This window comes from Leucoraja erinacea, chromosome 21, assembly GCF_028641065.1.
Source record: "Leucoraja erinacea ecotype New England chromosome 21, Leri_hhj_1, whole genome shotgun sequence".
In the NCBI taxonomy this organism is placed as follows: Eukaryota; Metazoa; Chordata; class Chondrichthyes; order Rajiformes; family Rajidae; genus Leucoraja; species Leucoraja erinaceus.
Genome location: NC_073397.1, coordinates 28,103,381 through 28,226,131, shown reverse-complemented (window position 1 = coordinate 28,226,131; position 122,751 = coordinate 28,103,381). Strand labels below are relative to the sequence as shown.

General features: G+C 38.5%; 3 protein-coding genes across 4 annotated transcripts; 1 reads left to right on the top strand and 2 right to left on the bottom strand.

Annotated features, from left to right (window-relative positions):
* The first annotated feature begins 12,939 nt into the window (after nucleotides 1-12,939).
* LOC129707439 (biogenesis of lysosome-related organelles complex 1 subunit 4-like) lies at nucleotides 12,940-32,261 on the top strand. The gene is made up of 5 exons (XM_055652469.1): nucleotides 12,940-13,324; nucleotides 21,808-21,879; nucleotides 27,994-28,095; nucleotides 31,090-31,221; nucleotides 31,461-32,261. The coding sequence occupies exons 1-5, from the start codon at nucleotides 12,992-12,994 to the stop codon at nucleotides 31,578-31,580; spliced, it is 759 nt and encodes a 252-aa protein (XP_055508444.1). The 5' UTR covers nucleotides 12,940-12,991; the 3' UTR covers nucleotides 31,581-32,261.
* Nucleotides 32,262-41,801: 9,540 nt separating this feature from the next.
* adnpb (activity-dependent neuroprotector homeobox b) lies at nucleotides 41,802-68,724 on the bottom strand. Of its 2 annotated transcripts, XM_055652465.1 has the most exons (7): nucleotides 68,242-68,724; nucleotides 53,362-53,452; nucleotides 52,837-52,883; nucleotides 51,654-51,727; nucleotides 48,434-48,546; nucleotides 46,984-47,076; nucleotides 41,802-46,462 (listed from the first exon to the last, which is right to left on the bottom strand). In XM_055652465.1, exons 4-7 carry the CDS (start codon nucleotides 51,679-51,681, stop codon nucleotides 42,794-42,796), a joined length of 3,903 nt encoding a protein of 1,300 aa, XP_055508440.1. In that variant the 5' UTR covers nucleotides 51,682-51,727; nucleotides 52,837-52,883; nucleotides 53,362-53,452; nucleotides 68,242-68,724; the 3' UTR covers nucleotides 41,802-42,793. The 2 variants fall into 2 exon arrangements, with proteins under 2 accessions (XP_055508440.1, XP_055508441.1); XM_055652466.1 differs by lacking the exon at nucleotides 51,654-51,727.
* A 5,633-nt stretch (nucleotides 68,725-74,357) lies between these two features.
* On the bottom strand, nucleotides 74,358-121,922 carry dpm1 (dolichyl-phosphate mannosyltransferase subunit 1, catalytic). The gene is made up of 9 exons (XM_055652470.1): nucleotides 121,740-121,922; nucleotides 95,095-95,194; nucleotides 89,204-89,237; nucleotides 87,423-87,499; nucleotides 87,306-87,331; nucleotides 84,438-84,533; nucleotides 81,895-81,963; nucleotides 80,889-81,003; nucleotides 74,358-75,429 (listed from the first exon to the last, which is right to left on the bottom strand). Exons 1-9 carry the CDS (start codon nucleotides 121,862-121,864, stop codon nucleotides 75,325-75,327), a joined length of 747 nt encoding a protein of 248 aa, XP_055508445.1. The 5' UTR covers nucleotides 121,865-121,922; the 3' UTR covers nucleotides 74,358-75,324.
* Nucleotides 121,923-122,751: the final 829 nt, after the last annotated feature.

Here is a 122,751-nt window from a genome sequence, read left to right as displayed (position 1 = left end):
CTTTTGAAAACATGTTGGGTGGTTGCAGTGCTGGCAGAAATTACCTCTTGCTTAAAGGTCAAAGAGACCATATCCTCAACATATATTTTCTGAAAAGGGCTAGGATATTCCTTTTGGGATAGGTGTGTATTCTAAATGGTAAAGACGTGATGTATTTTGACTGCTTAAGGGATGAAAATTTGTCAATCCAGCTGTGGGTCTGGAGCACATTTTTTGTAATATGAGACATATTCCCTGATATCCCATATTATTCCAGGCCTCAAACGCTACATTCTGCCAGTTATTACGTGTCGCCCTTATTGTCCTACTAAAATTATCTCTTTACTACCTCAACAATATAACTAGTAGCTGATAAACACCCACGGCCGTGATATCTCCAAATCACTGCATTTGCATCGATTCTGTCTGTCCAAAGCTCAACCCCGTTGTCCTATCTTCGGCACCTTTAAAATCAGATTATTTTTTTTAAGTAATGGACAGTGGGATTTGCACTTTGAACTGGAAAATTGGGAAATTCCCAACCCTGCCTCTATAAAACAACATAATTAACTCTTATAAGCGGGTATAAAAACTGTCTTGTAAAACCTTATTCATCTTGTTTAACTAAATTAATTTGGGAGGCCTTGTTTAAAACAAAATAATAGTAAAAATAACGGAATAAATTTTTTTTTTTTTTAAAGTTAAACTTTCTGGTTTGACTGAAGCCGTGGTTCCAAAAGTTTGGTTCCCCATCCTTTACTTATCCAATCCCTTGAGTGTTCAAGTTGCCAGGGTTTTCTTTTTAATATTCTGGGTATGTCTAGGTGTCTCATCAAGCTCAAAAGCTAATTAATTTTTTTTAACCCCAATTATTTAAGGAAGAGTTTTATGGTACTCCTGAGGTTTTTTAAGTTCCTTAACATTGATTCATGCCTGCATATATATATATTTTAAAAAAAAAAAGGATTTGCAAGAATACATTCACATTTTATGAGCCATTTTAGGTGGGCAATTAAGATGGGTTTCGGGTTGTGGAGCTATGTTTTCACTTGACCTTGATTTCTCAGTCTGTTGCCTTGTGGGCCTGTCCTACTTAGGGGATTTTTCCGATCTTGGGTGAAAAACTGGCAACTGGAACGGCGACTGTTAAAATGGAACAGGCGCACACACGCACGCAGGCACACGCACAGACAGAGACGCGCACACGCACAGACAGAGACGCGCACACACAGACACAGAGAGACACAGACACACACACGCGCACACACACGCAGAGCGACACACACGCGCGCACACACAGGCAGAGAGAGACAGATAGACAGACACACACACCAACACACACACACACACACACACACAGCAAGCTGGGGGAGCGCTGTGTGAATGAAATTCACACGGTGCAAAGCCAATGTGATACAGACGCACCTCAATGAACAGGAAGGTTGGTGCTGTAATTAAGAAGCTAAAAAGCACAGTGAACAGTAAATCCTTTAAAAGAGGTGGGGAGAAGAAGGGGGGGGGGGGGGGGGGGAAAGGAGTGGAGATAACTTTTAAGAAGCCAGAGATACACGGCTGTGAAATTCGGCAGACGTTAACATTACCGGTTATCCTTGGTTCTGAAACTACTGCTTATGTTTTTTTTCTCCCAATGAGCCAATGAAATTCACCAGTCAGCACCGGCTACAACATACGAGAACCTAAGAGAACCTGCGATCTCCTGGCAACCCACTAGGACTTCCTGGCGACCCTCCTACGGACCGAGAATTCTCTCTACTCTCCATGGCGGCTTCATTCTAGTCGCCGCTAATTTTTCTACATGTTGAAAAATTTGCGGCAACCATCATGAGGCCGCGACTAGTTCCCAGAATGCGGGAACTCCTCACGACCATGAAGGCGACTCCCCGGCAACCACCTGCGAACATGTGACTGCAGAGTCGCCTAAGGGACAGGCCCATTAGCTTTCATGAATTCCAGTTGTCACCTAGCACAATCAATATATCTCCTTTAAATTTAAGATTATCTATATATTTTGAATTGGGTAACAAGTTTAACTTTTAGATTAAAAATCGTTAGTATTTTAACTTAAACAAAAGCTTTTTTTAACTTTAAAACATTTTTATAGTTTTAAAGAAGTTTGCCCTTGATTTCCACTTGTTCTCCATACTGAGTCAGGATTGGAACAAACTGAACAAGGTTGTGATGGGAGAACTCCTCCAAATTCTATATGTTTCTACTGTAGCACATTTAGCTAAATTACATTCAGAAGTTTAGTACATGTACATGTTAATTGGGTTTGGAAGTATTTGCACAGACGTTTCTACCTTCTAAGATAGGGATAGATGGAAAGAGCTGCCGGAGGAAGTGGTTGAGACAGGTACAAATAGTATTTAAGTCATTTAAATAGGTACGTGGATCGGAAAGGTTGAAAGAGATGTGGCCCAAACATGGAAGAGTTAGACTAGCTCAGATAGGGTTTCTTGTTTGACATAAGTGGGTAGGACTGATGGAGCTGTTTCTATGCTGTAGGACTAACATTTTAATACAAAATCAAACTCCATGGATACTATAAATACTCAATGTTAAGTGACATTGCCAGAGATAAATACTTGACTTTCATCAGGACAGATTTGTCATTTGAGCATCCCTGTGTTTTTTAAACAATATAAATATAATTGTTCTAACACTTTGATTTTTTTTTTTAAACAAACATTCTAATAACAATGTATACCAGACATTTTATGGTATGCAGCTTTTATTTGAATGCATAGGATTGATATTTTTGTAAGACAGACTTAAGTATTTTGAATTCATAGTTTGAGAAGTCACTTGAAGCCTTTAAATGATTGAAGAACAACCATTTTGACCAATCAGTGGTGTTCCATTCAGAGTGATTTCACTGCTATTTTTTTAAATGTTTGATTACACTATGTTCTGCACAAATTGAGTGTGTATTCACATTGATGTTTTTCATTAATTCGGCCACTTCATTCACTCTTCCAAAAGGGAAAATACATTGAGTAGTCGGTTCCTCAAACTCGCCCATCTGCTCAGATTAGAGCACCATTGGCAGAGATTAGGAAGCAGGATGCCCGGCTGTCATTTTGACAGGCTGCATGGCAATTTGATTTTGTTGTAGTCCAACTGCTGGTTCAAAATTGCTGCCTGTTTAATGGAAACAAAAGTAGGCAACTCTGAGTTGGATAAATTGATCTACTCCATCACATGCACCTGGTGCAAAGTAGGCATTTGATGTCTATATGCAGCTTAAACATACATCCGTGATCCAACCACCTGAGTTAAGTATGCTTCAAGTTTGCTTAATGCAGGCCAGAATTCACCTAATTTAAGAAATTGCAACTGTTGTTCAGAATTTGTTGAATTTCAGTTGTTATTATCAAAACTGATTTTTCTATTGGCAAGTTGCAATATGCTTCATGCATTTATGTTAATCAACATAAATGTAGTTAAATAATTGATCCTTAACAAATTATAATTGAATATGGGTTTTTACACTCTTTTATACGTTTATCTTGATCATTAATCCAAATTAAATTCTAATGGAACTATAATCCATAATAAAAGTTTGTTTAGCTATCTATTCGATACCATTTAAAAAATTGTATACAGATTCACAAATTTTAATAGTCTTGCCCTAGTTTTCTTTTTCATCTATTATAGAGAAGAGATTTCATTCTGCATAAATTCAATATCTCTTTCATATCAAATAAAAGGTAACTTCATTTTCCTTTTGCTAATGGTGCAAATAATTTGTCAAATGTCCAGAGTGAAATTGTAAACTTTTAAATCATCAGTTTGGAATTCTCTTGTCTGCAGAGTTTTGATAATCAACCAATGGCAATGTAGATGCTTGAAATTTCTGATAAAAATACAAAATACTATAGTCAACTCATAAAGTCTGTGGAGAGAAAAATAAATTTGTTTCATGTTAATGATCTTTTCAAGAGTGTTTCTTGTTTGCGTAAGGTTACCGACCTGAAATGTAAACTTTCTTCTCTCTCCACAATTGCCACTTGATATATATTAATTATTTCTAGAATTTTATCTTTTAAAAAGAATTAGCTGACAGCTGAAATACTTGACCCTTGCAGAAATCAAACAGCTAAAAAGCGCATGAGAATTTTGTAAAGGTTCCTATCAAATTAATGGAGTGCTTTGAGTGGTTGTCTTTCATTGATGATGCAGTGCTTCCCAATACTTTATATCTGCCATCACAAAGAAACATAATTTACATAGTTTGAATCTCATGGTAGTGTAAGTGCTATTGAAATCACATTAACTTGGTTCAGTTATTGTTTTTTTAATAGCCTAGTAGATGCAAGATTACTGAATGTAACTGAGAACCTTGACTTTTAACCAACACTGATTTGACTTTCTGAATTGCATTGGTAAGGATTTCATTTTTAATTGTACATCTTTTGATGAGCTAAGAGCTCCTAGAATGTTTCTTTAGTAGAGAGATTAAAATGTGAACAACTTTTAAAGGGAAAGAAGTAGATTTATTTTATGAACTTGATAACTGCAAATTGAAATTTACATAATTACCAGAACATTGCAGATACAATCTCACTGATACTGAATTAAATGGGCAATTTTAGAAGTTTTTTCCCTACATTAGTTTATTCATTAAAAAAATCTGTTACTCAATCTATCCTGTGCTTTGTTAGCTTAAATTCTGGCTCCTAAAATTGTTCTTTATTGAAGGGGTGTCGGGTGAGAGGGGAAACGGACTAAAATAGGCTTAATGATGCCATGATTGCAGTACAGTTATGTTTAATTCCTGGGTGCAGAAGACTTATGTTGGCAAGTTTATGTACAATCTAAAATACACACATGATTTTCTGACGTAATTTGTGTGAATTGGCTGAATATATGAATGTTATGTAATTATTTCACTTGCCCCCTCCCCAGCTTATTAATTTGCACATGTGTGATCATGTGCTTTTGAATCGCTTTCAAATGGAAGATTTACCTTTGCATTCCAAGAAACTAAATGTGTATTTAGTAAACTAAAAGTTACTAAACAATTATTAAATTATACTGGACAAAGTATACAACATGCACTTCAATTTGGATTGACACTGGACAACGTTTGGATATCATGAACCATATTGTGAAAATATTTTCGTTTGCTCTAAATAATCAAAACGCTGATCTTCCTTTTACAAACTAATTGCATCTTTTTTATAAAGCACAGACTTGTATTTTCAGAACATTGTACTGCTCAATAATTAATTGAAGAACAGGGTAATGAACAAAATAGCTAATGGTACAATACCTCAGACGGTATATTTTTAGTTGTGCATACACCCTCTGCTGGCTATGAGTAGTACACCATTTCATATGACTGTGAAGCACGTTTCATTGTGGGCCAATGTTAATTACATCTCCAACCGCTGGAGAGAATGTGTAATTGAAATACTTTCCAAAATTGTTATCGTCGAGTTGTATTGCATGAGTAATTACTCAAATGAGAAAACTAATTGAAGATTATCAATACTCTTTATTCTTGGTCTTGGTCTTTATTGTTTCATTTACTACCTCTGAATTATGTTCTTTTAAACACTCTGACTTGTTCTTGACCAATTAACATCATTCCAACAAGCTTGTATTCCATGGTGAATATACAGCCACAAATTGCTTCTCTTTAAAACGACTATAGTTGAAAATTCCTGTGCTGTGTTTAACTATACCTTGTGAAAAATGTGCTATGGCTTGATTTTTTTTACCACTTTTATATGGGAAAATTTGTAAAGAATAGGCACAAATATCAGTATTTTCATACCACTATACAATGTACATTTATATGATTACACTAGAGAGAAACTTTACGATTTAGAATTGGAGATTGTAGCCTCGTGCTTAATATATTTTGTATGGACTGGAGAAAGTAGAGGCTTCAATTTTGTAGTTATTGAGATCCGGTTTTCCTGTGCTACAGAAAGCATTGTGGTTTTTTTTTTAATTTGCTTTCAATTGGGATTAAGACATTAATGGTCAAATGTGCTTCATGCAGTTCATGAATTTCTTTTCATACTTTGATCATGAGTTTTCAAATCATCCAATATGTTCAGAGAAATGTCTGAGCAATTTGGCAATTAAGATAATCAAAAGCCTTGAGTTGATGATTTGCACCCACATAATCTTGGATTTGCAGAGTTCGATCACTTTTGTGATCAGGATTTTAAATTTTGAAATTACTTAAACTATTCCATCAAATTGTACATTAATTAAATGGAAATAACGGACATATTGCACTTTAATTGCCTTTGCTATATTTTTTGCATTGTGTTGACTCGGTACCAAATGCATTCTGTGGAAATGGGAACAGGAAACTTGACATGCATATTGTTGAATATAACAATAAAAGCTCATGAATAAACAGATTTTGTCTTTTGTATGCTTCTTTACTCTTTAAATTAAAAAAAATACAGGCCAATCCTTTTATCATTTGGGAACATTGATAACTAGAATAGTCAAAGTCTACAATGGTGCAGCAACATGAAATGTACTTTTGAAACTGTTTCATGTCAAGTAGCTTGCATATTATACACATTAAATGATATTGCACTTAATTATATATAATGCACAACAAATTTAAAAAAAGCTATTCAAAGTGATTCATTCAAATGTTTCTCTTGTACAGAAATTGGGGTGAATTCCCAATTTGTTTGGAATGAATATTCTCAATCTGATCATGCAAAATTAGTGTATTCAGAGCTGTGATAAATGATACCCACTGCAAAATAAAGTAGCACATTTTATATTTTTATTGAGAAATTTGGTGGTGTGGGTTAACATTGGAAGGTAAAATATTCTGTTTGCTATAAATTACAAGTCTCCTTTCACCATCTTTCAAATGTTTATACTTTCTTTCAGTTTGGAAAATGGGAATACTAATATCTCTAATTCAGAATTCATTCAAGCAGTGATGCTCCAATATTAATCTTGTTTCAGGGCTAATCCACTCTTATGATGTCACATTAACATTCAATTTGTTGAAGACACAACTCTACAGTTTTGGTAAGACCATGGTCAAACTCTGCTCTGAAAGCACAGCATTTTTCAGGTGCCTGAAATGACCAGATTATGGTCCTTTTTGATGCAGTTTTAGAAAAGTCAACAAACTGGCCATTCTCCGTTTTAGGAATATGCTGCTCTGCAAAAGAAAATGTAAAATTGAACCACACGCTGCGACATTGTTAGAATGCAGAAATCTTAATTCTAATTTAAAATATTATGTCCGTTCTTTGAGGTTGTTAACAGTGTGTTATTTTGTAGGGAAAACAATTGCACAGTCAGAAACCTAATTGCCAGTATTTGCACAGCTGCATTGTTTCAGACTGTTTAAAAAACTTATTACTGTAGTGAAGATAGGCATTATGACTGTGCATTCAATTATGAAAGAATGCAGTTTTGGCATAATTGCAGTTTGTTTCACAGCTGCTATATGGGGTAATAAATGAACAGCTATTAAAATAAAAAAAAATTAAATGCCCTAAAAATGTAATGTATCCTTGCTAATAAATATGATTTTACCTTGTATGGTTGTTACAATTTTTAAAGTGGAGATTGATAGATTATTGATTAGTTAGGGTGTCAAATGTTAGGGGGAGAAGGTGGGAGAATGCGGTTGAGAGGGAAAAATAGATCAGCCATGATTTAATGGTGGACAGACTCAATGGGCCAAATGGCCTAATTCTACTCCTATGTCTTACCTTCCACAGTATCAATAGACAATAGGTGCAGGAGTAGAGCATTCGGCCCTTCGAGCCAGCACCGCCATTTGACCTTCCCATTGCTTCCCCCACAAACTAGCTCCCTCAGATACATGCCCACCTACTATTCAGTGAACTGTATGATTCTTTTCAAATAAGCAAATTAAAGTCTGCTGCTGCTGCACTTTATTTCCAAAATAACCATGAAATATATACTTCATGAAATATGGCAACATTGATATTGGACTGTTGTTTGGAAAACGTATACTTTTATTTTCTGTTTGCCTCCCATATAATAAATTACAGACACCTCACATTTTAGGTGGGGGTTACTTGCTTAAAGCGGTGTGTAATTCAAACATCTATTAGATTAAATATTTATGTGACTATGCGGTCAGCAGTAAATTTGAACACGTGTTTCCAAAATACCAGCACATAAATCAAGCTTTGGTATTAAAGGAACAAGCGTGTTTTTTCTAAAACTCATAAATCAAACACGTGTTAAACACAAGATGGCTGAACTTCCAATAAGGGATCATTTGAGTTTTGTTTTGTTTTGTTTTAAGATATGGAGCTTTGCTTAGCTTTCCGTGCAATCTTTGAGATGTATTGAGAATAGACATAGTATGCAAAACTATATAATCTGGATAATGAATGTAAAAAAAAATCCAAATGCTTATCAAGCAGGATTGCATTGGCAATTGAAATGAATAACAGTTTACAAAGGCTTTGAGAATTGAAACAGTTTAATATGCAGGGAAGTTGGTGGAGGGGGGAAGTGGTTAAAGAGCAAGAGGTTATCGGGCAAATTGGCAAGCAGAAGAGAGAAAATGGCAATAAAGAATGACAAAGACAAAAATAATCTGGAGGCCGAATAAATACAAGAAGCAAAATTGACTTCTAAAATTATTAAATGTCTTCTCGAGCTGTAAAGGCCAGTTGGAACATTGGATTTGTTAACATCTTGTAAGCTTAATTAGAAGATTGTGGTGAGGGGATAGAGATGAAAAGTGACATTCTCATGCTATTACTATAATTTCAATGTTATGCATTTGTACAGAACTTTGTGCATCCATTTTGAAAACTTAAATTTGTGTTCAGATGACCTGGATTTGGTGGGGCTTTATTGAGGTGGGAGCAGTGGACAAATGACTGGATACGAAGGGGTGTTGGAGAGAGAATTAAAGCATTAGACAAAGCCAATTTGCCAATAACATTTCTTTAAACGCCACATTATCATTGGGTAAATCCCAAATTGATTTAACCAATGTGGGGAAAACGCATTAAATTTTTTATCCATGCTGATCATTTAATATATGCAATCAGCCCTGCAACCTGAGACTACTTTCTATACACTATCAGTCAATGTGCAGTAATAATAGCTTTATTTGATTATCAGTATTTTATATTTATCTACACCACCATAAATTACTGGAATTGTGTACTAATGCAAGCCAATGTGGAAAAAATGTTTTTAATACCTGACCAACATAAGCTTTTCCCAGAACTACAAAATCATTGTGGTCTTGAAGTTTAGCAACACTGCTCCTACTAAGGAGTGTAGTCAGTTTTTGGAAGGCAGTGACATTTTAACTGAATAAACCACATGCAAACAGTAAAAAACAAACTTCCTGCATAGGACCTTATCGAAAGCCATCTGAAAATCCACTGTCATTGGTTTCCCCTCCTCTATTGTCATATTTCCAGATTAGTCAAATTTGAGTTGCCTTCCGAACTCATGCTTGATTCTGCTCAATGCAATTATTCTTTTCAAAGTTTCTGGCCTTAATCCTTTATGGTTTCCAGCAATTTCCCTACTGCTGGCAAAGTGTAACAACTTGTTAGTTCCCACTTTAATCTCCTTCTTAATTAGTGGTGATTATAGCTGTTGTTGTGCAATTCATAGGAATAATTCAGAATCTATAAAATGTTGAAAGATAATAAGAGTAGCATCCGAAACAGAGTGATATGGATCAGTGAGTCCTTGGATTTATTGCATTTATTCTTTGCAACTTCTCCAGCACAATTTATTTGTCAATGCTGAGCCACTGAGTGATGAATGTTATACTCTAAATGGGTAAAGATCATTCTATGCCCATATTAGTTTGTGTGATAAGACACAAAATGCTGAAGTAACAGCAGGTCAGGCAGCATCCCTGGAGAACATGGATAGGTTATGTTTTGGGTTGGGACTCAAAAGAAGAAGGGTTTTGACTCGATGTCACCTATCCGTGTTCTTCAGGGATTATGCCTAACCCGTCGAGTTACTCCAGCATGTTGTGCCTTTTCTAAATCAGCATCCGCAGTTCCTCGTTTCTAGTTATTTTCAGTGAATCTTTGAATGTTAAAGGACAAATATCAATTTTATTAGCTTAACAAAAGGTGCTGCATGTCTATCAGTTGGTTTACTTTTCTATATTTTAACTAATTCAATTAGATTTTTCTGAGACAATGATTTACCCTTGCAGCTACGACAGGGCTTCAGATCTGAGCTGTTGACTTGGTTTCTCGTCCTGGGGTTGTTGCGTGACCTAGTCAGTGTGAAATGTGGTTCTGATTTTGTTTTTTAAATGTTTCATTTACCTCAGAACATTTCGGCCTGAACCAAGTCCTGTTAATGGTTTGGCAAACAATCACTGTCAGCCTTCCTTGTACCAAAATAATCTATTACCTGGGTAGAATTTCTTCCCTTCAGTTCTTTGTAATTGTGATTTTAAATATTACTTTTTGTTATCCTTATCCGTTTACCTGTATAACACACGATTATTGATTTAACTAAGCTAGTTTTGAGGTTGGGTTGTGTTTTACCCAGGGAGGATGTGACCTGCTAGATGTAAATCTGCTGCAGCTAGTAGCACACACAGTTCATTGTTCGGCATCTTAGATCACTGCTTTTATTTCAAAATGGCATCATGCTGTGACAACATTTTGTAAACAGCATAACAACAAAGAATCAAATATAATGGTGTTTTAAAAAAAAAAAGCACAAATCTGTGCTGTAACTGAATAGCTGCTGGTTCATTTCAATGGATTAGTGCTATTGCTCCCTCCTAACTGAAGTACATATTGCAAGAGAATCCTCTGTGGCACAGAGGATCGCTGCTATGGTCAATACAGTGCCTGGAAACATAGCAGAGGCCTCCATTCTGTCCAAAAGCTGGGTGATTTATAAATAGAACTGAAGCACAGAAAACAATGAACCCCCCAATCTCTGTCTCTCTACCATTCTACGAATGGTCTGAAGAAGGGTTTCGGCCCGAAACGTTGCCTATTTCCTTCGCTCCATAGATGCTGCTGCACCCGCTGAGTTTCTCCAGCTTTTCTGTGTAACCCTCTCTACCATTCTACATGGCTTTGTACAGTCCCTAAAAATAAAGTTGATCATCTTCTGCTTGCATAGGGCATGCACAGCCTAAAGTTGTAGGTCAACTTGTTCTATTTGATCTTTTGTTTGTGCACGTCGGGTTGATTGCAGTAGTCGAAACAGGTGGACCATGTGAAGGTTGCAATCTCCCACCCCAAGACTTAATGGCAAAACTGCTTTATCAAAGCCATGAGGGAATAATGTGTGCTTTGTTTCACACAGACAGTTCAACCTCTGCTCGCCAGATTCAGCCCTTCATTCATCCCATGGACCGAACGGAAGCACTGGGAAAAGGGAGGGGCAATGACGTCTGCCTCATGGTGCTCATGAGTGAGTCTGAAAACTCTAATTTCGAAGTTCAGGGAAGTTTCTTCCCAACAACCATCAAGCTAGACAATGCAAATTGGAGGAACAGCATCTCTTATTTTGTTTGGGCACCTTACAAGCCAGTGGTATAAATATTGATTTGCTTTTCCTCTCGCTTTGTCCTGCCCCCACCCGACTTCTCTGACTAGATTCACTGTCCTCCTGATTAATTTTACTGATTGTATGCCTCGTTGTAACCTTCCCCTCAACCAACAATGAACCATTCTACATTTCCTTGATCAACTTCTGCTTTGATCTGTCGTTTTCACCTTACTCTTCCATATCTGTAGACTTCTTTCACCTGACTCTGTCTGAGGAAGGGTCTCAACCCAAAACATCACCTATTCCTTCTCTCCAGAGATGATGCCTGTCCTGCTGAGTTATTCCAGCATTTTGTGTCCAGGTTTGGTGTAAACCAGCATCTGCAGTTCCTTCCAACTCGTGGTGAGAAACTGGTTTTACTCCTGCAAGTAATAATTTCATTGTTCAGTTTCAGGGCATATGGCAATAAAATATTCTTGACTCTTTATGTGTAGGAAGGAACTGCAGATGCTTGTTTAAAGATAGACACAAAAAACTGGAGTAACTCAGTGGGTCAGACAGCATCTCTGGAGAAAAGGAGTAGTGATGTTTTGGGTCGAGACCCTTCTTCAGACTGAGAGTCAGGGGAAAGGGAAATTATATAGACGGTGATGTCGTGAGATATAGAACAAATGAATGAAAGATATGCAAAAAGAAAAATAACGATGATAAAGGAAACGGTCCATTGTTAGTTGTAGGCTTGGTATCATTGATTTATACAGATAATGAAACTCACCAGCACGACAGTGAAACTAGTACAATGATGGGCGGGTGGTGGGGGGGGGGATGGAGAGAGAGGGGAATGCAAGTTGAAGAAATCAATATTTAACTGAGTTCAAGTTCAAGTGAGTTTATTGTCATGTGTCCCTGTATAGGACAATGAAATTCTTGCTTTGTTTCAGCACACAGAACATGGTAGGCATTTACTACAAAACAGATAAGTGTGTCCATATACCATGATATAAATATATACACACAAGAACAAATAAACTGATAAAGTGCAAATAACAGAAAATGGGTAATAGCAGAGATGGAGCCTGTCCTGCTGACTTACTCCAGCTTGTCGTGTCTATCTTCAATATTCATACCACTGGGTTGTAAACTACACAAGCGAAATATGAGATTTTTGTAGTAAATGCCTACTATGTTCTGTTTTATATCTGTTTTGAACAGAAATATCTGTTTTGTAGTAAATGCCTACTATGTTCTGTGTGCTGCAGCAAGGCAAGAATTTCACTGTCCTATACAGGGACACATGACAATAAACTCACTTGAACTTGAACTTGAACTTGAACTTGAGATGCTGTTCCTGCACCCTCTGTCCTGCACCCCCGCCCGCCGCCAGATGTCGCCTGTGCTGCCTCTGCAGCGCCACCTGCAGCCCGGGAGGGGGAGACACGGGACTGAGCGGCCGGGATCGTGGCGTCGCCGGGGCAACGGGCTGAGAGGCTGCGCACACACAGTGATGGAGGCGAGCGCGGCCGCAGCGGCTGCAGCCGGAGACAAGGGGAGGCCGGAGCTGGACTCACCGGCGGTGTCGGAAGCGGACATGGAGTGTGTCTCACCGGCCGGAGAGCAGGGGAGCCCGGTGTCGGAGCCGGAGTGCATCTCACCGGCCCGGTGGAGCGGGAGCCCAGAGTCGGTGTCGCCGGTCGGGAGGAGCCCGGAGTCGGTGTCGCCGGACGCGAGAAGCGGGGCCCCACACTCGGTGTCCTCGGCCGCAGAGATGCAGAGCTGGGTGGTGCGACAGGACGCGCAGGAGCTGGCGGCGAGTCTGAGGGCTGATCCCTGCAGCGAGGTAGGTCTGGTCAGGTCTGGTCAGCTAAACCCTAGGTCTGGTCAGAGCCAGCTCGGCCTGATGCGGCCAACCATAGCTAAACCCTTAACCTTAATGTAATGAAGATTATCTGCAGTTGCGTTATATTTCACATCAAATTCCTACAAAGACAAAATAGTTTGGAAGCTGCAAATCTTAAAATCAATGTTGGAAATCGGGCAGCAGCCCAAGTTCACAAGTGATAGGAACGGAATTAAAGTCGACTACACCATTCAATTATGGCTGATCTTTCCCCCTTAACCCCATTCTCTTCACTTCTCCCCATAACCCCTGACACCCAATGCGAATGTCACTCGGCATCAATGGAGGGAGACACAAGACTGCATATGCTGGAATCTTGCACAAAACACAAAGTGCTGGAGGAACTCAGTGGGTCAGGCAGCATCTGTGGAGGGAAGGGACAAGCAACGATTCCCATTGGGACCCTTCTTAGGACTGGGTAGAGGAGGGGGGAAACTGTAAATGAGAGGTGGGAGAACGGGAGGGGTGAGATAAAGCATTGATGGAAACAGACCAGGGAGTTTTTAAATTCAATGATCATATCATTATCCAACCTCATCTGCTACATTTGGTGCTGCCAATGTGACCATATCAGGACACCTGAGATGTCCTCATTCTTTAGGGAACGGTAATTCCCCTCTTCCATCATAGATGAGGCCCTCACAGGTGTCTCCTCGATATCTCACAGCTCTGCTCATGCTCTTGCTCCCCCTTTCCCCCGGTTGCAACAGGGACAGAGACCCCTTCATCCTCACCTTTTACCCCCAGCCATCGCATACAGCTTATCCTCTGTGATCCTCCGACATTTTCGCCACCTCCAACGGAATCCCACCACTAGCCACATCTTCCCATCTCCACTCCTTTCTGCATTCCGCAGAGACCGTTCCCTCTGCAACTCCTTGATTAACTCGTCTCTTGCCGCCCAAACCACCCCCTCCCCAGGTACTTTCCCCTGCAACCGCAGGCCGCAGGAGATGCAATACTTGTCCTTATACATCCTCCCTCGACTCCGTCCAAAGACCCCCACAGTCTTTTCAGATGAGGCAGAGGTTCACTTGCACCTCCTCCAACCTCATCTATTGTATCTGCTGTTCCAGGTGTGGACTCGTATATATCGGCGAGATCAAGCGCAGGCTCAGCAATCGTTTCGCTGAACAGCTCCGCTCAGTCTGCCGAAACCTACCTGATCTGCCGGTTGCTAAACATTTAAACTTCACTCATTCCCATATTGACTGTCAGAGTGAGGCCCAGCGTAAATTGGAGGAACAGCACCTCATATTTTGCTTGGGCAGCTTACACCCCAGCGATATGAATATTGACATTTCTAACTTTACATAACCCTTGCTTTCCTTCTCTCCATCCCTCCCCCTTCCTAGTTCTCTGACCAGCCTGATTGTCACCTTGATTACATTTTATCTCTCAATGCTTCGTTGTCGTCTTCTCCTAGCTAACAATGATCTATTCTACATTTTCCTTGAACTGGACCCCCTTTGATGTCATGTTTTCACACCTTACACTTCCTTATCTCTGTGTCTCCCTCTCCTCTGACTGAGATTCTGAAGAAGGGCCTCGACCCGAAACGTCACCCATTCCTTCTATATAGAGATGCTGCCTGTTCCGATGAATTACTCCAGCATTTTGTGTCTAAGACCTGCTGGAGCTCCTTGGTTGCTAACCATTTTAACTCCCCTTCTCATTCCCATACCGACCGTCCTCCATTGCTAGATTGAGGCCATATGCCAACTGGAAGAACTGCATCTCGTATTCCACTTGGGTAGCTTACGAGCCAATGGTATGAACATATAATTCTCCAGTTTCAAGCAATATTTTCCCCTCCCCACCCCACCACCATTCTCTTTCCTTTGTGTTTCCCTTATACTTACCTTGCTCACCTGTATCCACTTACAATTGTTCCTGCCCCCCCATCTCTTTTCCAGCTTTCTCCTCCAATCAATCAACTGTACCTGTACCAGTCCACTGTACATCGGTACATGTGACAATAAAGTATAATTGAACAAGGGTCCTGACCTGAAATATCATCTGTCCATTCCCTCTTCACCCGCTGCCTGACCCGCTGAGTTCCTCCAACACTTTCTGTTTTGCTCACATAAGCGGCATCGTTGACAGCAGATTCTAAAAACAGGCAATCTGCTTTGAGCTCTGTCACCTGGAACAGCAGATACAATAGATGAGGTTGGAGGAGGTGCAAGTGAGTATTCGGGAAGATGGATAAATTGCAATAAGGATGTTATCACAACCTGGCTATGACAATATTCTCACAATCATCTCAAAATGGGAAAAAAAGAATATCCAGTAGAGCACTGAGAACTTTAAATTTCTTTATAAAGGCTTGTGGAAGCCAAGCAAAAAGGAGCACACAGCTCCCAAACTGAATGCGCCAACATGGCAGTGCTTGTAGAATCCACATTGGTCTCAGCAGCCACTTCAAAACCCACAGAACTGGAGTGGATAAAAATCACCTCAAAACTGCCATAATTCCGTGCCCATCAAATTATTTAAACTATTGATAACCTGAAATTGGTAAATGTACTTCATTAACACATCCTTTGCTTCCTGATTGAATGCCAGCAGGCGGAACTATTGAGAGCCTTGAAGAAGGCAATTACAAAGTACTGGTGAGTCAAGTCAAGTCAAGTTTATTTGTCACATACACATACGAGATGTGCAGTGAAATGAAAAGTGGCAATGCTCGTGGATTGTGCAAAAAAACAAACAAACTACAAACAGAATGGAACAGAATCACACATTCACATATTACATACTTGTGGGAGGAAAAAAAAGAAGAAACAAAACAGCAATTTTATAAAGACACCACACAACAGTAAAATGGTTTAGTAGAGTTAGTCCCTGGTGAGTTAGGAGTTTACAGTCCTAATGGTCTCTGGGAAGAAACTCCTTCTCATCCTCTCCATTTTCACAGCATGGCAACGGAGGCGTTTGCCTGACTGTAGCAGCTGGAACAGTCCGTTGCTGGGATGGAAGAGGTCTCCCATGATCTTGTTGGCTCTGGAGTTGCACCTTCTGATGTATAGTTCCTGCAGGGGGGCGAGTGGAGTTCCCATAGTGCGTTCGGCCGAACGCACTACTCACTGCAGAGGCTTCTTGTCCTGGGCAGAGTAATTCCCAAACCAAATCGTGATATTTCCGGACAAGATGCTTTCCACAGCCGCTGAGTAGACATGAATAGAGAATGAATAAACATGAGTAGACATGAATAAAGGTGAATAGAGAATGCTAGAAAAACACCAGGCTTGCAATATCTGGAAAGACCGTATTAATTATAGAACTCACTGAACTCTACTCACTTTTGATACGAAGGGCAAGATACAAAATTGTATTGAGTCTTTCAGCTTTACATCATTCTTAGCTGGCATTATCTATTGCAGTGCCGTTCATTTCAATTGAGTTGATGACTTAGTTTAAAAGGTTGGTTTTAAGGTTTTATTTTTCTTCATTCAACTGACAGTAAAACTCTAATAATCTGCTACCTGACTGTCAGGAAATCCCCAAAGGTTCAGTATCTGACTTATCAAGTACGGATTCCTGTGCTTCCATTAACATACCAGGTCCCCAGTTCCCCACTTCTTTCTGCTTATTGGACACAAATATTTGAGCTCAGTTCTATGTTCCCATGCTCCCTTCCCATTGGGACCCTGGTTCCCAAGCTCCCACTCACTCACTGGTCCCTTGATTTCCGATCTCTCTTGAAACTAACTGGTTTGCTGAAAACATTGATTCTACTGTATCATATCTTTAAAATGTGTTTTTAAATGTTTGTAGATTAATACAATAACATAGAATACTCCAGAAGGTCTGCTCATCTGGTACCATCAAAGAATTGAGCAAGCTAGATTAAAAGATTTTTACCAGATTTTTAACTGTTGCTTAGTGTGTTTATAAATATTTTTCTGATTTAAAATTTTCAATGATTTTTAATATATTTCACTGTTTCCAAATGCTCAGAAATCAGAGGCGCTTGCGAACATTGAAAACCACGAACCTATGTTATTTTTTATCGTGGGCCACTCAAATTCACAGAACAGTTGTAGTGTTGAAGTTGCAAAGATTTTAGAGCCATGTGATCCTGGGACCAGCATCGGTGTCAAAGTTAAAGTTGCAATGAAGAGTCAGAGTCAGCTATTTGCAGTTTGATCTCATGCTATTTCGAAGGTCTTCATTAGTAATATTTTTACTTGCCAACTGCGTTACTAAAATATATTGATCTCAAATTCATAGTTGTGCCATGCGCTCTTTACAATTGTATAGTGGAGAAGATAACAAAATTAAAGGAGACTAGACCAAAGGGGGACTAGACCAATGTTCCATTGGTAGAATAAAGCTGTTTGTAATAAATTAAGATCAAAGAGGAAGGTTAAAATTGCGCAGCGTCTGGGCTCATCCATTACAAAGAAGAAAGTTGCTTCCCTCACACTTGAATTTTGCCAAAATCTGAACATCTACTAAGCTATGCTGAAAAACGCTTCGAAATAGGAGTTTGCTCCAATGTAATTGCAATATGGGCCCAAGTCTTAGCTTACAATGAGAAATCCATTTTATTTAGGGTTGCACAGTGCAGCTCAGAGTGGAAAAACAAGAAACATTACCAGGAAGAGGAAGGAGGTATTAATTGAAATTAAGAATAAATAGATTTTACTTAAGAAGAAAATAATTATTCAACACCATCTGTCATTTTCCAAACCTCTTTAGTTCCAGGAGGGATATCCTTCAACTGGAAGATAAAGAATGTTACACTGCTATTTAACAATGCAGAAAGGAATAGACATATTCATGACATTGGCAATGGGCAAATTATTGGAAAAATTGAGATTATAATCAGCATATGCAGTGGTGCATTTCAATCATAGTACTAGAGCGGGTGCAGAGGAGATTTAGGTGGATGTTGCCAAAGCTGGAGTTATGAGGAGAGGCTGAGTGCTGGAGTTATGAGGAGAGGCTGAAAGGGTGGTGGAAATCTATATCTCTCTGTGAAAGAGGCGATAGAACCATTCGAAGATTACTGTGGATTCATTGTCTCCTAGCAATATGAAACTTGTAAAAACTGGGCTGATGGTTGAATAATGAATGTGGGTCTGTTTCAGAATTGCTGAAAATGCTCTTTTGTCAAACAACATCTGTATAGAGAGAAACTGAATTTTCAGATACAATTTTGAAAGATGTATTTGACCTGAAACATTTCCAGCATATTTTTTATTTATAGTTAGCAAGTTTTCCTTGTCGTCTGTTGGAATCATAGCATTCAATCTAGTACTGCTGACACTTATTCAGGTGCTGTAATGTGCAGACCTTACCCACCTTTGTTTGGAGCAGGGAAAAACATCAAATAACATGAAAACTACCTATAGGTTATTTGCGTGATTTCAATCTTATAAATTTATTATCAATAGTAACATTCAAAAAATGAAGGATGCAATTCTCTAACATACGTGTTTATGAACTATTATTTAACGGGGGCAAAGGGTATTTATGTGGACCTCTGTGTGATATTTCTCCACCATGAGATGAAACTCTTGCAGACTACGTTCATAGACACAAAAACCTGGAGTAACTCAGCGGGACAGGCAGACCTGAAACGTCACCCATTCCTTCTCTCCAGACATGCTGCCTGTCCTGCTGTGTTACTCCAGCTTTTTGTGTCTACGGTTTACACCAGCATCTGCAGTTCCTTCGTGCAAAGACTAAATTAATAGATCTATTGCGTCTTTAATTTGACTACACCAGCTGGCACCTTTGAATCTAGCCTTTGTTTTTCTTTACATAATCCCTTGGGGCACATATTCCAAATCACCAGCCACCTACCTATTCATATGCTTCTGATATGATGGCATTCCTTGTTGATCTGCCTGAGGCCGCTTGAGTTTATTGTGCTTTCCTCACTGCAGTGGACTGATGTTAGAAGATCTTTTCTGTGGCTTGATGTAGTACTAAAAGTTCAAGTACAAATCTGAGGCTTATTTACTACAATTTTACCATCTTTTGTGTGCCTATTATTGTCAAAGACATTTAAAAACTAAAAATCCGTGACTGCTTTGACAGAAGAAAAACCAGTTGTGCACTTTTGTCTACCTTTGATTTTACAGCTTCTGCAGTTCCTTCTTAATCAATTTGTCAAAAGCAGTCAGGTACTTAGTGAAATCAGTCCTGCACATTCATCCTAGGTGAGTGTGTGGGATGTTCCACAAAATGTACAGGAAGGAACTGCAGATGTGCACAGGCCTGGGCTTAGAAAAATCAGGGCCATCTTTTGGAGCTAGCACATTTACTAACTAACAAAAATTATTACCATCACTACCCTACATATTATTCCATCGCTGTTTCCTGCTTCATTTAAAAAAAAAAAAAATAAGACCATTTGAAATCTTATGCACTCATTTGTTACACAAATTAGTGGAACGTCAGATCTCTCCCCCATTGTAGAATGCAAGATTAGCAATTTATAGAGGTTCAGTGGATTCCCAATCAGTTTTTATTTGGAAGGCAGATAAAATGGTCCAGAAAAAAATAATATTACCATGCTGAAGATACAAATGTAAACATTTGGGCAGTAACAATAAAACCCAGACATGCAAAGTTGGTAAGGTCTCAGATTATATTATTTCTTGTGCCTGTTCCGCACTGCCAGTGTACTTGATACATGGTGTTAGAATACCAGAAAACAAGGTACGTAAATAAAAGCACTATTTTTTATATCATGTATTTTCAAACTTATCTCCAATTTGAGATTTGGTTTTGTTTTATTTTGGTCAGGCTTAATTAAAATAACACATACTAAAATCTATGTAAGGCCAGAGTTTACCTTGCCATTAAAATGTTTAAAAAAGATTGAATAATTGAGCCAAATCTCTGCCTTGCTAAAAGGTTTGCCATTTTGACATTGAAAGTCCAAATTTCTGGGCTGTCCAATTGCACAATCAGTGAACAAATATTTGTTTTCAAAAAATAACATTTAAAGTTATTTATTAAATAGATCTTAGTGTTGCAAATGAACAAAGTAATTCATCCAAGAATTGTTTTGATTATTTGTATGAAATGCTGGTTGTAGATGGAAACTAAGATCTCCATGACGACTGATTTCCCTTTTGAAAATGGGGATCATTGCTCCAATGCGTTATGTGATGGTTTCCCTCACAATACTTCCGTTACAAATGAAGAAACTAGATATCTCACAGAATACAAATGACCAAACAGCATAGTTAATCCTTGATTTTGATCTTTAATGTTTCTGTAACATATCCAGCCCGTTTGCAAACTGGAGCATTGACTGCAAAGCTTTTTATTGTAATTTTTCCAGATTTTTATTCTAGAAAATACACTTTACCCAAAGATTTTTATATCTTGGGTGCTCTAAATGACAAACTCATCAGACTCTATGATTGCTTGATGAATTCTTGACATTCAGGAAATCAGCTGCCTGGTCTGTTTGTTTTGATTCATTTTATGAATTCAAATGTTTTGCATGGGGCGGTTCTTTATGATGTTGCATCTCCAGATGATGATAAACTAAATCAGAGTATTGATGTTTGTTATTTGCTGCACATTGTAAAAAAAAAAAAACCTGGCATAATCTAAACTTCGTATTGACTTGTGAAACTCCATGGTATTTGAGTCCATGAAACAAAAAATCTGTTTTGGATTATGTGGCTGTTAAATTATTTACCTGGAATAGATTCCTTTTTATTGCATGTTGAACAATCCAATTTGTTACATGATTAAAATGACCGAATTGAAGTATGTTAAAATGAATAAATGTGAATTGTTTGCATTTATTTCACACTGTTTCACATCCTTACTATTGCTGAATGTTTACATTATCTAATTTCGAATAATTATTGTAGAAATGGTTCGTGCTGAGGAAGTGGTGATATTGTTCATTTTGCCCATAATGTTTGAGAAAACTCAAATTTTATCGCCCTTCATGACTTTCGGACTACCACCATTTCAGAGAATAATAAGTCACAACTATTGGTAATGTACACAAAGCAGCAAATGTTTGCTGCATGTATACTATTGATTAAAGATTGTTGGTTCAAAGACACAGAAATTCATCCTCTGAATTATGCCAATTAATCTTTTACATCCACGCAAATAGATATATCATACTTTTATGTTAATGCCTCATTTGGAAGAGTACAGTATATTGCCAGCCAAGAATATACATTCAATATGCTGCATTGAGAGTTGAATCCGCAAGGATTTCTCTTATTCACTGGTTTGATTTTGTTTCAAATCTGACATAATAGTTTCCTCTGCCTAAGGCGATGTACAATAAATATTCTGATCATCATTGGTGGAATGACAGTCCGTCCTTCTCTTCTAACAACTCAAAAATGGAATTTGAGGCAATTAGGGTGTCAAATCTTTTACCAATCTTGGTACATCCTGTTTGTGTCTTTTTCCATATGTAGGCCAAGGAGCTTGAAGAGAGCATTGAAGAAATGTTAATCCGATTGGATGAATTTTGTGGGATGCTTGACATGGTAAGTTTTACTTTATAAATCAGTAAGAATTACATAACATAGCTAATTTATTCATCACAATTTTAAAAGGGTAAAAGACTGGACTTTGTGCCTTCCCCCACAGTGGGGATGTTTTTGTGTTTTGGTGTTGAATTTCTTCTTGAATGCTATGTTGTATTTTTATTAGTTTGCTGCAAGGACATCTGAATTTCCCCTGAATAAGGGGATTAATAAAGTCTAATCTAATCTAATCTAAAACATTGTTATATTATTCACAGCAGAGGACATTGTTAGGACATCGAAAGTGCAGAATAAACAATGTATTGAGATTTTATTGCATTAAGATATTTGCTGGTAGCAAAATGGACAGCATGAGGATATTTTATATTTATAGTATATAAATGACATTTATAAGGGATCCTGAATTATTGTATATTTATATCCTCATAGAAATTTAGAGTATAAACCATACAGTTGACAACGAGGAACAAGAGACTACAGATGCTGAAAGGTGGTGCCAAAAAATAAACTGCAGGAAGTAGCAGGCTGGTCAAGCGGCATCTGTGTGAGCGTCTGTGCTGCTTGATGCGCTGAGCTCTTACAGCAGTTTATTTTTTGGCGGCTTGCATGTGGAAAATTACAATATCTTCCAGTTTGGTTTTGCATCAAAGAAATGTATTTATTCAATCTGAATTTTTTTAGTACATTGTTATCTATATAATTACCCAGAGTATGCACCTGCCTCGGTTGCTCCCCTATAAAACATCTTGGTATAAAACAAACAATAAGACCTAATTGCATAGCCTTAACCTTGATTTTCCATTTGCTGCAGTAAGTGATATTGATCAGTCAAACCAATCACAGGGGATTTGGGTTATCTGTGATCAGAAAAAGCAGCTGTACTGCATTTTAACTGATCAGATTGAAGACTCCTTAGTGCGACCACATACGAGTTTAAATCAGGAAGTAAAACTCGGCATATGTAAAAGCGGGATTCAAAAATATAATAATAGAGAAATATAATGAGGTTCAAGGAAAGCAATAAATAAAAGCTTGATTTTTTAAGTCGCCAATTAGAAGGAATGGGATTTCACACCTGTGATAATATCAGCCAGCACCTTTCTTTTGCCCTAAATCTAAAACATTAAAATGTTACATATACTTAAATCACATCCCTAAACCTTCTCTGGAATACTTAGTAGGTAAGTACCCATCCCCACACTGTTTTTGTAACATTATTGCAACATTTGAGGTACTGGAGAACTAAATCTTGTGAAAGAGCAGAACAAGTGGATGAGGCTTATGAAAGGAAAAGGCTTAGATATGCAGAGTTGGCAGCAGAAGTTGGGCAGCGAGGATGGAGATCAAGAGTACGTCCGGTAAAGGTGGGTTGCAGAGGTTTCATAGCGAGATCGACAATGTCGTTATTTGGACAGCTTGGAATTTGTGGACAGAGTTTGATCAGGCTGTAAAGTGAATGTCAGAGGCAGCAGAGCATGGCAGTAGGTGGATTTGGTGGGGAAGAAATAGTGTCAGTTGGGGACAGAAAGGAAATGTATGACATGCAGTTTGTGTATTTCTTTGTAATTGTAGTCAGTGCAAGTGTACTTATGCAAGGGTGATATTTGTGATGGTACAAGCTTAATGATGGGCTATGATTAGTGGAAGATAGGTTCCAGGTGTTTAGCATTTGTTAGAGTGAGCTATCTGACTGCAGCTTCCTTTAGTATACTGGCAGCAAAGGTGGTGAGAGCAGGTGTTGAGGGGGTTGTTCTGGGACGCCAGAACCAACTGTTGAGCTTTCCCGAGGTGTCGCGGGCCTAACTCATTGCAACGAAGAGAGGAGCCCACTTGATAACCCCAATGATATACTTGCATCTAAAGGATTCGTTTTATTAAAAGAGCTAATTAATATAGCTGCTTTATTTTCTTTTTGGTTTTATTTGCATTTGGAGTCATTTATTGTAAGTTGGTGTATTTAGTTAGATAATGTTTTGGGCTTGGTTTTCTTAATTGAGCACAAATCCTGCCGTTAGAGCACAAGTACTTTGTGTTTTAATTTAGTTCAGTTTATTGTCATGTGTATCGAGGTACAGTGTAAAGCTTTTGTTCCGTGCTATCCAGTCAGTAGAAAAACAACATGATTACAATTGAGACATTGACAGTGTATAGATACATGATAAGGGAATAACGTTTCATGCAAGGTAAAGCTAGCAAAGTCAGATCAAGGATAGTCTGAGGGTCACCAATGAGGTTGATTGTATTTCAGCACTACTCTCTGGTTGTGGTAGGATGATTCAGTTGCCTGATAACAGCTGGGAAGAAACTGCCCTGAATCGGGAGGTGTGCATTTTCACACGTCTATGCATTTTGCCTGATTGGAGAGGGGAGAAGAGGGAGTGGTGAGGGTGCGACTCGTCCTTGATTATGCTGCTGGCCGTAGCAAGGCAGCGTGAAGTATAAATGGAGTGAATAGAAGAGAGGTTGGTTTGTGATGGCCTGGGCTGCATCCACAATTCCCTGCAATTTCTTACAGTCTTGGATGGAACTGTTCCCAAACCAAGCTGTGATGCATCCTGATAAAGTGCTTTCTATGGTGCATCTGTAGAAATTGGTGAGAGTTGTCGGGGGCATGCTGAACTTCCTAAGCCTTCTAAGGAAGTAGAGGTGTTGGTGTGCTTTCTTGGTCGTTGCTTCAATATGGTTGGTCTTGTAGGAGTTGCTGGTGATATTAACTCAGAGGAAAATCAAGTTTTCAATCATTTCTACTTCGGCCCCATCAATGTAAATTGGGGACAGACACAAAATGCTGGAGTAACTCGGCGGGACAGGCAGCATGACTGGAGAGAAGTATTGTGTACCTTCTCTCCAGGGATGCTGTCTGTCCCGCTGAGTTACTCCAGCATTTTGTGTCTATCATCGGTTTAACCAGCATCTACAGTTCTTCCTACCCAATGCAAACTGGGGTATGTACTGCTTCTCTTCCTGAAGTTGATCACTATCTCCTTTGTCTTGCTGTCATTGAGAGAAAGGTTGTTGTCTTGACACCAGGACACGAGGTTCTCGATCTCCTTCTTGTACTCTGTATCATTATTATTTGTAATCTGGCCCACAATGGTGGTGTCACCTGCGAATTAGATTTGTACATGGCTGCACAGTCGCTAGTGTACAAGGAGTAAAGGGGGCTGAGAACGCATACTCGCGGAGTACCAATGCTGAGAATTATTTGTTCCCTATCCTCACTGATTGATGCGCTGCAGATCAATACAGTGCATTCAGAAAGTATTCAGATCCCTTCACTTTTTCCACATTTTGTTACGTTACAGCCTTATTCTAAAATGGATTAAAAAAAATGTTTCATCATCATGCACACTATACCCCATAATAAAAAAGTGAGAACAGGTGTTTAGAAATTAAAAATAAATAATTGAAATATCACATTTACGTAAGTATTCAGACCCTTTACTCAGTACTTTGTTGAGGCACCTTTGGCAGTGATTACAGCCTCAAGTCTTCTTGGGTATGACGCTACAAGCTTGGCAGACCTGTATTTGGGTAATTCCTCCCATTCTTCTCTGCATGTGCTCTCAAGCTCTGTCAGGCTGGATGGGAAGTGTCGATGCGCAGCTATTTTCAGGTCCCTCCAGTGATGTTCGATTGGGTTCAAGTCCGGGCTCTGGCTGGGTTACTCAAGGGCATTCACAGACTTCTCAAGAAGCCACTCCTGTGTTGTCTTGGATGGTGCTTAGGGTCGTTAAGGTGAACCTACGCCCTAATCTGAGGTCCTGAACGCTATGGAGCAGATTTTCATCAAGGATCTCTCTGTACTTTGTTCCATTTATCTTTCCCTCTCCCAGTTCCTGCTGCTGAAAAACATCCCCACAGCATGATGCTGCCACCACCATGCTTCACCGTAGGTATGGTATTGTCCAGGTGATGAGCGGTGCCTGGTTTCCTCCAGGCGTGACGCTTGGCATTCAGGCCAAAGAGTTCAATCTTGGTTTCATCAGACCAGAATATCTTGTTTCTCATGGTCCTTTAGGTGCCTTTTGGCAAACACCAAGCCGGTTGTCATGTGCCTTTTACTGAGGAGTGGCTTCTGTCTGGCCACTCTACCATAAAGGCCTGATTGGTGGAGTGCTGCAGATATATTTGTCCTTCTGGAAGGTTCTCCCATCTCCACAAAGGAATTCTGGAGCTCTGTCAGTGACCATCGGGTTCTTGGTCACCTTCCTCACCAAGGCCCTTCTCTTTTCCACATTTTGTTCAGTTTGGCCAGGCGGCCAGCTCTATGAAGAATCCTGGTGGTTCCAAAGTTCTTCCATTTAAGAATGACGGAAGCCACTGTGCTCTTCGGGACCTGCAATGCTGCAGAAATTGTTTTATACCCTTCCCTAGATCTGTGTCTCAACATAATCCTGTCTTGGATGTTTATGGACAATTCCTTAGTCTTCATGGCTTGGTTTCTGCTCTGACATGCACTGTCAACTGTGGGACCTTATATAGACAGGTGTGTGCCTTTCCAAATCATGTACAATCAATTTAATTTACCACGGGTGGACTCCAATCAAGTTGTAGAAACATCTCAAGGATAATCAATGGAAACAGGATGCACCTAAGCACAACTTTGAGTGTCATAGCAAAGGGTCTGAATACTTATGTAAGTGTGATATTTGTTATTTCTTTTTTATTACTTTGCAAATATTTCTAAACACCTGTTTTCCCTTCTTCATTCTAGGGTATTGTGTGTAGATTGATGATAAAAAAAAATAATTTAATCCATTTTAAAATAAGGCTGTAACAAAATGTGGAAAAAGTGAAGGGGTCTGAATACACTATGTTGGTTGGGAAGTCGAAGATCCAGTTGCAGAGATAGGTGCTGACACCAAGTCATGCAAGTTTGGATGGTATTAAAGGCAGACTCTACAAATAGGAGTCTGTTGCGGGGGTAGGCGAACTGCAGTGGGTCAAGGCTGCTGGGTAGACTGGATTTAATGCGTTCCATAACCAGCCTCACAAAATATTTCATGATGTAGTTTAGGCATGAGGTCTTGCTTTTCTTCGGCACTGGGATGATGGTGGTCTTCAGGTGGGTATCTGAGAACGGAGTAGGGAGATTAAAAATGTCCGCAAATACTCCGACTAGCTGGTCCATGCAGCTACTAAGTACATGGCCAGGAATTCCATCTGGGCCAGTTGCTTTTCAGGAAGACCAATCTAACCTCTGCAACAGTCACCCTGGGGAGAGGTACACTTGAGTCTGAAATGCCAGATGTCACCTTCTGCTCGAAGCGAGCATAGAAAACATTCAGTTAATCGGGTGGTCGCACTATCACCAATGATGTTGCCTGACCTTGCTTTGCAGTCATTTATCTTATTCAAGCCTTGCCACATTCTCCATGTGTCCCAAGTGATTATACTGGGACTCAAATTTGTCCCGGTATTGTCTCTTGGCATCCTTGATGGCTTTGTGTAGATCATAGTGGGTCCTCTTGTACCTCTGGATCGTTTCACTTGTATGCAGCGGATCTGGCCTTAACCCGTGAATGTCCCATGCAGTTCATTCTTGCTTTACAGTTGGGGACCACTTGGAAGTAACTTCTTGATTACCACATTTGGATTGTCTAGGCACCACTTTGCTTCATTTTTTAATCCAAATCAAAGTAATTTTATTTTACAGGCGTTTAAAGGTAAGCATTTCTTTAGCAGAAACATATCACTATCTTTGTTTGTATTACTTCCATCAATAATCCTGATGTATTTTGCACAGAATAAAATGAAATACCTTTCTAGTTATCATTTTAATCTGATAAACAGTGAAAAGATGGGATACTTTCATACTGGAAAATGGTGACCAATGTGCAGGCTTGACTCAAATTAGAAAGGTGGTTTATCATTTTATTCTCTGCAAAACTCATCAAAAGTATTGAAAATGAAGCAAACTGCATGTCATTAGAATATTTTCAATTGGAAGTGTACTCACTAACAGGAATACTCAGAACTTGACACAGGTCTTGGGATATTTTAATGAAGAAATTAATTTAAAGAAAATCCTTCAAAAGAGTATATTTATATTAAGCAATTGCATTCAAATGTTCTGTAGCTAAATCGCTTGTATATTTCTATTTCTCATAGATTCGAAATGATTCCTCGCAAATTTTGGATGAAAATATACCAAAAATAAAAGACAAGGCACTAGAAATGAAGGAGGTGTATGCAAAGATTGATAAAATGGAGGTTTGTAATGATTTTGAAGTACTTTTCTAACACCATGTGAAATTACAATTCTGAATCTCAAATGCACATAGAAACTTCAGATGGAGGTGCTATGGCATGGATGTAGTGTGAATCATGCATGAGGATGTTAGAAGTAGGTTTTTCAGATTCTTCGATACCAATTTTAGATGATTATTACCCTTTGAGGCTCTCCAATATATGTGCTGTTGTTTAGTGTTTTGATAGGAAACAGTGACTTAATTAGAAAATAGTATTGTGGATAATTCTTTAGTCTACATTGCCCATTGATTCAATTAACAAGAAGATAACTGAAAGATGGGTTGGAAAAGAAAAGAAACACTTCAGGATTTTGACAATGGTTTGCAATTTCTTAAAATGTTTTACTTTTAATTCCCTTTAAAGAACAAATAGGCATTGAACTTGCTCATTCACTCGACTTTTTTTGCTCAGTTTTTTACCTTCCTCGATTCCTTAAGTGTCCACAAATCTCAGTCTCAACCTTGAATGTACTGAACTTATCTTCTGGACTTGGAGAGAAGGTTGCGCAAAAATAAATAAATCATAAGACTCGTCGAAGGAAGAACTTGTTTATTTCGCCCTTAATGGCTGACCACTTTATTCTTGGACTGTGCCTGCTGGGTCTAGATACACCAGCTGGAGAAAATGGCTTCTCAGCTTCTGCCCAGTTAGTCCCTGTTTTATATTTCAATAGATTAATTTGGTTTAAGAACCAGGAATGCAATTCTATATTTTTCTTTTAATGATCTGCCAAACAGTCATCCATTTATTCCTCATTTTGCAAATCCTCTATCCGTATTTTACCTGAAACCCTGTTAGTCTATATTGTGCAACTGTTTTTGTATCGCCATGTCCAATGTCATTTACAAATCCAGATACTTCACCTCCACTGATTTGACAATGAATCTTAATTATACATAAAACTGCCCCAAAAATTGTCAACACTATTTCCCTTTCATGAGACCCATTGCCTTAGCCTAATTATTTTAGTCCTGCAATAACATCCCTACATATAGATTCCCAACAACTGTCAGTTTTATAGCAGTTTCCTAATTTGACTTTCCATGTTTAAGAATGACATTACAAATGCTGTATTGAAACGTTTCTTCTCCCCAATCCAATGTATATTGTTATGTTAACATTCCAGTTTGAATTTTAAATTACTGCAATGTACTATTGACCCGGTTGCAGTCTTTAAATTTCCCGGCAACCCTTTTTAAAAGTATTTTGCTGCATAATATGGCTTGCAGGATTTCTCCAGATTAAATTTCATCATCAAACTGTAGCGTTGTACATTTCTCTGCATATCAATGCTTCCCCCCCCCCCCCCCCCACCTCAATTCATAATGTTGCATAAAATAAAATTGTTGACAAAGATGATTGATTCTTACCTGCGTTTCCAATTCAATAGTTGGTGGTGGACAATAAATGTCCAACGTCGTCCACCCAAAAATGTATAAATGGGAACGTCATATTAAAATTGTATTATCAACGATACAATGGCTTATCTCTTTGATGCCATTAATCAATTCATGTTTTTCCTTGGACTATTAGCTTGGCTTTTCTAAATAAATTGTAGCTTAAAAGGTGATCATTGCGATTTGAGTTTAATGCTTAAAAATAATTGGATTTAATGTTGTATATTTACATGTTAATTGATAATATAATTACACAAATTGACAAAGAATATTGGTTTGGGCCAATGACGTGGCTGTTTTTCATTATTTTGTTCAGATATGTGAACCTGAAGCCTTGAAAAATCTTGAGGTGTGAGGGGAAAGGGGGAGAAATGGAAGAGAGAACAAATTTCACCTGCAAAAGTGCTGGGTAAATCTTCAATAGATGCCTAAGACTTGGCCAACTTTCAATTAAATTGCCTTTTTTCAAAAACAACTTTAGGACTTAAACTTCTGATCTGTTCCAAAGATGTAAATTATCGGTATTCATATTTATGTTGGCTAAAACTTCTGTTAATTTAAGATTTTAATTCACATGAGAGCCCATTATTTATTTACATCCACAAAATGCTCTTTTGAAAAAACATTGGAACAGATTCATCATTGGAAAAAAAATGATCATACTAGAGATTAATTAAATTTTGGATTAACTCCTATGTTTCACTCTCTGAATCAATTATCACTATTTTATGGGATGCCATCTTGGAATTTGGAAATGTTATCCAGTTAATTTGTCCTTAAGTTTTCCTTTTGATTTTAGAACATGGTACCTTTTGTTGACTTGAAGCAAATACTTACAGCTTGTGAATCTTCATGTGAATGTATGTATTGTTGATTGTGCTGCATACGGAGTTGATTTTGTTCAAATCATTAGCTTGTTGAAATGAGTTATGAAAATAGTCAAGTAATTAATTCTTTTGAAATGATTTTTTTAAGCCAATATTTGGAAGCATTAGCTATGAATGGAGATAGGCATTGCCTAGTTTTAATATAAAATTACTTCCATCATCTCAAAGATGAATACTAAGGCAATCCTGAGTTCGAGGATGACTTGCTTCTATTTGGATTTTGCTGGTTCTAAGGTGACTAAAGCAGACCCAGGACAATTGGAGCAAAGATGCCAATCATAGCTGAACATTGTCAGTTACCATTTTATAAGAATTGGGAATTTATCCTGCAGTGTATGCCTTGCTTTATAATGGAATTGGCTAAGAGTTAAGTTTGAATAAAGAACTGAAATAACTCCCCTTAATTCATTTTATTGTCCTTTTATTAGCATTTCAAATTACCTATTCAGTGTTCTTAGATCTTTTACCCAGTTCTTCATCTAATTTCAGTAGGCACAACCTGCTGCTTTGAACAAATTGCTGCCCATAATTTAACTCGGTGAAATGGATAGGAGAAACAGCAAATAACCTATTTTCCCAGGCAAGGTAATTTGAACAAACTAATGACAGCTGTCAGATGAAAAATATTCTTTGCCATAAATTATTACAGTATAAGTATTTATCTTTTGCAGATTTTTGTGAAGATGGTTGAACAGAGTGCAGCTACGCTAGAAGAGCAAGTGGTTCAGGCAGAAAAAGATTGCAGCAACTTGTCCCGTGGTGTTTGCAAATTTCTGCATTCAATCAATGCACCTTTTGTGAATGTAAGTGAAAGCACAGAACCCATACATAAACCACAAAGTTTTATTTATAAATGTTAACAATTCAATTGCTTAATTATGTGTTCATTATTAACAAGTAAGGGGAATTATCTTTTCAGGGGGTGGGGTAAATTGGTGATGGGTGATAAATGCAATGGAAATTTGCACTATTTGTTTATTTAAAACCAGCAATAATCCAACCATTGCATTTCAATTACTTTCTCATTATTGTTCTCATGCAGAAAAACCAAAACCTTCTTAACCAACAGAATTTAACATACGAGCTACCCAACCTATATCGAACTGAAGCATATTTTCCTGCAAATCCCAATAGGACATTCTTCAAACCAAACAATTCATAACTATCGATTGCTTAAGAGGTCACTGTTCATGCTGACATGGACATTATTGCAAGTCTTGTACAGTTTGTCCACCTAGTTTGACCTGGAAATCGCTTAATTGAAATTATGGATATCATGTGAAATAACTCTTGAAGTACAAAGCGGACGCATGAAGACACTTGGATTAATGGGGTTGAATACTGTAAATCAGTAGTACAGCTCCACCACTGATTTTCCAGCAACTGTGATCTAGCACCTCCTTAAATCCAAATACAATTATGAGAGTGCACTCAAAATCTCCTCGGAAGTCCCCCCGACACTGTGGCGCCAATCCCGACCTCATTGAGACTTCCATAATGATCGGCGGGCCAGGGCTGATTTCAGAGGCCGACTATGCAGGCCCGTAGCCTATACTGTTGGAATCCTTGAGAGGCTGTGACCTCTGTTGGTCTACCGAAGTGGATTATCCAGAAAGGTTCTGGAAACAAGGATGCCGGAAAATCGGTAATGGGCCTGTAATATCAAAAAATGTCTAAAGTTGTAGCTCCAACCCACCATGGCAGCATATTAAGTGCAACATAAAGTTTAAAACTATCGCCTGGCCAAGGCAACGCAATATTGGGGTGTTTGTCTTTCAATGCAAGAAATATTATGAACAAATAAATTCAGTGATGGATTGACAGCAGTGTGCTTCAAGATAAAGGTGTCTTAAAAAACGGAAAGTTTTCACATGCATGCTTAAAAATACCAAGCATGAACATATAATCTAAATTCTAACAGTATTTACTGGAGTATTCCTGAATAATCATAACACTGTGACTTAATATCTATGTTAATTGGTTCAAGTTTATGAATACAATACTTTTCCTGCTTTTGGAATTTTATTTTCTAGAAAAACAAAGGTCAACTGCCACTTAGCTTAAAAAGCAGAGCTTTAAAATCAAAATAAGAATATAATGGAAGCAATAGAAAGTCTAAAAATATAGTTATTTTGTAAAGCAGTTAATGGTAAAATGATTCATTTTATTCAGATATTTATCCTAACAGCATAATTCTCCAACATTGATGTTATAAATTCAATAGGATCAGTTTTATATCATGGAAACACTACACACTTGTCAATTTAACATGTAATTTTTGCCCAGCAGTTGAGGTACAGAAAGCATCTGTTCCTGTTAAGTAATGCAGCCATAGCCAAACCTCTAGCAGCAGTTGTAAATGACAAACTAGACAAGAAAAGGAAATAGTTTGAAAGGATTGTTAAGTATTTAATAAGACAAAATTGGCATTGTGATAAATGTGATAAAATCAGCCTTAAAAATATGGATTGGGCCACTAACCAAAATTTGATCCTGTTTTTAAAAGTGAAGTTATCACTAACGTATGGAATTTATAACAGCAAATTGCTCAAACCTTTCCAAACGTTTTCCTACCAATGGTGGTGAAAATGACCAACAGTAATTTGTCTTCTGCATAATGTTTTGTGCTGATGTCTTTGAATTAAAATTGAGATCATTGTTACTTTGTAAATTGACTCCAGGTGTAATGTCAAATTTGTTTGCAGACAGAATTATTGTGTATGCTGTACCAATGTAGAGGTGTAAAACTATTGAGCATTACTTGTATTGCCACTTGATCAATGCTGTAATTTGTTTTAAATTGTCTCTTTATTATCCAATTAATGCGGTATAACTTTTGCCATTCACTAATTTATCAATGTACATTTTGCATTTAAATTAAACTGAAAGACTTAAATGATTAGCTATCAATTAGGTTAGTGAGAAAATTACTTTTTAAAGCACGAATATTTACCTACATTAAAGATATACATTTATGGTACAATTTCAATATAATCTCACTTTTGAAAGTGGCTCAGGATTGTCAATTTATGGGAAAAATATTTTATATTGTGCAACTTTGCTAATGTTTTCTGGTATTTAATTTAATCTGAATAGAAGACAATTTTTGTAGAAAAGGTTAAATCATATTGATTGACGAGAGTACTTTACAGATGCCAGTTATTTAGTCAAAAGTATGAACTGTACCAGTGCATTTAAAATTTACCTTGTGATAGCTGATGCACGGATTTCCAATTGTGATAAAACTAATATGTTTGCCTACGTTTTAGTAGCACCCATACACCATTAACCTGTTCATACTTTTCAGTTAATATGCTACAGCTAGTTCATAAATTGAAATAGTCACCAATGAATTATCTATTTAAAACCATAGCTAACTTAATAAAAAGCTTGTGCCAGTGACTCTGATTTTATAATTTAACCAATGCAAGTGTTTTGTTGAAAATTAGTGGCAATTTCAGTATTTTGTACAAAATGGTCCCTCTTTCTATTACAAATTAGTTTTACCTTTTTAATTTCTAAGAACAGAAAAGGATCCACACTAGGTGAAGGACTCTTGATTCTTAATGCGCTTAAGAATCCAGTCATACTAAAGGGAAGCCATAACCTAGTCAGTGAGTGAACTTGATTTTCAGAAATGTGTAACAACTTGTATATAGCCTTTAGTATTTCAATCAATGCAGCAAAATGAAATCCACTTGATTCAGATGATCTTCCAAGCACAATTTTGAATGAACCACTTAAAATATTTAAGAAGCGCATCATACTGTGTATAAAGAAAAGCTACAACAAAATTAAATTCCTATCCCAAAAAGAATTTTCTTGGTGTGCCAAATGAATAGGAATACTTTACAATTAACAGCATTTCTGGTTCAGCTATTATCCTAGTCAATGGTTAAGTTGATTCTTATTTTAATGCTGGCACAATACAAAGCTTAATGAACTGCTATATGCAATATTTGGATCAGCACCATGTAGTCATCATTCAAATCATGAAATTTTCTTTAAAGTATTTATTTTGCAAATTAATGGGTATTCATCTCTAAATTAGTTTAAAGATCACCCACAAATCAATACGAGGAGATCCAAGATGAAATTAGCTCCAGTTGTATCACTTCTGGTTAACTCAAAGAAAAATATGGCATGCCTTAGAAACTCTTAATACATTAGAATATTAAATTAGGCCAAGTTAATACTTTAGCTACTTCTCCGATTTCAGATCTTTCACATTACAACTTGACTGGAGAGGCTACAATGAAATATTCACATAGAATTAGCAAAATGAACCATTTTGTAGCACGTAACCCTCCAACAGTGCATTTACCTTGTTTTCTCTGCACTCACAATACGTCGCTTTTTAATACAAAAAAATGTACTCGACGACTCATTGTGATGTCCACTAATTACTTCTCATGACCTGTGATGTTTTTAGGTCAACCTTTAAAGTACCTTTCTAATCGCCTCAGATTGATTTTTCCCACTGAAACGGGTTATCAGCCAAATTATAAAACACGAGATTTTTACCTTGCTGCCCTGAGCAGAACTTAACTGAATTGGCATTTGGAACTGTTGGCGTCACAGCATATTAAATCCAATATGAAAGGACTGGAGTTTCTTCTTTTTTTCCCCCAAGACTTAAGGATAGATGCATGAAATTTCAAACTATTTAACAAGCATTAATTACCAAACAGAAGCATTTGCCGTTTGTCCTCTCTTCTAAACCTTAAAATTGAATGGTTATGTATTTCAAAGTGACCTTTTTGGGGGGATATTACATGGAATACACTGATTGATACGTGGCCATAAAGAATTGATTAGGAGTAAGATGTCGTTATCTTATAACCTAATGGTATGAACATTGAATTCTCCATGTTTAGGTGCATTCCCCCCCATCCTTGGCCTCACCTGGATTTGCGCCTATTCTTCCCGATTCCTTCACAATTCACACCTCCTCTTTGATAATTCTCACACCTTTTATCTTTTTCATCTCTAGCCGTTGTCCAACTATTACATGCAAGGTGTCCTACCCCGTCTCATCCCGCTTTTCCCCTCTTTCACCACAATCAGCTTGAAGGAGGATCCTGACCCGAAACATCACCTATTCATGTTCTTCAAAAACGCTACCCGAACTGGCAAGTCACTCCAGTACTTTATTTTTTTTAAGAGGTCAATATTTGAGGTGAAGTGAAATAGTTGAAACAAAACCTCAGATCTAGAGAACAAAAGTGTTTGGAACATGTTGCTTCTCAGGCAAGTGACGTTTCCAGATTTAAGAATGTTACACTAATACAGTGCCCTCCATAATGTTTGGGACAAAGACCCGTCATTTATTTATTTGCCTCGGTACTCCACAATTTGAGATTTGTAATAGAAAGAATCACATGTGGTTAATGTGCACACGGTCAGATTTCAATAACGGCCATTTTCTACATTTTGGTTTCACCATATAGAAGTTACAGCAGTGTTTATACGTAGTGCCCTGAAATGGGGGTACTATAAGGTTTGGCAGTCGTGTAAATGAAAGTAGTCATGTTTAGTATTTTGTTGCATATCCTTTGTATGCTGTGATTCATGCACATCACCAGTTGCTGGGTGTATTCTCTGGTGATTCTCCGACAGGCCTTTATTGCAACCATCTTTAGCTTATGCTTGTTTTGGGGGCTAGTCCTCATCAAGTTTTATCTTCAGCATATAAAAGGCATGCTCAATTGGGTTCAGATCGGATGATTGACTTGGCCATGCAAGAATTCACCATTTTTTAGCGTTGAAAACTCCTTTGTTGCTTTTGCAGTATATTTGGGATCATTGTCTTGCTGTAGAATGAACCGCCGGCAAATGTGTTTTGAGGCATTTGTTTGAACTCGAGCAGATAGGGTGTCAGAATTCATTATGCTACCATCAGTAGTTGTATCATCAATGAAGATAAGTGAGCCAATACCTTCAGCAGCCATACATGCCCAGGCCACAATACCCCCACCACCGTGTTTCACAGATGAGGATGAATGCTTTGGATCTTGTTCTTTCTCTCCTCCATACTTTGCTCTTACCATCACTCTGATAAGCTAATCTTCATCTCTTCTGTCCACAAGACCTTTATCCAGAACTGTGGTTGCTTTTTTAAGTACTTCTTGGCAAACTGTAATCTGGCCATCCTATTTTTGTGGCTAACCAGTAGTTTGCATCTTGCAGTGTAGCCTCTCTATTTCTGTTCATGAAGTCTTCTGCAGACAGTGGTAATTGACAAATCCACACGACTCCTGAAGAGTCTTTCTGATCTGTCGGACGGGTGTTTGGGGATTTTTCTTCATTATAGAGAGACTTCTTCTGTCATCAGCTGTGGAGGTCTTCCTTGACCTGCCAGTCCCTTTGCGATTAGTAAGCTCACCAGTGCTCTCATTTTTCATAATGATGTTCCAAACAGTTGATTTTGGTAAGCCTAAGGTTTGGTTGATGTATCTAACAGTTTTATTGTTTCTCAGCTCATTATGGCTTCTTTGACTTTCATTGGCACAACGTTGGTCCTCATGTTGATAAACAGCAATAAAAGTTTCCAAATGTGATGGAAAGACTAGATGCTGAGAACTCTTATACTTGCATTAAGGAGGCAATTACAAACACATGTGAAACCATGTGCCCAAACATTATGGTGCCCTGAAATGGTGGGACTATGTATAAACACAGCTGCAATGTCTATACGGTGAAACCAAAATTTGTAAAAATGGCAATTTATAAAATTTGACAATGTGCACTTTACCCACGTTATTTTTGCTATTACAAATCTCAAATTGTGGAGAACAGAGGCAAATAAATAAATGACAGGTCTTTGTCCCAAACATTATGGATGGCACTGTATCTTGTTTTTTTAAATTTGAGGTGAATGCAAGTTTCTCGATAAAGAATTGGATAAAACCCAAACATTTTGAAAAATGAAATTAATAGGTGCCTGACAATATAGCATTAATAAAAAGCATAAACTTCATTAAGTTACAATGAGAGGTTAAACAGATTGACTGAAAGGAATGGCTAAAGGTAGTTTTAAAGAAATTGTTTCACATAAGCTAGTAACTTGCTTCAAATTGCAAACAACCTGGTTAGACTAAGTGCTAAAAATTGATACCAGAGAAAATTAGCTTTTGTTGGGGGATGATTATTGTAACTTTGCCTGCCAAATAATTAATTAAAATATGCATGTCAATTAACATTGATTAGAGAATTAGGGGATTAGGGGGGGAAGAGAGAGGTAGATCTGCACTTAAGTATGACACAATTACACAGAGAAATGAATCAAGGGTGTATTTACGTAATCTAAATAGTCTGGGGTTTGAAAAGGCATCCTTTGCCAGATTTATACAGGTACAATTGGATATTCAACAGTGAACGTAGGTCAGAAGCTGAAATATGTATTTAATGTAACTGCATGTTTAATGCAAATAGATTTCATGAATTAGAGGAAAGGTAGTGTGGAAGCAAGTGGTTTGAAGGTACATTCCAGAAAGGTAATTGGTTTATAATAGCGAGAAACAATACTAAAGGGCAGTAAGTAATTGTGATTTTGTACAATGAATCAGGTATGCGTCAAGCATAAGATCAGTTCATGAGACATAAAAAGAGGGATTATAGGCAACTGGCTTGAAGTATGAATCTACCAATCTACTAAAGAGATTATGAATTTCAAAGATTCTCTATGCTTTAAGAGAATGTATTTCTCTTATACGCTACTTCACATTGGGGCTGTGATCCCGAGTGTTGATTTCTCACAACAGTAAAAAAATGTTGTGGCATCTACTTAACAGATCTCTCGGGAGCTTGGGGTCAGGACCACTCATAACCAGTAGACAAGACATTAGGAGTTAAAATGTTAGCAGTTACTCAGTAGACAAAATGGTAATAGAAAAGGTAACCAATACATTTAAACGTCAGTCTAATTAATTACATGCCTTGAAGGCAAATGAGCACCTAGGGACCCAACTCATATTTTTCTCCGATACAGATTGATCTCTGCTTTCATAACAATCCAGATGGAATCAGGCCTGGTGCCTAACACAGTCCAGCCACATCCAACGATCTAGCTAAAATGTGTACTGAATTGGTCCATCTTTGTACTCAAAGAATCAGGGAAAGGAAACCACTAGAATGAAAGAGGACATCAAGGATGCAATTGTAAACTTTATCCAAACTTGGCCATTCTCACTATTGCCCTTATTCCAATCACATGACATGACCCCAAAAGCAGACATTTCTTGCATCAGTTGTTGGAATCAACTGCCAGAGAATCTTAAATTATAACAGCTCATGGGTCCTCTTCCTGATTGGTAGATAATTAGAGTCAAACAATTCCATACAATAATTGTATGTGTTCTTCAGAGAATCCAATGGATTTATCATCAGGCTATCTCTGCCTCAAATAGCTTTGACCTTTGAATTTTGGGCTGGCTGCTGATATTGCCTCCAAGGAATTGGTGTTTTTAAATCACTATCTCTGCTCCTCCTACATTACAGTCAACCCAAAACACTCATTCCACGTACTTCTATTTAACCTTCTCAGGAGCATATATCTGCACAAGTAAACAAAATGTGATGCAAGAACAGCTGGATTAGATGCAGACATTACTTTGGAACCACTGGCATTTAGAACAAGTGTTTAAGGATGGAAAGGCCTACAAACTGACATACACTGAGAGATGCCACTGTTCATTTTAAAATCTGGAACATTTTCAATTCTAGCAAAAATAGATAATTCTTCAACTCTAATGAGTTGACATTTTGTCTGAACAGATGAAACTGGCATCTGGCATATTACAAGTATGAAGGGAGCATCTATATGTGAAATATTAAGTAAATCTAGAATTTAACAGCATGAGTGATGATCTTCTGATACAGACAAGCTCCTGAGGGTTCTGACAAGTAGGCACTGTAGGACTCTTCTGTTATAAGAAATCAGCACTCAGTATCATAGCTCCAGTATGAGATAGAGTGGAAGAGAAATACATTCTCTTAAAGCAGGGAATCTTTGAAATTCATAACTTCTTCAGAGCCGTAGTAAATTTTCAAACTTTGAGAAGAGGCAATGGAGCACCAGACAGGAAAGTGGAATCGAAGCGGGGATCAGATCACCTGCGCACCTCTAATTATTATGTACAGCAGGAGAATGACTGGTTTAAGTTAATCAGTTTTTAGCTGTTAGAGGCAAGTTTTGATTGAAGAATATTGAAGACACATTGATAGGACCAGCCATGATCATATTGAATGGCAGTACTGACTCGAAGGGCCGAATGGCCTACTCCTGAACCTAGTCTATTGACAGAGTTTGTCTCTTCCGCTGCAACACACGCAGTTTCAGTTTAATGCATCGTAAAAGAACAGGATTTTTACAAATGTGCAATTGAACTACAAATCAGTTCAGCTAGTTCAAATACATTGTCACATATTTCCCTCCAAATACTTGAGAAACTTCAATCAATCCCCTTGGAAGCTTATTCAATACATTTATTCATAGACATTTACTTAATTATAGGTATTTTCACCTAATTTCACAGTGCTCTTGTATATTTGGTGAGTGTCTCAAATACGCAGGTTTTTGCCCAGTGCTTTGATTTATTCACCACAATCTGTCTAAAATTGATTAAACTCACACAAATGACCCAAGGAGCTTCAAGCTTTCAAGGCAGCTCTTCCAACTTATGTTTAATTGATCCTGGTATATAAATTGTAGTTTCCTCTGTTACAGCTAACAAACTCATTTCAGAATGATTCTATACAGACCAATCGATGTAACCTTGTTACCTTATGAAACTTTATATTCAATTTTCTATTTCAGTTCTTTGTGACTCTTCGAGCAAAAGGATTTGGAATATGTCACCAAACCACAATGTAGTTATTTTCTTAGACTCTCACTGCAGCTCCAGCCAGTTCTATGACTTCTGGAAGAATGTCAAAATTATCCACTAAGTTATGTCGGCATGCTGCATACCACTTAGCGTACTAACTTATTTCAGATGCATTGGTTCCTCAAATACATTTTGTGTGCAATCCCGTATGTCTGCACTGGCCTTTTGCAACTGAACCCATTCCTTGATGCTATAAATGTTAATCTAGAACTGAGTCAGAGGGCAAAGTGTTAGCAATGGTACTTGAGTTTGACACTATTTAAGAATCATACAAATTCTAACCCGAAAAGCAGTCAACATTAAGGGTGGAACATTCCAAGCAGCATTGCTCACAATTAGAAAGTGAAATTTACAGATGTATTCAGCAAAATATACAAGAGGAACACAAAATACACCACTGTCTTGTACAACCATGACACTATGTTATATAACAATATATACCTTAATGAATAAAGAATCAGGACAATTTACAAGTGTAATCTTAATCCATATGAACTGTAAGCAGATTTAGAATTTAAAATGTACATTAGAGTAAATTATACTCCATTATTAAAATTACAAGATTAAGAGTTAATTAAAATTTCTTATTAAAAATATTCAGATAGATAAACCCCTGTACTAGCAGTTACTACTATAATGAACTGAAAAGTAGGCCCCAACAGCCTATCCATATGATGCAAACTACACTTCCACCCCCACCCGAATGTATTTCTCAAACTTTGACTAATGATCTGGTAACTGTAGCTTCTAATGTTGCAAGTGGGGAATTCAAATTCACTGCCTAAATATTTATTTGTATATTAAATTCTGAATTTGTCAGGATTCTTAAATGCTTCCCTTGCAAAAACTTGCAGATCATAAACAAGCATGTTTTATACAGAAGTAAGCATCTGTTAAATTGAATGGATTATCTGAAATTGAATTGCTTTTACAATCTCAATAACATGAAATCAAATGCCGATCAACAATCTTAATAGATCTTGAAAAAAGTGGAAGACATCCACTCAGACTTGAATTAAAGTCTATCTTCAAAATTGAAGTACAAATTAATGTATTAACATTTATCCATGCTAGACTGCATGGTATCCAACTTTACACAAAGTTACACAGCCACTGGATTACTGAATTATTACAACTAATTAGTCATGAAGCAACAACATTATAAGCAATTACAGCTCACAGCATGTGCACTGAATGTATACACATTAAATTAATGAAACTAGGAATGCAACAGTAATTTAAGATGCACCCCCCACCAAAATCAAAAGTATGCAGTCATTTTGTTGCTTCAAAATGATTTATGAACTGTAACATATCCAATATATTATCGAGAACTTACAAAACAGCCTGTATTTGAGGTTTACTAAGTTAAGAAATACTGCTAAACTTAATTATGGGTCTTTATGAAACTGATATAGGGGACTGCATTTTATTAAAACTGTCCACTATTTCAAGTACATAATGTAAAATGCATGTAAATATCATACACAATAAAGTACGATAAAGCATTTTATTTTCCAGAAGTGTAAATGAAAAGTACAAAGGAAAATAAAGATCACAAAAATGAAATTTACTACACAGACACTATTACATAGATGATACAATGTATACAAACACCATAAAGGTGTTTATCCCTAACATATAACCTTGAAATGGGCAAAACCAGGCATTTCTAAATATTTGCCATGTTTTACCCAATTCACCATGTGCGCTGATCCAAAACACAAATTAGTGAATCAGCATATTATGAATTTCATTCCTAGTTCTGTAAGTAATTTAGATTGAAGGGAGATTTTAAAAATGCATTAACATTTGAAATGCCAGTAACCATCAATATTGGAGCAAAGGATACATTAAACAGCAATTTGCCATATTACAGCAAGGCCAGTTATTATGTTCAGTAAGCTACTGGCCAAATGCTACCAAAGTTGTATAAGGATATGTGCAATAAAAACTAGTTTTATAATAATGTTGACAGACACTACAGCACAACCTCCTTCAAGCAGTTATCAAGTGAACTAAATGCTGCGTTTATTTAACAGCAGGGGCATCACTAAAAAAAGGTGAATCATACAGTAAATCTAGAACAAGTACACAAGACCTATACGATAAGCTTCACTTAGAATGGCTCTAAAACTGTAGAAATATACATTCCAGCTACGCAGACTGAGTAAATGAATATAACAAACTTAAAGGTCTTATTGAAATCTATAGTACATTACACTGTTAACCAGTAAGTACATGTTGGCCTTTCACTACCATGGGTAAATGAGAAAACATTTAGAAAGTAAATTACAATGCCACTTTTGTACAACTGTAAAGCATCCCGAGGGCAACTTGCAACAAAACTAGTTACATTTTACTGCCCCCCCAACCCCATCTGTAATTCTGTACCTTTGAATTGTCCTTCAAATTTTATACACAGGCTTCTTTCATTTTAAGATACCGCACACATTTCACAGCAAGAGACTCCAAAACAAGTCAAACTTTATGCAGGTTGACTACTTAGCCCAACACCCGATGAAGAGCTGCAAACAGGTTCTGCTACATTATCGGAGAGGCCATCGTTTGACTGATCAAGGAGTTGATCCAGCTCCTCACCTTCACTATCTGCCGTGTTACCTTGCCAATCCAACAATGGATTGGACAGACTCTCCTCATTTTCTGGTGAAACATTCTTCCATTCAGGCTGTTCTTTGGACCACTTTTCTCCTTCATTTTGGAATGGTGCTCCACTCCACTCACCTGGCCCCGCTCCCCAATTTTGTTCATCGTTTTCCAATACAGCTTTTGTTTTCGAGGTCCGAGTGGGCTCCTCCTCCTCTTCACTTTGGGATACATCATCTGTCCAAGGTCGTTTGATCCAAAATTCTTGCTTCAGTTCAGATGAAACATCTTCCTGATCAGAAGCATGCGGCGATGCTAGTCCATCCTCAGTTGGTGAAGCAACATCTTTGCATTCAGAAAGTTGTTCTGAATCTTCACTTTCTGAGTCTTTATCTTTTGATTCTAAAGATGGCGCAGGATATTGCTCCTCATCCATATTTGACACATCATCCTTCAACTCTAATGATGCAGTTGCCGGAAATGCAGGTTTTTGCAATTCATTGTTTAATTCTTCAGGGATCATTTCAGAAGTTTCTTCCCTGCTCGGCAAACCACTCATTTCACTTGATGACAAATCTTCACCAACAAAAGCATTTGTTGCATTTTCCTCCATATTATCAGGACTTGTATTTATAGGACTTGCTTCCACCATCTCAGCACTCATGTTCGATGGGCTTTCCTCCACCATCTCAGCACTCATGCTTGAAGGGCTTTTTTCCACCATCTGGGAACTCAAATCTAAAGCACTTCCCTCGACCATATCAGAACTTACATTTGAAGGGCTCTCTGTTGCCATCTCAGAACTCATATTTGAAGGACTTTCCTCCACCATCTCAGTGCTCTTGATTGAAGGACTTTCCTCCACCACCTGAGCACTCAAATCCAATGGTGTTCCCTCCTCCATTGCAGAGCCGGCATTTGAAGGTCTTTCTTCCACCTGAGTGCTCAAGTCTAAAGCACTTCCCTCCACGTTTTCTGAACACAGGTTCACAGTTCTTCCTTTCATCTTTCCCAAGTTTGGATTTGAATTTTCCTCCATTTGGGGGCTCAAATCTAAAACAGTTCCCTCCAATTTTTCCGGTCCCCGAATCAAATCTCTTCTCCCTTTTCCCAGTTTCTGATTTACTTTTTCTATGCTTGGTTTTAAAGTAACAGATTCTTTGCCAACTATTTCTGTGTTATTTAGTATATTCCAAGTCGTCCCAAAGTCCATATTGTGCTTTACTTTTCGTGTCTCCATCATGTTAAATCCAAGCAATACTTTAGGCCTGTACTTCTCGCAATCTCGAACACATTTCTTCCTCTTATTGCTAAAGTGGGAAGCAATATCAGATTTCCACAACCATAAGCCAGCTGCCAACTTTTCAATTTCCCTTCTGCTTGGGTAAGGTTGTTTGTTAAAATAGTTTGTAAGGAACATTTTTCTGGCCTCATAGGACTCATCCTCATAACCCTTGGGATCAATAGCTAAAGCTACTGGCTCCTCTGGTTTATCGTCTCCCGGGGTAAAACCCTGAACAGGTTCTTCACCATCCAATTTCCTTTTTTTCATTAAAGCAAAGTCCCCATATGCATACTCATATTCTCGCTTCATGGGCATTACACTTGGCGAGTGTGTTACCTTGGCATGAGTAAGGCTCCGATCCTGACCATTTTGTGTTTTTCCAACACCTCTACAGTGCACCAGATGCAATGTTATGGTTGAAGCTGTCATGTTACTCGTGTAGACTCCCAAACAGTGAATGCACTTATAGGTGAGCTTTTTCTCCACCGGATGAATTGTTTGTATCACCTGATGCCGTTCCCTCAGATGGTGCGCCAAAGCATCAGATATTGGGCCCTTCAAAATAGAAAAGCACAATGGACAAAGGGTTTTGCCCACATCATTTTTATAGGGAATCTGGGTTTGAGGTATAGAATTCAAATCTGGCTTTATTCTAGATTTGGCCTGTGGTTTTGGCTGCTGCAACTGCCCTTCTGGCTTTCTAAAACCCAAGTTCTGATTCTGGGGCCGATAATTTGTATTCTCCACCGAGGTACTCTCAGATGTACTGTATGTAGTAACATGGAGCTGTATATTACTGCGACTACCTTTCTGTGTAGACAGATCAAAGGTCAACGTTGATTCAGTCTTGGGTCCCACTTCTTCATCAATGTGAAGGATTCTTACATGTTCAGCCATCTTGTCAACATCATTGAAAGTGGAACGACAGTAGGGACACGAGAGTCCATGGATAAGCATATGGTTAAGCAGTGTTTCACTGGGTAAATAGCGATTACAGTAGAGACATTTGCTTGTGAAACTGTTGATCTTCTGAATGTAATTAGCTACAGCCTGGATCTTTTCAGCTTTATGCTCCTTTTCAAAGTGTATGCTGTACACACTTTCTGGAAAAAGCTCATTACACATTGTGCAAATCTTCCACTTCTGAGCAGCAGACCCTGCTAACGCAGGGCTCTGGTTAGCAGAATTAGTTGGGGAAGTTAGTGACTTTACTGCTGAAGCAGATAATCCTTGCATCCTCTGAGCTTGAGAAATATTGTACTGTGACTGTTTCATTGATCCACTATTACCAGTCATGCTTCCCGACTGAACATTATATTGCATCTGTGATGCTCTCCTCTGTTCACCGGCACCAACTCCATATTGTCGCCCATTGCCACCAGAGATCAACTGCTTTACTGTTTGTGGTCGCTGCTGCATAGAAACTGGTAAACCACCTGGCAGTGGGAGCCTCATTTGTTGACCCAAAGAATAGTTATGTGCCATCGATGAAACCGCATACTTTGGTGGCAGACGACCACCACCCGACATAAGATTGACAGCCGAATTCTGTGCATTTTTTGACATGGATGCACGATTCATATTCTGCTGCATTGAACCTTTCCCACCCTGATAATTTCCAGCTGCTAAAGCCTTGTCATGTGGCTTTGGTGCTATCAGCATCAAGGGTTTTGATCTTGGAACAACCACATTAGTATGCCCTATCATAGCTGTTACTTGGTATCCTATTCGTTCATGGTCTTCAATAACATGCTGCACCAAGGCTTCGTAAGTTTTGGGTATGAAGAGACAACGTTTACAATGCACAGTCCCATCCTCTCTTCCATTAGTGGCAGAAAATGTTCCATTCACTGACTTGTCTGCTGTTCTTGCCACATATGGGGCTGCCACATGCTGAAAATGTTCCCTGTAAATATGCTTCCTGACAACATCATAAAGGGGATCACGGTAAGTACACTTCTTGCAGTAATAGACTGCTTGTTCCACACTGTCACCATGCTTCAGTTTAAGACTGCTATCCTGCTTTGACTTTTCATGGTGTGCATTCTTGCCTCCACTAGGTACTTTCCAGAGAGGAACATGAAATATTTTGATATGGGTCTCCAAGGTCTTTCTGTCGGCATTGTAGGGACAATAAGGGCAATTAATGAGGATTTTGTTTTCAAAATCTTCACTATGAACATTTCGGAAGTGGCTTTTGTAGGCAGAAAAAAATTTGGATGCAAAAGGACAAGCGCTGCAGCAAAATGGTTTTGTACGATAATCCTGAAAAACAAACAAAAAATGTTTAGGTCATATTGCAATGTAAATCAATCTAATATTACTTCATTTATGATTTAAACAAAACTATTAGAATACTGTAAATTGCATAAATATAGATACACAATTTTTTTTTCAATTTTAGAAGTTTAATTTTTAAATTCCCCACCAAAAACTGCTCTAAATCAGTTATCTGTTATTTAGCCATGATATAGTTTTAGTGTCTACACAAGAATAGTACAGATACTACTTTACAAGTTGTGTCGATACTACAGTTAGCAGTGAGGCTTGAGGCAACTGAATACATATATACAACATATTTCAACTGCACTAAACTACAATTCACATATACAGAGAGATGCATCAAATGTCTTGAACTGCCGGTACAGTGGATTTACCAACACAATCATCGAACCATTAGTTAAAAAATTGCAGATAAAGATCTTCCTGTTAACTAGTTATAGCTGCATCACAGATGTAACCATAACTTAACCGTCAATATATTCAAAATCTGAAATAAAACCAACCTGCAGCTTTGTGGAAGAAGGATCCCAAAGCGAGACATCATCCCAAGTAGTGTTTTTTAGGTAGAAATCATTTGGTTCAAACTGTTTAAAATCCTGGAATAAGAGCAATTATACTATTGAATTCATTGGTTCTTAAAAACCTTTCCTGAAGCTTTGTCAAAACAATGTTCTAACAATTTCTATATTTACACGCAATATAAATCCTATAAAACTGTAAGCAGCAAAATGATACAAACTTCAATTCTGAAAATGCAGTATTACTTCAGTAGTAATTTGTCCAATAGTTGCAAATTCAATGCCAAAGCATTCAACTGCTGTCACAGCAGGAGTGGCCAGACAAATGACAATGCATCTTATAGTAAAGCATGATTATCACTCATTCCCATGCAAATTTTTGTCCCTAGAGTGCAATTCCAACTCCCCTTTTCAAGTCTTGTATAATCTTTTACAGGGCTCTTACGGTCACTGTTCCAGGTTATAAATATACACTTATTCAACCGAGGTTACATTTCTACAAATTAATAATAGTCTATTTGCAACCCACCAATATTTTATGCAAGATTACGATTATTCCCCTATATATTCTATCCAAATTTGAAATTTGTGCCACCTTGTCTTTGAAGCATTGCTTCTAAGTACAGTTCACTACTTTCTATATTAAAACAGTCATGGTTTTATATATCTTCAATCTTCTTCTCAACCGCCAATGCTCTGAAAAGAGTCATCCAAACTTTAAGTCTAACATCAGCCTGGAATCTTTTTATTTATTTTTTTTTTTTAATATAAGTCTTGGATCTACACAACCTCTCTTAACAGTAGTGGCCAGAATTGGATACAATCCTCTTGTTGTGGCCAAACAAATAACGTATACCCTGTCCTCATCAACTTGTGGGGATCTTATGCAGTTTTCCTGCGTTTACATTCTTTGCCATAAACTTTACTCACCACTCCATCAATGCATAACAATACATCAAGAACAATGCCATTTGATCTACACCGTCTCATTCTTTCTGCCAATTACTTTATTTAATTGTATTAAATTCCATCTGCCACTTCAATGTGGCACGGTGGCACAATTCCACATTGTGCCACCCTGTCTTCTTGCAGTCTCCTACTTTCTTCGTCACTGTTTACCATCATTTCAAGTTCTGCATTATTAGAAATTTTACCCTACATATCCAGATCCAACCAGCACTTGTGGCGTTATGGAATAAATTTAGTAAAGCTCTGTAATAATTTGTCATCCAGAAGAGCATCCTTTTATCACATCAGAATAACATCTCCCTACCATAGCAATTTCTACAACTTAAGAACAGCAAATTCTGGACCATCTTATAATAAATGTAATAATTGCCTTAACTTGCTATGTTCATTTTGAAATGCTAACAAAATCCTGGTACAATTAGGATGTGATATAATTTTAACCCCTTCCAAAATGCATTCTACTTACCTCAATATGGTCTTTACAATAATCTAACCCAATATCAGTAAGGATTTTTTTCACCGTTTTACGAGCTTTTCTTAGATTTGCAAGGTTGTTAACAGGAAGCTGGTACATAGTTTCTGTTCAAACCAAAAAGAGCACAGGTAAGCCCCGATGGAATTATTTTCAAAATAAGGTTAAATTACCAAGAACTACTTATATCATTAAGCAAACCAAGTGACACCACTGTAGGAATGAAATCTATTTATTTATTTATTTAAATCTTTATTTCGTGCAGAATAAAGAATAAAAGGCGTGTGAAACAGCATACAAAAAACAAAACTAGAATATTTATAAAGTGTCATAAATAATATCTATAAATAAATCAAATCGTACGTGTCCGAAAAGGAGCAGGAAGAAGCCAAAGCTTATTAATTCCCACCCCTTATTCAACTGCTTATAATTATCTTATACAAATTTAGCAGCTATATGTACACCAGCAGCTATATGTGCACCAAATTATTTACATTTATACATTAATAAAATATTTACAAAGCCATACAAAAAAAGAGAAAAGAAAAGAAAAAACCCTCATATACTATACAGTATATCTTAGTCATATTTACAAATAAATATACATGTGCATTTTCTTTGATGTGTATGGATTTCTTCAAATGCTTAATATCCTATTCCATTAACGACTATGTTCAAATTTCATACCAGATTCCACTTTACTTGTGAACTGATCAATCAAGCTTAAGAGGTAAAAATGAGCAGGACAGCAAAGATTTGTATAACACCGATGAATTCTGAAATCATGGAAATGACCGATGAAGTCTCACAAGGGGAACTGATCCAGAAGATTAAGACCCAATGTGACTTGGTCATTTGGATTCAGAACTGACTCAGAGGACAGAGGGTTGTGGTGGAAAGGTTGGAAGTCTGAGACCAGCTGAAATTACGCAGGTATGTGCTAGGGCTATGGTGTTTCTGAAAAATATACAAACTAGGATATTCATGTAAATGTTTAAGAAGGAACTGCAGATGCTGGAAAATCGAAGGTAGACAAAAGAGCTGGAGAAACTCAGCGGGTGAGGCAGATTCTATGGAGCAAAGGAACTAGGCAACGTATATCGGGCCGAAACCCTTCTTCCATTCAGAAGGGTTTTGGCCCGAAACGTTGCCTATTAATGTAAATGGGTTGGTTAGTAGGTTTGCAGATGACACCAAAACCAGTGAAGTGAGGAAGGCTGCCAAAGTATTCATTGCCTTATAAGATCAGCTATAGTAATGTACGGAGAAAAAGCAGATGGAGTTTAATCCGACTGAACACAAGGTTGGGGGGGGGGGGGGGGGGGAGTCAAATGTATGGGGAAAGTATGCAGTTAATGGCAAGAGCCTTAACTGCATTGTTATACAGAGGGATCTTGGGGTTCAAGTCCATAGTTCCCTGAATGTATGAACACATGGATAAAGGCGGCATATGGTTTGCTCAACTTCATCAGTCAGGGCATGAGTATGTGCAGCTTGATAGAGGAGTCTGGTTAGCTCGCATTTACAATATCGTGCACAGTTCTGATTGCTCCATCACTAGGACATGAAGGCTTTGTCGAGGACACAACAGATTTACTGGGATGCTGCCGTGATTAGAGGGTATTAGCTAGAAAAGGTTGGAGAAGCTTGGATTATTTTCTCTGGAGAATCATTATTTTCCAGGGGACACCCGACACATAGGTATGTAAAAAAATGTGAGAGGCATAGGATAGGGTAGACCCTATCCCTTTTCTCCCCTTGGTCGAAATGTCAAACTTTAAAGTGAGACAGGCAAAATTTAAATGAGATGTGCAGGGCACATTGCTTATTTTATTTTATAGGGTGTGGTGGGTTACCTGAAACGATCTGTCAAGAGTGAAAATGGGGGTAGGTATTCTAATGCCCCGTCCCACTTTTAGGAAACCTGAACGGAAACCTCTGGAGACTTTGTGCCCCACCCAAGGTTACCGTGCGGTTCCCAGAGGTTTTTGTCAGTTTCCCTACCTGCAACCTCCGGCAACCACCGGCAACCACATGGAAACCTCGGGTGGGGCGCAAAGTCTCCAGAGGTTTCCGTTTCCTAAGCGGGACAGGGACATAATAATCTTTTAAGAACCTTTGATCTGCTGGATTCCAGAGCCTCGACCGCAGGAGGCAATTTCAACCCACCGATCGGCCGCATAGGTGCCAATGAGGTTGAGATCGGTCCCCTCAACCAGCCTGGGCACATTTTCGGTGGGGATTTCTGGAAGGGGGGGGTTCAAGTGTGCTCTCGTGGATTTTTTCCCCCAGTTTAAAGGAAGTGCCAGACCACCAGTTATCAGAAAATCAATGGTGGACCTGTAGTAGCAGGACTGTGAAACATCCACAAACAAAGGGAATATCACATCAAACTAAACATCTTAGGCTTTATGATAACGATGCTCTGTGGAGCACACACAACAGGTATGTATTGATATAAAATTGTAGGGGAGAATTCAAAGTGCTGGAATAACCCAACAGATCAGGCATCATGTCTGGGGGACATGGATAGGTGACATCTTGGAATGCCGCCTACCCATGTCCGCCAGAGATGCTGCCTGACCTATTGAGCAACCAGCGCTTTGTGTTCTACGCAAGATTCCATCATCTGAAGCTCCTTGTAACCGACTCAGAAAGTTGTCTGACAGAAAATAATAATAATTAAAGAAAGGTAAACGATTTTCAAGATTTTGTTAATTTTCAGACCTCGCAACTGTTATATTATAAGAAATTAAAAAACATTAGATTCTGTGTCTGTGTCTAACCGTTCCAAGATTTGCTAGAGTGCAGTGAACTCAAATAAACCTGGTAGAATTCAGGGTCTGGATTCATGCATGAAGAATGGTAATTGTGTTGATGTGGCACAGCTATACAAGTAATTTTGAAACCAAACCCAGAGATGGGGTTTAAACAGTGGATTATTCACATGCACCTAATAGTATAACACACACCAGGAAATAACTTAAATCCATACTTTTACCAATGCCCCTTAAATCAAATCTCCATGTCTCAACATGACAGTTCTCTGATAAGATTTCCCAAAATTCAACAAAACCCCCAATATCACTCTAATATTTCCATAAATATTGGTAGGAGGAATCAAAAAGCAGATTATTTAAATGGCAAGAGCCTGCAAATGAGTCAAGTTCAGAGATTTAATTATTGTAGTGCACAAATGAAGGAGTTGTGTTACCAATAAGCTGCACCGATTGAGTCTGCATTCCTTGGAGTGTAGAAGAATGTTGGTTGACCTTCCTCAAAAAGATCCTAAGAGGTTGGACAGGGAGGATTTAATTATTTTCATAAGTGGAAGTCACAAACTATGGGGACATCCCCACAAAATAAAGGGCTGGTAAGTTAAATTGAAATGCAAGGAGATTTTAAGCGCAGTGAAGTTCTGGAATGCTCTGTTACAGAGGTTGAGGATAGCCAGACCATTAGATATCTATTGTGGACAATAGACAATAGGTGCAGGAGTAGGCATTCGGCCCTTCAAGCCAGCACCGCCATTCAATGTGATCATGGTTGATCATCCACAATCAGTACCCCGTTCCTGCCCATATCCCCTGACTCCGCTATCTTTAAGAGCCCTATCTAGCTCTCACTTGAACGTATCCAGTTAACCAGCCTCCACCGCACTCCGAGGCAGAGAATTCCACACTCACAACTCTGTGTGAAAAAGTGTTTCCTCGTCTCCGTTCTAAATGGCTTACCCATTATTCTTAAACTCTGGCCCCCGGTTCTGGACTCCCCCAACATCGGGAACATGTTTCCTGGCTCTAGCGTGCCCAAACCCATAATAATTTTATGTTTCAAGAAGATCCCCTTCAAAATCATCCTTCAAAATTCCAGAGTATACAAGCCCAGCCGCTCCATTCTCTCAGCATATAACAGTTCCGCCATCCCGCGAATTAATCTTGTGACTTGTGATGGATGAATATTGGAAAGATCAAGGAATTGAGGGTTATAGGGAACTGCAGAAGAGGTACAAGGCAACCTCTTGGCTATTATCATATTTAATGGTGGGGCAAGCTTGAGCTCCTTCCTTCATTGTTTTCTTGAAATCTCTTTTGAATACTTTCATGAGAAGTGAATTAAGTTCCAAATTGTAACAAGTGGAGTTTAGACTCCAGGAAGTTACAGAAACCAGAATTAGAGAACAGTTTGCACCCCCTGGAGGCCACACACACACAATATATTAAATATTACTGATGCGGAAAACTGCAAATAAAGTAATGAAATACTGGAAATACTCCAGTGGATCAGCATTAGTGGAGAGCATTAAAGTTAATGTTTTACATTGAGAATATTTCTTTAAATACCTGAATCAGCAAAAGTCTGTATTTTAGATGCCAATACATTAAATAAACCCTCACCTGAACTTTTGTCCCCAGATTTAAGAGTTTGTGGATGAAGGGGATCTCTGTAGGAAACAAAGTACAACTTTTGAATGGACAAAATGTCAAAACAACTCAGCATGAAAATTAAAAGGCTAATCAGAAAGAGAGATATGTAATAAATTGTTCAAACGTAGGCACATTGAACTAATTTGAGATAGCCTATTTACTATCAGTTGGGCAGTTACAACAGATGCTTCATAAGAAACATTTTTGGTGAGCACGCCTGACATTCCAGGTTGCATATTTGATATTTTAAATAATCTGAAAATGACTGAGTGTTTGATTTGAAGTAATTCCAGGTAAGAAAAGATATTCTACAGAAGATATCAGATATTATAATAGATATCAGGGAATTTGCAACCTGTTTAGTGGATTACAGATTAAATTTTACACATTTACATTTGGAAATTTAGATTAAAAAGATCACCTAATTAAACAATCAAATAAACTCAAATAAATTAGAGCTTTCTGTCTAAAGGAAATGTCTAAAGGAAAGTATACCTTCAATAGATGTTAATTTGGTGCACAATTTCTCTTTTCCTTCGCCCTCAATTGTATCATGCCACTGATCAGTCTTTTCCAACCAAGCAATCTAGGTAAATGAGATTGAAACATACATTATAAATATTTGTTATTTAAAAATATTCTCAACCCAAGTTGCCATGCAGTTGATTTATTAGCAAAGTTTTTACAATGGTCCATAAAACCTGCACAATTGTAAAACCCTTATTATGACTAGACTCAAATTGAAAGTGGATTAATATTTTAAAACATCTTAATTTGGGGTTTTTTAAACTGTATTTAGTCGCTATGTATGAAAAGGTAATTTTTTTTGTGATGTATGAAAAGAGTTATGCATATCCCGTCCAAGTCACTGTAACCAAACACTGCAATGTAAAAAATAAATGGATCAAAGCAAGAAAATGTTATGGAAGAAAAACTTAAGGGTCAAAGTTGCTTCATCATACACAAGCTCCAACTGCTCTGCCACAAACAATATGAACGACAGTTTACAAGATTAGGTCATCTTGAGTCAGATTTTGATTTGCAAACTGTGCATAAGGGAAGATATATCCATTAACTGATAGATCAGTGGAGCTGCTCAACAAAATTGAAATGTTGTGAAATCAGACCTGACATATTAAAATAAGAGTCAATATTTCCCCATCCATACTAAAATACATCACCTGAACATAAATATCAACAAAATGTGCAATTCCACACAGAAAAAGATTAAAATAGCCACGTTTTGAAAATTAAACACACTCATTACAACCAGAGGTGTAAAATGGTTGACGGAGTTAAAAAAAAAAAAAATATGCTTGAATGTCAGCGAGTGTCCATTAGGTATCTGCAATTACATTCACTATGAAGCAAAATATAAACTTTTAATATGCAATTTTACAGATGCATTCACTGGGTCAATAATATGAACAAACTGGGGCATATAACGTTTTCACTTTTACTCAGCCGTTATTTCTGCAAAATCTAGGATGTAGAACAACCATTTTTGTGAGTAAAGCACACTGTAAATAACAAATATTTAACACACATTTTTCTGAGTGAAAAAAGTTAAAAGCCTGCCGTTTTGATATTACACAAGTTTAGCTCAACCCACAAGTTGTTTGAGACAGGCCTATTCTCAAAATATATAATTTCCTTTCTTTTCTTGCATTTTATTTCAATTTACATTGCCATTTAGATATCTCACCATCTCATGGGTAGCAAACACTTTTTTTGGGTGAAATACCAGAGGTTTGCCATCAAGACTAATTATATGTAGTATCAAACCAGGAGTTAAAGTATAGTTTAAGCATACCAATGTTATTAGCTAGTGAGAAAATTACTTTAACAGCTTGCTCAACATATAATAGCTCCGCCATGGCAATGACAATAAAGTAGAATTACACCATTCCTTCAGTTTGGCAGGAAAATTTCCCCCTACAATTATAATGTTGATGTCACAAGTAAGATGGATGCAGCGAGGGAAGCATAACAAAGAATTAGAGAAACAGCACACTGGAGATCCACCAAACTGAAGAAGAAAGTACAATTCAACCTCGTGCAGTGATTTATATATAGAACAGCTAATAAAAAACAGCACAAATTAAGAACATCTAAAATGTGTTAAGGCCCCCAAAGTGGATCCTTCTCCATTGCAAATTTGTACAGAAAAATATGTTTTGCAAAAATGCAAAACTGCATTTTACAGTTTAGTAAGGACATTATTGGATACAGTCAGTCCTCTTGCTTACCAGCAAGGACTATACAATGGCACAGCAGGTACCATTGCTGCCTCACAACTCCAATGGTTCAACCCTGACTTTGAATGATACCTGCATATTTTCCCATTGCTCTGTGAGCTTCCACTGAATGTACAGATATCTGTTATATTATCTCACATCGCAAAGATGTGATGGTACACCATCCATTGCGAATTGCCCCCTCCTCCTTGGTGCACGAGTACGCAAGGGAGAATAGGCTATAAAAACTGATACTGATGAAAATTATCTTACAGCTTGCATAGGTTCAGTAAGTTGAATGTATCATCAAAACCATAAACCAAACACTATTTTCTTAAATAAAGGCAATGCATTGGACTGCACTAAAGCAAAGATCTAAAGATTCCCAATTTGTGTGTATTTAATCCTACAATATCATTACCATTTCAAAATATCACTATGTAATTGGATCACAGCTTGATATGCTTGCTTTCATTGGCCAGGGTATTGAGTGCAAGTCAGGAAGTCACGTTGCAGCTTCACAAAACTGGTACTGCCACATTTGAAGTATTGTGTGCAACTCAAGTCGCCCCATTATAAACGGATATGGAGAGGGTGCAGAAGGGGTTTATCATGTTGCTACATTGCTTAGTGTATCAGCTGTAACGTGAGGTTGGATAAACTTGGGAATTTTTTTCTGGAGCAGAGATCGAGGGGCAACTTGGTATAAGTATATAAATTATGAGACGCATAGATAAGATAAGACAATCAGAATGTTTTTTCCAGGGTGGAAATGTCGCAGATTAGAGGATATAGGTTTAAGGGGAGAGGAGATAAGCTTAATGGATAAGATAAGAGTCTGAAGAAGGGTTTTGGCCTGAAACATTGCCCATTTCCTTCGCTCCACAGATGCTGCCACACCCGCTGAGTTTCTCCAACATTTTTGTCTACCTTCGATTTTCCAGCATCTGCAGTTCCTTCTTGAACACAAGTTTAAAGGAGACGCGTGGGGCAAGTTTTTTTTTAAATTTATTTTATTTATTTTTTTACACACAGAGTGGTGGGTGCCTGAAGTGCACCACCAGAGATGGTGGAGGAAGCATATATGACAGCGGCATTTTAGATACACACATTAATATCCAGGGAATGGAAGGATGTGGGCAGAGTTTAAATTGACATCATGCTCAGCACATATATTGTTTGTGCCAAAGTGCTGTTTTATTCTATCTTCAGATTGCCTCAGTGATCCTTTTTTGATACTCTCTTCACTTTTCTCCTTCAATTATTTTCCTTTGCAACATTATTGGCCACATAACTGTATCGTCTTCCCAAACAACTGATAGAGATGTGCTTTTAAGTTTATGGGATCCCACCATCCTCCTGTCGAAGCAGCAATTTACTTGTACATCTGCCATTTTAGTATGTTTTTTTAAATGGCCATCATGCTCCAATGAAGAAACCAAAAAGCAGACTGGCTGACCATTTTGCAGAAGACCTCCTTTTAATTCAGCAAGTTGACCCCATGTTTCATATCACTCCCATACAGACCTCCTGCTTACAACTCCTTGTTCTAATGAAGCTCTACATGAGCTCAGAGAACAGTTACCCTTCTTTTGATTAGATATGTCACTGCCTTCCTGATGCAGGTAATCAGCAGTTCTTGTCTTGCAAATCATATTTCCAGCATTGTAATGTTTATCTTATTATGGATCTTCTATTTTGTTCACTGTGCTCTGTTACGTTTTGCAATTGCAAAAGATTGACTGAAAACATTAACTCCATTCCCCTCAAAGATGTTGCCTAACCTGTCAAAACTTCAAATAATTGGCAATTTTTATTTCAGTTATACATCTTCAACGTTTAAACGACCTTCCAAATCTTCAACTGCCAGCCTTTATGAAAAATTAATTTTTCCAGCTATATAGGAGGATCAAAGTAACAGGCTTTGGGTATTTTCACAAATCCCTACCAACTGACTCTACCCATTTCCAGTCACCATCTTGGTATTAACCAGACTGTCCCTTAACCTTGAACCACAATTGTGAAATGTTATCCTTTTTTACTTCCATCCTGGTAGAAAAACACCCTCCTCCCACCTCTGCCTCAAATTACCAGTTAATAACATTTTATAGTTCATTACCTATAACCTAATTCCATTTAAGGTCGTGTGACATTGAGCCTTGTGTCATATCAACACACCACCAACCGCAACTCTTCAAATGTATTGTGTTCCAAGTTTTAACTATTTTTGTTCCATTTTCTTCACCACCCCATCATCCCTTTCTTAATTAGCCAGCTTTAATCCAAAATCCCATTCCTTCGCTCCAGAGATGCTGCCTGACCCGCTGAGTTACTCCAGCATTTTGCGACTACCTTAATTTAAACCAGCATCTGCAGTTCTTTACCACACATCAACATCTTTTTGCCATTTCTTAAAGCTTGTAACTTTAATAAACCCTTTAGTTCAGTTCTCCCATCTCTTTGATTTAGCACATTTGCAGTGTCCCTGCAAAGTACCCAAACATTTTCCCACATTTGTAAAATAAATTGATGCTTTTGTTCCCAGCAAACAAATTAAAACAAATTGCTATCTGCTACATTTCTTTAAATATGTAAAAAGGAAAAGATTAGTGAAAACAAATGTAGGTCCCTTACAGGTGAATTTATAATGGGAAACAAGGAAATGGCAGAACAGTTAAACGAGTACTTTGGTTCTGTCTTCACTAAGGAAGACAAACAATCTCCCAGAAATACTAGTGGACTGGGTATCTAGTGGGAGGGAGGAACTGAAGGGAATCCACATTAGTCAGGAAATGGTGTTGGGTAAACTGTTGGGATTGAAGGCAGATAAATCCCCAGGGCCTGATGGTCTGCATTCCAGAATACCTAAGGAGGTGGCCCTAGAAATCGTGGATGCATTGGTGATCATTTTCCAATGTTCTCTCGACGCTGGATCAGTTCCTGTGGACTGGAGGGTAGCCAATGTAACTCCATTTGTTAAGAAAGGAGAGAAAACATGGAATTATAGACCAGTTAGCCTTACATCGGTAGTGGGGAAGATGCTTGAATCGATTATTAAAGATGTTATAGCAGAGCATTTGGAAAGCAGTGACAGGATCAGAAGGGTCTCCGTCCGAAACATCACCTATTCCTTTGCTCCATGGATGCTGCCTCACCCACTGAGTTTCTCCAGCATGTTTGTCTACCACAGGATCAGTCAAAATCAGCATGGATTTATGAAGGACAAATCATGCTTGACTAATCTACTTGAATTTTTTGAGGATGTAACAAGTAGAATGGATAAGGGAAAGCCAGTGGATGGCATGCACCTGGACTTTCAGAAAGCCTTTAGCAAGGTTCCACACAAGGGATTAGTGTGCAAAATTAGAGCACATGGTATTCAGAGTACTATATTGACATGGATAGAAAGTTGGCAGACAGGAAGCAAAGAGTGGGAATTAACGGGTCCTTTTCAGAATGGCAGGCAATAACTAGTGGGGTGTCACAAGGCTCAGAACCCGTCTTCTTTTACCTTAACGCTATCATTTCTCTTCTTGTCCAAACACTTCCCACCCATATATGTCATCTCACTTGTCGTCCATCATTTTGATAAATTCCAATTTTCCTAGCCCGTTTCATCATTATTATGGGTTCCCATTCCCCCACAAAAGTCTGGTTCCCCTTGCCCTTCACCTCTCTCCTAGTGGTTTCCTTATCACCTTCCTTACTTATCACATCATAGCATTGTCAGCCTATGCATACTTGCCTATAACCCTCCAGCAGTTGTTTGAGGAATCATCATCACCTGCCTTTATTGGCTGACTCCATCTATCATCCACCTGCCTCTTCCTCAAAATACCACATCCTCCTCCTCCCCCAGCTGCCCATCATCCCTCACCCTTCGTCGGTTCACCCACTGGTGAACATCTTATCACTGCTTCTCTCTTTATACCACCCTTAGTCCTAAAAAAGGGCTCATCCCAAAACATTGTCAATTCCTCCTCTTCTTCTCCCCCATTCCTTACAAATCCCTATTGTCATCAAACTACTGAACAGTCCGACCGTAAACAGATGCTAATCTTTCAACCTACCTCAATGCAACCCTTGCATTTTCTTTGCAACTATAATATTATAATGCTGTCACAAATTCTGCACTTGTATTTTTCTCTTTGTATTACCCATTGTGTTAGTGTGTAGCTTAATTGTACTCATGTATAGTATGAATTGACTGGATATTAAGCAAACAGAGCTGTTCATTGTATCATGGTATAAATGACAATAAACCAATACAAACACATCAAAACCATGATAATGCATTTATAAATGATAAAATATTCTCAATTTTAAATAATCTACTTTAAATTAGGCAATAACACGTAAATTTGGTCCTTTATCATTATCAATAATACAAAGTTTCTTTGCAGTCAATGGGCAATTATAGGAAGATTATTCACTTCCCGACTTGCTTTAATTACAACCACTGTAAAATTTATACAAATTAAATATATGGATCTCTAAATGGATAATTAAATATTAATCATAAAAATAATAACTATATACAAGCAAAAGTTAATATTCCTTACTAATAGGGAAACTTCATATCAAGTTAATTTCCTCTATGTTTAATTTTCTTCCGAATATCTGCTTTATGACCTGCTGAATATAGCCACTAAATGAAAATATAGTGAGCAGAGTGACAAGAGACATTTGTCCATTTTAATCACTTTATTGTTCAAATCTACTTTACTGAAAGAACAATGTGCATCAGGCACATTAAATGTTTACCAAATCATATTTTGGTTAATTAAACGAGATAGATCACAATTTCTTATGTTTCAGTAAATCTAAAGGGTGGGTTTTTGCAAGTGGTGTTCAATATCCTACCCATAGGTCTCATCCATCTTCCCAGCTCTCTGGAGTTTTTAACAAGCCACAAGCACCAGATAGATACAAGGTCCTTATCATTAGCTCAGCTACTTTCTACATGTATGCTGAACTTTAAATGCTCCTAATAAACTAAATTGCAACTGTTCATTTAAAAGATCTGACCACCACTTACAATAGACAAAGCATATCTTATAATTAAACCAGCCAACCACTATCTCATAGCCACATTTATAAAGGTAGCTGAAAGCACTAAAACCATTCCAGATCATTGAGCTCTGCATCTTTTAGTTGCTCCAGTGACCAAGAAACATATGTAGTTCGTTCAACTCCATATAATTCCTCCCGAATTATCAATGATTGTGATAAAACTTATTTTCTCTCAATTTGTATGTTCTATAAACAAAAATGAAATATTGTTGGGGTAGCCAGCATGCACTTTGTCAGGAGTGGATTCTCCTCAGAATGGCATGGATGGAGACTTCTTGTCTATTTCCTATTTATATCACAATGTATTGGTATTGAAAAATTGTATGAGAATTAAATTTAAAATATTATGACATCGTTGCATTGCAAAATTCAGGAGAAAACCGACAATCTATTTTTTATAGAAGCAATTGGGGAGCATTTGGCTCCCAAAAGTGTAGGTATTGAAAGAGGGCACATGCCATCACATTTCCCTGGCATTTTCTCATTGCTTCTTAATTATGTATTTTTCCTTATTTTTTTTTAAATAGGAACCCGAGGGGCAACTTTTTCCACACAGACAGTGGTGGGTATATGGAAAGAGCTGCCAGAAATAGTTGAGGCAGATACTACAACATTTAAATGTCAGAACATGGGCAACATTGAGTAACATGTGCAATTTTAATCTGGGCTATAGCAGGTTTTGTTTCAATTGCGCATTCAAGGATTTCTAAGCCTTTGTTTGGCTATTGAGTCTTCTGGGTGATGAGTTTATACATATGATTCTCCCAGATTGGCAGTATTAAAAAAAAAAAAAAAAGGAATCCATTAATGGTGTGTTTGCAATCTAACCAGCAAGTGTAAATAAATGTGTTAATACATTCTTGTACATGAGCATTCGGGTCATCAATCTAGTCCGCAAAAGTTGTGCACCAGACTATTATGTTTAACTATTACCCAGGAAGTTTGCACTTTTTGATCCCTGCAATTCATTTTGTTGCTTATGATTTGCCCAGTAGCTTTGAAGTTCCAGTTCCACTCGACTTCTTTCACTCAAGCTTCCTTTTCCAGGTATCTGGTCAAAAGTCAACTTCTAATTTGTCTGCAAAGCAGAAGCTCACTAATCCAATTTGCAAAAAAGAATTTGGATATAGGCCAAGCTCAATAGCAAAATTCAACAATTAATTTAAAATAATCATACACATGAATTATAAACCAGCTCTTTCTCACGTACACCTCTGCCAAAGGTTAACGAAAATCAAATACTGCAGTCATTCTTCACAAGTAGAAATGAAAATTCTAGGTATGCATACATAGTACATGGATTTTCATATTTATGTATCCATTATTGGTTAAAAATGTAATTAAAAACTATATGGCCTTATAATTAAATCTGTAGCTTAAAGTCTCAGATTTGCCATGTCTAAGAAAATGAGCTACTTTTATATAAAAAGTATTTCCAAACCCGAGTCTTTATTATTGAATTTTTGTTATCAAAAAAACTTAAAATTGGTATACATTTCGAAATGTATACCAATTTACACTTAGATGTAGGGATCACGAATGAAAGCTAGACCTTTGACATCAATGAGGAGCTTTTTAGACTGCTGGAAGATATTGAGTAGTAAGGTGGCAAAGGAAATGTAATCCATAGAAGTGTAATTTAAGGTATTTGGGGACACAAGGCAAGGGAAAAAAACATAAATGGGAGAACAAAATGGTGTTATGAAACACACGGAATCTTGGAACTTACATCCACAGATCTGCAAAGGTAGCAAAAGAGGTTACTGATGCAGTGAAAAATGCACAAGTGATGTTTTTCTTCACTAACAGAGGCATAGAATATAAAGCAGCGAGGTTACGCTAGAACTATATACAACTCTCCTTGGGCCACAGCTTTAAATACAGTCTACAGTTCTGATCACATACAGCAAAGATAAGAACGCACAAGGTGCAAATGAAACTCAAATACAGAGTCAGGTTTTGGAAAGTTTTAGCTACGAGGAATGATTAGATAATTTGGGATTGTTTGTTAGAAGATGACCAGAGATTTCATTGAGATATACATAATTATGATGGTACAGATCAGGCAAATCAAAAGGACCCATTTACCTTAGTACAGCAATTTAAAGCCATGGGGGAATAAATATTGGGAGGGGGAAAAAAACCTCAGTCTGTTTGGGCTTAAATTATTTCTCTGCAAGGGTGGTGATCATCGTGATTAACAAATGCTTAGATACCCAAAGAGCTGCAGTTACACGAGTAATGACAGTCAATTCTGAAAGGTGGAACTAGGCAGGAAAGCGACAATGAGCCAACATTTCCTTCCATGTTGTTAGTTTTCAGATTCTATTTTATAAATCTAATCATACCCCTATGCAAGTTCAAAATAGTAAATTCCTTCAGTGCAGCAGCGACAAACTCAAAAGTAATCAATAGTTTGTTTTAATCCCTACTCTAAAGCACCACGCACCTCCAACTGACCAATGTGCACCCGATATGTGGCTAAAGTGATATTTTCAGTTCAGAGAAGTTCAAAAACAATCCCTCTTAATAAATTCATATAAAGTAATGAAAGATGATTGGGCCGAGGGTTTGAACTACTGGACTATTTCCAAATGTTTGACACTGCAGCCCAACTACCTACCCTGCAATTAAATGTTCTTAAATATATGCAATTTTAGAAGATTCACAATGCATACCATGTACTATTTATTTCAGCAAATATTACCGTTGACACTTCTAACGACACATACCTAAACCATCTGATATCATTGTGAGTTCCTAACATCCTTTCTTCTTCAAGGGCGCACCAATTAACTGCAGTTTCTACTCAAAAGCATTAGTTAAGGAAAAACTAAAGGGTTCTTCAAAATTATCCTTTGGCACCATGACAAAAAATGTATTTCACTGTACCTGGTACATGTGACATTAAAGAAACCATTGAAACATGACCGTTGATCGTCGGGAAATAAAGCACAGGAACATGAGAGCAAAGGGTGATTTTAACCTCAAAGATCTTTTTTTTGTCATTTTGTTTTAGGATTTAGTGATTCAAGCAGAAACATTTTCTAAAGATAATCTATTTTTTGTTGTACATGCACACATACAGCTGGTAAATGCACATCAGGAACTTGACCAAATATCTTCATTCATCTAACTAAAGCAAGTAGGACAACTTTTAAATTCCTCAAGGTATACAGCAGGGAACAAAATAGAGACGTAAATTATTGAAAACATCACTTGGCAGATTCAGGTTATTAAAATTGTGTTTCTTAGCATTTACGTCTTAGTGATTCGTTATATAGACCATCAAGCCATTCGTGAAATCTTCAACATCTCTAGGAATTAATATACTTTAAGCACCTCTCACGATATGAAAATTACTTTCCAAGTTCAGGCAATGCTTCTCTCCAAATGCGCAATTGAATCTTTAGACATTTAAAACAAAGAAAAAAACAAATTTCTCCCTATGAAGTTGAAGAATTTACTTTGTTTAAATATAAATGGCAGTAGCATTCACTATCTATACAGAATAAATGCCATGTTAAGTATATAATGTACAAGCTTTCACTGTCTTTGACTTAAATTCTAACAAACTTAATGATAAAGACTACCAGTTGCCAAACAGCTGTCAATTATGCAGTTCATCTATATTTTCCCTGCATTCACAAAAGCAGTCAACATATTAGTTGCCATGACTTTTATTACATTAAATAATTTTAAGATTTACAAAGAAGCAAAGCCTCTACCTGTGAAGAGTATTGCCAGTATAATAAACCAAATAATCCTGGAATAATTATTCTACAAGGGAACAACCCCAAATGATTATATTGACCCTTGCCAACGTTGTTCTAATCAGATTTGTAAAAACTCAGATGCATCTACACAAGTTAAAAGTACTATATTTTCTATTGCCAAGAATAAATGGAAATATTACAGTAATCATGCCTGGCATGTAAAAGAACCAAGACGTCTCATTTTAAGATGTATCATTTTCAAATGATTGCCACAATTCAGTCAGGTAAACATCAAAAGCATAGCACACAAGATAAATCTAATCCATGTCTTTATCTAAATCCAAGATAATGGCTAGAAAAATGTAACGGGAAATTTAGAAGTCACACTATAAATTAATTTTGGTATTTAGAAGAGATGAGGTCATAAATATTTTCCGATTATGAACATTTGTACACACCTTGGAATACTAACAATGAACTCCAGTCAGGGTGAAATTTCACTGTCAAGGACATATCTGCATTCAATAGTTGAAATTCTCAAGTGTCAACCATATTACTTCTCTGGCAACATCCAATTAATGCTGAATGGTTATCCATGTTTTTTGTTTTGACCTAGCACTTCAGACAGTTGTCATTAAAAAGTTGTCAACCATATAACACCTCTCAAAAATCCTGCAGTGTTTTAAACCAAAATTAAAAAAACTTATTAAATAGAAATAAAGGTAATTAGGGGAAGAATTAAGAAAACGATTTAGCATCAAATTTACCTAACAGTACTGAGTTTTATTTTATTAATAAATATTTTTTCTGCAAAAAGTAAAATTTAGAAACAAAGTAATAGAAACATAGAAAATAGATGCAGGAGTAGGCCATTCGGCCCTTCGAGCCTGCACCGCCATTCAATATGATCATGGCTGATCATCCAACTCAGTATCCTGTACCTGCCTTCTCTCCATACCCCCTGACCCCTTTAGCCACAAGGGCCACATCTAACTCCCTCTTAAATATAGCCAATGAGCTGGCCTCAACTACCTTCTATGGCAGAGAATTCCAGAGATTCACCACTCTGTGCAAAAAAATGTTTTCCTCATCTCGGTCCTAAAAGATTTCCCCCTTATCCTTAAACTGTGACCCAGTGTAAGATAAGATACATTTATTGTCATTTGGACCCCTTGAGGTCCAAACGAAATGCCGTTTCTGCAGCCATACATACAAACACATAGACCCAAGACACAACATAATTTACATAAACATCCATCACATTACTGTGATGGAAGGCCAAATAAACTTATCTCTCCACTGCACTCTCCCACCCCCCCCCGATGTCAGAGTCAAAGTCAAAGCCCCCGGCTGGCGATGGCAATTGTCCCGCGGCCATTAAAGCCACGCCGGGTGGTGCGAGGTCGCACCAGCAGACCAATAGTTAAAATTAATGCTTAATATAATTTAAGAATGAGCCCTTCAGCCAACACAATGGTTCAGATGGCATAATGCGATTGAGGTATCCATATGTAGACAACTGACATCTTTGGTTTGATTGCAAATACATAATTAGTTAGCTATTCTCCATCAAGCATTAAGGAAGCCACCCATTCTGATGGTAGAGGGGGTGGAGTTCCCACTCTTCAACACTTTCAGTCATCTCAATGGGAAGGTACATGAAAACTGCATCAGATGCCGCTAAGTAGAAACTTTGCAAGTTACTAGATTTTGAATTTCCTAACCAAGTTCATTACCCATTTGGCAGAGGTACTATAACCCAGCCAAGCTTGTAAACCTTAGCCTAAGCCACAAAGGCAAAAAAGTAAGATTTCTTGTAAAGAAATAGAAATGTACAATGAATTTAAGTAAGCCATGAAGACATTCCTCATGTTAAAAAACATCACTGTTAATATGTACTGTAAAGAGTTGGGAGAAAAATCATGGACATAACCATGGAAAACAATTGAACTGGAGAGAAATGGTATCCAGCTACACCATAACATGGACTAAACAAATACACACTTTCTAAACATTTACTTGCCAAAGGAACCAATGGCGAAATGTAAAAAAACAATTAGAATTGTCCACCAATTTTGTAAACAGTGTATCCCATTTGTGTAACCTACAGCCATAGCAACGTGTAATATTAAAAATGATATAATAGATTCAAGATTTGAAAAGTTCTCATCTTACTCTGCCGTTTATTAAATCACATGCATTACATGACATATCCTGCAGATTTTTTTAAAATAATGGTACCGTGCGCCATTTTGAACCATATAGTAACAAAAAATAGTTGGGGACAAAATCCTGAGAAACAGAATAGTTCAAAATTTAGATAACCAAAGTTACCTGAAACTACAAGATTTGTTGATAAATTGTACACATCTCCTAACCTAATGATAAATGGCAGTAATAAGGTGCTATCAATTTTTTTTATCCGTACACATTTGAAAGATAATTTCTTGGTAAATCAAAACACGTTTGATTACACCGATGTCTCACTACATCAATGAATTTGTAAGCCAAAAACATATTTTGAAACAACCAACTTAAACGATTATCCTTTAATTAGTCAAGGGGGGGGGGATCTAGAACCAATGCCTTGAATGAGTTGACCCAAAAAACGGAGTCAACCAAAAACTGTTCAGTTATTCTTTAACATCAAAAGAAACTCATGCGTATTTTGCCTTGCATTAGTAGTCATCAAATGGATCTGGTTATACAAAGACAGGGTCAATAATTATGGACACAATCAATATGGAGCTGGATCTTAAGCAAATTACTATGTTTTCCTGAAAACATATCTGGTGATGTTTTACTGGATTAACTGCATTCTTGCAAGAATGTGCTTTATATGTAACCCAATGTTCAGTCACCATTAAGCTACAGGTGGCGCTGTATTGGGAGCGTCCGCCCTTTCCCCTCACCGCATTTATTTCACCAAAAACTCCTCATCCTGCATCTGGAGCCTCCAAACCAGCTTCTGGAGAGCGCCTCCTGCTGCACCCAGTATTGATTTTCATTTTCTGCATGGTTGCATTACAATATGGGTGGGGGCGGCTGTGCACGCAAGAAAGGAAAATTGGTTTGCCATCAGATTATCCAGAAAACACTACAACCGAAATGGATTTGAATGCAACAATAATTTTTTTAATGAACTATTTTATTTGATGCACAACAGTTCTAAATGCCTTTTCCTGAAAGCCGGTTATATACGTTGCAACATTTTGAACCTGATAACGGTTGGATCACGATACGTTTTCTCCAAAGAACACGTGCTAAACATTTCTACTTAAGCAATTACAAAACTGGGGATCCCTGAATCTATTCATGTCTGCAGTGGAGCAGTACTCGCGCCATTTTACAGCAACGTCACAGCCGGCAACCAGTCCAGAGGTGCACATTTTAACATTATCATCGTCAACTTCTTCCATCCCTAAATATTATCAGCATCATAAAATATGCAGAACTGTCACCGAGTGAACTCACGTGAATACTTATATGTAAATTAACAAATAAATTAAATCACAGTTTCCATCCACCCCGTCTTCTGTCTAGGGCGTTCCTTGCTGTCTGGATTGGTTGAACATGCTGTCTAAAGACCATGGAGCACTAGAAAAGGTATTGAGCAAATGTGTAAACAAATGTTCGATCAGATTCACGACTGATGCCTCACACAGATTAACCGGTTACAATTACTGTGTTATATTTCAGTTGTCCAGGACAGAGCTGATTTTAAGGGAGCTCGAAATTAACTGAACTAATGCACCCATAGATCAAACAACCTCTGAACAGGGGAGCTTCTTTTGAAAAAAACCTTGGCCGTCCAGTTTTGAGAAACACTTTTGGGTGATATTGTAATCCACGTTTAGGAAAAGCAACACTAACATCGATTGGTTGCCTTGACCTATCATATATGCATCAAATCAATGTATGGTAAATTATACTAATATCCGAATCCCCACCTAACTTTGAAGTACAGTAAACACACACAAATGATTGACAATTATAAATTATTGATTAGTATGACTGATGCCGGCTCACAAATGGGTGCATTTCGCAAATTAATCGGGTGTTAATGTGATTTTTTATATCATGCGAATAGGCAACATACAAACAGGATAAAACAATCGTTACTGCTGAATCTGTTACCTTAGGTCGATTCATCTTTGTCCATAAAGTGTCAATTGCTAGAGATAAACTACTTGCATGCATCGCACACTATTATTTTTTTTTTAAAACGACAACCCAGTGCAAAAGAAGAAGGAAAAAAACAGGTCCTGGATTTTTTTTTGGACTATTTGTGTGCACGAAAAAAAATCTCAGTCATAATAACTTGTTAGAAGAAAGATAAATGTTCTCACCTTGTTTTTTGGGGGTGTTTTGTTTGCTCTGATTATTTTGTTTTAATTGTTCAGTTAAAGCGCGAGCCGGGGCCGGCAGCAGTGAGAAGAACGCGAGCCGCAAACAAAGGGCCTCCTCCTCCTGCTGCCGCTTCAATCTCCTCACATCAACCCCCGAGCGGCCGAGCTTCCAGCGCTCACTGAAAGAGGGAGCTGTTTAGTGAGTGGCAAAAGAAGAGGAGGAGGAGGAGAGGAGGGGGAAAAAAAGACAACTGAGCGCCGCCGGACAAGCGGCTCCCCGCAATTTTCCCTTTCCTCCCCCCCAAAAAACAACAAAGCCTCAAACCCGACCGAGCGAACTTTTTTTTTCTCCCCGGACCGATAACTTTCTGAGGCGCTGGGCCGCAAAGGGGGGGTAAAAGAGGGGGGCGAAAATTCAATCTCACTCGGACAATAATTCACTGAGCCTCCGCTGCTCAAAATGGCGGCCGAGAAAGAACGGAAGTGACGCGGGCGCCTTATTTGCATAGGGGACTATTGTCCAATAGAGAGCAGAGTTTGAGCAGCACTACTTTCAGGGCAATTCTTCCAAACTAAGAGGTGGTTGCCCACTATTAATGGTCTTATTTCTGCCCAATAAGTAGTTAACAAGAGTGGTGTTGGTGGAAGAATAGGAATGGTTTATGTTGCATAAGCTACCACACCTCCCCCCACCCCCCCGGCTGTATTCTCGCGAGGATTGTACAGACGAGACTCCCCGGATGTCCAGGAGGGGGCGCTACACCTCTCGACCGCCCATTAGGTTGCTGGCAGGGGCGCGCCACTGCGCAGGTGCGGGACTAGGGCATCTGGCGCCTCCATCTGCTCAGCGTGCAGTCACAGACCTCAGCACACATATGTGCACACAACCTGATTCAGCATTTGGGTTATCACTGCGCCTCCCGCCTGGCCCTGGCCCAGCACTACTTTCTGAGATGCTGGTGGGAAGTCATCCATTTTGTTACACCAAGAGAGGTTGCATTCAGATTCAGGGTGTTTCTTCCCAGCTGCTATCAGGGAACTGAACCATCCTGCCACAACCAGAGCGCAGTCCTGAACAATCTACTCCATTGGAATCCCTTGACTCTTTGATCGGACTTTATTGGCTTTATCTTCCACTAAACATTATTCGCTTATCATGTATCTCTACACACTGGATGGCTCGATTGTAATCATGTATTGTCTTTCCACTGATGAATTTTCACGCAACAAAAGCTTTTCAATGTACCTCAGTACATGTGACAATAAACTAAACAATTAATAATCCAGGTGAATAACTGGCTCACAAAGATGGCTGAAGGATTGTGAGCTTCAGCCTCCAAGAAATGTGAAAAGCTGAAGCATAAAACAGCATTAAATTCTTCATAAAGGCCCAACTTTTGTTCAGGTGCACACATGATTGGTAATAAATTAGGCCATCACACTATTAGAGATCATATCCTTGAATAGCATTATCCAGTTCAACAATTGGTTAACATTCCCAATTATAGTGTAGAGATGAGCTGACAAAGTTTCATAACTAGACCACAATTTTAAAAACTTTACAACAATGAAATGTGGCATATACGTGGTGAATGTGATCTGTCAATTATCATGTACTGTAATTATTCAAATATATGGACATTATTGTAATTGAAATCTGAATATAATCAATTTCAACAACAAAAAATCTGATTCTATTCATATGAAAATGATGAAAAGTCATGTGCCTGAACAGTTAAATCTGCTTTTCACGCTACGGATGCTGCCTTGCCTGTTACATACTACAGCATTCCCTGTCCTATCTCAGAATGGTAGCTAATCAGAAAATACAATGCAGATTGTGAATGGGTCCAATGGTAGCCATATTATCTGTGCGCAACTGAAAGTATTTTGTATATACTTAAACATCCATGAAATAAATTTCACTAATAATATGCACCTTTTTAGTTTAGTTTCAGAATTTAAAGAAAAATAGAATAAAAATTCCAAGTTTCATTCCAAAAATAATTATGTGGTGAAAGGGTTATGTGTCCTTAAATGAATATATTATTCTCCTGAGAAAATAAGTAACTTACATTAACAAACATCTACATTTAATGTTGCCAGCCTCACATAAACACAATTTTCAAAATAATCTTAAATAAATTAGTTTCAAAATCTCATTCTGGGCCTTGTGAAGAAATATGAAATGTATTAGTGATAATTTCAGAGTATTCTCATTTTTATGTAAAGATCAAGAACAAAATGATAAATGAACTAAGAATTGTAGACCATCCCCCTCCCTCTCCCCAAGTCTTGTCTATCTAGGAAATCCAGGAACATGCACCATAAGAAGTCTTTACAATGATAGTTGCTGGTTAATATGGTATAATTAGCTGCAAATAACAGAATTAAACAAAATTTTTAAGGATAACAGATAAACCTACATTTATTCAAATTTAACAGAGAAACGATGATCACTTAAGAGCCACGTTTTCCCTTCTCAAAATAATTGTTGACCCCCTTATGTATCCAGTTCTCAAGTTTTCTTATCCCAACTTATTACTGGACAGAATAGCATTCATGACAACCACGAGTCCCCTTCATCGCAAGGAAGTTTAGAGACAAAAACCCTTATACAGCTAAAACAATTCACAGGGGAACTTTCCCCCCAAACTCTCCTATCATAACAGCTTGAACCCATTACCCCACGCCTGCTTCCACCTCCATAACTTTAATGGTTAACAGTCTGACTTTAATTCTGCGATTATGTCAGATGTGGGAACCATTTGTCACAAGATCAGAAATTCCCACTTCCCATGTCAGATTCCACTCTTCAAAAAAATAAGCTGCATTTGGCCTCAGCTAATGGACAGATAGGGAATGTAGTCACTTTGTGCCTAGATTTTTTGAACATCACTGATGATGATTTTTTTTTTAATGCACAAATCTATGTACAGAGAGCATGTCATCTTAATCACCAACAGCAACATACAAATAAAGAGAAAATATGTTAAAATGCTTAATTTCCAACTTTAGTAATAGACTGGAAATTCTTGATTAGGAAGGTCTTCAAAGTGCATAGACTGAAAATTCTTCAATAGGAAGGACGTCAAAGGCTACGGGAGAAGGCTGGAGAATGGGGTTGAGAGGGAAAAATAGATCAGCCATGGATACTGGATGGTCCAAATTACCTAATTCTACTCCTACATCTAATGGAAATACAACCAGCATTAATGCAATCTCTTCCTAGACTATTGTGAGATCCACAACCTATCATTCAAGCTCAACAAAAGGTGTTGTTCATATTCATCTCAAATTGAACCTCATCAAGGCAAAGTATTAATACCAATTGACTCTTTGGATATATCTGGGGAGAATCAGCGATGTATAAGTTATTTTAGTTTACAACAAATCATTTGTTTAAATGATTGTACATTCATTGCAGCACATTATTTATTTATTTATTTAAAATGTGCATTTATTCAGATTTCAGTTCTGCAATGGAGTTTTGTTTCAATAAAAATATATAGTTGGAAGTTTGTTTTGGTCATTTGAACAGTTACTTTTTGGTGCTGATACAAAGACTATGTATTGCACTAGTACTTTTGTCAACATCACGCTTGCCCTGCACTCATGCAAACAAAGGCAAGTCTGTAAACTTTCAGTAAATGCTTAAAGTGATAGTTTCAGTGATTTGACAAACTGGAACTGACTTGTTTTATTATGTTGCAAAACTATTTTTTTTTCAAAAAAAGTGGATGAGAGCCTACAAAAGCCCTGGACAAAATAGTACATTTATTAGACAGCATGATAATTGATGACTATTACTTTGTAGTTTTTGATCTTACTTTATGAACTCCTCTCCCACTCCTCCAATAATTGTATGGTGGAATACTAGAAGCCTAGCTTGAAGGATTGTAAACATATATCCACAGCCCATCTTTCATAATCATTGCATTCAGATTCCACCATTCAATACTACAACCCATTTAGTCTAGTTTTTATTTTGGTGCCTCTGTATTTTTGATTAAAATATGATTTGATATCCCATTTTAAATTAATCAGTCATTTTTGGTTGATTTTATGACATTTTTGTTTCAGGAGCACAGAACCTTGACTAAATGTTATGACGATTTGGCAAGTATTTCTGATCACTTATGAAGTTTGTTCTGAGCAGACTTTTATCGGGATGTAGGCCTGTCAGATGCTTTGCCTTATATTTTGCCAACTGTCGTGCTGGACAAAAGAGACCAGGCCGAGTTTAATCTAATCAATAATAATGTTTTGAGTTGCTCACTAAGACAATTTTGGGGATTACACCTGATCTCAGTATTTTTGGGGTGGAATATTTATATTTTATTGAAACCTGAATTGAATGGATTCTCTGCTGATCTTTGTTCCTTTTGTTAGCTTCACTGGCCTCACTGAAATTCTTTATTCAAGAGTGAGCAAGTTCTTCACTCACAGACCTTTGTAAGAAAACCAAAAGGACATAAAGAATTGTTAATTAAACTTCCAACCCAAACTTTGCATGTTCATCTCATGAGTCATAAGGTTACAGACATTAGTACGACTATGAATTTAAACATCAAATCCACATGGATGTTTTAAGATAATTTAAGAAGTGCTACCCTTCAGCTGATACTGTAAACCAAGGGCATGTCTGCTAGGTCAGACATATGTATAACTATCTAAAGATAGCAGTGTGTTTTCTGTCCTAGAGGTAGTTATTTATTCTTCCATTTGTGTATAAATTGCCTATCAATTTGGTTTACATAATAATGACTGCACTATAATTCCTTGTTTGTAAAACCGATCATACAGAAGATTTAAAAGCTGATATATGAATGCAAGTTCCTGCTTTCTAAAGATTTTAATTGTGATGCACATTTAGATCCAGAATTTTTGGAATAAAAATGTTCTAAAACAGCATTTTCATTAATTTAGTAATATATTACTTATGAAATAACTGTATGCAAATATTTCATTATTTCTTGACATTTTCCACAAACTCAAACAAACATTGCTTTTACATAAATATTCAAATTAAGGTTACTGGAAAGATTTCAATCAACATGTGGTATGACAATCCATTGCACCTAACAAATCTTGGATTTGTGATAATTATCTGTTTATTCCACAGGAACAAAAATATAATCTCACATTTCCAAAAAAATTCAAAGACAGTACTTAGATTAGCCTTACTAAATAAACTCCTGTCAGGAACTTGTTTCACAAAAATCCTAAAGAGTTTGGTATTTGTGAACTGCTAATTTTTTTTACTCACCACAATCAAATGCTTATAACAGGTCCCAAAATTTTTATTTTCAACAGTTAATCAGTATCTGGTCAAATGTGTAAGAATCTATTTAAAGAAAATCATTTTGTTTAGACAGAACTAAAAGGGGTACAGCACTCAATACGAATAAATTACACCATCTTAACAAAAAATGAAACTGATTAGGGCTTTATGTTACGGTGCACACAGACAGCACTCTAAAGCACAACACAGATCAATTAAATGAAAATGCAATGTAATTTTTCAATGAGACTGCTATAAACGTACCTCTGCAATTTTCACTGATAACCTGAAATGATGTAAAGTTGTAAGGTTAAGATTTCTGGATTCTATTTATAAGAAAGAACTAACTATTAAAAATGAAATTATAACTCCATTCATGCATCAGCCAACAAGAGCAAAGCACGTGTGCTTGAAAGTAGAACCAATACCAATTTTAGACAATAAGGCACACGAGGCTGCGGATGCTGGAATCTTAAGCAAAAAAACTATTGGAAATACTCAACAGGCCATATAGCATTTATGTTGGGAAATTGATAGATGGTATTTCATGTCAGGAATCTTCTTCAGTCTGAAGAAGGGTCCCAACCCAAAATGATTTCTGTCCATTATCCTTCACAGGTGCTGGCTGACCCATTGAGTTCTTCCAGTAGTTTGTTTTTGCCCAATTTTAGACATGTTTGTTAAATGTGAAACCATAGAAAGTAGTAATGCTGGTTTACATGTATTATTCCCATCACTGCAAGAGTTTGGTAATGGCCTGGTTAGTGAATGTGCCAAGTCTTAGAACTTCATCAATTACTGGCTGAAGTAACAAATCAAACGCACACCATACTTCCTTCTACCAATTTTATTGTGACATTGAGATAGCCTTCAGAGCAAATTCTCCAAATTACACTAAACAATCTAGAGAGATACAAAATTCAAGCAGATCGAATTACTGAGGTAATGGACACGAAAGTGAAACAAATAGATCTATCCCCAACAAGTTCTCACGGTATAAAATTAATTGTATTTGCATGAATGCTTACATAGATATTATTACATTTTAATTTATCTGTGACAATTGATGGATATATTCCTCTAGTAAAGATAGTACACATAATTAAAGTGAATATTTATAGGCAAATTATTAATAGACATAAGTGTAAAAAACCCTGAAAACATAATCAAAATTGAAATTTCTGACCAAAACTAAAAATGTAATACCTGGAAATTAATTTAGATAGAAACTCTTAGAACTCCCAGAATGTCCTGCATTATTACATTGATTTTGAGAATGTAGGAATAAATTGCTAATCATGTTAGAATTTGTAAGTGCAATTTTTTAGAACAAAACAACATAATAATGACAAGTATCGGTTAGAAGAAATCCTGACTAAATCATATTTGAGATGAAGTGTGTGTTTATCAGGTATTAACATAAGCTAAATGCTTCTATTTTAATTGGGGCCAAAAAGATAAATATTTGTAACAGCAAACCATATTAGTGATATCAAAATAAGACCATGTATCGATTCTTAATTAGTTTTAAAACATACAAAACATTTCAGCAATATGATTTACGGCAGCAGGACTATAAGCATCAAAATGGATCAAACAAAATTAATATTTAACGACAGTCTTACTCAAAGACTGGAATTAATTATTTCATATTATACAATTGTTCACTCACTGCGGTGTGCCACAGTTTTGTACACAAATTGGAATTTACAATGAGGTTGTGCAGCAGAAAAACAATATCAATCTTCTCTGATGAAATTTTGGATATGTAAATTTTCAGTGGCAATTCTTAGCTTTAATCATGTGGTAACAAAGAGATACAGCAGTCCTTTCAAAAACGAAACTATTTCATTTCCTCCCAACTTAGATTCACCATACATGCGGTCCACAAATGTTATAGGTACCTGCAACAATTAGGAGGGGGAGACAATGTAAACATGAGCATTAATAAGCAAAGGAAACTATCAAGAATTAACTAACATATGTTCTATTTTTATGAATGCCTTCAGCAATAAGAAATGGACTTGCATTATGTTATCTATAAATTTTACACACCATTTTACACATGGAAATAGGTTTTTAATGTATCTGGGTCTTTGATAACATAATTTTGAGCAATTTATTTTACCCATGCTGCTTTAGTTATCCATTTATCATTTGTAATGTTATTCAATGAGTAATATAGAAATAAGAATGGTTGTATTTTCTGTCCCATTACTAAATTGAACTCCGTTTCAATAAAACTAATTCTTACTCAAATAAGAGGAACTGTAAACCTGCTGTCATGGTGCAAGATATTAATTTTAAGGTATCTCCATCTTCCTTCTTTAATGTTGTTAAATGTAGATGCATATTTAGAACATATCACATAAAATATGCATGCTGTCAAAAAACACTGCCTACAGTGCATTCAGAAAGTATTCAGACCCCTTCACTTTTTCCACATTTTGTTACGTTACAGCCTTATTCTAAAATGGATTAAATTCAATTGTTTTATCATCAATCTCCACACGATACCTCATAATATAAAAGCAAAAACAGGTGTTTAGAAATATTTGCAAAGTAATTAAAAATAAATTACTGAAATATCACATTTAGATAAGTATTCAGACCCTTTGCTGTGGCACTCAGAATTGAGCTTTGGTGCATCCTGTTTCCATTGTTTATCCTTGAGATGTTTCTACAAGTGGATTGGAGTCCACAAGCGGTAAATTAAATTGATTGTACATGATTTGGAAAGGCACACACCTGTCTATATAAGGTCCCGCAGTTGACAGTGCATGTAAGAACAAAAACCAAGCGATGAAGATGAAGGAATTGTCCGGAGACGTCCGAGACAGGATTGTGTCGAGACACAGATCTGGGGAAGGGTATAAAACAGTTTTGGCAGCATTGCAGGTCCCGAAGAGCACAGTGGCCTCCGTCATTCTTAAATGGAAGAACTTTGAAACCACCACGTCTCTTCGTAGAGCTGGCCACCCGGCCAAACTGATCAATCGAGAGAAATGGGCCGTGGTCAGGGAGGTGACCAAGAACCCGATGGTCACTCTGACAGAGCTCCAGAGTTCCTCTGTGGAGATGGGAGAAAATTCCAGAAGGCCAACTATATCTGCAACACTCCACCAATCAGGCTTTTATGGTAGAGTGGCCAGATGGAAGCCATTCCTCAGTAAAAGGCACCTGACAGCTCGCTTGGAGTTTGCCAAAGGGCTCCTAAACAAGATTCTATGGTCAGATGAAACCAAGATTGAACACTTTGGCCTGAATGCGAAGTGTCACGTCTGCAGGAAACCAGGCACCGCTCATCACCTGGCCAAAACCGTACCTACGGTGAAGCACGGTGGTGGCAGCATCATGCTGTGGGGATGTTTTTCAGCGACAGGAACTGGGAGACTAGTCACGGTCGAGGGAAAGATGAACAGAGCAAAGTACAGAGAGATCCTTGATAAAAACCTGCTCCTGAGCATTCAGGACCTGACTGGGGCAGAGGTTCTCCTTCCAACAGAACAATGCCCCTAAGCACACAACCAATACAACACAGGAGTGGCTTCATGACAAGCCTGTGAATGTCCTTGAGTGGCCCAGCCAGAGCCCGGACTTGAACCCGATAGAACATCTCTGGTGGGACCTAAAAATAGCTGTGCATCGACGCTCCCCATCCAACCTGACAGAGCTTGAGAAGATCTGCAGAGAAGAATGGGAGAAATTACCCAAATAATGGCGTGCCAAGCTTGTAGCGTTATACCCAAGAAGACTTGAGGCTGTAAATACTGCCAAAGGTGCCTCAAGAAAGTACTGAGTGAAGGGTCTGAATACTTATGTAAATGTAATATTTCAGTTATTTATTTTTAACTACTTTACAAAAATTTCTAAACACCTGTTTTTGCTTTTTCATTATGGGGTATTGTGTGTACATGGATGATAAACCTAAATTAATTTAATCCATTTTAGAATAAGGCTGTGACGTAACAAAATGTGGAAAAAGTGAAGGGGTCCAAATACTTTCTGAATGCACTGTATGTGATCCTTTCCAGGTAACTGTTTCAAAATTATCAATAGCAAACTTCCAACCACATATTCCAACTCCACTTTTATTAAACCTATACTCCATTGAAGAACTGAAAATATCGGCATAAACATAGATTAAAAATAAATGAATAAATAAATGATTGTAGGTTAATTAGCTTCTATTATTTGCCCCTAGGGTGCAGGGAGAGAATGAGAAAGTGGGATAATGTGGGACTAGTGTGAACATGTGGGTGATGTGGACCACGCTGTATCTCTACATTAAACTAAACACAACGTCTTTGGAATCAAGGTGAAGTAGGGTTTGAAGATAAAGGAAATGTCTTCCTAATACCACACTAGGTTTATAAAGTAAGTATCTAGGCCATAAGAGGCCAGAAAGATCTTGGGCTCAAATATTAGTTGATGCAAGAGCTGAACTTTACTTGACGCACCAAAATAATTTCGATTTGGCTTTGTTTCTTTGAGAAAGTACAAAGTAGCCAACATTTTTATTGTCGATTTATATTAAATGATTCCCGATGAAATGACAATGACTGAAGATGTAATAAGCTTACAAATGTTAATATACAATCAACATACATGAGCTTGATGTATGTGTGCAAAGACATGGCAGGATCAATTGCAGATATGATGTCCCATATATTGAAATAATTTTCAAACAAACATTAAGTGTAAGAAGGAATTGCAGATGCTGATTTACGCCATAGACCGCAAATGTTGGAGTAACTCAGCAGGACAGGCAGCATCTCTGGATAGAAAGAAAGGGTGACGTTTCGGGTTGAGACCCTTCTTCAGACGGAATTATAAATCATGGCCTCCAGAGTGAGATAGTAGGAAAAATTTCTAGTGTGGAATGGTATTCAACAAATTGTGGGGGTAGGGGGCTATGGTAAGAAACAAAAATAGGGAATTATAAAGAGGGTTGATACTGAGAGGCTGCCTCCTTATGTTGAATACCTTAGGAACATAGATCACAATCATAGGGTGTTTCAGGTTAAACTAACGAGAAATCTATTCATCAGAATTCACCAGATAGACAGGTACATGGATAGGACAAGTTTGGAGGAATATGAACCAAGCACAGGCAGGTGGAACTAGTATAGCTGGGACATGTTAGCCGGTGTGAGCAAGTTGGGCTGAAGGGCGTTTCCACACTGTATCATTCCATGACTCTATGACTAATTATCATATCCATGTAGGTATTGAACTATAATTGCTTGCTTGCTTCAGTCGAAGCTGAGACTCCTATTTCTGGACACAAAATGAATAAAGAGGCATGGGTATAGAACAGGAATGGGGATAAATTTTAGAATTAACCATAATCTTAGTGAATAGAGGATAAAGTTTCAGAGGCCAGAGAGCCTATTCCTGTGCGTCTTAGATTCTTATGTTTTTTTATTCAGTTGTGAATTAATTATTTTCAAGATTGCAAGATGTCAAGTGTCACAGAAGTCATCATAGAAGGTTCTCCCTCTAAATTAGTCATGGATTCATTTTTAATTAGGATACAAGAATATGGAAAAAAAAGAACATAAGGCCATTTGACAATTCAAAACTATTTTTCCATTTAATAAGATGTTGGCGGATCTACACTTAATTCCATCATCATGTATTCCCAGATTCCAAGACTCTACTTGTTCCTATCTTTAAAATAGTCATCAAAATCAAATACATAGCCATCTTGGATGGAGAATTTCCATCAATTACACTCTAAAGAAATATTTCTCTTTATCGCTGTCCTAATGGCCAAGCCTTTGGCTTTTGGCTCCATCAACAAGGACAACATACTCCCTGGATCGAATCTGACAAGCATTTTGGCAGATAATCTAATTTCATTGAGGTCATCACTCATTAATTTTAACTCAAAGAAAGAAAAAGGCCCGGTGCACTCAATCTCTCCTCTTTCTACATCTGATTGAATCCAGAAAATTAGTTGTGTGAATAAATTTTACACCTCATCGAAAATAAGAGCATTTCTCCTTGGGCAAGGAAATCAAAACTACACAAGTGATTTGTAATCCAGCTGTGCCTTCATAAGGCACCATTTAATCACAGTAAGACTACCTTACATATATTCTCCAATTCTTTTACGATAAAAGTAGCACATAATTTCTTAAATTCTTTCTATACTTGTTAACTTTGTGCTTTGTGTAACATGACCACCCACGTCATTCTGACAAACAACAATTTCCAGAATTGTCACCTTTTAAAATTATGATGTTTTTCTATTTTTCCTCAACAATTTAAGTTGATATTTCTTCCCAGTGTATTCCATTTGCCACATTCATATCCAGATGCCTAACCTGTCTTTATTAGTTTACTAACTCTTTTCATTCTCCCCAGGATTCCATTTATTATACTCATCTAAAACTGAAAATAGTTGAAAATATAGGTCACTTTATTTCCTGTGTGACAATAATTGTAGGCTGCCATTTCAAAGTTTCTGCTTATTCTTACTTTTTCTCCCCCTGTCCCTTAACCAATCCTCAATCCATGCTAATAAAATCGCCTCCAATTCCACACCTGATACTGTATGAACCACAGTACTTTACACATAATGTCCCCCGAATCATTCCCATAGGAAATTAAAATATTTTTTGAATAAGGACATCAACATTTATTTCACGATTATTCACAACTTGTTAAACTGGACTGAACTGGAACACAAGTACCATTTAGCTCCTTAATAAACTCCATAATTCAGTTAGTGTCTATTTACTCAACTATGCTCTATATCTCTTAATATATGTACTTAATAAAACTTTGTGAGATTGTAGCCTTCAATTTTTTTATTGACCATTTTTCCAGAATATATTCCAAAATTTCATCACAATCTGTTAGCTAAGTGCTTTCTACTTTGACTCCATCATACCAAAACTAATATTAAGATTAAGATTATACCAGAGGAAGTAATATTTCTAATTTAACCATGTTAAATTATTTTATCATTTAAAATACTTCAATTAAATAACACCTAACTGAACCTCATAGAAATACACGACAACTTTTATTTCACAGGAAAATTACTTTTCTTCAAAAAAAATTCTAAAGTTGATTTATCTCACCTCCCACCAAGCTTAACACGAGTGCTATATAGTCATCTTACAATTTAATTATTCCTGTGGGAAAAGGAAACATTCTTGTCTACGATAGCGCTGCAAACCAACTAAATTGGTTTTTGAAGCATGTGCAATAGTCATAAATCGAAACATTAATTCTAAATCATGAAGCATTATTCAAAAGTAAATTCTGTAATTATGCAAGATATGTTGTAATGGGCAACTGCGGATTTTTGATTATTTTTTGTAATTATTTTAAAATAATCCTTTCATACCTCCCCAATACTGTAATTCAGCTGTCGAGCCCTAACGATCATCTCCATTTGAAAGACATAGCCTTTGGATACACACTTTTCGACCAGTTTCTGCAGCACATCTTTTTTGTATAGTCTGTGAAAAGAAAATGCTTGTAGAATGTACTCAAACATACAATCAATACCTGAAGAAGAAAAAGATAATTCATATGTTTTCTCTGATTTCTAATCTAAAACAAGAAACGCCATCTCAGCAACTAAAGAGATATGCCGAGGTATATATCACCTCTGGAAATAAATGTATGACATAAATGGGCAAATGTTGTTGCATTGAGCCATGCAGGATAGAAAACCTAATATTTTGATCTGCATTTCTGAGGCAGGAGAGCACTTGAAAAAAACCAGGCAAAATGAGCCAGGTTTCTTTTTTCCGATTCCTTTCCTGTAGCCTGTTGATTTTCAGCAAATTGGTCAGAGCTCATGTGATATTGGAAGAGGATTAGAATCAGCAACAATGCTTCAATGTTTTCGAATGAAACAACTACCTCCCAAAAATGTTTTAGAAGGGGAAGTGGAGAAAATAAAGTCAAATTGTTTGCTGCAGTTCATAGAGTGTAAAATATCATTGTGTGGCAATAGTGGGAAATCAAAAGCTTCAAGTGCATTGTCAGTTAATGGATCATAATTGTAGCACAGTAAAACAAATGTTGATCTACTGGCAAGCCAGTCTACATGTACTAATAGCCTTTAGCTATGTACAAATAAGTTTTTTATATATATGTCAACTGACCATTCTTCAAAATCACCGCAATAGAAAAATATCTTTGGGACTCCGTTTACCACAGTTTTCTTTTGCACCACTCTTCCCACACAAGAGGGCACAATGCAAAAAATTGAATTTAGTACAATAAAATCGCACATTGCCAGTGATTCAGTAATTATAAATAATCTTCAACATGCCCTGAAGTTAAACAACTACACCCACACAAAATGTAATATAGCAAAAGATATTAAACCACATTCTTACCTGAAGCTACCTGTCAAGTCTGAAGCACCTGGTCTCAACAATACCTGAGTGATAAAATTTGCTCCGCGGCTATATTGCAAAATAAATAACATAAGTAAGTGAAATCATTTCATTCATTCCTTTAAAGAATTGAGAGCCATGTTTTTTTTTTAAATTTCACACTTATTAAGATAGATAAATCAATCTCATTTATATATAAGCATGTAAACATCATCATTAACATTTTCTTGGATGACGGCAAAAAAAGATAAAATAAATCCTCCTAAATTGAACAACAGTTAAGTTGTATTTTACCTTAAACATTTTAAAAATATGTGATCATGTAATTTTTTTAAAAATGTGATAACTTCCCGAACAGCGGGTGGGGGGGGGGGGAGGCAAATTCGACCCTCCGAATGGCGCGGAAGTCCCGATGAGGTCGAGATAGGCCGCCTCACCCAGCCCAGGCACCACATTTTGGGGCAACTTCAGCGGGAAAATTCAAGTGTGCTCTCGTGATTTGGTCCAGATTAATTGAGGTGCCAGACCATCGGTTGCCGGAAAATTGGTGGTGGACTTGTACTTATGTATATTATTATCTGATCTGATTAGATAGCATGCAAAACAAAAGCTTTTCACAGTACCTCGATACACGTGACAATAATAAACCTAAACCCAAACCATAATCGTACTATTCTCCCAATGACCAGACTTCTCCACGACCATCTGCAAGGGCAGATGATCTGGTGATGGGACAATCAAGAAAGAAGAAGATGACCTCCTCCTCATTAAAACTACCTGTTGCAGACCATCTTCCCATTACAGAGTTTCTGTGCTAACTTGGTGAAGCAGCAGCACATACATGCTAAACAGTGGAAATTGCAAACTGTCAGTTGTGCCAAAGAATCCCACTGCCAACAAACCATATATAGTTGTGAATAGTGGTGGACAATTTCACAAATAAGTAGGGAAGTTTTCATGAATATCTTCATTCAAAATGGCAGAGCCCAACTTGGGGTGGCACGGTGACACAGCTGTAGAGTTGCTGCTTTATAGCGCCAGACACCTGGAGATTAGTGGGCAAAATTAGAGCACATGGTATTGAGGGTAGGATATTGGCATGGATAGAGAATTGGTTGGCAGACAGGAAACAAAGAGTAGGAATAAACGGGTCCCTGTCAGAATGTATGGACTTGGTGAATGGAGTGCCGCAAGGCTCAATGCTGGGGTCGCAACTATTTACAATAAATATTAATGATTTAGATGATGGGATTAAAAGTAACACCAGCAAATTTGCAGATGACACAAAGCTGGGTGGCAGTGTGAACTGCGAAGAGGATGCTAGGAGATTGCAGGGTAACTTGGACAGGTTGAGTGAGTGGGCAGATGCATGGCAGATGCAGTATAATGTAGATAAATGTGAGGTTATCCACTTTGGCGGCAAGAACAAGGAGGCAGATTATTATCTCAATGGTGTCAGATTAGGAAAAAGGGAAGTGCAACGAGACCTGGATGACTTTGTACACCAGTCACTGAAAGTAAACATGCAGGTACAGCAGGCAGTGAAGAAAGCTAATGGCATGTTGGCCTTCATAAAGAGAGGATTTGAGTACAGGAGTAAAGAGGTCCTTCTGCAGTTGTTCAGGGACCCGGTGAATCAACATCTAGAATATTGTGTGCAGATTTGGTCTCCTAATTTGAGAAGGACATCCTTGCTATTGAGGCAGTGCAGCGTAGGGTCACGAGGTTAATCCTCGGGATGGCGGGACTGTCATATGAGGAAAGATTGGAAAGACTGGGCCTGTATTCACTGGAATTTAGAAGGATGAGAGGAGATCTTATAGAAACATATAACATTATAAAAGGACTGGACAAGCTAGATGCAGGAAAAATGTTCCCAATGTTGGGGGAGTCCAGAACCAGGGGCCACAGTCTAAGAATAAAGGGGAGGCCATTTAAAACTGAGATGAGGAAAAACTTTTTCACCCAGAGAGTTGGGGACTATGCGTCAGTGGTGCAATATCGCGTTGGGGGGACGGGTTGCATTGGGGGAATGGGTGATTGGTGGAATATTGAATTGGGGAACGGGTTGGGGGACCAGGCCTCCTATGTGACAGGGACCCAGCGAGGCCCACTTAGTCTAGTCATTTGTAAAACCGATCCAAGACTACTATCATTTTGGTATTCATGATCATGAATGCATTGGAGGGGTTCCAGTGTGTGATAACCTTAACAAGACTTTAGAAAATAAATTACTTGTAAGCACTCAGAAAAATATACAACAGCATTCTTCCATTCCTATTTAGAATTACACTATTCATACATATACTATACAATTCAACCACAAGTTCTCCATTGACAAAGTCACTTCCGATTCTGCGTGGTTGAGGTTGATCAAAAACAGAACTAAAACTATGTTCTGTTTGATGAAACAGATGAATGAAAATATTAATAAAACCCAATTAGGCGAGTGATCTTCTAAATTAGAATTGGTATTTTACTGATGTTGTAGTTAATCTATTAGGTGGGAATCCAAAGTATTTATTACGCATTACTTATTATACCTGATAAGTTTTCTTCTCAAATCCCAGCCGTATACACCTCCATTTCCACTGTAGCGCGTGCCAGACACCACATCATAATTTCCTTCCTTCTGTTCTCTGTAATATTTATATAACAAATCCAGAATTAAACCTAAATTAATCGAGGTTCTGAAACAGAAAACTTGTTCCAAAATCATTCTATGAAAATTACATTCGTGTAATTTCAAAGGTTTTAAAACCTATAACCTCACTTCCGCCAAAGGTATCTTTTGAAATTATACTAAAGTAAATATAAATTTGAATAACAAAATATTAATTTAAAATGCATTTTTAGTATGATAATGACAACATTGAAGATGAACAATATAATTTAATGATTTTGCACTATAAGTAGAAGAAAACTTGCAACCTAGATGAGTATGGATGAGTTGGGCTGAAGGGCCTGTTTCTATGCTGCATAGCACTATGACTAAAATAAACCATATTTTCAAATTTGAAATGAAATATGACTGCACCCTTTTCCAGTTAGCTAAGTTATGACATGATAAAAAAGTATTAACATAAACCAAATCAGCCATATATTTACTGCATGCATAACAAAGAGATAATTTAATAATCAAGGAGATTCAATTAAGATAACATCCACAGAAAATATGTTGGAAAGCAAATCCAAATCCATCAAAAAACAACATTTGGGGATTTTCTCCTATATGTGAGCTCCTGCTCACAGCACCAACAATCCTGACCTCCAGTGCTGTCTGTGTGGACAAACACCCTATGACTGTAGGTTTTCTCCAGGAACTCTGGTTTCCTCCCCCATTCCAAAACTGTGTTAATTGGACACTTTGAATTTCCCCGAATGCGTAGATAAGTTGGAGAATTGGGATGCAGGTGGAGGTAAGTTAATGAGAACATGTGGAGAGTAAAAGGGGTTAATGTAGGGATACTGTAAAAATGGGTTCTTGATGGTAGGCATGGACTAAGTGTGCCTGTGCATGCTGTACCTTCCCATGTTTATATGAATCTAACCTACCCTTCATTGTAAGCCAAAATAGTACAATAGCGTAGACAATTTATTCATATAATTTAAAGCAGTTCTTCCCTGAATTTAGTACCAATAAATTGAAACATGTAAGAGTTTCAAATATTTCACTCGACAATGCTAACATACTATTTTACAGACCTACAGAACGAGCTGCCAGAGGAAGGGTGCAATAGTGATGATTAACAGTATTTAAACGGGTTCATGAATCGAAAAGGTTTAGTGGGAAAAGGGTTAAACACAGGCAAATTAGACTATTTCATTAAAACTGGTCAGCAGACGTTGCACTGATTTCATGCTATTATCACTCTATGACTATTGCTATTTGTACTGACACATAAAGAGAACAGCAAACAACACTTGCTATCTACTGCCATTGATTCTGCTTGCCTCATAGTGGCAGGTTTGTGTAGCCCTGATGAATCCATGTGATATGGCTAGACATAAATAAGGCTCACAATTATACTTTCAAGGGTAGAAGGCTCACCATGTTGTTCATAAAACTAAAACAGATGCATCTACAGCTATCTGGAAATGCATTCCCATTTTTTTGGGGGGGGGGGGGGGGGGAAGGGGGGGTGGAAAAAATCCCCCCCCCCCCCCCCCCCCCCCCCCCCCCCCCAGCTGTAGTGAAGAGGCAAAGGAAATGCCATTATTTCTGTTCTTGGAAGAAAGCCTTGGAGAGTTACTTTACAATTAAAGAACAAAAATAAAAAAGTATTAATTGCATAGCTTTGTAATTAATAGGAACAATTTACCAAGAAAAATTAAGTATAAATTTGTATTCACACATTCATAATTTGAATCATTTTAAACTTCAGGCAATACCAATTTTAGTTTAGAGAGCATATAGATAGGAGTAGGCTCATAATTGCGAACACTTAATTGTAATATTATTATAATGATATAGAATATTACTTAACTATACAAACATGATCTAACAGGACAAAAATGCAATGCACCACTTTTGCTTGGGTAGAGGAATGTTATACAATGAACGTTTGTGCTGAATGTGCACATGGGACGCCATTTGAATTAATCAGGGCAAATATTTATGCCGTGCCTAGCTTTACTTTATGTCCTGTCTCTTTTTATAATTGTTTCAACAGTCATAAAAATAATAAAATTAAAATCATACCCCCACAAAAATCACACTGATATAATAAAGAAAAGACTGATACCATAATGAAAACAAATTGTCTATTATGCTTTGCCCAATGACCAATTTTTGAGGATATATCAATTATGCAACAGGCAATAAGGATAAGTAATATCTGGAAACATAAGGAAAATAGTCAAGTCAAGGTTGTTTTACTGTCATATGTCCCAGATAGAACAATTACATTTTTATTTGCAGCAGCACAACAAAATATGTAAACATAGTACACAGTAAACAATATAATAAACGAGGGAACATAACAGTGCGTGCGTGTATATACACATATATTTGTGCGTGTGTGTGCGTGTATATATATATATATATATACATACATATATATATATACATACATACACACACACACACACAGATATATATATATAATATATATACACTTAGTTACTGCCTATTATGCTTCCTGGCATGTAGGGCAGCATCGAAGGTCCTCCACTCCTGTCTGTTCTGAGCTAGCTTCTGGACACTACCCCAGGTTAGGTCCACATATACATATACACACACACACACACACAAGTCAAGTCAAGTCACATTTATTTATATATCACATTTAAAAAACAACTCACGTTGGCCAAAGTGCTTTACATTTGTTATAAGAATATATATATATATATATATAAATATATATATATACACACACACAAACGTACACAAAAAACAAAAAAATACTTACTTTATGAACTCAAGGATAAACTTTGGCTGAAATTAAAGATAAAAAGTTTAGTTCGATAAGTACATCATATATATATATAAAAATATCAATATAAAAAAAAATTGTAAATAAACTTACATGATGTGAAAGATCTGCATCCATTATTACAACAAAGTTACCAGTGGCATGTTGCATTCCATGAATATATGCTGTTCCTAGAATAAAAACCAATCACAGATATTACATTCAGCAAAAATTATTTGTTGACTTTCATTGGCATCTTTATAAGTAAAGTACTCAAAAGTACTCAGTTTAGTGCAAAAACCAGATTTTCAACTAGCTTTACAGCATCGGTCACGAAAACAAAATATATTGTGATATTTATATTTATGTAATTAGAGAAATGTAAGAGAGCATTTTACAATTTAAGAATTTTGTTAGGGAAACATCAAACCAATATTTAGCCAACATTCCTAGGATCATTTTGATGTCAACTCGCAAAATACCTTTGTTCTCCCATTGAACTGTAGAGCACCACTGTAATCTATAGTTTTTCTTAACATCACTTAATGAAGTCTTTGAAGATGAATCATGCAATAAACTAAATGAATGCATATTATTAATAAGAGAAAGCAATTACTTAATGAGAAAGATAGGTTGTTTAGAGATGCAGCATGGAAACAGACCCTTTGGCCCACCTAGTCCTCGCCGACCATTGAACATCTGTTCACACCAGATCCATGTTATGCCACTTTCCCATCCATTCCCTACACTCTAGGGACAATTTACTTAGGCTAATTAACCTACAAACCTGCACGTTTTTGGGATGTGGCAGGAAACCAGAGCATCCAGAGGAAACCCACAAAGTTATAGGAACAACGTGCAAATTCTACACAGACAGCGACCAAGGTTGGGATAGAACCCAGGACTCTGTCGCTGTGAGGCAGTAGCTTTATCAACTGTGCCACTGTTGCAATAGTTTGTGTTTTGTCCTCTCGATCAGATTTGGTCTGCTGAACTAGAAATTCTAATGGAAAAAGCATGTTAAACGGATGATGAATTCTATGCAGCATCTTGATTTCTGTCTTCTAAGCTCATCTTGGTGACATACGTTCAAATTACTTCTAGCATGATCTTACTGTTGGCAATGCCAGCAATGTTCTTCCCCCTCTATAGACATAACACAATTAATGCTTGGGGTTGCCCAACCCCTAGCCCAGTTTCACAACCTCAGAAAAGAGCATTGGGCAACATATTTTCAGTGGCAAAAATGTGCAATAATCAGTCAGTTCTGCCCAAGTCCTTGATTCTGCACAAATAATTTTTCAACAAAAGATTTCTTAAATGGTGTTTGACACTCAATACTGTGTCCCTGTTGTAGATGCATTAGGATGTACTGTACTAATGTTCCAGGCTAATATATTCTACACAGTATTAAGGAAAGACACATGATATAATATATTATTAATTTGGAGAGGTTATGTAGCTATTGAGAATCGCATAAAAAATTACAAGGTGCGACTCTGAATAGCTTCACTTTTTATTTGTTTGTGATTATGTTGCTAGGCTACTCCAGAGGACAGTTAAGATTCCATGCAAGACTCCAGAAAAAAGCTTAACTTCCAAAAAAAATAAATAAAGCATCAGTTCTCCAGATTATTTGTCTCGTTTTTGGACAGGTAGTTCGAAAATCCAAAAGATACACCACACTGCCTGACATGAAAATAACAAGAGGTTCTGCCTAAACTGATTCAGAGTGCAGACAGATTCTGAGCATTAGAAATGGTCGTGATATTTAGAGTGCCAAAATAGTAAACAAAACGTTTCATTTTCAATAAATGTTTTCAACACAGATCATTTCCAAAACTTAAAACACAAATTGCCACTTAAAATAGCTTGCATGCATTCATAGCTCTTACCTAATCCCAGCTTCTTTGCTCGTGGTCGGAGTACCTGTGAAAACAGTGAACAATAACTTAAGCAACAGCTTCCAAAATTCTAATTGTGAGGCATATTTTACAGTAGGACAGTTTCTACAGAGCTCATTCTGCTGAAAATACTGGGAAGTTGAAGGCAACTTTGTGCTTTTCCCAAAGATCTTTTGTGGCATTACTTTGAATGTGTCAGTTGTCGCTCAGAGAAAAAGGTGGCATTTTTTGCAATAGAATTCACTGAAAAGATTTAGAAATAAAGTTAGCAATAAGTCAACATTTCAACAGTGGTCAAATCTTTCCTTTAAGATAGAAAACTAAATGATATCCATACATATCACGTGGATTAATAAATATTCTTACATTATACATCACTGTTCTATGAAATTAATCTCCCTGCACACTATAAGAAGGCGCTTCCATGTTCATCTTTTTACTATGTGGTTATCTGTAAAGAGTTCATAACAAATCTTTGGAAAGACAATGTCAGCTTCCCTTCTTTACCTAATACCTCAGTATTTAGTATTACTACAAAATTTTGTTTCATAAAGTTGAAATACAACTTTAAGTTTCCGATTAAGAAACAGAACATTTACATAATGATGGCATGCAAATGTCAAAATTGGAAGTGCGAAGTTACCTCAGTGACTTAATGTGTAGGAAAGAACTGCTGATGCTGGTTAAATCGAAGTTAGGCACAAAATAATGAAAAATAAAAATGCCATTGTGTGTCTATCTCAGTGAAATTATAACAATAAAGAACAATGAGAAAATGTAGGGTTTTGAATAAAAGGGTGCAAATTTTAACAGTGATGTGTTACTTAGCTGGATGCCAACTAAATAGCACTTGGCATTACTATAGCAAATACGGTAGCTACGAACATAAGCAGCAGAATTTTGGTTTAGCAAAAGGAGCAAGAGGAAGGTCAGCCAAAAGTTCGCTGGAAAAGTCAAGTCCGATGTTAATTAGATTTCAGTAGCAGTTGAGCTGACACAGAATCAAAAGATGTTACAAATGTTGAAATGACGATGACAAAGTTCGTCTTGGAATCCAGCATGACACCAACGTGCAAACTTTCACTTTAGGCAGGTAGATGGATGGAATCAGTGGAAAAACAATGAGGGTTGTGACGGGTATCAAAGACCTACACAATGAAAGGTAGAGCCTGAGGGAGTATTGAAGAACAGAGGGACCTTGGTATATTTGTCCAACGATTCCTGAAGATTTCGGCACATTTACCGGGATACCTACCAGCAATAGCCGGAACATAGAATATAAGAGCAGAGAAGTTATAATATGTTTATAAAATATTAGTTAGGCCACATCTGGCATTCCGTAAAATGTATTGACTCGTAATACAATAGGAAGGATGTGATTGCACTGGAAAGAATGCAAAGGAAATTCACCAGGATGTTGCTTGTGATGAAGCCTTTCAGTTTTGAGGAGAAACAGGATAGGAGGGCAGTATCTTAGAATAGCTGCCATAAAGTGAATTCAGACAGGCTGAAAGCATTGGGGAAAGAAACCAGCCAGTACAGAGGCTGAGGAACGAAAACACTCATAACGTTGGAGGGAAGTTTTAATTATACTTCGGTGTAGTACAATAGTAAATTAAACAAGCACCTTTATTGATCAAAAAATGCCCATTCTATTGTGGGGGAGTAAGGGGATTAAATTCAGAAAAGCTGTTTAATGATAATATGTTACAAGAGATTTATTTTACTTGGACAACTGCAAATATAGTTCAAAATATTGAATTGAAGTGCAGACAAAAGTGAAAAGTTACGTGCTACTCTTATTCATGTATGTTTGTTCAGACACAATTGGATACCAAATTTACTTAAGAGATGTTTAAATTAATTTTTTGGTATTACAGGAATCATTCCAAAAAGCACGGGTGCATCTCGTTTGTATGCGAGTGATTTCCAAGGAGAACATTAATTGGAAGCATGGATTACAGATGGATTTATTCCATGTAGTTCTAATTCTGTACAGTATTTGGCTACTTTTTGGCAGTAAAGGCCCTCTTGTTATGTCTTCTTATGAAATCAGTAAACTATTATTAATATTAGTTATGCTGGGGTAAAAACCAATATCTAATATGAAAATAAAAATGCTTTTTAGTTTTTATCTTTGTGGGAAAGAGAAGAATGAATATTGAAAGATCCAATAATTTAATTTAAACCAGGAGGTTTCGGTATTACATTCCAATTTCCAAACACACCAATATAAAAAGGATAAAGTAGTGGCAAAGGACATTTCTTCTCTCTCCAAAATTAGTCAAAATGACTTTTAAACTGGGGATTGCTCGAGTACATGCTATTCAGAAGTTGTGTACAGTTCTTCAATACAAAATCAGTCATTACTTAGATTATATCATCCATCCATACCTATATAACCATAGAACTCTGATCTTTGATGTGTGTGTGTGTGTGTGTGTGTGTGTGTGTGTGTGTGTGTGTGTGTGTGTGTGTGTGTGTGTGTGTGTGTGTGTGTGTGTGTGTGTGTGTGTGTGTGTGTGTGTGTGTGTGTATTTATTCGCATTGAGGGGACGGGACACCCAACGGGTCCCACTTGGTCTAGTATCCTTATAACTATAAAACTCTAATCTTGGATGGGTGTGTGTGTGTCTTTATTTGTTTGTGTGTTGTCACATCTTCTCGAAAAAATGACGCTCCAACGGTAACATTTTTACATATTGGGGTAGATTTACCCCAATATGTAGATTTTGTCCCTTATTTCTCGTCATTTATGAAAATTTTCACAAATCCCATAAAACTTAGCAAATAAACTGGTGCTTTCGCTGATGATGTCACAATGTATCTGCCTGCCTGCCGTCCGCTCGCGCTGCGATTGTCCTGCTCGTGCTGCGAGTGATGTCACCACCCCTCACCACCCACCTCTCCCTTCTCCTCCTCCCCCATTATTGGGGTTGTCTCTGCCCCCTCTCTCTCTACCCCTACCCCCCTCTGGGAGTTGGGGGCTAAGTGTGGGGGTGGGGGGGGGGGGGGGGGGTGTGTGTGTGTGTGTGTGTGTGTGTGTGTGTGTGTGTGTGTGTGTGTGTGTGTGTGTGTGTGTGTGTGTGTGTGTGTGTGTGTGTGTGTGTGTGTGTGTGTGTGTGTGTGTGTGTGTGTGTGTGTGTGTGTGTGTGTGTGTGTGTGTGTGTGTGTGTGTGTGTGGACATCGTGGCGAAAAAAAAAGACGTACTACTACCGGTAACATTTTCCGATAACGATTTACCCCCTGGAGTCCAAAATCGCCATACCTGAAAATTGCCTCCTTTATTTCTCGAGTTATTTATGAAAATGTTCACAAATCTGAAATAGCGTTAAAAATAAACTGGCTCTTTCGTTGATGATGTCACAATGGATCTGCTTTGTGAGGCCTGCACTGTGTTCCACTCTCTGCGAGTGATGTCCCCCCCATACTCGGAGCCTGGAGCCAGGAGCCGCCAGCGTGGAGCGAGGGAGTATTGCGTTCGGGATCCAGCCCTCCCCTCTGACGATCCCTCCCACCCCCCGCCAGGCTCTGGATTGAAGCCGCTGAACTCGCAGCCCTTTGGTTGACGCCCGCCCCCGCCCCGCTCCCTTCCTCCTCCCCCCCTCCTCCCCCCCCCTCCTCCTCCCCCCCGTCCCTCCTCCCCCTGTCCTCCTCTCCCCCTCCTCTCCTCTCGTCCCCCTCCTCTCCTCGTCCCTCCTCTCTTCTCGTCCTTCCCCCTTTTCCCCCACTTCTCCTCTCCCCTGCCTCTCCTCTCTCCCCCATCCCCCACCCTTCTTCCCCTATCCCTCCCCCTCTACCCCCTCCTCCTCTCTCCCCCTCTCTCTCTCCCCCCCTCTCTCCAATATCGTGTGTGGGGTGGTTAGTGTCGTGTGTGTGGGGTGTGTGTGTGTGTGTGTGTGTGTGTGTGTGTGTGTGTGTGTGTGTGTGTGTGTGTGTGTGTGTGTGTGTATATGTGACGCCACAGGCCACCCCCCCCACCGCATTGAGGGGATGGGACCCAACTGGTCCCCCTTGGTCTAGTAAGATTTTAAATGTTCAGAAGGGATTCAAGTAATGGCAGAAAATATTATTTTTCTACTGTCGAGATGCCAATATACGACAGACCAAGGCTCCACCTGTAAAGCAAACCATCAGAATCAGGCTAATTGCTACCAAGGGCTGACAATGCTAGAAGCAGCTTAAGAAATAAAATTAATGTAGCCCTCCCATTAATGTAATAATGGAGGATGTGTGTGTTTTCTTTACAAAGCAGCTGCCAAAGGATCACGCAAGCTGAAATCCTGTATTCAAATCACACCATTCAGAGGGTGGTGAATCCGTGGAATTCATTGCCACAGGTGGCTATGGAGGCCAAGTCATTTGGTATTTTTAAAGCGGAGATTGATAGGTTCTTGATTAGAAAGGGTGTCAAAGGTTACAGGGACAAGTTAGGAGAATGGGGTTATGAGGGAAAAATAAATCTGCCTTGATCGAATGGTGGAGTAGACTCAATGGGCCGAATGACCTAATACTGCTCCTATGTCTTATGGACATGTTGAAAAGACAGTTCCAGATGCAGCTTTCTCCACCTGTTCCAAGTCAAACACTCATACATTCGATTCATCGCAAGTGTTATTTTTAGTCCCCTTCTCCCTTAATCCATTGTTTTCTGTTACACTCGGTATGCTATATATGCTATATATATATATGTATGGTAAAAATGTTTAGTGTATTTTTAGTGTGTTTTGGGTGTTCTTTATTATTGTACCGCTGCTGGCAAATTCATTTCACTTGCACTTTATGTGCAATGTGACGAATAAAACTGATTGTATTGTATTGATTGTATTATCTGCACCCTCCTTCCACAAGGCCTGCAAATTTTACTTTTCATCTTCTCAAGTCTTTGTGGGTGAAAGGGTGAAAGAAACAGCTTTCGCAACTCAGAAAAACTGAGCCAATGTCACAGATGGAAAGTTTCAGCAGAAATGGCCAGTTCTGAATCAGTGAGACAATAACCTGAAGTTGCAGTATTCAATAATGAGTCTGGAAGGCCACATGATGCCCAGATGGAAGGAAGTGCTGCTCCTCAAGCATACACTGTTATAGCAGTGCAGGAAGCCATCGGCAGATAAGTCAGTGGAGAATTAAGATGGCAGGCAACTGGAAACACTGAATAACCTCTGAAAAGTTAGCTCACTTAACCAAAATGCATGGTCTCCGAGACTTAATAAATTTGAAATAATAAAGCAATGGCCTTCTGATTGTAGTGATATAAAATAAGAAAAGGTCACCTTCAAGAGCACTTTTACATTAGTGTTCCATCAGCACAATAAAGAAAAACAGATTATTTAAGGTAATTCCAGATTGTATAAGAGAATGTAAGAATTTATTTAAGAACACACCAATTAAATTAACAAAAGGAAGAGGCTATGATTTTGTCCAGTGAATAATGAAACAGAAAATAATTTTAAATGAGTATTTTTCATATTTTGGTTATAAAATTATTGCCCAAATCCAGAGCAGACTTGTGAAGAGAGCTGTGCTTTGGGTTTGAATCAGATACAATTGCAGAGAGGGACGAACTGCAGCACCATAAAAACACCAGATGTAACTACAGTGGATTGATGACCTCGAGGGGCTAAGTGGCCTTGTTGCATTCCTTAGATTCTTCTGGCATTACGGTCACAATATAACATTTCTATTTCCGAAAAGGGATATCCTTATCATCCATCTATGTGGTGCAGCCTGTCAATGCCAAATCATAGGGTGTTCTGTTCTTGCGACTTTGGTCACAGTTTCTTACAAACTTTAGAGAACCGTCAGATCCCAGTTTAAATTTACCTTGCATTCAAAAGGTCCCAGAAATGCAAGGATTGTTCACTGCTATCCAAATACTCACAATTTTATCAGATCCATAAATCTGTTCCAACTGCTTAGCAACCTCAAGTGTTCCATCAGGACTTCCATCATCAATTACTATAATTTCATAGTCAAATCCACTGCAAAAAAAGCACACACAAAAAAAATCACTGTTCTGTGCACTACCTTTATGGCAAATAAATTCAACCTACCATCCAGCCAGGGAAAGAAAATCTTTTCAATCAGTGCTTATCAAGTTACAATTCGAATTTTAAAAACATTATGAATAGGGAAACCATTGCAACCTTTTCAGCCAGACTGCAACAACTGCAGCAGAAAATCCCAATAAGTCACTTTTATAAAGATGTAAATAAAATGTAACTGGGCCAAGTAAAGCAGAAGTATTGTACCAAAGAAGACACAAGCAACCGCATTGCAGATGCTGGAATCTTGCTTTTCGGGTCGGGATGCTTCTTCAGACTGCTACTCCGAATAAGGGTCCCGTTATGTTACATGTTAATTGGCCACTGTAAATTGCCCTTAGTGTTTTGGGGGTGGATGAGAAAGTGGGATAACATAGGACTAGGAGGTACACAAAAATGCTGGAGAAACTCAGCGGGGGCAGCAGCATCTATGGAGCGAAGGAAATAGGCGACGTTTCGGGCCAAAACCTTTCTTCAGACTGATGGGGGGTGGGGTGGAGAAGGAAGGAAAAAGGGAGGAGGAGGAACCCGAGGGCGGGGGGATGGGAGGAGACAGCTCGAGGGTGAAGGAAGGGGAGGAGACAGCAAGGGCTAGCAAAACTGGGAGAATTCAACGTTCATGCCATCTGGACGCAAGCAACCCAGGCGGAATATGAGGTGCTGTTCCTCCAATTTCCGGTGTTGCTCACTCTGGCAATGGACCCAGGACAGAGAGGTCGGATTGGGAATGGGAGTGGGAGTTGAAGTGCTGAGCCACCGGGAGTTCAGGTAGGTTATTGCGGACTGAGCGGAGGTGTTCGGCGAAACGATCGCCCAACCTCCGCTTAGTCTCCCCGATGTAAATCAGCTGACATCTAGAGCAGTGGATGCAGTAGATGAGGTTGGAGGAGATACAGGTGAACCTTTGTCGCACCTGGAACGACTGCTTGGGTCCTTGAATGGAGTCGAGGGGGGAGGTGAAGGGACAGGTGTTGCATTTCTTGCGGTTGCAACGGAAAGTGCCCGGGGCGGGGGTGGTACGGGAGGGAAGGGAAGAATTGACAAGGGAGTTGCGGAGGGAGCGGTCTTTGCGGAAGGCAGACATAGGGGGAGATGGGAAGATGTGGCGAGTGGTGGGGTCACGTTGGAGGTGGCGGAAATGGCGGAGGATTATTTGTTGTATTTGCCGGCTGGTGGGGTGAAAGGTGAGGACTAGGGGGACTCTGCCCTTGTTGCGAGTGCGGGGATGGGGAGAGAGAGCAGTGTTGCGGGGTATGGATGAGACCCTGGTGCAAGCCTCATCTATGGTGGCGGAGGGGAATCCCCGTTCCCTGAAGAACGAGGACATTTCCGATGCCCTGGTGTGGAATATCTCATCCTGGGAGCAGATGCGGCGTAGGCGGAGGAAATGGGAGTAGGGGATGGAGTCTTTACAGGGGGCAGGGTGGGAAGACGTGTAATCCAGATAGCCATGTGAGTCAGTTGGTTTGCAGTGTATGTCGGTCAGAAGTCTGTCCCCTGCGATGGAGATGGTGAGGTCAAGGAATGTTAGGGAAGTGTCGGAAATGGTCCAGGTGTATTGGAGTGCCGGATGGAAGTTGGTGGTGAAGTGGATGAAGTCAGTCAGTTGTGTGTGGGTGCAGGAGGTGGCTCCAAAGCAGTCGTCAATGTAACGGAGGTAGAGGTCGGGGATGGGGCCCTGGTACGTATTGAACAAGGATTGTTCAACGTACCCGACAAAGAGGCAGGCGTAGCTGGGGCCCATGCGTGTGCCCATAGCTACGCCTTGTGGAGGAAATGGGAGGAGTCAAACGTAAAGTTGTTGAGGGTGAGGACCAACTCCGCTAGGCGGAGGAGGGTGTCAGTGGCTGGGTATAGGTTGCTCCTCACATAGGACTAGTGTGAATAGATAATTGACAGTTAGCTTGGACTCATTGGGCAGAAGGGCATGTTACCATGCTGTTTCTTTCAGTCAATCTAAAAATATTTCTTAGCTCTGAACACCTTCAAAGATGTAGCGCTGTGATAGAGAATTTCACTTTCATGACTTTCCAAAGAAATTCATCCATGTCTCTGTATTGAAAGAGTAACCACTTATTCTTAAACTAGACTTCCTACAACATGCCATTTGCAAACTGCAAATGCAAAAAATAAATTTTACAAGAATAATTCACTTCTGAAGCGTCCCTTATTCCCATGCTTGTCATAAATGATACAAATTTCCAAATATGTGTGAACTGCACATAAATAATCCAATTGCATCATGCAACCAATTTTAGATTGAGTTCTGCATTACACAATGAACTTCTAGCCCATCATCTTTACTAACGTAGCTTCACTTCCTTTCAATCTCCTTAACTTTGAAATTCTGCTGACTATTTAGTTAGAACTGGTGCGCTGATCTCTACATAGCTGAGGTCACGCGCCAACCATGACCCCACAGACGAGCACCAGGCCACCATCCAAAATCCAATCTTTACTCCATGGCCCGAGTGAGGACCACTGTAAATTGGAGGAGCAGCACCTCATATTTCGCTTGGGCAGTTTACACCCCAGCGGTATGAACATTGACTTCTTTAATTTCAGGTAGTCCCTGCTTTCTCTTCCCCTTCTCAGCTCTCCCTCAGCCCTCTGGCTGCGCCTCTTCCTTTCTTCTTCCCATCCCCCCACCCTCACATCAGTCTGAAGAAGGGTCCGACCCGAAACGTTGCCCATTTCCTTCGCTCCATAGATGCTGCCTCTCCTGAGTTTCTCCAGCATTTTTGACTACCTTCGATTTTCCGGCATCTGCTGTTCCTTCTAAAACATTTTAGTTAGAACCATCGTTAAAATCCAAACACTATTCAGTGATACTGAAACCAAATTCCCATGTTGAGCATCTGTTTTCAATATTCTAGCATGTTAAATCCTGTATTATTTACAAATGTTTTAATTATAACATAAAATACAGTAGTTCAAAGTAATGTACAATATTCCCTTGCATTCTACCGGTAGTGCAATTCTAGAAAATTGCTTTGGGTTTCCGATGTGCTTGACGTACCTGAACAAGGAGACTGATGCACAGCAAGATCAAGTGGCATGCAATCCATGTTTTGGTGCCACATGTCAAAAATGATTGTTTGCATATGACGCCTGCAAACTGTGCAAACCATTCATTTTGAAGTAAGCCTTCTCCAGAGATTAGAGAAAGCCTTATCAGGAACGTTAGTTTGAGAGGGCTTGACCTTGCCTGTTGCAGGGGTATCTAAGGCACTGAATGTCTTCCAGGTGGATTCTCCTTGGAGTAGATTTCTTGTGGTTGCTCTCAGTCTCCAGATTTCCTTGTTAGCTACATTCTCAGACTACCCAATGCCATGTCAAAATAAAACTCACTGCCCTCCAATTGCATATGCCACTGGTCCGCACGGACATTTCTCAGACTGACTCACACAGACTGCCAACTCCCAAACATTACCAACTACACCCTATCTCCCATCAACACCTTCCTAAGCCAAACTTATTACCGCTCAATTATCAATTGCTTCCTGCACCAACATGTCCCAAACTCCCAATCATGCCTCTGGCCGCACTGTAGACTGATTGTTACCTCTAGAAACAAAGAACAGCAGTTTTACAATAAAAAGACACAAAGTGCTGGAGTAACTCAGTGGGTCGTATCGGGCTGGGACCCTTCTTCTGAAGAAGAATCCCAACCCGAAACATCACATATCCAGGTACTCCAGGATGCTGCCTGACTCGCTGAGTTACTCCAGCACTATGTGTCTGATTTTTACCTGTTTGTTTTTACCTCTCTCTCTCTGCTCCAATGAATTAAATCCCAGACTTCTTCCAAGTAGAAAGTATAAGCAAGTATATTCAATGAATCCCATCTCAATACCTGGAACTTGATTTTGAATTCAGATTTTTATTTCTGCCACATTATTATTTAACATAACGAATCATCAAGAAACGAATAAATAATGAACACACACTGAAATTCAAACATCATTCAATTTAAAAATAAAAGTTTCTGCTATGGCATTTCTCCTAATTTTAGGTCCTTCGTTTTCTGGCTCAGTTTGCAAGCTTTCTTGCCAAGACATCGCCATTCCTGCCTTGCGTTAACTGTCTTCAATTTTTCCAATTTCTCCTTGGACAAAGTTGTCTAGAACTTAGATTACAGCTTTATTTGTTGATCATAGTCTTTAGTACTGAAATGCAATTGCCCCCCTTACAAATGTAGTGAAATAGCATCCATGATCACACACTGAAAAGGGACCCTCGAACTTCCTGAGTGGACCTCGCCTAATTGGCACATCTGCAGACATTTGACACTCTAGTCTAATCCCTCAGAGACATATTCGCCAGAAGAGCCACACATCAGGAACACACAATGATGGGCAAAACGGTACGGAGGAACAGAGTTCGTTTGTTCAACCGGATGTATACCCAGGTGGTGGTGTAAGAATGGAGGCCAAGAGCAAGTTCCTATATGCAAAGGGGGTGTGCGGCAGTGAGGTGTTCAATTACAAGGATGCAGCAAGACAAATATAAGGAGAGGTTGGACAAACTGGGACTGTTTTCTCAAAAAACGTCGGATAAAAGTATATTAACTTATGAAATTTATTTCTTATTTCTCCAGGTCTTGGGGATTTTGGAAATATGATATTTGATCCCCTCAGTCAAATCATCAATACAAGTAGTGAATAATTGGAGCCGAAGCACTAAGCCCCACAGTACGCCACTAGTCACAGCCTGCCAACCCGAGAAAGAGATGTTGATTCCCAATCTTTGCTTTCTTCTAACAAACTCTCAATCTATTATCCTCAACTCTCCAATCTCCTACTATTCCACTTACACACTTACACTCACCTCCTCTCCCTATACCAAACTCCAACTTTCAACTCTATGTTGATATTCTAGCCCCTCTTTAATTCCTACACAACATAACCTTCCTCAATGATGAAAATGAAATGAAATATTTACTCATCTCCTTCATTCCTGTAAAGACAATGAGGAAGACACCATCGACAAGGGAGGGAGCCCTCCAAAGATCAATGTCGGTGTGAGGTTGTGATCCACACCGAGAATGATGAACTGAGGGGCCATCAAGCCCCAAACACCATCTACATCTGTTGCCATTCATAATCTGCCAGGTACGTTCACTAACAAATAGTTATAGTGAATATTACAACCAATTTGATTTGATCAATAATACTCATTACAGCTGCACTACGAGATTACTACAAAGATGTTTCTGTCACATCTTACATGTGCAACAAGCCTCTTATTTATAATTGCAGGGTATCAGCAGAGGTTGCCTCTTTCACTCCACGAGAAGGGAAAGGGGAGAGCAGTAAGACATAGTGGGGGGAGGGGGGGAGGAGGAATAGAAGGGGACACAAGGATGGATACAGATAGAGACATTGGAGAGGGGCTGTGTGTACATTTTGGAAATAAATGTGCCTTTGCCTCCTGCCTCACATCCCTGAATCACTCTACCTGGCCAACTATTACCATAGCAATGCCTATAGTGATAGATTGGTGCCTGTGGTGTTACTACTGAGGCTCCCCAAATTTTATTTTGCTGGAAAAGCACTTGTTCCAACTGTAGTACATTATGAAGATTCTGGAGGCCGTTTGCACAGTCTGCAAACAGCTTTTGAGAGTGCTGAAGGCATGGATCAATGTCTCGGTTTCAGAGGAGTATCCTTTTTAAAACAACAAAGTAACATAATATCCTGGTTCAGCTGTGAATATTCATTGAAGGTCCCTCATGCCAGTAATAGTGGAAATAAACATTGCACATTGAAAATGTCACTGAGTGTGTGTGTGATGATGGGAAAATATTAAGTACACTTGAATAATAGTTGTAAATGCTCAGTCCAGTTTCAAGGGCGGGAAGGAATTTAACAGGAAATAATCACAGTTCTACCTCACTGAAACACAAACTAAATGGCCACTGCGTGTGATTTGCACAAACAGTTACACCGAGCTCCAGTTACTCGGCTGGTGGTTCAGTTTTGGTTAATGACTCTAACAATGAAAAGTGGCAATCAAAGTTCCCTTGTGCAAAATTATACACTTCAAAGATGTTGTACCGAAAGGTACAGGTCTCCCTCAGCCAGTGAACATTCATAGCTACAAAGGGTTTAAATTAAAATGCTATTTAGCAGTCTGTGATATTTAGAATGAGGGGGAAATAACTCTATTGAGCATCTGCACACATCCATCTGGCAATAATAACCATTGAGCGAATGGACTTGTATGCATTGGCTTTCAAGTTTTAGCTTGTCAAAACAACCACTGTTGACGTTGATTTACTGCAACCTTACTGGGAGGTGATTGACTAGCTTCTGACTACATTTCTTACCATCCACAGCAAGTGGTAACCCTGGTGAAAGATAAGGGTTCACTGTATATCCTGCCTTTGGAATTTTTCATATCGATGAATTTTTTTGAACTTAATCAATTCTTTAACTGGCAATAGCCTGTATATTAAATAAAGTATAATGCGTATCAGTAACTTTTATTAGACCAGAACATAGTATTTTATTTTAAGAAAAGGGTAGCATTACAATAATATTCCTGGTGGAAACAGACTAATTGCAGTCAAATTTATAGTTTGATGCTCTATGTGGCTGACATTGGTTTTTCCCTGCAGTCTTTTGTGTGCCCGCAATTATACATTCCCATTCCTGTGTAGCTCACTTTTGATGAAAAGAGTATAAAGTTTGGCAGAAGAACATACAGCCAATAAAGGAAATGCATCAGCCAATTTTCATAAAGAATATTGTTTTAAGCTTTGTGCCATACTTCAAATTCCAGCAAACACAGGCAGCAAAACTGCAGTATATAGATCTTGTCTGAAAACAATGTTTATGTTAATGCTGATATATTTGCTTTAACATAGACAAAGTTGCTCTTCAAATTCCTCGGGTAATTCCCTTTTATTGGGGTGTACCCGTTTCTAAGGTAAGGTTTTAGGACGTATTAGCAACATAACAAATAGTGCTCCTACAATTGACTGATCTACTAGATTCTTGCTAAAACATGCTTGTTGGGAAGCAGCCAAATGACTTGTTAAAACAAAGTACATCTTGCAGACAGGGTAGTTGAAAATAAACCAATAATTTATCAAAGACAAATTCAGTGAATTTGAAAAGTAAAATGAAATATTTATTTAATACATTATTATAATATTATATTTAACAGTCTTTTGCCAGAAATGCCAGATTAAGAAAGTAAATGTATTTTCTTTAAATGCTGGAAACACTTAGCAGGTCAGGCCACATCTGTGGGAAGCAAAATAGTCAACTTTTCAGTTATGAGATCTTCGTCAAAACTCTGATTTATGCTGACAAAGGGTCTTTGACCTGAAACGTTGACCGTTTCTCTTCTTATTGATAAAGTCTGATAGTGTTTCTAGCATTTTCTAATTTTGTTTTATATTTGGGTTCCTTCTACTTTTAATAAAGTGGATATCAAAAAGTAAGTCAGAACTATTAACCTGGTGTAAACTTGGCCATATTTAGTTCAGCAAAATGGCATCCTACATTGCAGAGACCGCTGGAATTGTATTTTGGTTCACACTATGAAATGAAAGTCTTAAATGAAAATTCCCTTGGGGAAAAAAAGAGTTCAATGGATTTGCTGACACTCAAAGCAGGCTATTGGCATTAAGATCCTAAATGTACAAAGAGTCAGGAATTAGGTAATTAACAACTCTGAATTTTTTCCTTTTAAAACAAAATTACAACCAAAAACTGAGCCAATTACTTAAAATGTGACTATGCCTTCAATTTTACATTCCATTATTCAGTATTATTGATCATTCGACTAATAACTACACTAAATAAAATGAGCTCACAATAAAATTTGAGATCAAATTTGCATACTGCAGATTAAATTAATGTGCGTTTGACTTTTTAACCATTATATGCTTTTACGGTATTTGAATTCTGAATATTACTGAAGAAGTGTCACCTCTTTATTCACGTTGAGACTGAACCTGGGTCACTGCAACATGAAAAGTTTTGAAAACCACATGAAACCACCACAATGGATGTAGGGGATTGGTACACCATGCAAATACCATATTGAACAAAAAGTGTATTTTCTGATTTAAATCACTGTACTATATGTTGTAGGTAGACAAAAAATCTGGAGAAACTCAGCAGGTGAGGCAGCATCTATGGAGCGAAGGAATAGGCGATGTTTTGGATCGAGACCCTTCTTCAGACCCTTCTTCAGTACTATATGTTGTGATGTGTTATACGAGAATTCTGCCCGAACAGTCTGTGACCCATAGCTCTGTGGCCATAGCGCTATGTTTAAAGCCCATAGAGCTATGTTTAAACGCCATAGCGCTAAATTTAGAACCCATAGCGCTGCAACCTACAGCGCTTTGTTTAAATCCCCATGCGCTAAGCCAACAGCGCTGTTTAAACCTTTGCGCGCCAAACCGGCAGCGCTGTGTCCACTACCTTTACACGCCAAGTCTGCAGCGCGGTGTGTATTGGTTTACGCGTCAAGTCTGTAGCGCTGTGCATTGCTTTACACGCCAGTATAAGGCTGAGAGCGCTTTGTTCCCAAATGCAGTCCCCTACCATTGGTTATAGTTTGAATTTGGGAGCAGCACTATTGGCCAGGACTTACCGGCGGTTATTTCAACGGCTGATTTCTTACCTGTATCAAGGCAGGCGCCAGTAAGCCACAAGTGAGTTTATGTACGAGAGGGGTTCACCGATGGGCTGAGTTGCGATCAGCACGCGGATGGAGAGAGAGAGAGAGAGAGAAAGTGAGAGAGAAAGTGAGAGAGGAAGAGAGAGAGAGAGAGAGAGAGAGAGAGAGAGAGGAGAGAGAGAGAGAGAGAGAGAGAGAGAGAGAGAGAGAGAGAGAGAGAGAGAGAGAGAGAGAGAGAGAGAGAGAGAGAGAGAGAGAGAGAGAGAGGAGAGAGAGAGAGAGAGAGAGAGAGAGAGAGAGAGAGAGAGAGAGAGAGAGAGAGAGAGAGAGAGAGAGAGAGAGAGAGAGAGAGAGAGAGAGAGAGAGAGAGAGAGAGAGAGAGAGAGAGAGAGAGAGAGAGAGAGAGAGAGAGACCATTTTTTGTTCTCTCTCTGCCCGCACATACCATTTTTGTTCTCTCTCTGCCAATAAAATTGATTTGTATCTCAACAGACGAGGGAGCCTTTTTCTGTTCTACTAGTCAGATCCCTGAACCTGTTCCTTTGTAACAGAGATTGCAATCAAAATTTGGAGCTATTGCCAATTTACGTTGCCTGGAGCTTTATTTCCTGAACTTCAAGCAAGTGTCGTGCTGCCAGTATCCGCCACTGCTATTTTCATACATCTAACGGCCCCGGCCCCTCCTTTGTCCTTGGCAATCTCCCAATGGATATTAGTAACTCAAATAATATCTTTAAATCTAATTTCTAGTGAGGTTACTAGCATTTTAACTTTTACATTTATACAAGGAAATTAGGTTGGGACGGAGGGGTGCCGTCAAGAAATTAATGGAAGAAAATCTGGGTTGAAGGTTGGTGGATGTTCAAGCAGGAAACCGAAATAAACTGATTTTCTGCACCTGACCGGGGACGTTTACCCTTCCTGTAACTGAACTTTATAGGTTCAAGTAGCTCCCTTCCTGTACCTGAGCCTTCTAGGTACAAGAAGCTGTAAATCCAACCATATCTGAAGAAGGGTCCGGATCTGAAACATCGCCTAGTCTTCCAGAGATGCTGCCTGACCTGAATTACTCTGGCATTTTGTGTCTTTTTTAGTAAACCAGCATTACTTTTTGATATCCACTTTATTAAAAGCTGAAAAGGGACCCAAGGAATAAACAAAAATAGAAAATGCTAGTAATGCTGTCAGGCCTTAACAGTAAGACGTAGTCCCTCATGTCTCCATGAACTTGCTGTTGGAAAACATTTGATATAAAATTCTCCCTAAAAATTATGCTAGGCTCCACAAACATTATTGAATCATGCACAAATGGAATGCTGGAGGAGATAGTTATGTCCATAATGCCTATTTCCAGCCCTAGAGATTATTCCTCTTAAAGTAACTTTCTATTCCCTTTTAGAAGGCTGTTGATTCTACTTCCAACATCCTTTCAAACAGCAGTTTTAAGATTAGAACTCCACTGTGTAAGGCCAGTTTCCTTTGCTAATAATTACATTTGTCCTCTCTGGCTATTATTCTTCCTACCAGTGGAAAGGTTCTTCTCTACTACAAACATTAATAAATTGAACACCTGTTAAATCTTCTCTTGGAAATGTCTGACCCATCCAATTCCAAATTCTTTAGAATCTTCTCAAGTACTCCATCCTTATTGTCGTCCTGGTTAATCTCCTCCACATCCTCTCCAAAGTAACCAAATCAAAACTTAGAATTTCATAATTTCTGCAAGAGGCCTCTTAGCAACTTTCATGACATATGGAAAATATAGTAAACATTCTGCCTATCTCTCAGTATCCAGCCCCAAAAAATCTTGAGCTGTACTGATCTTTTTTACAAAACAATTTAACATTGTCAATCGAATCTAGAGTCATTCAGTGGTAATCTGGATGAATTGGACCAAAGAGCGTGATTTCCAGTTGTGCAAATATGACTATAGTAGAATAAAATAGACAAATAAATGTTGAAATTCAGCATTGCACTTAAAGCAAGAAAACATTGATTAAGGACTGTTGGGAAAGGAGATAATATTAAGACGATTGATCCAGTACCATATATCAAAATAATAAATAACTTTCAGATCCTATTAGAAAAATAGTTTGATAAACTAGGATTGGAAATTGAACTGCTATCAGCTTAATTAAGACCCTAAAATTTAATAATTTGTTCTTCTTTCGCTTTAGCCATTGTACTTGTTCATTGAAATTATTGTTTAATTCAAATTCAAACCAATTCAAAAATGCACCTAAATTTGAACATAACTCCATGAATAATGTCCAGGCCCTTAAATTGGCAGACTGAAGGCAATTTAGAAAATGTATCTTAAAATAAATCTGACATACTATTGAGGAAAAATAGTCAAATTACATTGAGGAGCAATTTGGATAAATGAAAAAATCCATGACACAAAAATGTAATTCTCCATACTTCCCACTCTCTTTATACTTGGAAAATGAAAATTGAATTACTGCTCAGTTCCAACAGCATTTTTCAATCAGGAAAAATGCGCATTTCAATTTGTGAGCCTGCTATGGTATTGTGGATTGGATGCTTCAAAAACTATTGTGCTATCAAGTTCCTATTTGAAAATGGCTATACCAATAAAAAACTGTACGAATCTGCAGAATCGCTTACGAATCTACTCTCCCGACAAGTTTCATTAATGAAAATTGCACAGGAGAGGGGAAAAAAAGTAGCTGTAATATTTTGAATACGAATAAACAGAACAGTGGTTGGTTCAACCAAGTCCAACCAACCCCCTTCCCACGATAAACTCACAAATGATAAGAAAATTGGTGCTTCCTTAATAAGACTGTGTAGCAACATAAGGCTGAAATGTCACTATGTCCAAGTTGGTATTCTGGGCTAGTCCTAAATCTCTTTAAACCAATCTTATTCGTATATCTGACCAAATGTCTTTTGAAAGTCGTAATTGTATCTACTTATACACTTAGCAACTGGAAAGCTGGGGTTTCATGCGCAAATGGGTCAGTCATCATAATTTCCAAGCTAACATGATATCAACATCCAATGGAAACTATTGTGAATATTCACAATTCTCTATGCTGGCTTGCTGGTTTCTTTGGATCTTTTGCAGCCATACTTGAGCCATTTAGCTAGAAAGAAAGTGAAAGCAGAAGCAAATCACACTGCTTTTAGAAGTGCAGATTTATTCCTGCAGCAGTTGTAGCAGCTGCATGCAGTAGCTGAAGATCTCTAACAAAGGCTTCATCACTGACTTATGGATACTGCATGGAAGGATATCAATGGAAGTAGGACTGAGAATTCAGGATGATGAAGGAAACAAAATCCAGCTTTCACCTATATCACGCTTTTCAATTAATGAAGGAATATCTGACCAAATGTCTTTTGAAAGTCGTAATTGTATCCACCTATACGTGTGGCAGCTTGTTCTAGATATGGACTACCCTCTACGTGCAAAAATTGCCCCCGAGGTCCCCCTTAAACCTCTCCCCTCGCACCTTAAGTCTATACCCTCTAGTCTTAGAATCTTCTACTGTGGGGAAAAAAAAACAAGTGTTCATTTTATCCATGCTGTTCATTATTTTGTATACTCAATAGGATCACCCATCAGCCTCCTACGCTACAAAGAATAATGTTCCAGCTCTCCAGCATCTTCCTGTAACTCAAGCCCGCAAGCCCCGATAACATCCCAGTAAATATCATTTGCATCCTTTCCAACTTAATTAAGGGCCTGTCCCACTTTCACGTCCTAATTCACGACCTCTGCCGAGTTTGCCCTTGACTCATACTCTCGTAGCATGGTCGTCACGAGGTCTTAGTTAGATCGTAGGTAGGTCGTAGCAGGCCGTGATGCTAGTCGTAGGTACTCGTGGCATCAAGTAGGTCGGGGCGTTTTTCTAGCATGATGAAAAATGTCCACGAGTAAAAAAGGTCGTGAATTAGGTTGTGAAAGTGGGACAGGCCCTTTACATTATTCCAATAGCTGGTGAACAGATCTGGCTACAGTGCTCCATGTATGGTCTCACCTACAACTTGTACAATTATATCATGAGAACTTTAGTACTCCATTTTTTTTGCTTCCTAAATAGCAACCTTACAAAATCCAATAAAATCAACAGGATCTTGGGACCTAGTTCAGGATTGAAGAGATAATATATTAGTGTAAATGTTGACCCTGCCATTGGACACCATTTTCGTCGGATTTTTAATTCTTACTTCGTTGGTAAGTCTGGGCTGTGTTCGACAATTCATGTATTTCCAAAAGCAGAAATCTCAACATTTTACCGTGCCGAATTCCAGTGTAGTTTGGCAATACTGGCTTTATCACTAATATCTGAGTTATTAAACAGGTCCACCACCGATTGTCCGGACAAAATTACAAGAGCGCACTTGAAATCCCCCCAAAAAATGTGGCCTCTTGGCTGGGTGAGGCGGACAATCTCGAACTTATCGGGACTACTGCAGCAAGTTGTGGCTGTGGCCGTCCATGGCTGGGGTTCTGGAACTCCAGAGCCACTAGATCATTCCCATAGCCAGCTTCTACCACCAATCGGTGAGTCTAATTTGCCCTCTGCAGCTTGGGTTCTGGAACTCCGGCCCAACTGGAGCAGCCATATCCGTTCCCATGATAAAAAATAGGAAAATTGGTGTAAGAATCAATCTGGACTTGTTTAAAACAGCACAACATAATGACAGTGCCTTGAGTGACTATTCTTTCATCTCAAAGATGTAAATTTAATGTTTTTAATAGCGTTTTATCCTTCTTGTATAATGTATCGGGCTCTCTTTTTTGGAACACCCACTTCCCAACTTATCCACTTAAGGTGACCTATGTAGGCCAAGCTTGTTTTATGGTGCTGATCATTGTACTTGCCTTCTGTACCACCGACTCAACCTGTAAATTAATTTTTTGGAATGCACCCATGTACACCCATGTCCCCTTTGATATCCAATTTCTGAACGTCTCCCAATTTAGAAAATAGTCTACGCTGTCGTTGACTTCCTTTGTTGGCCACAGTTACCTCACTCTCCCCTTAGTATATTTCTTTTTCTTTGGGATGAAAAGATCCTGCATCTTTCAAATTACTCCCAAAAAATCCTGCTATTGCTGTTCCACCGTCATTCTTGATTCCTAGGGGCTTTTTCAATTAACATGTAGTTCCTCCCTCATGCCTCCACAGTCACCTTTATTCAGCAGTAATACCTATACATCTGATTTCAGCTTATCCTTGTTAATGAATTTATCATATTATGATCATAGCCTCTTGGGGGTTCTTTCACCTTAAGCTCCCCAATAAAATCTGGTTCATTACACAACACCAAATCCAGAATTGCCTTTTCCCGAATGGGTTCAAACACGAGCTGCTCTAAAACGCTATCTCATGGGCATTCTATAAATCTGGTCTCTTGCGATCCAGTACCAACCTGATTTTCAGTCTTCTTGCATATTGAAATCCCCCATGATCATTGTTTTTCTTACATTCCTTTTCTATCTCCTGATGTAATTTGCACCCTACATCCTGGCTGTTATTCAGACGCCTGTATATAACTCCCATCAGGGTCTTGTTATCCGTACAGTTTCTCAACTCTACAAACAAAGATTGTAAATCTTCTGATCCTATGTCGTTTCTTGCTAAGGATTGGATTTTGTTCCTTACTCCAGAGCCACTCCTGTCCCCTTGTCTGTCTTTTCGAAAAGATGTGTATCCATGGTGGTTAGCTTTCAGCCAACACCTGAAACTTCTTGGTCACCATTCATGGATATATCCGATTCAAATTGATGTCCAAACCCATCATGGCATGTACTACCAAGCAACGAAACAGCCTGAATAGAATCTATGAATAAACTAAGCATATCTTGCTTGAGGTCCTTGTGTCTTATGTTTGTTAATATGATGCAAATTGAATAGACAATAGATAATAGACAATAGACATTAGGTGCAGGAGTAGGCCTTTTGGCCCTTCGAGCCAGCACTGCCATGCACTGTGATCATGGCTGATCATCCACAATCAGTACCCTGTTCCTGCCTTCTCCCCATATCCCTTGACTCTACTTTCTTTAAGAGCTCTTTCTCTCTTGAAAGCATCCAGAGAATTGGACTCCAATGCCTTCTGAGGCAGAGAATTCCACAGATTCACAACTCTCTAGGTGCTAATGTTTTTCCCCCATCTCTGTTCTAAATGGCCTACCCCTTATTCTTAAACTGTGGCCCCTGGTTCTGGACTCCCCCAACATTGGGAACATGTTTCCTACCTCTAGCGTGTCCAATTCCTTAATAATGTTATATGTTTCAATAAGATCCCCTCTCCTCCTAAATTCCAGTGTATACAAGCCCAGTCGTTCCATTCTTTCAACATATGACAGTCCCGCCATCCTGAGAATTAACCTCGTGAATCTACGCTACACTCCCTCAATAGCAAGAATGTCCTTTCTTTAATTTGGAGACCAAAACTGCACACAATACTCCAGGTGTGGCCTCACTAGTGCCCTGTACAAATGCAGAAGGACCTCTTTGCTCCTATACGCAACTCCTCTTGTTATGAAGGCCAACATGCCATTAGCTTTCCTCACTGCCTGCTGTACTGCATGCTTACTTTCAGTGACAGTTGAACAATGACACCCAGATCTCGTTGTATTTACCCTTTACCTAACTTGACACCATTCAGATAATAATCTGCCTTCCTGTTCTAACCACCAAAGTGGATAACCTCACATTTATCCACTTTAAACTGCTTCTGCCATGCATTTGCCCACTCATCCAACCTGCAAGTCACCCTGCATCCTCAGAGCATCCTCCTCACAGTTCACACTGTCACCAGCTTTGTGTCATCTGCAAATTTGCTAATGTTACTTTTAATCCCTTCATCTAAATCATTAATGTATTTTGTAAATTGCTGCGGTCCCAGCACCGAGCCTTGCGGTACCCCACTAGTCACTGCCTGCCATTCTGAAAGGGATCCGTTATCCCCACACTTTGTTTCCTGTCTGCCAATCAATTTTCTATCATGTCAGTACCCAACCCCCAATAACATGTGCTCTAATTTTGCCCACTAATCTCTTATGTGGGACCTTATCAAAGGCTTTCTGAAAGTCCACGTACATCACATCCACTGGCTCTCCCTTGTCCATTTTCCTAGTTACATCCTCAAAAAATTCCAGAGGATTAGTCAAGCATGATTTCCCCTTCGTAAATCCATGCTGACTTGGACCGATCCTGTTATTGCTATGTGTGGTTGATGCAGCCTGAAACAATGCTGTAACAGTTCTGCTTCTGAATTTTGGGCAGGAGATACAAGCAGCTGTGCAGCACTGGGAGATTGCAACACTGAAAGCTTTGGATGGAAGATCTCTTGAGGAAATTAAATATGCAACCAGCTGGTAGACAATAGCCAGACCATTAGTAATAGGGTCATAGTGCAGAGGGAGGTGTGAGAAAGTAAGTTTTGGTGGGTTGACATTTGGTGTCTGCAACATAGGAGTCAGCTCACCACACAACAAGTGCTACCCTTCTCTATGAGTTTGATGATGATATTGATTTAGTTCTTCATAAATTGACTGTTGCGTTCAGAAGACAGAATGTTAGAGCAAGTAAAGGAAATAGAAAAAATAAGGATGGTCATTATTGCATCAGTGGTCTGCAATGACTGGAGCTAGAGAAGACAAGAGGCCGGAGGCAACGGAAATCCTGGCAAGGGAAGGATTTACAATTTGAAGTGAAGACTCCTGACCAAAAGGTGGGGACAGTGAAAGAAAAGTTAAATGTCGTGTCATATTCAGAATTCACTTACATGGGTGTGGATGAAGACAAACCAGAGGCCTCTTGCTGAGGAACTGTGTCTCGGGGTCAGGGAGGGGAAGATTTGTGAGGATAGTGAAAGCTGAACAAGGGGTTAGAACTGGCCAAAGAGATGGGGTCAGAGGAAAGTGTAAAAAAAAAGTTCAGATCTGCACTGAAATTCAAGAGCTGTTGGGAGTATACAATCCAAATCATAGTGGCTTATCATGTAAAAAGATTGGCTGAGAGAGTTGGGGATGGATTGGCAAAACATATTTAGTGTGAATGCTTCATAACAATGCTTAAAGTAGTTTCTAGAACATGTGAAGATCTGTTTAATGAATAACACATGGCTATTAAAGGGCACCAAGCTCCACGAGTGTTAAACCTAATGCCAAATCCATCCAGGCCAGTACCTCATGAATGAAAGCTGAGGGAAAAGAAAAGCCTTAGCAGTGAATCTTTTTTTGGGAGATTACAACATAAAACTTGCTTGCAGTGATTGCAGCTGTGTAGTTCAATCGACGGTACTCATGAGAAACCGATTGTTTACACATCACAATGCTGACCAAAAATGGAAAAATCTACACTCAAGAAAGATGGCGGTAATTATATTCTGAGTTACAAGACTGGAACATTTCTTATGAAGAGCATACATACAATGCCCTCCATAATGTCTGGTACAAAGAGCAATCATTTATTTATTTGCCTCTGAAGTCCACAATTTGTGATTTGCAATAGAAAAAAAAATCACATGTGGTTAAAGTGCACATTGTCAGATTTTATTAAAGGCCATTTTAATACATTTTGGTTTCATTATGTAGAAATTACATTGTGGAATAATGACTCATCACAGAATGAATGATAGAGGAGGTCAGAGCTATCTTTGTCAGAGCTTGCATCATATAACAGCAAGGATTAAAACATTGTTTCAATTCTTCTTACCATCCATGTTCAGTGAGGAAGCAAAATGGTCAGTTTACATGTTAAAAGGAGACATTGCAGAAACAGGTCATGGAAGGAATTTTTCTAAGCTAGAGATCAACAACACAATCCACAACAGCATACACTGCACTGGAAAAACTGATGCATGAACTCGGAGCCCAGTCAAATCTCATTCAGTCCAACTGGAATAAGAAAGTTAAAACAGAATAAGCATCAATGGATAACTGCAAGGAGTAACTGTTCAGTTTGCACAAAAGAGTTCTGGTGCCAATACTTTCCATTGGGTTAGACACGAGAAGATGGCTTATTGGGGAAATAGTGGAGGTAAATGGTTCTAAGAATAATCTCATAAAAATCAGAGAGATTCAGAACAGTTCATATGGACTCCTTGATTCTAAAGCACGATGCCCAGCAGAATAGCGAAGATGATATAATGTAAACTATGCATGAGATCAATGATGTTCCTAACTTGGATCTTATAATTGTTCAAGAAGAGCCAACATGTAAATTTCTAATAAATGTATAGATGCGCCAACTTTACTAAATCCACAACGGGTCACAGTCTAGCGATATTTGTCAAATCTATAAATTCAAAATAAATAGAATCGATACTGCTGTTCATATCACAGAAATATAAAAAAATCCAATTTGGTTAATTTTATGTTGGATCAGTTTATGCTTTTTAAAAAAAAACAGGTGACGTGTATTATAATATACCATTTGGTACATATATCATATTATTTGACAAATGTCACGTGTGCTGAGGTGTAATGGGCAGAAACTGAATTAACTAGAAGCTTTGACCTCCTTGTGTTTCACATTTAAGCATCTGTGCAGTCTGCAATAGACCTCATTTGGAGGTTCTCACTGGGTTCAAATACCTTACAGGAATAGGCAATAAACACCCCACTAGCAATGCTCACACCCTGAATGAGTTTTTAAAAAGTTGAATGGTCTCCTGAAGGTGTGAGATGATGTGGGAGTTTTGCTCTCTGTACAAGTTCTGTTCTATCAAAGGAGAGAACACTGGTTCCAGGTAATAGATGCCCATAAAGGAATATCATTCCATTATGCAGAACTTTAGATATTTTAACTATTTTTAGAAGCACTTACTTTTGTTTTAAAATTCAACTTCAAAGGATTATTAGATGTGATTTAAAAAAGTTTAATACATTTTATCCAGATTTGAATACAGTTCACAACCAAAGAGGGATTTTTTTTTTAAAGAAGAAAACTGAAACTTATATTTGATGAAATTGATTCATGGTTTTACCCTGTGTGTATGCCATTTGAGCTTTTTTTTGTTTAAACAGATTTATTTTATTCGGCTTTACCACATCTGGAGATGTGTATACTGTAAGTGGTTGCTATGTTGGGGCCATAGCAACACAACAACCAATGCCTGGCACTTTTATTATACAACAATGTATTATTGGCTGTTGTCCACCAGCATAATTGTGTTCCAACTATGCAGGAAATCCTTTGCCTTAGTTAAAGATAGCGAACCGATATGAAAATTGTCACAACGTTATTTTAGATTTCCCCTCATACCCCCAGCAAAATATGATAAATCAAAATCTTTTTGTCACCTTATCTATCTGCAACAATGTTCCCAGAGAAACATGATGTCTAACCTACTTCTTTGGCTACATTAGTCGAGGGCATTAATCAACCTAATTGCTAGGAAGTTGTCATCAAAACAAAGCCAGTTGTAGCTATGGAAAATTTTCCACCGTCCAAAAATGGAAAGTCAATGATTAAAATCCTATTTCAAATGCAGCACAAATTTTTAAATTGGTAAAAACGACACTATCAAAGATCTACTTCGATGGTAACTTTTTTTTTTATTCCCCCCCCTCCCCCCCCCACACCATTAATAAAACCCCATGCCAGCAACAAATGTCAACCATGTGTAATTTACATTCTCATTCATTCTGTTTTAAGAATGCCACATGTGGCTTTCAAAATAACTAATCTAATTTGTTTATCGGGTGTGCATTTCACTGATGTGATAGTGGTCAATAAGGCCAGGAAAGTAAAAGTCGGGCAGAACTGAGCAGAAAGTATATGTGCCGGAAAATTAAGAAACAAAAAAACAAAGTAGAAAATTGACTGGTTGACTTAAACTAGTTGGTGATAGACTGTACCAACTTCGATTTTAATGCAGATGCAGCCAAGTGTTTTTTTTCCCCCCAAGTAATCATGTTATTCTCCTCATATTCCCTAATAATCCTACAAGACTCTATTGCTCACGTACACACTCGGGACATAATGGCCAACTAACCAAGCAAACTTCGTTTTTTGGGAAATGGGAGGAAACCAGAGCATCCAGATGAAATCCACATGTTCACAGGGAGAACGTGCAAACTCCATGCAGACAGCACCGGTGGTCATGATTGAACTCAGCTCGGCGAAGCTATGGCAACAGTTCCACTAGCTTTGAGTAACACTTTGTTCTATTTTATATGCATAGTATCACAGTGTTTGCAGAAATCAAACTGTTCCATGCTTAAAACCTTTCTAGCAATCATTCTCACTACACAAGTTGTTTTAAACCAGATGAGGGGTTGTGGGCAACATACGAGGACAAAAGATGATTCAAAAGTAAGGATTTAATTAGGATGATGAAGGCAGCATATGACATGTTGCCTTCAGAGGTCGAGTCATAGAATGTAAAATTTGTGATGTTATATTGCAATGTTACTAAATCCTGGTTATGCTGCACTTGGACTATTGTGCGAAGTTCTGGTTACCACACTATGGGAAGGATGTGATTGTACTGCAGAGATAGCAGAGGAGATTTACCAGGATGTTGCCTTCATTACAAGACTTAGTTTTGAGGTGAGATGGATTAGATGGGGTTGATTTCCCAGAAGCAAAGTTAGTTGAGGGTTGACTTCATGGAGGTATACAAGATAATGACGACATTAATGGGGTAATAGTCATGGAATTGTATCAAAAAGAAGAGGACATGAGCCTAAGGATACGGATAGGAGTTTTAAAGGGGATGGCTTAAGGAGAGAGATGGGAGTTTTAAAGGGGATTTGAGAGATACATTTATTTTTATACAAAGAGGGGTTAATATCTGAAACAATCATAATGCAGGTGTGTGGGATTTATGTAAATTGGCAAGAGGTTTGGCATCAAGACTTTATATTGTACAACTCTGACTCTAATACTCAGTAACTCTACTGCTTTTCCACAGCACTAACACCTCCAAGCACATGATTTTCACAGTCCCTTTATTGTACAGAATAATGAAATTGTAATGTTATGATCTGCATCATCTGTTAATTTCATTACACATATCTGTGTGTGTTCCATAGCTGCAGTATTTAGCATAGCTATTGTTTTTTTGCAAGCTGTTGTTGCACAACAAAGTACTCTATCTTTGACTGGAGGAAGCAAAAGTAAATATGCCGGGATCACGTTTGCATAGTCATGGAAATTAATTTTGTATACTTTTTAAGTAATAGGTGCCAGGATTAATAAGTCAGCAGCATGGGTTTGTGTGCTGGGGATAGGATGAGGCGGCACAATGGCGCAGTGGCAGAGTTGCTGCCTTACAGCGCCAATGACCCAGATTCGATCGTGACAACGGGTGCTGTCCGTACAGAGTTTGCACGTTCTCCCTGTGACCGCATGGGTTTTCTCTGGCTGCACAGGGTTCCTCCCACATCCCTAAGACGTGCAGGTTGTAGGTTAATTGGCTTCTGTAAATTGTCCCTAGTGTGTTGGATAGTACGTACGGGGTAATAGTACAAATGTGTACGGAGTGATTGTTGGCCAGCAAGGACTCGGCATGGAAGGGCCTGTTGCCACGCTGTATCTCTAAACTAAGCTGTGGAAAAACATTGAATTAAGCAATGTAGTAATAAGAAATCAACTTATGATATTTAGAAACACACACATTGCAAGTTCCACTGAACCAAAAGCCAAACCAACAACAATTGGCTTGTAATTAATCTCAGATTGTGTCTATGTATTCCTGTTAGTTTATGTGGTTTTAAAGGGATTAGATCATTTCCACACAGTTACAATAAAACAAAACACATTATAAGTAGTGATGATGTAAAATAGTGTATTCTCCAATTTACGACAAATAATTCCATGGGAAACCAAACAGGACAAGTAAATATTTAATAACTTATCTCATAATTTTTTTTCATTATACATTCTAGGAAGAAGTGACTGATGGAACTACAGTGCAAATGCAATTTCAATCATAAAGATGAACCACTGGAATTTATAAAAAATAAAACTAAACCCAGTTGCATATCTGAAATGGGTTTTGCATGTTCACAACACATTATTGACATTCAACACTTGAGAAAGTGGCAATTTTTAATAAGGGGAGGCAGGGGGAAAATAAAATCCAGATGTAAGCAATCTCACTGTTAACATTTTTGGAAAAAAAATTGAATATCTTTAAAGAAGAAGTTTTACACGAGCACACAAAGTTACAGCGCCAATGCAGTGTCTACTGAATTTTTACCAATCCTTAAAAATAATTTAAAATACATTTTCCTTAATGATGCTTTTGATGGTAACAAATACATGATATATTGAATTCCTTTGAGAAATATGTTTATTAGTGTGGAGAAATATGGAAACTGGGATCTGGGAATCTTAAGTTATCTCCAAAATCATCTCATTTCTCTATCACAGAGACTGGGCAGTTCTTGAATTAGGCACATCTCATACTTGGTGCAGTAAAATGTCTTGTTTTTCTATATTCATAACTATGAGTTGTATTTTATGAACCAATCGTACTGAAATAATTATAATTGTCTTCCATGTTAATATCGTTCACACATTACAGCAAGGGTACCTCGAAATGTGTCAATAATTCCAGGAGGACATTTACATTCTGACTTATGGAACCACTGTTGTACATTAAAATCCCATAAATAGCAATAAGAAATTGAATCAGTTAATCTGTTCATGGTGATATTCAAGAGGGAAATGTATTGCTCAGGGCAATGAATGAATTCCGTGATGCTTTTGAAATAATGCCAACAGATCTTTAACATTCCTCATGAACCAATAGAATAAGTAGATAAGTAGTAGTCTGAAGAAGGATGTCGACCCTTACGTCACCTATCCACATTCTCCAGAGATGCTGCCTGACCTGCTGCATTACTCCAGCACTTTGTATTCTTTTGTATATCACCTGAATCAGCCGTTCTTTGTTTCTACATCAGTGGATTAAGCCTCGATTTAATATTTCATTTAGGAAGCTTCTCTTAAACAATGTATGCCTTCATCAATACCATACCGTCGACATGAAATGCTCAACTCATAAACTAGGACCCATAACTTTCTATTTCAGAGGCAAGGTTATAATTAACTAATTAAAACGGAATCCTTGGAATATTTCTAATACTGAAGATAATTTCCCTATGCTCTGTTGCTACAAATTTATGGGGATAAGAAAAATATTTTATTCTCAGCTTAAAATACTGCATTTAGTCAAAACATATTTGGAAAAACCATAATATAAAGATATGAAGAAAAAAGGAAGACACAAGGAACATGGACACACGGAATCTTGAACAAAACATAAATTGGTGGAGTAACTCAGCATCAGCAGCATCTATGGAGGGAATGCATGGGTGACATTTCGGTTCTGCAAACTGATTAAAATAGAGAGAGGAAACCTGGAAAAGGGGGGGGGGAAGAAAGAGAAAGATAAAGCCAAGGAAAAAGAGAAGAAAGAGAGAGAGAAAGAGAGAGAGAGAAAGAGAGAGAGAGAAAGAGAAATAGAATACATGAACATAGTGCACTGGGAATTATGCAGCTCAGAGGGAGGGGGAGAGAGAAAATGAGAATTGAGAGATAATGAGAGAGGGAAGGAGAAAGAGGGAGAAAGAGGGAGAAAGAGAGGGAGAAAGAGGGAGAGGAGGAGAGAAAGAGAGATAGAGATGATCAGAAGATAGGTGGACAATAGCTAGAAATAAAAATAAGACAAAAGGATGTCAGTTAAGGAGAGAAGAGAAGTGAAATGTAAAGCCAGACAGAGGGATAGAGGTGGGCGGGATGGGACATGGGTGGGAGGAAGAGGGGCAAGCTAGTGGGAGAAATGGGTGTGCACTGGGGGTGGGGACGGGGGGTACATAGGAAAGAGAGAGTAGAAGAGTGCATTTAGATATAATTGGAGAATGCAATACAATCTGGTTGTAAATCGCCCAAGCGGAATATGAAGGGCTGTTTCTTCAATTTGCGTGTGCTGTCATTCTGACAATGGAGGAGGCCCAGAACAAGAAGGTCGGCATGGGAAGGGGAGGTGGAGTTAAAATGGTTAGCAACTGGCCTTTGTAGACCGAGCACGAGGCGAAACGGGCGCCTAGTCTACACTTCATCTCACCGATTGAAGAAGGTCACATCAGCGGGACAAAGGTGACAGGTGTTACATCGATTGCAGTTGCATGGGAATGTACCTGAGGAGGAGAGAGACAGTTTGGGTGGAAAGGGATGAATAGAGCAGGGAGTTGCAGTGGGGGTGGTCTATGTGGAAATCAGAAAGGGGTGGAGATGGGAAGCTGTGACATGGTTGGATCACGTTGAAGATGGCAGAAACGTCAAAGAATGATGGGTGTGATTCAGAGGCTGGAGGGGTGAAAGGCAAGGATCAAAGAACAGGGAGAATATATTTTTGAAGAAAATCACAATACATGCGGTGCTGGCTCGAAGGGCCAAATGGCCACATCCTGCACCTATTTTCTATGTTTCTATGTCATGTGCACATATAGTTTCAATGATGTTTAAAATTCTCAAATTTTCATTAACATTCCTGTTAAATAAAATGGGGGATCTATCTAAAAAACTGATACAACAGAAGCTGGAAAATACAATATACTACGTTGTGCAGACTCCCAAAATAGACCCAGGTTATTCCCAACTCTGTCATACTAGATTACTCATGGACAAAGAGAAATATTTGTGGATGTGCATCAAGCGTCCTTGAGGAAGTTCACCATTCCCACGGACTCCTTGTAACCCCAAGTCCATGATCACTCAAAATAAAAAAGAAGCATTCGGGGTGGTATTGAGAATGTTGAGACCATGCATTCGGAACACAAAGTTTTATATAAAATTTGATAAAAAACACACTACCTCATAGTTAAAGGATTACCCACCTGCCCTACCCTACTCATTATCCATCTCTTGCCCTATCCTTGAAAATATCTGTAGTTAGCACATTGGTCCCATTTACCATCTCATAACCCCAAAAACTAGAGTAGCAAGACATCGTCGATGCCTAGGACACTAATGGAAAAATCAAATACTAGAGGACATAGTTTAAGGTGAAACGGGCAAAGGTTAAAGGAGATGTGCGGAGATAATGTTTTTTTTTTAAACAGAGGGTGATGAGTGCCTGGAACATACTGTCACAGCTGATGGTTGAGGCAGATATGATATTGGCATTTAAAAGGCTTTTGGAAAGATACAATATATGGATTTACAGGAAATGGACGGATATAGATAATATGCAGGAAGACATGAGATAGTCCTGGCATCATGTTCGGCACATACATTGTAGGACAAAGGGCCTGCTCTTGTGCTGTACTGTTCTATGTTCTGTGTTCTTTGAGTTACTCCAGCACTTAGTGTTTTTTTGCTCAAGGTTCCAGCATTTGTGGTCTGGGAGTGACATAAGGGCCTTTCCCACTTGGCCGTCATTTACGCGACAGGCCGGTAGTGACTGACGCACGACGGTCGCGCGCGTCATCATGCGTCCGCACAGCTGTCTGGAGCGTGTGACGTCATTTGAAGATAGACACAAAATACTGGAGTAACTCAGCGGGACCGGCAGCATCTCTGGAGAGAAGGAATGGGTGATGTTTCGGGTCGAGACCCTTCTTCAGACTGACATCTACCTATCCCATGATAATATTACACAGGTTGTTAAGGTATGGAGTGGAATAGAAAGTTGATTAGCAACAACTTTTATGCACCTTTAACAGGAAGATCATTAAAGCTGAATGTAGATTTTAAGATTTGCGCACAAAATCGTGGTTAAAGTGACTGGTTTTAAGGAATGTCCTTAAAGGAAGAAAGAGCTCTGTTCCAATTAAATTACAATTGCAGGAGAAAGTAAATTGTTTGATCCAGATTGGAAAGTTTGGACTGATATTTGGAACATGTTTTTTTCAGATCCATCAACATGCAACTTCAGACTATTCAACATGGTTGACTCTTAATTGCCTCCTGAAACATCCTATTTGGCATTGACAATAAATGTTCGCTGTCTACATAAAGTAGACATTTATCCTGTAAGATTCTAAAAATCAAACTGTTCGAGTCATTACTAAAAATCAGTGATACTGTCATTGATTATCCCTGCAGCAATATTTCCATCCTTGGCTATATACAATGTTTGGCTATATAGGGGAAATTATTCATTTGTTTTGGGTGGGACCTGCTGGGAAAGATCTTGATCAATGGATTGTAACTGTCTCCTCTCCTGCCCATTTTTGGCTCAGTTGTTGTGGTGTTTGAAGGGTAGCAGGGTGGCAGTTTTTTTGAGTGAGCAAAAAAACACAACGTGCTGGTAACTACCGGTCAGACAGCATCCCTGGAGAATATGGATAGAGGGCGTCTCGTGTCGGGACTCTTCTTGAGACTTAGATACTGGCCCGCTGAGTTTCTCCAGCACTTTGTGCTTTATGCTCAAGATTTCAGGGTCTCCGCTATAGGATCCGCTACAGGATCTTTGGTGTGCAGTTTCTTGTGACTAGTCAGCGAGGGAGCAGTGATGTGTAGGAAGGAACTGCAGATGCTGGTTTACACCGAAGATACACAAAATGCTGGAATAACTCAGCGGGACAGGCAGCATCTCTGGAGTAAAATGAATGGGTGAAGGTTCGGGTCGAGACCCTTCTTCAGAGGGAGCAGTGATGGTCTCCTCCCTCTGCCAGCAGAAGTTGTGAGGCTACATTTGTCTCCGGTATCCTCGGCCCTCCAGCCCAAGGCCCATCCCCAGGCCCCATCCACCCCCAGGCCCAACCCCCAGGCCCCCACCCCCCCCCAGGCCCCAACCCCAGGGCCCCCAACCCCAGGCCGCAGACGGGCTCCCCGCAGCCCCGGCCTATTCCCCCTCCCCCCGGCGCCCGCTGCTCACGGCTCAGCCCCGGTACCTTTCATCGAAGTATCGGATCAGCAGCCAGACAATGAGGGGCAGGTTGTCCCTCTCGTTGTAGGTGGGCAGCAGCACCGAGTACTTGTCGCCCGCTCCCTTCACGGCGCCCTCTCCACTTGCCATGTTGGACGATCCGACAGGAAGCTGGTGCTTCACTCAAAACAAACCCTCCAGCTGCTGCTGCTCCAGTGAAGTATTCCGTCCGCCTGGCTGCTAATGTCTGAGTTTCTACAAACCCAACCATGTCAACTCAAGAAGGCTCCCAACACACAATGTCACCAACCTGTCAGAGTGAGGCCAAACGCATATTAGAGGTACAGGACCTCAAATTTCGCCTGGGCAGCTTACAACCCAGTAGTATGAATATTGATTTATCTAACTTCAAGCAACCCTTGCTTTGCTTTGCTTTCCTTCCTCTCTCTCTCTCTCCCTCTCTCCCTCTCTCCCTCTCTCCCTCTCTCTCTCCCTCCCCCACCCTAGTTCTCTGACTAGTTTCACTGTCCTCCTGATTAATTTTACTGATTGTACGCCTCGTTGTCACCTTCCCCTCAGCCAACAACGAACCATTCTACATTTCCTTGAGCAGCGTCTGCTGTGATCTGTCGTTTTCACACCTTACCTTCCAAATCTCTAGACTCCCTCTCCCCTGACTGAGTCTGAAAAAGGGCCTCACCCAGTCCTTCTTTCCTGACCCACTGAGTTACTCCAGCATTTTGTGGGGGGTTTTTTAAATGTAAACCAGCATTTGCGGTTCCTTGCTTCTACTATTGTAAACTCAGGCCTGCCTTAAGGCAGTCTCAACAGTTTCCAGCAGGAAAGTCAGCGTATATACAGTACCAGCCTTGAATTGACAATAAAACACACTTATGATCAAGATCCCAGCACGTGCAGTTCCTTGTGGGGTTTTCTTTGAGATTCCTGCACCATGACAATGGTATTCTATGGTGAGAGACGCTTAAAGGACCAAGAGTTCCTGTCAACAGTATGTGGTAACCAGATATCCACTGTCA

Bases quoted from the DNA above. Each gene is read 5' to 3' on its own strand.
- adnpb (XM_055652465.1), bottom strand. From the start codon at position 51,681: ATGCAGACTCAATCGGTGCAGCTTATTG. The intron at 48,547-51,653 runs GTAACACAACTC...TGGTTTGAACAG, and splicing joins TCAATCGGTGCAGCTTATTG to AAACTATGTACCAGCTTCCT. The intron at 46,463-46,983 runs GTTGGTTTTATT...TTTGTTTTTCAG, and splicing joins CTTCTTCCACAAAGCTGCAG to GATTATCGTACAAAACCATT.
- LOC129707439 (XM_055652469.1), top strand. From the start codon at position 12,992: ATGGAGGCGAGCGCGGCCGCAGCGGCTGCAGCCGGAGACAAGGGGAGG. The intron at 13,325-21,807 runs GTAGGTCTGGTC...TTCCATATGTAG, and splicing joins GGGCTGATCCCTGCAGCGAG to GCCAAGGAGCTTGAAGAGAG. The intron at 21,880-27,993 runs GTAAGTTTTACT...TATTTCTCATAG, and splicing joins TTTGTGGGATGCTTGACATG to ATTCGAAATGATTCCTCGCA.
- dpm1 (XM_055652470.1), bottom strand. From the start codon at position 121,864: ATGGCAAGTGGAGAGGGCGCCGTGAAGGGAGCGGGCGACAAGTACTCG. The intron at 95,195-121,739 runs GTACCGGGGCTG...CTTTTTTTGCAG, and splicing joins ATCCGATACTTCGATGAAAG to TGGATTTGACTATGAAATTA. The intron at 89,238-95,094 runs GTGAGTATTTGG...CTGTTTTCACAG, and splicing joins TTTATGGATCTGATAAAATT to GTACTCCGACCACGAGCAAA.